Genomic DNA, 136636 nt, shown 5'->3' on the forward strand with positions numbered 1-136636 from the left:
TACGTTTGTTTTTTCACGTTTCTATTTCTAAACAAGTCCAAAGTTTGGTGTAAATGGCGTAATTTCAACCAAGGGACGTAACTGCTGCTTTATTGCAAGCATATGATAAATCCGTTATATCACGTGCTTAAACCGTATAATATGTGTCGTTCCTTTCCGTTCGCACTAGATATTACATACGGCTCACTGTCTTTAGTCGTTGGCGTAATTTTAGCAATTTCATCACTATATTGTGAATAAAAATACATTTTTTAAGATTTTTTTAGTATATAAATAAAGATATTATTATTATATGTGTTCATTATTAATAAACATAACTATTGTATGTTAATTATATTATTTTCACTAGCATCGTTTTTTAATAGAATCGATACAAAATTATGCTGACCGTAAAAAATTCATAACTAGAGGCCGAGTAGACTTACAAGCTCGATATCCTGCCTTAGGTGTGAGAGGCCTGGTGTTCAAATACCTTTTTCTTTTATCATAAACAATAGTTCAAACATCTGATACCAAGAATTGAATGAGATCTGGTGTCGGTATTCTAGGAAGACGCCCCAGATATATTACAGAATATACATTTATATTATATACCAATTATCTTTTGAAACAAAAAAAAGGCAAAAACTTGCATTTTAAGCGTCGATACACAAAATTGATGCATGATAATGTGAACAGGCCCACTCAAACAGTAAAATTTTGTTGTTTTTATTATTTTCTAAGGATCCCCCCTTTTCCAGACTTAAAAGTTAATTGCCTAAAGTCGCGGATTTATGTAATTAAAATCCATGCTAAAGTCGTATATTTTTAGTATACAAGCATATTTTACACTGTATGTATTGAAATTAATGCTTTTTATTTGATTCTTAATTAATGGTGTTTGCATTTTGATTGTTTAAGACTGTCCAAAGTTTTTCACCAATTTTAGCAGTGAAAGATTGCTGCACCCATCACAAACGTATACGTATACTACTGCTTAATATTCAGCTTACTGGCGAGAACCGATTTATACCCACCCGACCAGTTCAGTCCAAGACCACCTAGCATAGCCGTGCCGTCTGATCAAGGTACGCACTGATCGCTATATTCAGTAAGTACATATATGTATTTTGAAAATTTCCATAGAAATGATTTTCCATATAAAATGATGAACGTTTATTTCCGGTTTGAAAGATGACAGGTTTGTACAAGATATTTATCATCGGGGTTACTGCTACTCATGCTTTGATGTGATTTTTTTTTTTTTTTTGGGGGGGGGGATGGGTCTGGGGGTTGCATTTAAAATATCACCTTCTATAAGGTAATTCCACTATCCAAATCTACGGTCATTGCTTTTTAATACTATAACATATGCCTGAATGCATAAGAAAACAATCTATAACGTCGTTTTGATTACATGAATTATACATTGCTTGACTTTGTAAGTGGTCATTAAAGTAGGTTAAGTTCTAAAAACGTTTGTCTCCATGTCCTGAAAATTCATGAACCGAGTTATTTCGACATCATTGAATTCTTTTAATATTTGTGGTATTTTATTTTGCTGACGCCAATCTAACGGAATTTTAAGAATCTAAGTTAAGGACAAGGAGATTTCAAAATACACTGAACTTTTGACGATTCTACAGATAAGACAAATATTTGTAGCATTTCTATATTGGAACAATAGAGAAGTTCACCACCGAATTTAAAGTAAAGTGTAAAAACAATTTTGGTTTAAAGGAACTTCACTGAGGTCTCAAAGCATAAACATAAAATTAGAATTGGTTAATACAGAATATATTTAAGTTCGATTGTGTTGGAAGCTATTAGCTTATAGACACATTGTCGAGTCTGTTCCTGAAGCAAACCAGTACTGAGCAATAAGTGTAAAGTTTCTTGCCCAAGGAAACAACGAATTGCCACTGATGAGGTTTGTACCCATACGAATAGCGATCATTAAATTAGTAGTCCGACGCATACCGCCAAAATATGCATTTGTTATATGTCTTGATTAAGCCGTGGCACTTAAAACAGAGATAAATGCAAAAGACATCTAAGAAATATACCCAGTAATAAATTGAAATTTCTATTTTTTGTGCAATTCTTAGCCCGATTTGAGTCAAAGCGTTGCAACGTTTCACCATTAGAATAATTTTTCTGGGGAAACGGAGAGAGCTAATTGATCTGAACTTTTGCACACAAGTTATTGGTCTAGACCCATATCAAATGGGACATTAATCTCGGGAAATAATTTCCAATCCAGTCATGTCAAAAATCCACGGTGGAGTCCCTTTAATCATTCGGACCGAAATTCCTTCAAAAGTGACATAATCTAGAACTTAAGATTTCGAAATAAGAAAATAAATGTTCCAATTGCTATTGAAAATGCTGCAAGATAATAGAATGAAAGAAAGATTTGTAACATTCTTTCAAAATGAATGTTTATAACAAACTCGTAGCTCAGTATTTTATGATAAATAAAATTGTTGCCATCAATATAAGAAAAACACCTTTTTAAAAAAGAAAAAAATGTAACGTAACGCTTCTGTAATTTTCGTTTTTGATTTAAAAAAAGAAGAAGTGAAAAACATTATGGAAATGTCCATACAGTATTTGAATGTTTCAGTTTATTGGCAAATCGGCATATACAATATACCTTTGGCCATTTACAATATACAAAAGGATGGCCAAGATAATACAATTTACATTTAACATAAATACAATACATGAAATACAATACAGTTATAATACAAGAACCTAAGAAGCAGCAATAATTGCAAGTTTTTCATTTCTCAAATGCATAGCATAAAATACAAATTTGGCAATATTCCTAATAGTTCTATTATTACTTGAAGACAATAATCTAGTAAATTTATTAATGCATGGAAAAGAATAATTAACATTATATTTTCGACGAAGGTTTCTATAGAGTGGACAGCATAACAAAAAATGATATTCAGATTCAACATTAAGTGAACAAAGTTTACAAGTTCGTAGGTTTCGATCAATACCTGCAAATCTACCACTTTCAATTTCAAGAAGATGGAACAGAGTCTAAAACGAGACAATTCTTTTCTTTGATGCTCATTTGTAACAATATCTAGATACTTTTCATATTTAAACTCACATTTGAATTTTCTATAATAATATAACTTAGATTGATTCATTATTGTATCATTCCATGTTTGAACGTACTGATCACGTAGCCTTTGTTTTAACATTGGCAAATAATTCATATCAAGGTTTAGAGAATTCCATAAGTAGCTATATCCAAGACTATCAAGTTGTTTTTTAACAGACGATGACCAAGTAGACATGGTATTATTAGGTAACAAAGCACATTGTTCCAAAAATATTGTATGTACTAATGACCCTGGATATTTCATTATATTTAACCAGTATTTAAGAGCACGTTCTTTACAGATAACAGATAAAGGAAAGCGACCAAGCTCTCCAAGCACAGCAGCATTGGAAGTCTGAGGTCGAACACCAAGGACTATTTTACAAAAACGGAGATGCAATTTGTCGATTTCTTTGCAGTTATATATTCCCCAGACTTCAGATCCATACAATAGTATTGGAACAACGAGAGAGTCGAATAGGGACAATTTAGTTTTAATGTCTAGTTTTATTCTACTAAACACAGACAACAAATTGTTATATGCCTTCAGAGCTTGGTCGCTTAAAGTTTTTACAGCATTAACCATAGAACCAGTATAAAAGAATTGTATACCAAGATAACAAAATGAATCAACTATTTCAATAGGCTCATTATCAACAAACCAGGTATAGTTATGTCTAGATTTTCTCTTTTCAAAAATACATATTTTGGTTTTATCTACATTAATTTTCAAACCCCATTTTCGTGAATACTCATATACCTGGTTGAGTTGGAGTTGTAGACTGTCAGGATTGGTAGTAAATAGTGCAATGTCGTCAGCAAACAATAACATGTACATTGACAATAAATTTATATCATCATTAGAAAGTTGTGAGAAATTAATACAAGAAGATATATCATTTACAAATAAAATAAAAAGAAGGGGCGAGAGTGGTTCCCCTTGTTTCAGTCCGAGTGAGATATCAAAGAATTGAGCATTCGAGCTATTATCATGATTTTTTATACACGACTTAACATTTTCATAAATCGCTTTTATCATTTTAATAATTTTGCAGCTAATTCCAGACTGTACTAATTTTATCCATAAAGCCTCGTGTATTACAGTATCGAAAGCTTTCTCGTAGTCAATAAAGGCACAATAGAGTTTACACTTATTTAACAAAACCTTCTGAATTATCGCATGCAAAAGAAAAATACAATCGGCAGTACTACGCTTATCTCTGAACCCAAATTGGCTGTCATTCAATACATTTTCATTTTCACAAAATTTATTAATACGATTACGTAATACAAGCGAAAATATCTTAGCAACAACATTTACAAGAGTTATCCCTCTATAATTAGCAGGGTCAGTATAATCACCCTTTTTATGAATTGGAACAATTGCTCCTTTACTCCATGCCTCAGGATATTCACCTTTATCATAAATAACATTAAAAATTTTGACAAGATATGGTGCAATAAATTCGTTTGAATCAATAAAAAAATCTGCTACATTTCCATCAATATCACTGCTTTTAAAACGCTTTAAACTGGAAATGGTTTCCTTTACCTCATTTAAGGAGAAAGGACAATCAAGACTGTCTATGTGAAGTGCTTCATCTCTAACACTATAATCATCATCATTAAAAGTACTCTCGTGTTGTGTGTTCGAAATATTACGAAAATGGTTAATAAAATCATCTAGACTAATATCATTTCCTTTTCTATTACATCTATTATTATATTTACGTATATACTTCCAAAATTTTCTAGAGCTACTTTTGCTAAGATCCGACAAAGTTCGTTTTTCTCTATCAAAATAATTCCTTTTAGCGATTTTTTTTACATTACAAAATTGTTTACGTGCATTCAAAAATAAATGTCTATGTACATCAGTTGGACTTTCGCTAAATAGTCTTTTACATCTATAAAACTCAATTTTACTAGCTTTGCATTCGTTATTAAACCATGGTGACCGCTTAACATTTGGTCTAATTGTACGCTTCAGCGAACAAGTTTTACCTTGAAGCTGAAATGAAATATCAAACACAATATTAGAAAAGTCATAAATACAGGTATTTATATCAGATTCATTCAACATGAGTTTATTAGTTATTTCCTCGAATATAGCCCTTTTATCATTCAAAACTGTATTCAATTTATTAATATCACAATTTTCCCATATAATTTTGTTAAATGAATTAAAATTAACTACTTGTGTTTCCATATGCATATAATTGAGATTAAACGATATTGAACAATGATCCGAAAATTCGGATAAATCATGTACTTTCATACAATCGATCAAAGAAAATACATCTATATCAGTAATAACATAATCGACCACGCTAGCGGCCCTATTGTTACGTATTGTATTATAGCAAGTAAATTTTCCTGGTTCTAATCGACCATTCAATATATATAAACTATTTTCCTTACATAGGCTTAGCAATTTATTACCAAAGCTATTTAAATGGTGATCCAATGATGATCGTACCGGTAGATTTACCGAGAAGTTATCACTCAAGGGCATATCAATATAGCGGTCAAGGTTAATATCATTCACAACATCTGACCTTTGACTTACTCTAGAGTTTAGGTCACCGGTCAACATGACATTACCTAATTGTCTATAATGACGTATATCGTCAGCTATTAACTCAAAGAAGTCAAAATCAAACAATGGTGAATCCCTATTCTTATACACATTTGAGTCTTCGGGCGGAATATAACAACTACAAACATAAATGTCATTCAAAGTACCAAAATAAGATTTTTTCAGTTTAAACCATATCACACCTTTATCGTTTAAGCTCATTAACTCAATATGACCTGATAGTTTCTCTTTATAAAATATAATTATACCACCGCTGTAACGCTTTGCCCTTTTATTTATATTTAGGCCGCGGACACGAAAAACTTTCAAAGTGATCTATGCTAATATTTGATATTTTAGAATTCCAGGTTTCAGTAGTAATGATAATGTCATATTTGTTTAGAAAATTGATAAAGTCACTATCATTCAGTTTTTTACAAATTCCTTGCACATTCCAAAGAAGAAATTTTAGCTGCTTCTCATCTGCTTCCTATTCATGGGTCATAGCTTGCTCGTCCGGCTGCATATCCGCTTCACGGCGAGCATTCTGTATGACAGACGACGCTCGCGGGCTTGAGTCCCTCTTACTGTTGTCCACGGTGCGCATATTCACGTGTTTGCCTTGCTGCCACCGTGGCGCTTGTGTCGGTGCTGGACCTGGCGGTAGGCTGTCAGCCGTGTAGGCGCGATTCTCGATGTATAGAGTGTCATATGAAAGAACTGCCTCTTTATTATTTTGCCTAGCTTGAATTAGGTAGGGAATAAGTATTTTCCGTCGTTCTTGTATAGCTTTCGGGAATTGGTCACTTATGCGATATTGTTTGCCATCAAGATTATCCCGCGCTTTCTGTTTTACTTCCATTTTGTCGCCATAATAATTAAAACTTCACGACTATCGGCCGAGATTTTTAGGGTCAAATTTTCCAATTCGATGGGCTCGGTCGATTTTGAATCTAATTTCAGCATCATTAATACCGAGCTTAGATGTACAAAAATTGATAATTTTGATTTTACAGTCCTCCGTTCTGCGATCATCACGTGACTTTTCCTCGTCAAAATTAAAGAAAAGGAGGTTATCCCTCATAAGCCTAGATGTAACATCTACTATATCATCAGACATACTTTTATTCTCTAATTTTAATTTTTCAACAGTTTTAGCCAGTGCAGCATTTTCATCTTTTTCGGCTTTCAAGAGTTTTTCAAGTTGTTTGTGTTTATTGCTCAACTCATCACATACCTGCGTATCAAAATTTCTGCTTACCTCCATTTCCGTGAGACGACTATTGGTATCAGTTACTTTTGTTTCAAGTGATAATACACGTGTTTCAACTGACGAGATTTTCTGCGATATTTTACACATTTCAGATTCAAGTTTATCTAATTTTGAAAGCTTAGTTTCTATAGATTTTTGGTGGGTCTCTATAGAGGTCAATTTTGACATCATAGAATCGTACCATGGTAATCCCGTTGGACTCAAATATATTTCAATTTATAGATGAATCAGTCACCAAGGAAAGCATATCAAAATGTTCTATATTCAGGAGAAAGTTTCATATAAGCTGCAAGCTTTCTACTCAATCCTGAATACAATTTATATATTGTAATTGTGTCTGTAAATATTGATGAAGAAATGAATATTGTTTAAACCAAACTTTCTATAATCATTCTTTTATTAAAGCTTTGATTCTATATCATATAACAAAGAAGTGAGAGTGGATATTTATTGTAAGATATTGACTGGCTCCCTGCTCTGGTTGACTGGCTGTCTAGCAAGCTAAACGACGTGCAAACAGGCGGATTGACGGACGGGTAGATGGACAGGCTGACTGTCTGGTCCACCGACCGGAAGACTAGCCAAAACATTTAGAATTAAACTGCAGCAAACTGCATACGTGCAAATTAGGTTTTACTGAAACCAACTAGCATTTCATTTGGAAGTTATTATTATAACAGCCTTATAATTTTAGTTATACTCGTATTAATCGACCAATATTATTTCATTAAAGATAACTGTCTGTTTATGCAAGCTCTACATATTTTGATTGCCATGCCGTGTTTTCAATCCGTAGGCATTCCTGCAATATACAGTGAAATGCTAGCCTTAAGTATTAATCATTGAACTTTAATGTATAATGTTGTTATGGATGGTAATGATGTCCTATTCTTAAAATGTTGATATTGATAATGCTGTTGTTGTTGATGATAATGATGATGATGATAATGATGACAATGATGACAATGATGATGTATTATTCTTATTATGATGATCTTGATGATGATGTCGTTATTGTGGTCGTCGTTGTTGTTGTTGATGATGATGATGATGATGATGACGATGACGATGATGATGATTAACTACATAATTCAAAGTGTTCATCTCCAAGATGTGTCAATAGATTGTGTCCATAGATTGAGAAATAGAACAGGAACCATGAAGGAACTTTTTCAACAAGTCTTAGCTAGCAACGAGTACAAAACTGTCAAATAACTATCCGAAAACTGGGACATGTGTAAGATTAGAAAAGTAGAGTGCTCAATTGTTCTATTTATTAGCATATGATACGAAATGCCCTTGTGACGGGGTTGATGTAATTTGTTACAAAATAAAGTATCTCATTTTCTTCTTTAAAGGTGCACGCCTCCAGATGAGCCAAAATATTTCAAGAAAATCAATATTGAGAAAAATGTACTAACATTTTAAGAAAGGTAAAAACATTCAAGATCCAAGTTAAATTTTACATGTTATGTGCGGTTTAAGACTGATTTTGCGGTATTTTATCACCATATTTCTACTGCGTTACTAACGCAGTAAGGGCTGTTTTTGCATATGTTGACCACTTTTTGGTAATTTTCTTGGATTGTAAGTGCCGATTGCAATATGTAAATTACTTTATTTGTTCACCTCACAATATTTTACTTTTAAATACATTTCTAGAATTCTCATGCAATATTGACATGAATCTGTAAGCGTGCTGCTTTGAAGGTTTATATAAAAAAAACTCTTCACCGATTTTATAACGGGTCACTACCACTATATACGCTTTTTTATTCAGACTGGACCTAGGTTAAATTTTCGGCTGCAGGTCCCTTCAGCTGAAATCACCTTAACCTAAAATATTTGCTTGATCAAGTGCACGAATTAAATTGGTAGTTTGAAATCAAATTTTGTGACCGGCGTTTGCACGAAGATATAAACATTCAGTGCATGATTCAACCAGTCCAAAAGCGTGCTCCCTAAGTGAGACTCGATTGGAAGTATTCCGGTTTGACGTCGGGAATATTTTAAACATGATATGATTGAAACCATGTCACGCAAGGTTTAGTTGCATCTGCTTTAGACTTTGTCCACATAAATTATCAAGTTTGCTGGTGTGAACAAAGAAAACCACTTGTGTGCATCTCGCAATTAAGATGATAAAGAAATCGAGTGTCATTGAGGTTCAGCCCTTTAATTAGTATTTCTCGACATTAACGAATATATTCTCTTTATTTTACACCTTATACAATATAACCATTGGACTTTCAGCGTTAGAACTACTCTAAGTTCCAATATAAATCAAATTATCGGATCCAATCTTATCAATATTGCCTCGTTTCCATTTCCAGAGTACATGACATCCATATCAAATCCATATCACACACCATATTGCCTCGTTTCCAGTTCCGTAGTACAGACATCTATATCAAATTCACATCATACCCCATTTAGCCTCGTTTTCAGTTTAAAAGTCCAAAATATCTATATCAAATGCATGTAGTACTCCACTTAGACTCATTTTCATTTTCAACGTCAAAGTATTGTCAAAATGTCAAAATATGAAATAAAGAGATCATAATCATTTGTGAGAAAAATACTGATTCTATTGGACTCGTATACAGCTACAAAACCTATAGTCGACTCAGTTAGCGCCCCGTCCAATATAGGTTTAACAGCTGATTACTCGTCCAACAGAATTCAGTATTGATCTCAACAATTATTATAACTAAAAAGTACAAATGTATATGATTATTGGTTTTAAAGATTATTGACTTGTTTATAACGAGATCCAGCTGAGTAATTTAACGCAAGGAGCAGCAGAGTTACCCATGCAACTAGTGCTACTACAGTGCTACTAGTGCTGAACAAGTTAGTTCAGTCGCCACATTACTGCGTGGTTTCATTTTATATAAGATAGATGTACCTGACCGAGTTTTCTTCATTTTTAAGACCTACTTATTTCTAAATAGGGACATCACTAGAGAGATTTCTTATATATATGACCGGTGCCTAATACACGCACTAAGTATTCTTAATTACAGGACATTAAAGCTAAAACTAAAGATAACTATAAGTAGTTATAATATAGTTAAGTTGAGATATATCTACTCTACCCTGTATACAAAGATTACCAAGGTTTAAATAGAACCAATCTTTAGCCCGCATACAGGACAAACAAGACCTTGAAGTTATAAAACTTTTTTTCTGAGCGATATATCTGGAATCTCAGGAATTCTATCGATTAAACTGCATTCTGTGCCAATTATAAGGTCGTGCAATTATAAAATATTGTTTTAACAGTAAACACATTAAAAACCTTGGTTTGAAGTTCCAAAGAAATTTTCACAGCCCGTAATCAGGTCTGAAAGTCTCATGCAGGAATTTGATTGGCCAGAAACTGGCAAGGAACTGTACACTGACCAATGGAAATCCTCGGGACAGAGCTCAGCCTTGAGTGTCAAAGGAAAGCAATCGACGATTATTATTATTGGAAAGCTCTCCACAGTAGATCTTAAACCTGGGTTCAATTCTAAAATCAAGCTCGAACTGACGCCAAATACTTTATATACATTTTATGTTTGTTTTGTTTTACTTTTCTTTTGGCCCGTACATTACATTTTGGGAATTATCTTATATGATTATTGTTTTGTTTATATCCTACGGTCTTGACAAATATATATTAGAAGAAAAAAAAACACACAGTTTCTTGGCTACCATAATATCTGTCCTTCTTTAATTTTATTTTGTAGCACACAAATAGATTATTTTCAAATATAGTTGTAATCTCGGTTCGTTACAGTACAGCATGACCTTCCATATATTTATTATCTTATTTTGCGCATGACCGATTGGAAACAATGTGATGTTTTTGATCACCAGGTCACATGACCACTGAAGTCTCGCGTGATAATGAAATTATCACGGGTTCTGTTTTTTTCGGGGACAACTCAAAACATATAAATATGATGTCTTAACAACCGCTCTTCACTAGTGAAGGTGGAACTAAAGACATCAGATATAAAAAGTAAGAGTTTCATTTTGTTTTAAAGGGACTAAAATTATAAAATTTCGTTGCTTATCATTTATTTAAGGTCTGGTTTCTTTTATATAGACTCTTACAGTTTTAAAGGCCGAATATGCCTAAGAAATGCTTGAATTTATATTGAAATTTTCAAAAGCTTTTTATGTTTGATTTGTGGTTATATATTCCAAAAATATACTCATTGGCCAATTATCTGACCTGTTGCTTTTTTGGTAATAAGTACAGTTTTAGTGATTTAATTAGTATTTTGTATGGAAGTCAAAATACTACTTGTAAACTTTGTATACTTTTTGCTACTTTTGTTACCAATAATTTCACATTTAGCACTAATATCTTCTCGTGATAAGCATTAAACATATTTTTAAACATTATGAAAATATTATTTGCCCTTTTGACAGAAGGAAATATATATTCTTTTTTGAAGCATAATGTGCCTTTAAATAAACAGCGTAGAAGGAAACTCACTGTTTTATTTGATGCAAGTGTAGACAATTTAATGTGCACGGACTATAGTGTGCAGGAGTACGCCTAGTTACGCACCTGGTGTGAATACAAGCACTTTTAACGTCCGACCGATCACTGTATCATTTATTGCAAGCGCAAAAAAAAAAAAAATCAAAATCGACTTTAATCATTTCCTTCGATCACTGGAGGAAGATGTGTAATATAGTAAAATCAAGTCATAGAAATCGGTCAAAATACTTTTTTGTTAGATGTAAATTAAAGCATAAACAATTAAATCATAAACATATATTTTAAGATATACTTAATTTTCTATTTCTTACGCTTTTTTTTTATTGTTTAAACATATTTTATTGCACCAAATACATGTCAAATGTTATACAAATGATACGTATATAACAAAAAGCAATAGGGTTGGGAAACACGTTCTAGCAACATTAGATTAAGCCCTTTGCGGTAAATAATTTGAGAAGTTTTTTGGCGCTTATTTTAATCTATTTTACATGAAGGATATATTTCTTGAGTAGTTGTGCCATTACATTATCATTATTTTTATTCTGTAATTTTAATTATAGATTAAAGTGACGATCTTGAATATCACTTATATTATCTTTTAGTTCTTGTAAAGGAATTGCTTAAAATACAAACGACTTCTTTCGTCTCAGAAACATAATCTACGCAATCACTTAAGATCATTAAATGTAGAAAAATAAAGTATTTTAAATCACTTCAACAGAAACATGAAATTCAGCCACACGCTTTTGGTTCTTTTCATATATACTATGCTCATCTTTGAGTACAATATTCTTATCACAGAAATTTATTGAAATTCATGAAATCCTTACTGAATGTCTTTTATTTGAGTAAAATTTGAGTGTACATAGCTGTATTCCAAATTAAAGGTCACATGAAGTTGCTATTTTCTTTAAAAAAAACTGCCAGTATTTTTAATGACACTATATATTTATATTGTGACCACTAATAGTGTATAGAGTTTAAAACATAACATATCTACTTTGAATGGAGCCGAATCATGTTTATTTTATATTTACAAAGATGATGTGCAGTAGTTATCAATATTTTTAAACATCAAAATTGAGCATAGTATATCTTTAAATACAGTTTTTTCATAAGTTTTCTTTTTTATCTGAAAGTCTCTTAAACATTATATACTCTTGAATGGTTTCAGATGATCCGTGCAGCAGTATTCGCATGCCTTTTGGCAACATCGTTAGCGCTCAACAGTTTCCTTGACAACGAATGGGAGTCATACAAAACCACCTACGGTAAACAGTATGAGCCTCATGTTGAGGGACTCAGGTAATTAGATATTTTCTATTTTGTTATAAAGTTTTTTCAACCGGTCCTGGGGGGGGGGGGGGCTGGGACATGTTGCACTTCGTAGTCTCTTATCACCAATAGCACCACCCATTTCAACAAAAAAAAGTTGTATCACACTTTCAACAATTAGTTGTTTTTTCTTTTTACTCTCAAGGGATCTCGAGCCCCTCTTTCAAGAATCTTTGAACGTCTATAAATAACGATACAATTATTTGCCATCTATTAATTGACAAATATCATATGTCGAAATTATTCAAAAAATTTTGAAAAATTGAATTACAAGGCTTAACAGTATTTTGTTAATTCAATGTGATGTTCAATTCAATAAAAAGAAGTAGGACACTCATTTTTATAATTTAAATAGTTTTTATATATTTATCATACACTTTTTTCATTATCAATTATTGGCCAAACTCCAGCAAATTATTACTAATTCAATTCTACTTGACACCGAAAAAATTAGCATGATCTCACTTAAATTTTCATATACTATTATGTGTAGTATATCAACTAATAGTGTATCATATCTATCAACTATTAGCTTTATATTCGATATCACAAACTAAACATCGAGTTCAAATATTGCAGTTAACAATAATTGATTGTTGTGTTTAATTTAATCTATAGGATGACGCCTCTTATCAACATTTTAGTCATTTGACACTGATAGTAAATCACACACCCCATGTTCTATTTCCTCGTATCCTTTGTAGTATTTAGTATGATGGACGCGATTAAAACATACACATATTTTGACGGCATATTTATTGTAAATAACGTGTGATTATCATACAATTTTATTACAAAATGTATCTCTGATTTCGCTGCCAGTCGAGTAAAATTTGTCAGGCAAGATTAATATTTTTCCATCGACAATGTAAAATAACTACAAAGAATATGTATGAAATATAAATTTTCTTAATCGAAGTTACACCTTCACAAGTCTTTTAATACGCTGTGTAGATTAATATACAAACGTTTACCATTAAGGCTTCACCGTGCTCAACTGACCACATTAGTGTTACAATTGTGTCAACATTTATCTTTCATGCAACACCAGGACATTGTGACTGCAAATATTTGTTGTTCTCACGGATTATCTGGACGTCATTCTACAAGACTCACAATTCCGTAGTTAGTCCATTTCCCTCAGAAAGTAGCACACTTTTAAAAGTATACCCACATACCCGAAATGAAAATCATCAACAGCAAAAAATCACGTTTTCATATTTTCATATTCATTTCTTGTTAAGATATATGATCATGCATCAATGATATAACTATTAATAAGATTCACCTAGCACAATTTCTATACATTGGTTATATATTTTACTACAGACGTGCTATCTGGGAAAGCAACATTCAGTATGTAGAAAGACATAATCTCGAGGCCGACAGAGGACTTCATACTTACAGACTTGGAATGAACGAATACGGTGACATGGTAAACATTACAATCACATAAATGTGCACAATTATTGCATAGAGTGCAAACTTTGAAAGATCAAACCTCTCCGCAGAACGATTACCTCTTTAAACAAACAATATCAGTTCTTTTCCAAAGTATGATTTAACTATACATGACGTGTAAAGTCTTTTGAACGACGTCTCTCAGCAGCAACCAAGTTCTGTTGTTGGTTGTTAAGTTATATTGCAAAAGACAACAAATTTCAATGACTATCAAAACTCCTTACTGCCAAAAAATGTCTTTGATTCCTTGAAAACAAATTTTACATTCATGGGTGTGTCTATATGCTTATTTGATCGTAGCTTCCTACACAAGTGAACTCAAATAAAGCCTGTATCACATAAATCGTTCTGCGTCGAAGAATAAACTGGTACTAAGAATACATGTAGTAGCAAAATGTTAATGTTTTATTTCTGACGCATTCATATGGTGAACAAATTCTAAACATATAAATGTTTAATGCGTTTTTCACTAAAAGATATATACATGTATTATAAAAATATTTTTTTCAGACAAATAAAGAATTTGTAGGTATGATGAACGGCTACAAGCAAAACGTTAGCCGATCAGTCTGCAGTAAATTCACACCACCATTGAATGTTAATCTTGGAGATCTTCCCGACAGTGTTGATTGGAGGCCAAAGGGATACGTCACTGAAATTAAAAATCAGGTAACAATTACTTTACAAATATATGATACTACATGCTCAAATTTAAACGTTTTAAATTTTATCATATTGGTCATAGAAATACACGCGAAAGCATGGTAGTATGCTATGACTAGTTTTGTTATTTGAAGGGGTTTGCAATAAAAAAACAACCGATCTTGTGGAAGCAACGGTAGAGATGTTATTGATAAATCAATGTCATCTAAAGTTAAAAAGGTCAATATTATACTTTTTTCCAGGGACAATGTGGATCATGTTGGTCATTCTCCACCACTGGCTCCCTCGAGGGACAAAACTTCAAGAAGACTGGCAAATTGGTGTCACTCTCCGAGAAGAATCTCATGGACTGCTCCAAACCAGAAGGTAATATTGTTTCTTTTGTTCTTTATCTTTAAAATTTTCACAGCAATAAAACTTTAACATCAAAAGGAAAACAAATCTACCAACAAAGAAGCCACTTAGACATTTTATCAAAACTTTTTTTGTGATCAAGAGCTGCATTGTAACCTTTATGTAAAATCCAAATACTAGCATTCATGGATTTGATAGGAAAGAAGAACAAAGAGTCAGCCCCACTTTTGGAAATACAACATAAATGTTAACAACTCACTCGTGAATTGTGTCATATATTCATATCAAATACTGTTTAACTTAAATATTATTAAGTGTAAAGCTGTTTTTTTAAATAGATATTTCATCTAAGGTTAATGTTTGTTATGTTTTTGCAGGAAATATGGGATGTGAAGGGGGCCTTATGGATCAAGCTTTTGCATACGTTATCAAAAATAAGGGAATTGACACAGAGGAATCTTACCCATACAAGCCAAAGGTAAGTAAAACAACTGACATCAATTCTAAAATCCCAACATTTACAAAATGATATGAAAACCCTCTACAGCTTAATTTAGATTAATATAAATCTACATCTTCCTATTTGTAAAAAATACGACATATTCATAAGTTCTATTTGAATTTAAACCTTTAAACAAAGCCTTTCAAACTAGGTATAAATATTTTTTAGTGTTATTAATAGAAATTTTAAATTTATTCTATTCTAGAACGGCCGATGTGAGTTCAAAGAATCAAACATTGGTGCCACAGAGGTTAGCTGTATGGATATCGACATGGGATCAGAAAGTGATTTACAAGCCGCTGTAGCAACAGTAGGACCAATATCTGTAGCCATTGATGCTAGCCATCCATCTTTCCAAATGTACAGGTAAATAAAGTTCATACATTAAGGGTCTTCCTACTATACCAGTTCTTCTATCCGACAATTTTGCGGCAAAAACACAAAAGCACCGCATTAAACCATGCATGTATTCTGACCAGGCCTTAAACTATTTCTAGCTCAATAATGATATTTTAATATTTTGAAAACCCTTACACTTTGCAAGGGATTTTTCACATCCAAAGCTGGGAATATCAATTACAAAACTTCAACAGGACAAGGGTTGATGTATAACTAAAACCAGGATTATAATTGTTGCGTATACTAGTATGTTTAATGTTCAGCAGAGTTATTGATAGCATGTGTTGTAAATTTCAGATCTGGTGTCTATAATGAGAGAAGATGTTCATCAAAGAAACTTGACCATGGTGTTTTAGCTGTCGGTTATGGTACCGAAGACTCTAAAGATTACTGGCTTGTGAAAAACAGGTAGGCGATTCATCATTTATTTAGTTTGCATGCCTCCAGATGAGCCAAAATATTTCAAGAAAAATCAATCGTGACAAAAATGAACTTAGATTTTAAGAAAATTAAAAAAAATAATTCATAACTTAAGAAATGATTCTCATGTTATATGTTATTAATGACTGGTTTTGTAGTATGATCACCATATTCCTCATGCGCGACTAACGAATAAAATAGAGTGAAATTAGAATTCCTAAAGAAAGCCCAACACGGCAAAATTGAAAATGATGCCGGCTTGGTTTGATTGAGCCTGTTCATGCGCGGTACTGTTAAGTGCAAACTACCGTCCACGCCCCTCTAGCACCGGCTTAAGCAGACTTCAACATTTAACATGAACTGGTAAAATTTAGAATTTTGAAACATCCGCAGATGTGTTCAACTTATTCAATAAGGGCTATCTTTACATATTTACAAGAATTTGTTTTATAAACAGTGTAATTGTATAAATAAATGCAACCGTACGAAACAAAGGGAATATATATCTTTATAATGCTTCCGTTAGATTTGTACCGACATCTGTTTTTATTCTTATTGTACCTCTTTTATTCAGCAAGCCATTTATTAATGCTCATGCTTATTTTTTTAGCTGGGGAGAGAGCTGGGGACAAAAGGGATACATTATGATGACAAGAAACAAGGAAAACCAATGTGGAATTGCTACATCAGCTAGCTTCCCTACCATGTAATCCGATTTGGTGGAAAGATCTGCTTTGTATAATTCAAACAAGACGATTATTTGATTATTATTCTATTACGTCCATAGATATTGCTTAAAAATGTCCATTGTGAACACATTTTTTACCGTGTGCGTACTGAAATGATATATAAAATGTGTCTTGTGTGATGATATGTACACTTGGACTTGTTTTAATTTTTGTAATGTAAATTTGTAAGTTGTTTTGTATGAAATAAAAACATAAAACTGATTTGATAAAAATTCAAGCATTTATTATGATTGGACCAAAGAGAAAGAGTTCAATGATGAAAATCAATAAGAAAGATCAATTACAAAAAACCAATAAAACAAATAAATACAAATCTTAATTAAATTAATGTAAAATAATCTTAACAAAACAAAATAATGAGATTCTTAACAAAACAAAATAATGAAAATCTTAACAAAATAATAGAAATCATAACAAAACAAAAGAACAAAATCCTAACAAAACAAATAATAAGAATCTTAACAAAAAAAATTAATAAGAATCCTGATATTTTAGGTAACATTGATCTTAACCTTCTAAAGATTTTTAAGTTTTGTCGACCAGTGTGAACGAACAAGGCACACAAAGGAATATAAGTTTAATAGTCTTGTCCGTTTACAACAATAGATAACTAGTTCTTACTTTCGAACCAAGTCTTTAATCTCTGCTTGGAAAGCTTTCAAATGTTGGTATTTTAAGGATGTAAGGGCAACGATGTAAGGATGTAAGGATGTAAGGTATGGTATCACCTGTCTAAAACTGAAATTAATGTATGTCTTTTATCATATTTGTTCTTGAAGTACATTCGTTAAGAAAAAAATCACACAGATGCCACTCTTGTCACCCTGGGTGGATCCTGATATAGTTTGATATAACAAGTTGTCGTAATTAAATGAAGATCTAATGAAGTACTTGCCTTTTATACATAATCAAAAGACAAAGTGGTTATACACCTGATCAACAATAATTTGTGTCTAGGACTGAAAGACTAGGACTCTCCAAAAACAATTCTATTTTTCATCATATTTCATTATCATTTATGATTCTTTTGGCAAGATGGGACAATTTTCAGCCACGAATAATACACAAATATATTTAACTGTCTAGGTGACCTTGCTCTAGTTGTATTATATTGTTAACATTTAGAACATTGCTGATAAACTTGTGTAAGTCTCGACACATACTGACAAAAATCCTCCAAGTAAGGACATGTAAATGTCTAGCGCGTTACTTAGTTTAATTTAACTCTTACCCTGTTGGAACCGAGAGTTATTAGCCTTTTCCACCAGTAAAGAGCTTAAAAGGCCGCCATTCGCGGTTAAATTAAAGCTATTGCTGGCAATGTATCATAAAAACTTTGATTGGCGTCAGATTTTAATACAATATTACTAAGCAATTTTAATGAAGCATGTGGTCTTTTATCAACAAGCCATTGACATTTTAGTTCCGTGGCGAATGGTTCTGAAGCAATGCACAGGCAAAATTGGAACTACCAAAATAAAATTGAGAAAATAATAAAGAAACACAACATATAGATAGATACTTTTATTTCCTCATATATTTGAAGAGCTGAACCAGAAGAGCATCTGTACTAGTACCTTATAATCTTTGCCAAAGACTGAAAATAAAATTTAGAAAAATCTGATTGAGGAACAAGAATCTAGCCTAAAGAAGAATGAACATTTTATAACGTAGCTATGCGTACGTGAAGTGATTGACCTTGACGGATAGTTTAAAAGTGTAAATTAACCGTTATATATAGATAAGGTGGCCTTAATATCGCTATCTATGAGTTGGTTGATATGATGCCCTACATATTTGAGACACTAGTGAACACAGATATTACAGTTTCTCATCATTTAATTATAATTATATCACCATTCATGAGCCATGATTTGATATACAGTACAATGTATATACTGTTGTCTATCATTTTGTCTCATTTGAGTACCTACTAATTTAAGTTTGTATATATAACGTTCGGCAAGACAGCATACACTTTGTCAAAACTCATAAAGAAATAGAGAAAAAAGGAATCCCTAAAGAACGCTCAAAACGACAAAAATGAAAATAAAATGTTTCAGGCTCGGTTTGATTAAGCCTGTTAATGGACGGTACGGGAAATTGCAAGTAGCCGTCAAAGCCCCCACCCCCAGCGCCGGCATAAACATAATTCAACATTTAACATGAACTGATAAAATTTTGAATTTTGAAACAGATGTGTTCATATTATGGCGGTTATCAGCCAAGGCGAATTACACGAAATCGCTGCACTATATCTGGCATGCCTTTACAGTTAAAAGTTTACCATATACATCTATAATTAGATGTACCTGCTACTTCCGATCACTATACTTTTCTCAGGATCCAAATATATCTATCATCTTGAACCTTTCTTGCAAAAGCAGGACGGACACTCGTTTATATACTGTAAAAGTTAAGCCTTAATTATTTGTCCGATATTCGTTGCCGTTTAGTTTAAAATTTAAAGAAAAATCAATTTGTCAGATGACCTTGCTTATTTTGTTGTTGTTGGCTTTTTTTCTGAATATTTGCTAATAAAACCACCTTAGTCCTCATTGTTTGCTTGCCTTATGTTCCACATTGTCCCTAAAGAGACGGTACGCAGCTCCGTTACTAGTGAGTTTTTAAAACAGTATAAACATATAAGTTTTAATTAAAACCAATCACCGCCAAAATGCTTTCTGATATAGATCAAGATATCAAGATAAATGAACATGAGCTACATGCGTTACCTAAATGTCACGTTATACAATTGCGAAAAGATGATCTAATGGACGCCAGGGAAAAAGTACCGGTAGCGAAATTTGCAGACTCCATTGCTTATTATGGCTCCTACGGCGAAGGTTATTGTTTATCATATTTCTCATACAATTCTTGCAGACTTTCTTAATACATTTAAGTGAACCAATAATACTAAATACAATAATAAATCTTAGGTCAGATGTCTCATTGTTCACGAAGTTCATACATTATAAAATAATGTCAAAATAAAGTTTCTATTGTTTTCTATTGTTTTTCTTTTATTTTGTTCTGATTAACCTAACGTTACTAACCATCTAGCTGATATAAGTATATCGCCAGACGAGGTGGAATTGGTATTGAAATCTCTTCCTTTAGTAAAAGCCGCTGGTCCTGACGATATCCACAATCGCATCCTTTGTGAACTCTCCCATGATCTCTGTGGTCCTCTAAGGGCTCTTTTTACCTCAACGTTTCTATTCAGATTGCTCAAGTTCCAGACGCAAGGAAAGAAGCTAGTGTTTCTCTACTCTTAAAATGTATAGCCGTTTTTAAATTTTATATAATTGCAAAATATTTAACCCATTTATACACTTAACCAAATTAAAATACTAAGACATAGAGCATCTTTACATAACAGTAGGTTCAGGTCATTTTACTTTTATCTCTATCACAAATGATACAACAAAATATGTCCGGCTATTGCCCGGACCCCATTTGTATCATCTACAATTATATATGTATCAAACATGGTGTTATCACATTTATTTACTTTTATTTACAATAATATACTTAACGATGTCGAGTAGCTTCTCACCTGATTAAAGCAAAGTCAGAGTTCAAAAGTTTTTCGTTGTTAGGATTAAATAGAGAAAAATAGAATCCCTAAAGAAAGCTTAACACTGCAAAATTGAAAATGTTGCAGGCTCGGTTTGATTGCGCATGTTCATGGAAGGTACTGGAAATTGCAAGTTACCCTCCGCACCCCTAGCACAGGCTAAATTAAGCAGAATTCAACATTTGTCTTGAACTGGTAAAGTTTCGAAATTTTGAAATAATGAATTTTTCCTATTAATAATTGATAGTTTTACAAAAAGAAAAATTAAAACCTTCTGAACCAAAAGTACAAAGCTTTGCCATGTATACTGCTCTGTCTTTTTGCTGGTGGCAAAAGCTTGCTAGTCAATTTCGGTCCAAGGTAAGGATTAAACTGAAATGCTCATCCAAGAGTAAATGATGACAGTTTAGATAAAATTATTATCAATTTACATATCTTCATATTTGTTTTCAATTTTATAATAAACATCACATGAGTACACAATTACTCTCGTGACACGCATATATATCTTCAAATAACATTCATGTTCGTTTTATAAGAAGAGTGGGGCAGTCATTTTATATTTACAAACTATTAACTTTTTTTTGAATATTTGAAATTATCAATTATTGTCCAACTACCATAGAACTAGTCAATCTTTTGACTAAAATATAAAACTAGTTTAACTCAGTTACCAACCATGAACAGGCTTAATCAAACTGAATGTGCAGCATTTTCAACTTTGCCGTATTGGGCTTTCTTTAGAAATTCTGTTTTTCTCTGTTTTATTTTAAATAGATACATTAATAAATACATGGTATGATTGGGTACAGCCTGTTTAGAATGCAACTTAATGTTATCATTCAAACTTTCTTCAAGTACCTTTTTTTGATATGTCACTTATGAAAAGAAATAAAACGAAATTCGAAGTGCTCATTTTCAAATCTTGCAAAAATCAAATTACATAGCTATGTTCCTTTTAAAACTTTACTAGAGTAATTCAACTTTTTGAAGTTTAAATACACTTACTAACGTAATAATTTAATCTTTAAGTAGTTTAATGATTCAGCTTTTAATTTGAAATTCTAGCTTTTTTCGTTTTCATTGATTTCAATCAAACCCAAAGTTGTAGCTCGTTTACAGCTTTTTTTACAATATAATACATTAAGTAACTATTAATTTATTGCGGTCAACTAAGTCATGTGATTTGTTTAAATACCATATGACGAGCATCGTTATCAATTGAGCTGTCCCCGTTTTTAGGACAGCTGACCATATATAAATACTCGGCGTATTTGCACGTTCTTCACAAGAGAGAGTGGAGGTAAAACGAAACAAGGTAAGAACATTGTAACTGATGTAGAAGGAGTATTTTAACACTATTTTAAAAGAAATGTTTTTTCTATTTATATTAAAATTACCATTTATGCAAACGTCATTGATACCGAACGCTCAAAACTTTACAGACTTTTAATAAAGTAAAACTTTAATTTTTTTACAGGACTTTAAAGAATGTTTTAAAACGTGAATATTATCGGACGTACGAAAATCACAATTTTACCATTTTTTTAATCTTAATGATGACTTTTGCAAAAGCTGGTGCGCTAGGGGGGTGGACGGAAGCTAGCATTTAGCAGTGCCGTCCATGAACGGGGTCAATTAAACAAAGCCTACAACATTTTAGATTATGCCGCTTTGGGCGTTTTTTTTTTTTTTTTTTTTTTTTTCATTTTTCTCTATTTTACTGTTGTATATTATATCGAGAGTCCACAGCTTTCATGTAAATGGCAACAACCTTGTACAAATGATCATTATTCTTGTATAATAATAAAAAATTATACTTATCTTTCGAATTTTGATGTTAAGGTTTTAATTTTGATGAAAGTTTGTGTTATTTTTTTTTAATTTTCGTTTGAAACATGTTGAATTCGTCTTATACAAGACTAAATTTTATTTTACACGAAATTTACAATCAATTCAAATGGATGCAATTTAATGCTTATCAAATATTTTCTCAGGTAAAATAAATTTCATTTTTATGTTTACTGTCTTTATTCACAATGCCAATTCTGTTTAAATTGGTGTAATGGAGACTAATTTTGAATTAGAGATGACTCTCGAATGATATGTGATAAATGCAAGGATTGAAAACAAACTATTCGTAGTCGGATATACTCTGCATGAGAGTTTTATTGACCAATAACCATGCAGTCATTGGTAAAAGGCGCGTGGGATCGACGTCATTTAAAACACGCGACTTGTCTTACATTGTGGTCAATGACAGGGTTTTTTTTAGCTCCGCTGTAAACAGCCGATGATCCTGTTTGATATGCAAGAAAACGTTGTAATTTTAACGTCGTAAAATTAAAGAAAGAAAAAAAAAGCCGTATAATAATCATAATAATAGTAAGATTTTTTTTTTATTTCAGATGATCCGTGCTGCAGTATTCGCATGCCTTTTGGCAACATCGTTAGCATTCAACAGTTTCCTTAACAACGAATGGGAGTCATACAAGACAGCCTACGGCAAACAGTATGAACCTCATGTAGAGGGACTCAGGTAATATATTAACATATTTACCAGTGTGGTATCGCAAGCCAATATCATGGTGTCTCAAGCCAGCCAGTATCTTATTCGAAAGCAAAATTTATTATTTACTTAAGAAACGGATACACGTAATATAACAGTATGATTGAATGTGTTATGTGACATAGGTGAATTAACTAACAGTGTTATTCTCAAGTTAAATCAATATATGATGTATTGTAGTAAAGGGAAAAAAACAACATCTTAGAATAAAATATGCGTTACATTACTTCTCGTTGTCAAAATAAATAAATAATGCGTATCTTTTATCTATGGCTACATAAGGTCACAGTTAGACCATAGATATTTTAAGTGTTTTAATCTACCCATTTTTGTAATCAAATGCTCTTGAAAAAATGATAGTGTACAACTCAATACCCCAAATATATATATAACAAAATCAGTTTTTTCTTATTATTTCTCTACACATTAACAACACTTTACATTCATAGAACTTACAGAAGTACCAAGGAAGTACCAATGAAAGTAGTCCAAAACTATAGTGAATGTCGTTTATATGGAATGATATAGAATAAGGAATATATTAATCTTTTTGTTTTAGACGTGCTATATGGGAAAGCAATATTGAATATATGAACCAACACGCATGTCATTTTATTTCAGACGTGCTATATGGGAAAGCAATATTAAATATATAAACCAACACGCATGTCATTTTATTTCAGACGTGCTATATGGGAAAGCAATATTTAATGTATAAACCAACACGCATGTCATTTTGTTTCAGACGTGCTATATGGGAAAGCAATATCAAATATGTCCAACAACATAACCTCGAGGCTGACAGAGGACTTCATACATATACACTTGGGATGAACGAATATGGAGATATGGTAATCATTCATTTATATCAGGAAAAAAATATTTGGTTTGTAGTGGAGCAATTATGGAGAAATTGGTAATTGCTGGTTAGTTATCCAGGAAAGTCGATTAGGTGGGTCGTCTGCCGAGATATGTCCAAAGAGTGTGTAAAAATCGGCAAAACCCAAACAAAATAACATTTATCTGACGCGAATAGAATATTTATGTATCCTTTAATCATCGAAATTGTCTTGCTTTGGCATCTTCTATGGATTAATTTGTTTATTTCAAAATTTGATAAATACAAAATCAACAATTAAAGGTATGAATTATAGTTTATTTATAACAGTTTCGGTTACATTAACTGTATAATAAGAGATAAAACTTTCTGACATTTGTGAGGAGCCTGTATAAATATGGAATTATTTATTTATTTTATAACAAACGTCGGCTTTGAATATATTTTGTCAAATATCGCGTTTCCATAGCTATTAAGTGTGCCCATTTCAAATAAAGAAATGATTTTTAATATATCTAAGAAACAGATTTGCTTTAACGTGACATATTTTATTCCAGACAAATAAAGAATTTGTAGCCATGATGAACGGCTACAAACAGAACGTTAGCCGATCAGTCTGCAGTAAATTCACACCACCATTGAATGTTAACCTAGGAGATCTTCCCGACAGTGTTGATTGGAGGCCAAAAGGATACGTCACTGAAATCAAAAATCAGGTAATCAGTTTTTTTTCATGACAAATAACAAAATGTTGTCATGAATGTCAATGTTCAAATCTTATTCGGGTGTCATTTAAGCTTGTCAATTTTAAGGTTATGTTTTGCTCTTGTTTGTCCATAGTGGTATTGTGTCGTTACAAACTTATTGTTTTTAGAAACATAATTATGTCTTCAATAGTTGGCATCTTGCTAAGCATCTTTTGCTATAAATAATGTTTGCTTTAAAATCCAAGTGAACATCAAACTTTATTACTGTATTTTATAGGGACAATGCGGATCATGTTGGTCATTCTCTGCCACCGGCTCCCTCGAGGGACAAAACTTCAAGAAGACCGGCAAATTGGTGGCCCTTTCAGAAAAGAATTTGATGGATTGCTCGAAACCAGAAGGTGGGTTTATTCAATATGCTTTTATTTATTGAAACACTTTACTAGTATATATCTGTAATCAGCCTAGACATCTGAGAAGGGAAACATAAAATGGGATTTATATGTTATGTTATTAGATGTACAAATAATATATTATCAAGAACAACCACGCAGCTTCAGTCATGTGACTGAAAAAAAAGAACATTATAAGCACATATATGAAATAATAAGAAAATGATATGAGTGCATTGTTTTATTCTTGCCATTCTTTCGATATAACTTAATTAAATGTATTGGTATGGATGTTTGTTTAACCGTTTCCCTCGAACATAACATACTTTAAGTCTCAATTATTCTTTTTAAATTTTAGGTAACAAGGGTTGTCAAGGAGGTTTAATGGACCAGGCTTTTGAATACGTCATCAAAAATAAGGGAATTGACACAGAGGAATCTTACCCATACAGACCAATGGTATTGTTCCTAGTATTCCATTTTTCAATTAAAGACCTTTTTTAGATTTTCAAACCGCTTCATTTTGCATAGGACAAGAATTTGCTCTAGTATAAAAAGACACTGAGAGTTATTCTAAACTTGAAAATTTTATAATATAATTTTTTTTATTATTTTGAAGACGACATATGTTATTTTTCTGATAATATTTTAAATATGATACTATTTATAGAACGGAAAATGTGAGTTCAAAGAAGCAAACATTGGAGCAACTGAAACAAGTTGTATGGATATCAGCATGGGGTCAGAAGATGATTTACAAGCTGCTGTAGCAACAGTAGGACCAATCTCTGTAGCCATTGATGCTAGCCATCCATCTTTCCAACTATACAGGTAATTAGTTCGTATAATTGCTTAATTGCTTTCTTTGCTCTGCGAATGATTTATTATTATTTTGTTATTACTAATTCACCGAACGGATACTAAAAAAGACAAAATACATTTTAAGTAATCTAAATAGGAATGATATCAACAAATTTCTGTACTCCTTTATAGGACTGATAAAAAAAATATCGAGGATTATAATATTTGCTATGTTCATAAGATGCGTACGAGGTCTTTACAAATAGTCAGAAAAACTGTTTATACACACAAACACATATCTGTTTATACTGATGATTTGTTTCGGAATAAATCCGGGACTTCATAAAACTTCATTCTTAATATCTTTTTAAACAATTTATTTTATTATTTAATTGTGTTTTTATTTTCGATGATGACATTTGATTTAGTTTGCTTTTTGCCTCAGATCTGGTGTTTACAATGAGAGAAGATGTTCATCAAAGAAACTTGACCACGGTGTTTTAGCTGTTGGTTACGGTTCCGAGGGATCTAAAGATTACTGGCTTGTAAAGAACAGGTAGAGGGTCTTATAATTATATATTTTATATTCAGTTGTAAAGCAAACCCTTTTGTTTGGTAAATTAAAACAGGAATGTTTTATGAAATATCGTTCAAAGATTCGGTTATTAGAAATTTAAAGTTTTTAGTCAGGTTTCTGAGATCATAAATAATTTTTATTTACGAAATATAATTGGAAAACTATTATAATAAGGATATGGACTGTGAAATGTAAATTGGTAATTTATTTGTTTAGTCAGTCGAACACAGTCTACAAAATTTGGATTAAGTTGTCTCTGGATTTTGATTGACCCTTGATGATTCCATTTTCGGTTATTTGTTAATTACTCATTTTCACCATTTACAGCTGGGGCAAAAGCTGGGGACAGGAAGGTTACGTCATGATGTCAAGAAACAAGGAAAACCAATGCGGAATTGCTACATCTGCCAGCTTCCCTACCATGTAATCTGATTGGAATTAGATCTGCTTAAAATTGACAATTTGTTGGACAATGTTGTACTTTACGAAATGACAATTTTCTTAACTTTCTTTTTGAAATTACTGGTTTAAAATCTAATTTGTTGATAAAAACGATATGAAAATGTGCAAAATTTTTGTTAGCAATAATGGGTAAAATTTTTCATATGTTCTTACTATGTTTTGACAGACGACTTTCATTTGACAATTACAAGATCTCTAAAACCGACTTTTTGTTGTTATTATACTATGTTACATGTTGATTTGTTTTATATACGATGTTTTATATTTATAATACAATAATAAAATTCAAAAGTAACCAATTCTTGTTTTGCAAGGTAGTTTGCTAAAAATAAAGAAAGACATTATCTGTGTCAAGTAAACTAAAACTTTATGATGATAAGTCAGCCACAAATGAAGAGTTTCGGTAAATTTCACATAAAAGGAATGGTATTATGAATAAATACTAAAAAAAAATTAAAAAACAACTTTTCCTCCCAAATGATTATCTTGATAACTTTTGTGCTCAATTGAGTAAAACATAACATTTTGTCTCACAATATGTCATTGATTAAAACAAGTAAAAGCCAAATTACATTTTTCTGTAAGATAGCAAAAATACAAATTTCAAATGTGAGAATAACACTTTAATATGGTATGATTTTGATCATTCTTAATAATATCATACTAATGTAAAAACAACAACAACAATGCTTTTTATCGTAGTATAAATACAGTTAATCCTGAGATGTGTACTTGAAAACACAAACTATTAATATTCAGTTCAAAATTTATTTTCCTTAAATATTCAGTAGATATATTCCCAACGTTCGAAGTAACGTCTGTAAATATATATAAAAAAATAAACCTTTAAAAACACTCATTTATACAAATCTGTAAGCATCTTTAGTAGTTAAATAATCTCAAGTTGGCAAAATTACAGTAGCAAATCCTATTTAAGAGCAACCTGGAATTAAGTCCATCCCATAGCTTAAAGGAACAGATTGTGTTCTTTATTTTAAATGATGCATGATCCAAAATTAACATGTTCACTGTTTATAGATTTAAGTTGACTAATTGACTATATATATGCTACCCTGATGTAATACATATTCTTAATTGACCTTGTTTACACATAAAAACACAATGTTTTGTTTGTGATACTGTTCTTGAGCAGTTGACGATGCAATAATTTGAAAAGGCTGTACTTAAGTTTTGTTTTCACAGCTTAAAACTAAAATGCTCCAAAGAACACTTCGCCTGTCCACTATCAAGACCTTAATTGTTGTTTAATTGGCAATTTAACCACGTTTTTGATCACTGATAAATAAACCACAAGTCCGCTGTTATCCGAATGTTTAAAGATCTTGAAAAAGGGAGATCCCTTTGAATCTCTGAAAACAACATCATTACACGAAACAATTGTAGACTCTGTTCACGTGTGTTTGTCTGCTCGATACTTGATGTTCATATTGTTTTGATAGGAATTTTATATAAAGTATACAGTACTGCAAGGTGAGGAAATGGATTATTCTGACTTTTTTGCGTAAATAATGTTACACTCATTAGATATTTGACAGCCGTACAACATTTATTAATTAACCGAGACCAATAACAGCCTTATCTTTACAGTTAATTTATTAACTATGATCTGTTCACTTACGATCAAATATTTGTATATCTTATCATATAAGTATTTGAATGTTACACTACATATTGGTTGAAGATGTTGATAGAAAATAGGTAGATAATAATTTTCATAATCATATGATAATGTCATGGTTGTTCGCGATAGATGAAACATCTATTTCGTTATTTTGTTTGTTGATGATGTTTTTTCTGGCCTTTATGAAACGCTTTTGGAGCGTCTGGTGTCTAATATGAATACTGTTTAAAAGTCCTTCTTGTACATCTGAATACCTATATAACGGTGCCGATACTGATCTGCATGGAGCAAACAAATAAACAATGATACAAAAGCCGGTCCAGTTAAGATTATATTTCATAATATTACTATTTTATTATTTTAAATGAAATAATGTGTACAGCCTGGTCATTCTAGTCAATAACTTATGCTCAAAATATTGTTCTTTTTAAGTTATTGAGAAACATAATCCACTTAATATTGGTTTTGGTTTTGTTCCTCACGCAGATCAGGAAAAGTCACATGGTATAGACACCGTTGGCACTGTATTTGTAATTTAAAAATTAAAAGTTGCTTTTGTTTATACAAACAAAATGTTGTTGGGGTACGGAGAGGTTGCCATTACTTATCTTAAAATTTGGAACATTCTGAAAAGAATATTTTTAAAAGCATTTCATGAATCTTTAGAAAAAAATCAGCAAAACATGAACAATGTTTTTTTCATTTTAATAAAAAAAATCTTAAAACGATAAAAGACGTAAACTTGAGAGATCATGGTATAAGATACAACATTTTCTCTACACATGTGATTCTTCAACAAAATATGTCAAACATTCTACATATTCTTTTATAAAAAATAAAGTCTGATCAGAAAAAAGCAGTAACGATGTACAAATGTATCATTATTTTTTGTTTTTTTGGTGTAATACTTCTTCTCCTTGAAATTCGCTACGTGCGACATCGTGTCGTCTTTGTGGCATTTTTAGTTCCATCAATTTAATCTTTTCTTGGCCAATGTGTTCAGTATTTTTTCTAGAACACCTCTAATTTCAAACGATTATATTAATCTATTTAACACTAAACGGCAACAAAACGCGCAACTTATGACAAGGCTACATACAAAAATTAATGTATTCATCTTCTATTTTTATAAACATATCTTCTTAAAAACTCAGAGTCCTGCCATTCAAAAGCAGATCTGTCGATGCGTAAATTACAAGCGCCATTTTTTTTCGAAAACTTAACAACAACAAGGATTTCTACATGACAAAGCGTATATAGTGCAAGATTTTCTGAAGTAGAAACAAGTCGATGTACACCCCCATCTTCGTATTCACTTGATCTTGTCCCTTGTGAGTTCTTATTGGTTCCAAAGCAAACATGACTCATCTCAGGTTGAAAATGTGTTCCGCACAAACATCTTGGTTCTTTAATATTCCAGTGTCTTCCCAGTATACCTAAAAACAATGAAAATGACTTCAAAGATTTGATCCAGAGACTGAAACCTTGTATATCTGTTGGAGGTATATTTTAAGAGAACAAAATAAACAAAATTTAATGAAACCTATGAAATATCACATTTTACGTGTTTAGAATTATTCATATTTGCACACTCGTTTTGAAAATTATTTTTGTATATTTTATCATTGGGTTCATTTATACTGAAGGTCGTAGTATTTTTGAACAATCATCTCACAAGATACTAAGTAAACAATTTATTAAGTTCGGCCAATTAAGTCATGTGATTTGTCGAAAGATCACATGATCAGCATTGTTATCATATGAAGTGCTTTTGTTTTTAGAACAAATGAACAAGTATAAATACAGTGATTGACGGTGTCAGCTCTTCACTAGGTATTGTGGACATTGAACAAGCCAAAGACAAATAAAGGTAGGAATTTTATATTTGTTACTGGAGAGATGTTTATGAGTATTCCAAAGGGTTTGTTGGGAATGCTGCCTTCCTTTATTTTTTCTTATGTTTTAGATATATTGTGTCAAGAGAAAATCTATTTGATATAGTTTAAGTTTAGTTTTAATGTTGCAAGGGATTGTTTGGGACCTCTTTCACTGCATGCCACCGTTCCTTCTTTTTTTAATGTTATTAATATTATTGTATCCTTTCAAGAGTAAATTTATTTGCTAGATTTTTACATAAAAAATTAAATATTACATTTGTCAAATGTTTTTGTTCTTTAATAAAAAAAATCATTATTTAATTTATCAGCATGAATTTGCATTTTAATGGGTTATGCATAGCTTAAATATTTAATTCGTTATCTTAGCATTAATTTGTGATTTTCTTGTCAAATTAAAGCAGTTCAAGATTTTAATGATACGTGTTATATATTTTATTTATAAGTGGCACATTTTGATACATTGATTTGCAAATTTTGGAAATAGCAAAAAAACAATTTCAGATAAAGTGAGGTCTCCCGCATTAGGTTGCAACTGTGCACACGATGAATATTGTACCTGAATACCTGTGTAACGGTTGTCTTTATCAATATAATGGACTCATGCTTCTTCTGCAAGAAGAAACATTGAAAGCGAAATTTTAAAAGAGAATACCAAAAAATGTTCTCGTTCTCAGCTTTTAGCTCAGCATTTTTCTCAAATACATGTATTTTAATTTTAGATGATCCGTGCAGCAGTATTCGCATGCCTTTTGGCAACATCGTTAGCATTCAACAGTTTCCTTAACAACGAATGGGAGTCATACAAGACCGCCCACGGCAAACAGTATGATCCTCATGTAGAGGGACTAAGGTATGGACGTATTAACAAATGCATTGCTTTTTGTACAAATGTTATTTTAAACACATATAGTCCGAATGCCAATTAAAGAAACACTAAACGTTATAAGACTCATCGGGTGAAATGAACGGGTCAATCAACTCATCATCTATTACCTCCATGTCTAGATTGGGAATACGAAATGCTATATATTAAGCAAAGCATAAGAAAGAAAATGTTAATAAGTCGACATTTTGTTAGAGATGACTCGTAAAAATAATAAAAAGGGCAACTTTCAAATCTTGACGGGGCATCATGATATGATATTTAAGTTTGTCAGGTCATTTACCTTAGTATATCTATCTCTTATCTGTGTTTAGATAATACCAATAGATGTTTGTACAATTTGTACATGTAATTCATACCTTACATTTGATTAATCTATACTGGTATGCATGTCACTGGGATACATTTATCTTATCTAAATGTTAATAACTAGGTCTTATTTAAGCAAGCTGCTGAATTTCAAATTTTAAGGAGGACTCCGCTGAGGCTTTTAATTTTAAGACGACATGACTAGAAATATTGTATTTTCGAGATTTTATACCATTTGACGTAGGTCTATGTCAATAATATGAGTACACAATTTATAGTAACAAGAATAATCATCCTCTCTAAGTGGATACAAATGATATAAATAAATTTATATTTTAAACTTTTATAAGGACGGTGTTTTCACCTTCAAGGCTGCATTGATATAAGAAATACCGGTTTCTAACTAACATTAACGTATCTGATGTTTAGTATTGACTGGTATAACATATGTAGTTGTTTCCCGTCTCCTTTTACCTGGTGAAAGATTACTTATTATTTCTGTACAAGTGAACATAGTAAACTCAATGAAACACTTATAAAATGTAATAAACAAATGCATTGAATTATTCCAAAATAACGTGATGATAATTGAATTTCGGTTTTATTTATACATGTAACAATATGTTTGTATAGACTTATCTAGACATATATATACATATACAAATAGCATGCATGTCATTTTGTTTCAGACGTGCTATATGGGAAAGCAATATCTAATATATAAACCAACAGGCATGTCATTTTGTTTCAGACATGCCATTTGGGAAAGCAATATCAAATATTTAAACCAACAAGCATGTCATTTTGTTTCAAACGTGCTATATGGAAAGGCAATATCAAATATTTAAACCAACACGCATGCCATTTTGTTTCAGACATGGTTTTTGGGAAAGCAATATTAAATATATAAACCAACGCGCATGCTTTTTTTTATTTCAGACGTGCTATATGGGAAAGCAATATTAAATATATCCAGCAACATAACCTCGAGGCCGACAGAGGACTCCATACATACATACTTGGGATGAACGAATATGGAGATATGGTAATCATTCATTAATCTTTAGGGATAGAGATGACGAGATAAAAGGAGGCCTTCGCGACTGGTGTTAATTCCGAACCTCTCACAACGCAATCATCTCGCTTTTCTTTGCTTCCGATCATCATGTTGAAACTGATTTCGGAATGCAACAAGAAACAATCAATGGAATATATTTTAGTCAATAAGAATGAAAAAGTAAATTGCCCAGAATTTTTTTTTTTTACTTTTAACTATTAATTAACCTGCATTATTTGATTTGAAAAACATTTACATGGACAATAAAGTAAAACAATAATAAATATTGCTGTCAATACTGTAAAAAATACTTATATAACAATAGGGCTATTTGTTTCCCATTTGGAACAAAACGTTGACTTTTTTCTTAGTCAACTATAAAGATTTTAAATTTTTTATCACTCAGACATGATATTTTGTCTGAAATCAGTTGGCAAGCAAAGTATTGAATGATTTCTGTTAAACACAATTATCTTTTTTTCAGACAAATAAAGAATTTGTAGCTATGATGAACGGTTTCAAACAGAATGTCAGCCGATCAGTGTGTAGTAAATTCACACCACCATTGAATGTTAACCTCGGAGATCTTCCCGACAGTGTTGACTGGAGGCAAAAAGGATATGTCACTGAAATTAAAAACCAGGTTACTATAACTGTTATTTATACGAGTATGTACTTGCAATTATCATAATAAAACAATACTGAAGGCGAGTAACTTTAAAAGACCCATTTGACAATGAGAATTTATTTTTCATTACTTTAAATGAAGTTGACATGTGGTGTACTTGTGTGAATTGCAAAATGCATAGCAATTTTACTTTTAAGAAAGATATATCAATTTTGACTGCATTGTTGTTACATAATATAATCACGAAGGTCGGTAGGCATTCCGACGATAAACTATGCATTAATGTTCAGAAACTCAATAAAAAATTTATATTTGTTTCAATTCCATACATCTTAATAAAGAGAATTGACAAATGTGCTGGACAACATTGTAAATGGAAGTAATTTGGTAAATTGACGACACATTTGACGTCATATATTAAGTGTAAGCTCTCATTTTATGACGTGCATTATCGTGTACAAATAAAATGTTCTGATAAACTTTTGCAATGGAAATGTAAAATTAATAATATCTTATAGGGACAATGCGGATCGTGTTGGTCATTTTCTGCCACTGGCTCCCTCGAGGGACAAAATTTCAAGAAGACTGGCAAATTGGTTTCCCTTTCAGAAAAGAATTTGATGGACTGCTCCAAACCAGAAGGTAATTAATCCGAAATACAAATGATTCTTGAAATACTTAACTAAGGTAATCTAGTCAGAATAGCCTAGTACATAAAATGTTACGTTTGGGACCCTTGGATTCGTGAGTTTCTGGGGCGTGGTTCATAATTATATTCCTGGCTGTATAGAATCATTATCCTGAAACAAGTAATATCTGTCCCCCAAGTATATGATAGATTGCTCTTAGAATCGTTATTTATTTCAAAACAAGAAAACAAAACAAATGAATCGATACACTACTTAACCATGTGTGTTATATAAAACTTATATTAAAAAAAGGTTAATTGAAAAATATGTTTGAAACTGCCACTAAGTCTGCTTGGCTGTAGAATTGATACCTTTATATTTTATCAAAATTCGATCTTAAGAAAAACATATCATATCAATGAATCAAATGTTTATAAGCTTGTTCATTTTTAAAGGTAACAAGGGTTGTGAAGGAGGTTTAATGGATCAAGCTTTTGCTTACGTCATCAAAAATAAGGGAATTGACACAGAGGAATCTTATCCATACAAACCAAGGGTACTTAAATAAATAGGATTAATAGTTTAAAATTCAGAAATTCTAAATGAACCCAAGGCATGTGTAATCGTTAATAATTCCATTAAACTACATGCTTGCGTCTACAATGCAACGTAGAGTTTTTGTCTACAATGCAACGTTTTTTTTTTAAAGGAACTTATACACATTCGAAATTTATGTCATTAGTTCTTGTTTTTTGCAATAATTAATTATTCTCTGCTACAGATATAATACTTTATGTTACCTTAATAAAGATTGAGATAAAGATTGAGATTAATTATTTTTGTGTTTCTTTTTCTAGAACGGAAAATGTGAGTTCAAAGAAGCCGACATAGGAGCAGTTGAGGTAAGCTGTATGGATATTAAAATGGGATCAGAAGATGATTTACAAGCTGCTGTAGCAACAGTAGGACCCATCTCTGTAGGAATTGATGCTAGCCACCCATCATTCCAAATGTACAGGTAATATGTGTTCCTGCTCTACTTTCTAAATTCACAACAACAAAAACAGTATTTCTATGAAGACTTTTGAGTTACATACAAGGATATCTTAATAAAAAAGATGTTTTGAAAATATGGTAGTTTAAATAAATTGATCCGCCTGTGCTTAACAGAGAGTTCGCGTTAAATGAACAGATTCATAAATACGATTTTACAAACAAACAAAATAAAAACTGAAATAGTCTTGACGATAGTGTGTAGGCTAAACTTTCATTTGACGTGATATCTTAGAGGAATTCGTAAAAAAATATATTTGCTCAATACGGCATGTTCTCATATTATTTAGTTTTTAATTCATTCTTATAATTTTAATTTTCGTATGATATAGTTGACTTTATACATTCTATGATTCCATTCATAGCTGATCTTTGTACTAGAAAAATACAAGGGAGAAAATTCAAATGTTTTTTTTTGTCAACACAAAGATTGCTTAACTTAGTTATAAACACTCCATATCCACATGCTATGTAAGGAAATCAAGAGCTGCCTGTATTTGATTAATGTATTGCTAACATTTACGTGTTGGGTTTTAGATCTGGTGTTTACAGCGAGAGAAGGTGTTCATCAAAGAAACTTGATCATGGTGTTCTTGCAGTTGGATATGGCACAGAAGGCTCTGATGATTATTGGCTAGTTAAGAACAGGTAAAGTACATTTATGATTTTTGTTATTTTTGTTATTTTATTTTGTTTCTTTCTTATTGTTGTTTTCTGGTTTTCTTTTCGCTCGTTCAACGGGCAATGGTGCAAAATAGTATATGTATGAATTTGTTCATTTGCAAAGATTCGCTTTTAGAATAAACTTGCCATTTGTTTTGCATTCCCGTCATCAATAAGTTTAATAATGTTTGTATATTTAGGGGTTGCAATTCATCATTAGTTTTGCGATAAGTTATTCGAATATTCGAATTGCCGATGTTACGCTTCTGTTGTGACCAATATCTTGATTAAACACATGTTTGTACTTTTGCAGCTGGGGCAAAAGTTGGGGACAGGAAGGTTACATCATGATGTCAAGAAACAAGGACAACCAATGCGGAATCGCCACACAAGCAAGCTTTCCTACCATGTAATATGATTGGTCAACTTCAATTTCAATTTAAGTAACGTGATATCTGATTGGATAATTGGACTGATTGAAGTAACATTGAAACTTTATAACTGGAAATAGATCTGTTTTTGAGAAAAAAAAATAGTGCATTATTTTCTATTTGGTGTAATGAAATTAAATAGCTGCTTTTTGTTACGACTGGCTAAATGATATAATTTTGTCAGACCCTGATCCGATTGCTGATTATCATTTGCCAAAGAACTTATATAATAATGAATACCTGAAGAATATATTAGCTTTCTATTTTGGCAGTTGACAATCACAAGATTTATATAATAAGTATTTGTGTTGTTACTATTGCTAAAGTGCTGTGTTACATTTTGATTTGCTTCTCGACCACATGATATTGTTTTGAACGTGAAATCAATTAAGAAAAATAAATAATAAAAAGAAACAAACAACGACTTTTGTTTTGTTTTGAAAGGTAGTTGAATTTTATCAAAGCACGGCATTTTCAGTTTCTTACTTCAAGCCACATCGAAGATTGGCTCAGGGATCACGAATTAATTAATGACACGTTGAATGCATGATATCTCAAAATAACAAACCACTTGCCCCTCACAGCTGTGGGTTCGAATCCGACAGGGACTTTGGATTCTTTCATGTGAGGAAGATATCCAGCTAGCTTACGGAACGTTGCTTCTACTCAGGTGCCCGTTCGTGCTTGAAATAATGCACGGAAGAGCACCTGAGTTCTTCATCCACCAGTAAAGCTGTGACGTCGTGATATGACCTATACTGTGTCGATGTGACTTAAACCCCAAAAGAAAGAAAGAAAATATCACAAATGAAAGTGAAGGGAAATAATTGCTTGCTTTAAACAAACATCCTGTCTTTGTCCTCTTCTATAGAAACATTCGAATTAAAACTGTATCGTTTTTGTCAACTAACAACTCATTTAACATGACAAATAAAAACGTCCAGTTATTCGATCCTTTCAATAAGCGTATTTGTACAACAAAAGCACTGACACTTTTTTACATTTTCAATATTTGAAACCTAAAAGAATATACATATATGTATTAAAGTCAATTTATGGTATAAAAATTGATGGAAATTTATGGGTTTTTTTTGTTTCAATGCCAGACGTACATTTTCAAAATCTTCCAGTATATATGATCGTCACATTATAAAAGGTATAACATGTATAATATGTATATTTTAACAACAAAATCAAAGTGATAATATGCTCCTATATATACCATGCTCACTGTCAAGTTAATCTTAATTGGCTATTATAATTATTTCAAAAGATTGACTGTAATGAATAATATATATCAGGTTTATTCATAGAATAAAAAGAACATACTTTAAAAAGTCTGAAGATTTCTCCAAAGTAACAGAATTCTAAAAACTACAGTAAAATCAGGGGACTGCCGAGTATATATAATCGTAATATCCAGATATCATTATATCCGAGAGGCAAACAAATGAAAATCAAAAGTCTGGACCACCACGGCAACAGCATTGTTATAAGCGGTATTTCGTTATAAGCGGTATATCGTTATAAGCGGTATATCGTTATAAGCGGGTATATCGTTATATGCGGTATAACGTTATAGTCATATCGTTGCAAGTGAAATATTGTGTGGTTTAACATCACAGGTTATACTTAATAGAGACAAATCCTCAAACACCCTCCAGCGCCGGCTTAAGCGGCATTCCACTCATCTGTTTCAACTCAATCTTATTGTAAAGTCATATGATATCGACTCTTTTCGCATATATCGAGTCATTAACATCCTAGAAAAAAAGTTGAATTCACCGATTCGCTGTCATGCTTCAATCTAAATGGGGAAGGGACGCTTTGCATAAGGGCTTTGAAACATTTATACAAGTTTATTGCTGTCACGATATCGGAAAAATGCTGAATTATTATTAAATATCTGAATTTAGAATAAAAACGAAGTTAACTATATATTCATGTACGTATATAAGTGAACCCTTTACCTCATACAGACGTGTTTTGACGGATTTTCGACCCCCCACCCTTTGAGTCCACAAACAGTGAAAAAGAATGCTCTATTTAGACCCCAAACATTGTTTTCGTTTGAGAAATGTTTGATAAAAAAGTGACCACCTTTTCGGCGCCGCCCATCCCCACCCCCCATATAAAACAACAAAAAAACGAAACAACAAACAATGCAAAATAGTGATTTTTGGTAATTTAGAGACGTCCCCCGTTGCCTATATTTGGAAATTAATATTTAGCATGCTGTTAAAGGGGACATGTTCTAGTCAACATTTGTGCCAAGTATCATTTGTTTCATCATTGAAGCATTTTTCTAAGTTTCATATAGCAGTTTGAACATGTGACAGGAGGCTTAACAATGAAAATGGACATTTTTCACAATATGCTCAGTATGAAAAAAAATGAGCATATCAGTTTCATATTGCACTTATTATTACTTTGTCGAGACAAACCTCTCCCAATTAGTCAGACAAAAACTTACAAGATGCATACCTACTTCTTGACATTTGATAAAAAATCTTCCAAAAGGATAACAAAGTCACGTGACCACTATCTGAGTCAAACTGCGATCACGCTGTATTAAATAAGGATTAAACTATTGAACTAAAACTAACAGATAACCCATACCGCTTGTGATTACAGTAGTGTTGTGTTCTTACTACTCGGATAGCAATGAAGGTATTTACTTCACACAACTTAAATATTTCATAATTAATCTCCATGTTTAAGATGAAATGTTGAGTTCTGTTTTGATATTTACTATGCTCATCTTTGGGAAAAATATTTTTATCGCAAAAATTTTTATTGAAATAAACATGTATATGAAATTCTTAATGAATATGTCTAACTTGAATAATAGAATGTACAAACTAAGTATGGGAAGTTGCGTTCCAATTTCCCTAATACAGGCCAAGAAAAGTCTTTTTTCATTTTCTTAATGTCACTATATTATCATATCGCCTAACATAGTGTGTAGTGTTTAAAACATATAGCATACCTACATTGTATGAAGTCAAAACATGTTGATTTTATATTTAAAAAAGAGAGTGTAGCATTTGTCAAATATCAAATTGGAGCATAATATAATTTAAAGCCGATACGGTAGATTGCTGTCACCACGACCATCTATTAGCAATCAACTCAAATTTGCCATTTTGCGATTTCTCGTTTTTGTTTTTGTTTTTTTTCTTCTTTTTTTTTTGGTTCATATTTAAAAAAAACACACATACACACAAATTCAGCAGATAATTGGTGTATGATGCATTGTTGATAGCACTTAAGTCATTTTTATGCATATTTACAGATGTTAAGAGCTGTTCTATTGGCTTGCCTTTTGGCGATATCTCTGGCCTCCAATACATTCCTGGACGGTGAATGGGAGTCATTCAAAACTGCTTACAACAAATTATATGAGCCGCAGATTGAGGGATTCAGGTATAAAGTAAAATTTTTATTTACCACATACATTTACATTGTCTCACTAGCTTAACATATATTAAGAAAACACCGATAACGGCCACTGTTTCTTGTCTTGTCGCTATTTCCCCTATTAGAATTTGATATGTAAAAGTTCGCGTTTGGTCTGATTGGTCAAAGACGGCGATACTCTGTGGTCTGTATATTTTTATTTAAATAAACGTTTCTGATTCTTTATTTTGGACATTCCTTGGGTAGTTTTGATTTTTTTTATCACTAGATGATATTTTATTTCGTTAATATACATATGAATAAGCCTAGTTTATACACTGTTTTAATTGGTTTTAAAGTAATCTGTTATCAATTCATACGTAGTATAAAGCAAATAAAACAAATTGATACAAGTAATCGTATTATGCTTAAATTACCTCGAGATAAATGACCTCGAGATAAATGACCTCGAGATAAATGACCTCGAGATAATGTCAAGGTATAGACGGTCAGAAACAAATTTTAATTATATGGCTGCATGAAAAAAAGAATGTACCTGCCCAACTAGATATTTAACAATAAGACTTGAATACCCGTTCTTCGAATAAATACGTACTTATTTCTTTTGTTTTATTTTTTTTAGCTATTTAGGTTATGTTGTGTTTTTGTTGGATACTGTTTTACGTATGCAAATATTGCACCTGTCTTAAAGGCCAATTATGCCTGAGAATGACTTTTATTTTGAATATTCAAAAGCTTTGGGTATACTTATATAATTGTCATAAAGTGCATGTTTGCCCTGTATAAAGAAGTAAACATTTATGCGTTTCTGAGATTAATGTAAATGTGATTAAATCTTGTAATAAAAAACTATAATCTCTGCTTAACCTTTTTTTTGTATTTTTTTTTTCTTTTTGAAGAGTCTATATGTTTCTTACGTTTTTGCCCAGAAATTTAATTTACAATTAAATGTTTATATTTATACATGTTAATACTGGAAAACGTTCAAATTCTCGAAATTTTAAGTTCAAGAACTAAACGGATTTACTAGTGATAGAAGTATTGGAAAAAAGAAAAATTAAAAAAAATATAGAAAACAAATCATCGGTAATTTTAAAGAAGATATTGATATTTAATAGTTAATGAAAAATGAAAATGAAATCAAATGATACATGTAATATAACAGAAATGTAACAGGGCAGCAGCAATTTAACAAAAATAATACAACACATTTCAGACGGGCAATTTGGGAGAGCAACATAAAGTATATCGAGCGTCACAATCTAGAGGCGGATAGAGGACTTCATACATATAGACTTGGTATGAACGAGTACGGTGACATGGTGAGATCATTATCATTTAAATATTGGCATCCCTTTCTTAACAAGATAATTAACTTTATAAGTTATTTATTTGTCATAAAAGCGTTTAAGGGACTGCACTGGTTTTTTTATATGACTGGACGTGAACTAATTTTTCAAGATTATTGTTCTATTTGATATAATCATGATTAGACCAGTAACGTGTGTTAATTCGCTCTCTCCGTTTTTCGAGATTATTTATTTCAATAAATTATTGTGAAAAATGAACGAAAATTGAGAAGCGTTTCACTGAAATCGGGCTGCGAATACGAGTTTCATTTTTTCTGAGTAAATTTCTTAATTATCTTTCGTTAGTCTTATTGTTTTAAGTGCCTCAGCAATTCTAATTTTTGTAAAGACTTTGAGACATTAGTGGAGTTCTTTTAAGGCAGACATTTTTAGTTTTGTATTACTTTTGAATGCTTAAATATTTAACAACATCCAATACTCATTCTGAACATTTTCATTTCAGTTACCTTTCTATTAGCATACCTTTAATTGCAATGCTATTTTGTGAGCCATCTTCAGCTGATATACATCGCATTTTCAATATCCGGGCTGCAATTATGATACAAGAAACCTTGTCCACAAGGAGAGCATTTCTTAAGTTTCAATAGTGAATTATAGATATAAACTTTTATTGATAAGTTTGACTACTTATAATTCAAAACGGCGAATACCGTTTTCACATGGTTACATAAATTCAGGGCAAAAGTACAATGTATATACGTACATGACCTATAAAGAGAAGTTTTAGGATGAAAAATCAGGCATTTAATGTGTATTTTTCTTGTTTAGACAAATACAGAATTTGTTTCCGTAATGAACGGGTTCAAACAGAATTTAACCAAGAGTGTATGCAGTCAATATTCTCCACCAATGAACGTTGACTTGTCGTCTCTACCAGACACAGTTGATTGGCGGAACGAAGGTTACGTCACAGAAGTAAAAAATCAGGTACAAATTGACTGAATGTTAAAAGCCATAAAGGTCTCTATTTTTATTGGTTTTAGTTGGTTCAATCAGAATAAGTATCGGGATATCCCATTATTTTTAGTTCGTTCTGAAAAATTGTCCTGTTGGTAGATATGTATCAAACAATAACTAGTCTTTTTTCTTTTGTGGTGTGAAAATTTTCTTAGTCCGCTTGTGACTACCACCAATTGTTGTGTATTTCTTTTCATATCAGTTGATGAAAATAAATCCTGTATTCATAATATTGAAAATCTGTTTATTATATACATTTCTCTTTTCTGGCCTTACGATTTTAAAGACTTATCTTTACATTTGTGTACTGATTGAATTTCGGCAAAAAGAAGTCCGCCAAGACATCAGTGAAAATACGGAAAATATGTTTCACTGCAGTGAAAAAAAATTACAGTGAAAATACGGATAATGAAAATATGCATTTTATTCCATCAATATTCCTCAATATTTTAAATATCAGTTTTTAATAAAATATAACTCTAAATGTGCACATCATGTTTTGAATGGAAGCTTCCCTTAATTTTTACCAGGGACAATGCGGATCATGTTGGTCATTCTCAGCCACCGGCTCCCTCGAGGGACAAAACTTCAAGAAGACCGGCAAACTGGTGTCCCTGTCTGAGAAGAATCTGATGGACTGTTCCAAACCGGAAGGTATCTTTATATTGTTTAGTTATTAAGTATCGTAAGTTATTATATTAAAGTGACATGAAACTTCTTCGAAAGAATAAAATTAAGTAGAATTATAGAAGTGCGAAAAAAGTTCAGTTGTTTTTTGTTTTATGTGGTAAACTAATTAATAACAAGCTCAGAGGACGTATGCTATGTGTTGTTGTTGTGGTTTTTTGTTGTTGTTTTTTGTTTGTTTTTGTTGTTTTTGATGTTGTTGTTGTTTTTGTAGATTTTTGTGAGGGGTGTGGGTTCAGTTCTTTTTTTAAAATTCTTAGCTGGGAAGGGGGGTGGGGTCTGTTGTTACTATTGCTTTCCTTTTCTTGTTTTTTATTATTTTCGTGGTTTTTCTTTGTAATTGAAGTTGTTCTAATGAAAAATGTAAGTTTAATTAAAAAGGCATACAATGGAAGTGTTCTATCTGCTCCTGTTTTCGTGTTCCTGTTATCATTTTTTTTATTCTCAGGTAACAAGGGTTGTGAAGGAGGTTTAATGGATCAAGCTTTTGCATACGTCATCAAAAATGATGGGATTGACACAGAGAAATCTTACCCATACAAGCCAAAGGTAAAAGCTTGTTTATATATAAATATTAACACTATTTTGTCATTTTTTTCCAGCTCTTTATAGTGCCCGTTTTCATGGTCATACCTAAAGTAACAAAGTATCGGAAGCATACATATCGGCACGTCTTTCATATTCTAAACGACTTTAAAGAGATCATTTATAGTTGATAAAAGGCCTCACGTTTACTGCAGACATTTCTTGTTATAATTAATGAATTATCTACATTCAATTCAATTCAATTCATCTCAATGAATACTGTAAACAGTAGGGACAAGAGTGGTCATATTCCTGATAAGATAATTATTATAACTATATCAATGATAATTATAATGATAAAAATAATCACCATGATAGGGATAAATTGATTGCAATACATTAATTAAAAAAATAAGTATGATTATGGTTCAATTTTTAGAACGGAGATTGTGAGTTCAAAAAAGAGGACATTGGCGCAACAGAAACAAGCTGCATGGATATTAAAATTGGATCAGAAGACGATTTACAAGCTGCTGTAGCAACAGTAGGACCAATCGCTATAGGCATTGATGCTAGCCATCCATCTTTCCAATTATACAGGTACCCGGCTTGAATCTGTTGGTAATATGACTATGTAAACGCTTCATATGTACTTAACTGTTTGCATTTCAAACAACATTAGAACACGATAGTGGTTGGTCTTCGACCATTTCGACTTTGGTGAACTGCTTGCGTTTCTGAGTGGAACATCCGTCTAAAATTTCTTGAATAGTCAACATCTTTATAACGAACTTTACTCTCTTTAATAGACGTTCTAAATACTTTTCTAAATAATTAGATAAAAGTTGTTTTGTGGGGTGTTTTGTTGTTGTTGTTGTTGTTGCTTTTTGTATTACATTCCGGTTGATAACATGTCAATATTGCAAGTTTGAACTGAAAAAAAAAGTTTACTATTCATCAAGCGGGAATATTAATTGTCATGGCAACTGGGAATTGTCAAATAACGCCATGTCTTTTTTTAGATCAGGGGTATATAGTGAAAGAAGATGTTCATCGAAGAATCTTGATCACGGAGTTCTTGCTGTAGGTTATGGTAAAGATTTCTTGAGGGAATACTGGCTCGTAAAGAACAGGTGAGCTAATTAACTTGTGGCGACTGGCAGCTTGGCCAGGTTGTTATCACGTCGGACTTATAATCTAAGGATTGCTGGTCACGTGGGTTCAAATCCTGCCAAAGGCAATGTGTTGCATCTGTCAGCAAGAAACTTTACACTGATTGGTTCTACGAACGGAGTCAAGAGTTTTTTTAATAAGTAAATAGCTTCCAACACAAACGAACTAAAACAGATTCGTATAAACTAAATTATTTTACTGTTAACTTTAAAAAGAGACTCATCTTTTATACCAAAGTATACAGATTGTTAAGAGTACTTTAAAAATAGAGTACTTAAAAATTAAATAATTTCTGAATGTATTATTTATTTTCAACATGTCTTATATATGCCCATTTGTGGAGGTTTTGAAGAATTCTGAACCTCTATCAAGTGCAGAAAGTCATCATCGCGGCCCAAATATGGCTCGAACCAACGACCCCTTGGTCGAAAGGAAGGTTCTGTAACCACATGTCCACTTATTCCATAGAGTTAATCCATGTAATTTTTATGGAGCGAAAAAAAAGTTTCCTTTTCTTTCATTCAAACGACAACAAGGAAATTATAAGCTACAATGAGTAAAGCTTTCTTTTATTTCCCTTTTAGTTGGGGAACAAGCTGGGGCAAGGAAGGTTACATCATGATGTCAAGAAACAAGGACAACCAATGCGGAATCGCCTCACAAGCAAGCTTTCCTACCATGTAATCTGATTGGACAATCTATTTATCGCTGGATGTAACGTGACATCTGATTTGATAATTGGACTAATTGAAATAAAAAAGAATGAAACTTTTAATTTTGATTGGTCATTAAATAATCTTGCGTGAAAAATGAATGTACCAGATAAACACTGTGTTATAATTCACTGACGGGAACGTATATTTTGCACACCGTACAATTAACTGGGTAGACAACGGCTCAATGCGTCGACAGCCGTAGTTGTATACAGTATACTAGTCGGTATAAAAACAAAATTAACGGGCTGTAAGTATTTGTCTATTTTTGTCAGATTCCAACTGTAATAAGTAAATCAAAGTTATGGATTCAAAGTCAAACAGCTAGAGGAGTCTGCTTGCAAATTTCTGGCCCTGTACAAAATTTACTTTACGTGAATTTTGATTGAAAATAACCACTTTCCGATGAGATGCGGTATGAAATTTGTAAGCAGCCTCCTATAGGTGTTGACTATGAATTCATAACATTGATTTACTCGAAAACAGTTGGGATATGTACCAAAATAGAGGAATACTTACCGTCCGTCAACGTGTTTTTATACCGACATCTATATAATAGTACGGCTGTCGACGCGTTGAACAGTTGTCTACCCAGTTGATTTGGGTTGAGATCAGTTTATCTGATATTTTGAACTATTTTCTTAGGTCATATCTAAGACGTAAACATTCATGTACGAGGAGCTACTATTTTCCTGACTGTATCAGTGACTGATGCTCCATTCTTTTTCCAGTAACTTCTTCTTAACATAGACAAAACTGTACCCATCGTAAATGAATAAAACTATGTTAGCTGTGCCTTACCAAGTACAAGGATTGCATTCATTCCCATGAGAGTCGGAGTCGAAAAGTTAAAGCCTTTGACTTTGACCCTTATTCATTACATACAGTTAAATCTGATTAATAATAAACCAATTAAAAGTTCCTTCTTTCTTACAGCAGATATCATTACAAATGCTATAATGTTAGACAACGATGTTGACCGGGATAATAAGGTTCATGAAAATAATTAAATAATGAAAAAGACAAAAGAAAAGAAAAACAAAGAAAGAAAAAAATTAAGACAAATAAAAACCTTCAGCATAACTATTTCGTCAGTTCCCGTCATAGTGCGGCAGTTTCCGTTACACTTTGTTTTGATATTAAAATAACACGAATAAAAAAATATAGAACAACTAATATTAAATATTAAATTGATATAAACGGTTATTATGACAATGACGGTGAGTAAAATGATGATGATTATGATGACGACGACAAACAATTCTCTAAATGAAATATACCGTATTTTACAAAACGAAATAAAGCACCCATTGATGATGGCTGTGATGAAAAAGGAACGAAAGGAAAAAAAAGATGATGATACTCTTGCTGATGCTGATGATGATGATTTCGTTGATGATGATAATAACGGTGATGATGAAACTGATGTTCAAGCTGATTTTCATGCCAATGTTGATGATGTTGATGATGATTATTATGATAATGATGATGATGATTATAATAATAATGATAATAATGATGATGATGGTGATGATGATATTGATAATTATGGTGATGATTATAATGATGTTGATGATGATGATGATGATGATGATGATAATGTTGATGATGATTATGATTATGATGTTTATGATGATTATGAAGAAGAAGAAGATGATGATGATGATAATGATGATGATGATGATGATGATGATGATGATGATGATGATGATGATGATGATGATGATGATGATGATGATGATGATGATGAAGAAAGATGATTGATGCCATAGATTTTACAAATTGATTTAAACGCACTTCATAACGTCAATTAAACATCATTTAGAAAAAAAATCATTCAAAAGAAATGATAAAACGAAGGAACAACCATTATATGAAAGTAATAGGCGGAAGAAAACACTTTGTAATTTATTTCCGCATCACTGTACAGTTGAATAGGTACATAATAAAAGTATATAAGGGGGCAGGCGACCTAAAAATGAACAATTTTGTATTTTAGTGTGGCCAGAAACACAATTCCAAATATTTCAAAATCTGTTTCACAACATTATTCAATGATATATGACATAGATTGAAGAAAATGATAGTTTGCACGCATTGCGCCTTAAAAACATGACTGACAGCAATTCATATTCCCCCCCCCCCCTTTCAAGCCAAAATCGCACCTAAATATATCAATATATTAGGCAATATTCATGAAGGTGCAGCATACTCCAGAATCCGCCCGATTCCTTTAAAAATATCACTTTAATGAAACGAATTCAGGAGTATTTTTCTAAACTCGTTTCTTAACAAAATATCTAAAATGTCTAAAATATCTAAAATATCATTAACGCACAGTGCAAGCAATGGCATTTTCAAAAATGACCAATAAAGTGTCTGTTATACGTTGAGATTTTTCACAAAATTTATTCGAAATTTCTTACTTGTATGGCGCCAACTGTCAAAGCTTGATTTTTAACTTTTTCACCTCCATTCGGAGAGTCACAAATACATACAAGCTACCATAATGCTTAGTTTCGGGTAAAAACCCAAAAATACTTCTCATTTCTACACACAAACAAGAAAGAATTATAATTACAGAGAAATATCAGAAGTTCCCAGTACCTTCAAAACACCATGTCTGAGTTTTTAAAAAAATTGACAGGGGCCATCATTCGGATATGTCCCCTGCCCCCTTAAGTTTTTTTATATGGTCTTCATTAAATCGTTTCCTGTTATATTCTTAAAATACGGAGTCTTTCGCATTAAACGTTAACTTCCAAAAGAGTGTACTGCGGTTACTTTGTATTTAATCAAAGATTTAAAAAAGACCCTATACAGGGGAAGTAACTAGTACAATGACCATGCCTGTTACATGTTGTTTATGATTTACTTATCATCAAGTGCCAAGAACCTATGAGATGGTCATTTTTCTGTACTGCACCTTCATTTAAATACCAGATAGTATTTTCAGAGTAAGTAAACTCTTTTTGAAGGAGATTATAGCAAGAAAAACAAGATAACAGCCACATTTAATGTCCTAAAATGAATGTTACAGCAAACCAGACCTCATTTATTTGGGCATACACCTAAAAGTGCAATAAAGATACCAATGTTGACTTGTATGACATTATACACTTGTAACAATTGAAAGTGCTCAATTATGCATTATTATGTTCATTCGCACAATATAAAACTGTTTAATCTGGATAAATGTGCACATTCTTGCCAAAATTCCAAATTTTTATAACCTCCCTTGACTTGACAGTCTACCTACTTTACACAACTTGATAAATCCTACCAGTTACTTTTAATTGTGACTAACAAATACAGAAGGAATGTTTCTGGGCACATTTGGGTCAATGCCAACACATTTTATGGATTTGAAAATTTCCTTTAGAGTACAAAATGAACAATTTTGTATTTCAGTGTGGCCAGAAACAAAATTCCAAATATTTCAAAATCTATTTAACAAGCAGATAACCAATTGCACAACATTATTCAATAATATATTACATAAATTGAAGAAAATAATAGTTTTCATACATTGCTCCTTAAAAAAATGACTGACAGCAATTCATATTTACCCCAACCCAGCCAAAATCACACCTAAAATATACTAATATAAGCAATCTTCATGAAAGTGCAGATTACTCCAGAATCCGCCCGATTCCTTTAAAAATATCACTTTAAAGAAACGAATTCAGGAGTATTTTTCTAAACTCGTTTCTTAACAAAATATCTAAAATGTCTTCTAATGTCAGATTCTTTTTATCACAATATTTGATATAAGCAGAACAACTTATTATTCACAACTTTATTTTCATTTATATTTAGACTGTTTATGTAGAACCAAAAAAATGTTACTTTCATCTAGGATAATTTCTTTTGGATTGAGAAGTTGGACTTGTTAATCTTTTAGGTGGAAGGAGGGTATTTAGTGGTCGGCAACACTATTTAGTTAGTACCTTTCACGCTGTGTAACTCTTATGACACCAGCGCGTGATCAGTGCATGATTTCTTTGTTCTAAGCGTATCACAAATTGTTGATAACATTTGCCATCCTTCTGCGAGAAGGTGATGCAGAATAAGCATTGTAGCTAAATTAAAATTTACTTAGAAAAACTGTACCATCTCCTCCCCTACACCTCCATTTATTGATGATTATGACTTAGTAGATTATATAATGTGCTCCTCAGTTTTACTGATTAAGTGAAAACAATTGCACCATCCAAATATTACCAAGCGGTGGTGGTGGGAAACTAGTATGACAGGTAAGTTTAACTTATTCATAAAATTTTAACTTGATTACAAATTTTTCAATTTTATTTCACTCGTTAAACTTACCAGTCATAAATATACGTGTAGGATTGTGTAGGATTGATTTTAAAGCAATACTCACCTCTGATGGTGGTGTAGGGTAATATCTACTGACAAAAGTCTTTATGCAACAAATATGTATCTGTTCCCATTATGTACATGAAAATGTCCATTCTTTATTCTCCACTATGTACAGAATATCTGTTTCCTCTTGTATAAATGTACAGAACAACACTGTCAATACTGTTTCTTCATGTATAAATGTACAGAAAAACACTATGTCCACTTATATTCTCAGAACACTATCTTCACTAATGTACACAATATATGAATATATGTATATACCAATGCACTTATCGAGTGCCATAAAATATGAAAAATCCGTCAATAAGTTGATATAGCGACTTGCTAAAAGTTAAAATTTAATTTTAGTTCAAAAACCTTATTTCAAGTTTTCAACACTGCTGAAGTACTATTTACATTTCTTAGATAAAAACGTGTAAAAGTAGTCTCTCTACTCCAGTCTGCTGAAGCTAAAATTGATTCTATTGATGCACCCTTGAACAAAACAAAAGATGGACCATTAGCTCTGGTACTATGAGCTTTAACTTTAACCTTATCATCTTGAAGTGTTAACTTTAATGTCTGAACAATCCAGTTTGATAACGTTTGAGAACTAGCTGGTTTATGTGGCTCATTAAACCCAAGGAATAGTTTTGTTTCATCTTCACCAGTCCCAGACTTTCTATATTTTTCAGTTGCTGTCAAATTTTAAAATAAACATATTTTAGATCCGATTTCTTATTTTCTAGAAAAGATGGTATGAAAATAGTTGCTCCGAAATGTGATGGTCTGTCCTGTTTAGCTAAACCATGACGAATAAAGGTGATACCTTTCTGTTGAATGTTTACTGAACCTTCTCATAATTTAAGAGACTACATCTCCTGAAAGTAGTTATTGCAAACAAAAATACAGTTTTGTATGTTATAACCTTCAATGGAGCTTTATGTAAAGGTTCAAAAGGTGCTTTTTGTAAACTTTTAGCACTTTCAGCAAATCCTTGAGCTGATAATTAACTGATAGAGTTATCAGCAGTTCGTGTCTAATTTCTTACGATTATAGCGTTTGTCCTAGATAAACAATTGTTATACATGTTGTTAGTAGGTCTTTCAGAAAGATAATAATGCTTAAAGAGAGCGCAGGTAATTTAAATACTTTATTTTATATTCACTCATACATTTTTGGTGTTGTTACATTTTCTTCACCTCCAGGATCATTAATTCCAACACTTTTAAATGTTGAAATATGAAATTGAGTACTGGTGCAAGCGAATGTGAGGGATGATGCCAGTCTGTAATTTTCATGTAATTTTGCTTTGAATAATACTTCCAAAAGATCACCCTCTTTTCAGATTTTGATAATGATACTAATAGGTCAAACATGCAGCTTGCTCTTCTCCAAAGTGGCAAAAGAATCATTTCATATTGATAAACATGTATTTTTATTACTCTTTCGAAATCACATAGAATAATTAACATAGTGTGCTTTGTGTAATGTCTAAAATAATTTCATTTGTATAAGTATATCATGCATTGACGTATACAAATGTCTTTTTTAAGGTTTAGACGTATATCATTTTCTTTTTAAGGTTTACTTGTGTTTGTGACACTACTAGCAACTTATGCATGCGATACTTCTGGATCTAAAGGTTAAGATAGGTGTTCAATTTTATGAAAAATGTACTGGAAACATATAGAAACAAAATCGTTTAATGTATACACTGAACAAAAATTCTAACCGATCACCCTGAGTTTTCGCTTATATATGAAAAAGAATAATACCAATAGATCCGACTTTTCTTTTATTTCGAAGAGAATGAACACATTGAGAATAATAAAATTATAACATTTTTCTATTTAAATAATACTTTATCGATATTTAAAAAAAAATATTTTTATGAACAGCCACTCACCTGTCTGATAGAGGCTCCAGCATTCAACATTCCAACTGCTACGGCACGATCCTGCATCGACATTCGTGCCATGTTTTATGTTTTTTCACTCATAAGGTTAACAAGGATTTATGCAATGTAAAATTTAATACTCACCACGCTCTGCACGAACATTTCGTGCCAAAATGTGTAAACCGCACCCTGCCTCCCGCGTGAGTGCATGGAACCGTATTAAATTATTTTTCATTCCACAGATCGGTAGAAAATGACACAAAAATCCCCTCTGCAAAATTTTATAAGGATCTATTGACCCGTTATAAAATAATTATAATTTAAAAAGTGATCGGTTAGAACTTTTGTTAAGTTAGTAATCAATTTATCAAATATTGATTATACACTGTATATGTATGTATCCCTGAAATGTTAGCCTGCTGTTAAACTTGTGAATCTTTTAAACGTGTTAAACTATATTTTAAAAAAAATAATTGTAAAATTGTGCGAAAATCAGATATTTCAATTTATACTGAACTACATTTACTTAATGCTCCATTATTCCTGTTCTAGTATAAATGATAAAATCAAAGAAACCTTACATCTTGCCATAATTGTTTTCACAGAAGTTATAAAATAGTAATATTATCAGTATTTGGCCAATCAAAATTATTATCAACCTCTTGAAATAAATTTGTAATTCAATTAAATAAGACAGCAATGTAAATATAAATTAGCATATTGTCACTAAAAATGTGTAATCTATGTTGACATAATACACACATGTCTGCTAAAGATTGACATACTTAGGAATACTGATTTTCAAATAAATGCACATATTGGACACTTTAGCACAGCATGACACTAAACAATTATTATATTGCAGATGACTCCTTGTCAGCTAACAAACGATTTCTGCTGGATGGATATGCTGTACCTTGCAAGTTACTTCTTTATATATTTCTTCAAAACACACTTTTCTTCCATTTCTAAGTGATAAATAATAGCAATCAATTACATAATCATTTAGATTTTTTAAACTTTATTTTTATGAACAAAGTCATACTATTTAAACACGTATTGTTGTATCTATCAGTCTATAATGTTTTCAAATCCATCAGCAATAACTTCAGATAAAGAAAAATAAATCCATAAAGAACCTTTACGTCAAAAACGGTTAAATTGAAAATGCTAAATGCTCGGTTTGGATTGCGCCTGTTCATGGACAGCACTGCATAATGCGAAACTTCATTAAAACAATTCAACATTTAAGACAAAGCAGATTACAATTCATACAGCAAACTTTTTTAAAACAATAATAAACCTGATATTTCTTTGATATTACTACAACTTTCAACGGTTTTTACAGTATCATAATAAAAACTGCGAGAGATATTCTGTTGAAAGATATTTTCTTAATTATCTATTTCCATGTATTTCGCTGTGACTCGACTTTTTATAACGTCAAAATATAAATAATGTTAAAGTATTTTAACTCTTGTATATCTATTTCAGCAAATATTTCATTAGAGCAGTTTGCATCATGTTACCTAACTTGCACACCAACATATGGAAAACTCTTGGAAACTTGTTGTAAATCAGGTCTCAATGTGGTCTGTTCAAATCTTCCATGGGATATTTTGAAACCCAAGCTAGGGTCCTGTACAGGTACGTTTTTTTTTTTTTTTCATCTTTTCTGTTTATGTTAATGATTATATATATCGCTTAAGTCGTGTTTTATGTTGTAATGTGATTTTTCTTGTCAAATTATGATAATATTGATATACCATTAAATTTCATTAATTTTGATTACCTAAAATTAGTAGAAACTGAATTAATAAATGATATAATATAGTATAATATGCCTGTTGAAAGTTTGCAACATTTTCTTTATTACAGTCTGCAAATTGTTATAGTCTTTTTTGTTTTACATGTTATACACATGCAACAGTTATGGTTTAAAAATTCCACCGAATATAGTTCCTTATTGTATTGTTTTCTTTCTTCAGGATTATCAAACAGTCCGACCACTTCAGGTATATGTTTAGATTTTTCAAGGCAGACAAGGAAATGAATATTATCTTAAAAGTCGGGCCCATTAATTAACACATTTTTCTCGAATTGATTTTGTTAACATATAATGCTAAAGTATTGAGCCTTATAGTTCAGTGCTAGTGACGTACCTTCTTAAGCACCGGATAAGGTTGTTTTCATTCTGAAGAGAATGACGTCCCTTTACAAAATTCCATTTTGTTTAGTTCCGCCATTTGTTAACCCGATTAGGGGACATGCATTCTTCTACTCGAGGACCATACGCCGTTTTATATGGAATTGCACTTACAAGTCAAATTGGATGTTCCATGATAACCACTGTATAACCACATCTGAATGTTTCTAGATTTAAAATCATACCATTTCATGTTTAAATTTTGAATACTGCTTCCGCGGGTGCTAGGGGCGTAGACGGTAGCTTGCACGTGGCAGTACCGTCCATGAACAGGCTCAATCAAACCGAGCCTACCCAGTCATATGACTTATTGTTAATGTTTCGAAACTAAGTTGACCGATCGATCGAGAAGACATTTATGCGGTAGTTGATAGATTCCTGACAAAACTAAAAGGAGACATAGAATAAGATAAAAATATGGACGGTTTTCAAGTCGTATTGACAGCTAATGTTAATATTACAGCATGGTTGTCCCTGGAACAGTTTGCTGCATGCTTCCTTACGTGTCTTGTTGGATTTGAAAAACTTACAGAGGCATGCTGCCAAACAGGCTTAGATGCGATTTGTACAAATTTGCCATGGGAAATATTAAAATCTCAATTAGGATCATGCCGAGGTATTTATTAGTTTATTTTTGTTTAATGAATTGTTTTAAGATTTACAACACACCTTCTTTTTTATTAAGATGTTGTCCAATATATATTAAGGATTGTTTATATTTATAAATAATGAAGATTGTTCGACAGAAATTTTGCAAAAATCGTTTTATAAGTGTTTTTAAGAAAAGAATATTAATTTATTTGAAAAAAATATTAAAAGCAAATATTCCAAAGGAAAGTGAATGTATCGTTACTATTTTTAAAACTTTTTACAACAAATTTAAATCCTACAGCTGAACTGTCAACAATTACAACAACAAAATCAAGCACCCTTTTTCATTACTGGTCTTTAAAATTTCTTGCGCATAATTTAGCGTTTTATGCACTTCTTCATTTTTTTTTAGATTTCTTCTCAACAACGACAACACGCACTACAGCTACGACAACTCGAGGTAAAACAAATCAATTTTTATAAACTTTTTATCTGTTATTTAATTCATATAGATATGAAAAAGAAAGAATACAACACTTAAACAAACTTTGTTAATCGGCCTTGGTTTCACAAAAAGAAACGATTTTCATAACAAGAGAAAGATCTAAAAGTGGTTCATAACGCCGCATCACATTAATTGTGTGAATGTTTGTGGGTCTTAACCCAAATTTAAACACCTCATACAAATAGAATAATTTATTTTGTACACAATAAGTTCGTTACAGTTGATTTAAACATTCTATGTTCATTGCATTTTTATCTTTTACATCCAGTGCATTCAGCACTTTGATTTATCTTTTTCATGCTTTGCAGTTGATCATAAACTTCATTGAACGCCGCCTTTCCTTGTTGATCGTGTTTATCATGTTCTATTTTCACAGGGAAAATTTAAAATATAATATTCAATCTAGCCAGACTTTATTTGAATGTGGATAAAAATAACATTATCGTATTATTAAATTAATGGTTATATTGTCAGAAATACACTCCGTCATAAGTCAGTTCTCCTTCAATACAAAAAGTAAATAGTAATCGGCATACATCATTCTAAGAATATATTATATCATTCCTTGCGATTCTGCCACTATACACAACGGTGTTATAACTGCAAAAGAAAAACTGGTTATGGACTACATGTATATGCGGCTATTCCTATTTGATATACGTTCTCCCACCGAAATCAGGGATAACAAGAAATATTTTTAAAAAATGATTAAATAATTATTCAAGAGGAATAGCGTAAAACCATTTTTTCTTATGATTAATTTTGTTAAATAATTTTATACCTTAGGGACAAAAGAGTGCAAAAAGAACAGATAAATACAAAATTTAATATCGACAGCGAAAATAATCAGAGCTGCATAACTGGTACTGCAGTATGTACTGCAGCGATTTTGCAAGTACTGGTACTTATACTGAATTACTCTTACACAATTTTGCTACTACTGGTACTGGTACTGTATTACTGTCTTAAAAAGTGGTACTGCTACTGCATTACCCAGTACTTTTGGTTTTGATAAAAAATTTAAAATAACATCATTTTTTCTCATAAATTAAAGCTGTAAATTACATTAACAATATTTTATATTTATGAAAAAGTAAGTTATCAAATCTAAAGATAATTTGCTGCAATATTCCTTCAAATGTTAACATAGTATTCATCATAAAAAGCACCAAAGACTTAAAGTAAAAATTAAATTAAGATAAACAGACTCAATAACTCTTTACCCTAAAATATCCTTATTAAAATCTTTTATTATTTTGTATTTACTAGTAAAAGAGAAAAATAAAAACTAATTATTTTCTTTTTTATTCTAAAAAATCCCATTTCAAGTGAAAAAAGTGATATTGTTAGCACCATAAAAAGTTGTTATTTACTTTGGTATAAATTGAACAGAGGTGTGAAGGTGTGAAAGGCAACAAAAGATTGTTGTGTTTTAAATGAAAGATTTTGCATTGTATTTATACAGTTGACTGGTTACTAAACAATTAGATATGACATAAATATATGTTGTAAATATTGTTTGTAAAAAGTATGTTAAAACTATAAAGTTGTAAATATGTTATGTTAACTTTAAAGCAGCACGCCTCCAGATTCATTCTAATTTTGAAAATGTATTTAAAGGTAAAATATTGTTAAATGAACAAAGAAAGTACTTCACACATTACAATCGGCAAACATGCATAAATAGGCCCTACTGCGTTAGTAACGCAGTAGATATATGGTGATAAATACTACAAAATACAGCCATTAATTGCACATAAGATATATTTTAATTATCACTTGAATCTTTAATCTGTCTACTTTTCTCAAAGTTTTAGTAATTTTTTTCCAAGTTTAATTTTCTTGAAATATTTTTGGTCATCTGGAGGCATGCAGCTTTAAAGTAAATTATGATTTTATTTCTTTGCTGAATAATATTTGCAATTATTTGTTTGACACTGTATTTATTCAAACTTTGATGAATATATATAAAAGTAATGGTACTGATACTTAATTACTTCACCAAAAAAAGTACTGGTACTGCAGTACCGAGCTAAAATCTAGTACTGGTACTGGTAATGGTACTGCATAATTTGCCAAGTACTGGTACTGGTACTTAAGAACAGAACAGAACAGAACAGAAATTTTATTAAGACTTGTACAAAGTACATCATCTACAATACATTATATTCACATATATTTTAGCTGCATGAAAATTTACAAACAAAATCTGGATATCACATTTTACGTATTCAATAGTTTAATAATAAAATATAAGTAGGTAAACTAATAAAAAAACAAAGAACATGCATATAGCTATGAAAAAAGATGTGCATTTTCTGTATTTTTTATAAATAAATAAGATTAATTATGAATATTTTTGGCATGGAAAAAAACAAATCATTTGGAGAATGAACATTGATTCATTCAGACATTATTAGTTAAAAGTGTATACCTAATGGAAAGAGCTTCATTAAACAAATTTTGATAAACGTACAAGCTCATTTTATTTTTGAGTTTAACAATTGAGTAAATTTGTATACTGATGGATTTCTGTAATAGTAAGTTTTTTAAGTGTGTTTTTTCTTATAACGTCATAGCATTTACATATACAAATAAAATGGTATTCATCTCAATATCTAGATTATTGCAACACAAACAATTTCTTTCTTCGCGAGGAATCCTATTTCTACTAAATCTACCTGTTTGAATTCTAAGCGGAAGACCATTCATTCTTAATCTACAAAAAATAAAATCTAAAACACCTAGGTAGTATATTAAGATAACATTCATATTCAAAACAAGATTTAACATTTCTATATATACATAAAACAGGACTTTTTCAAGATTACTGGACCATTCTTGCTTGAAGGAATTAATAAGGCGACATTTAAATTCTGATAAAAACATAACCTTGTCTATGTTGTTACAATTATCAAAAATGTATGAAAATCCATAGTTATTTAAAATATTTTTAACATTAGAAACCCAATTTGTCTGCCCTTTATTGCTATCTTCAAGTGCTTAAGTATAAACTGTTTTTAACATTATATTGTCTGTATTTACAAGTTTTAACCAGAATTTAATAATTCTTACATATCTATGAATATATAATGGATATCTTCCAAGTTCCCCATATACACTAGTATTACATGTATTTAATCTAACTTTTAACAACCTTTTACAAAATTTTAAATGTATTCTTTCAATTTCCTTAGATTTAGAATAACCCGAAATTTCACATGAATAATTTAATATTGGTGAAACGAAGGCATCAAACAACTGACATAATGTTTTTGGACTAAGATCAAACTCTTTACATTTACATAACAGTATGTTCATTGATTTTAAAGCTTTTCCAATTAAATGTTCTTGATTATAGAATAAATTTACCAGTTATAGTTAAAAATAGTACCTAGATAATTGAAATCATTAACAGCTTCGATTTCTTGGCCATCATAGGTCCAATGCTCAGATGCTAAAAGTGCACCCCTTTTTCGAAATACCATAATTTTTGTATTTGAGGTATTAACTTTAAGGCCCCAAGTATTACAATAAGACAATAAGAGATTCAAAAGAGTTTGTATTTCATCTGGGTTTTTACCTATGATAGCCATATCGTCAGCAAATAATAAAAGAATTAAAACTATGTCATCTAAAGTAAGACCTGCTTCAGTTTCAGACTGAAGATATAATTCAAGGTCTTCAACAAAAAGAGAAAATAAAAGAGGGGACATAACTCCCCCTTGACGAAGACCTACAGCATACAGAAAATAATCAGAATAGCTAGAACACGACACAAGATTTTACTTTTTGATACATATCACGTATTATACTGAGTAACTTCCCTTGAATTCCGCAATTGTACAATTTAAACCAAAGGCCATTTCTATAAACAGAGTCAAAGCATTTCATCATATCGACAAATATAACATACAATCTTTTATTATAGGGTTAACGCACGTTTTTCCGTGTTATAACGTCTGCAGAGTCCCGAGGAATGGTTGGTGCCCGAGCCCGGTAGGGCGAGGGCTCCAATAGTTCCGAGGGACTCTGCAGACGTTATAACACGAAATAAACGTGCGTTGACGCTATTATAGCATAAAATTTTCAAACAGATTCGTGATGTATAGTTTATACAAAACACAATTACATTAAAGTCTTGTGCTTGGACGGTATTTATCCAATTCTATGTTTTACGTATGCGTTTCATTTTTCCGGGGCCAACAACTTTGAAAATTCTCGGAACCGAACGAAATTTTGAATTTTAATTAATTTAACAAAGCTTGGCCTTTGGAGATTTATTATCTCAAGAAAAAAAACGTTACATTACTCTACCCTCTACCCAAGACAAAACATGACCCTCAGAAATTCTTAGAATGATTTCAGATTGACGGTAGAAAAAAGATCAGTGACATCAGAATCGGTTTTTTTTTTCATGCAAACAAGTTTATAAAAAAATCAGGCACTAAGCATTATTCTATCAAAGAAATATAAAGAGCATTTATCCAACATTAACATAAATAAAAAACATTTTCTCATTATTAATTTTGTGTTATCTAGTTTTGTAAGTTAATCGGAGTGTTAAACTGAATGACAGGTAGATTATACTGTATTTGTTTACATTGACAACTGTCCGTTTCTTAGAAAGGGCGACAACCAAGATTAGCACCGATGTCTATACGCCGTTTTTCCGGCATAGTTACTTGAATATGCGACTGAGGCCATCGAATCAATAAATTTCAATATAACAAGAGCGCATGACTCAAACATATGGAACGCCTGGACTGTCTTATGTTAAGATTGAATGATATACCTAGTTAAATGTCTTTCTGTTGAGTCCGAGATACAAAATGCTGGGTGGAAATCCTAATGTGCTCAGTTATTGAAGTGCTATGTTGTGTGCTGACTGTATTTTATTCAGTCAAGTCAATGTATTGTCGGGTGCATAAGTCGTTATGTTCAGTTCAAAAAACAAACAGGCATGTGGAAACACAATTATGTGGAGTTAAAAAGATATGTTGTAGGGTGTTACAGTATTATTTCGGTTTTAAATAATATGCTGTTTTGGTGCTCTACTCATCATGTTCAACCATGAAAATAAACAGTTGAGTTGGTACTATCATTTTGTTTGGTTGAGCAGTGTATTATTGGGTGATACTTTTATTATTTTCAGTCTTTTGCAATGACATGCTGTTGGGTGCTTTATCCTTCTGTTCAGTCGTGAAATAGAACTGTTAAATGGTACAATCATTATCTTAAATGGTACAATCATTATCTTGTGTGCTGATTATATCTTCTGCAGTCAAGTCAATGTTGTTGTTCGGTGCAAAGGTCGTTATGTTCAGTGGTTTTTTGTTACTATCATTATGTTCAGTTCAGATGATATACTGTTCGGTGCAGAGGGTCCATTATGTTCAATAGTGAACACACAAACTGTTGTGTGATACAACCATTATGTTGGGTTCATTCGGATATTTTCGGGCAACAAGATGGGAGAGGTCACGTCGAGGCTAATGACCACTAAATTGCCAAAAACAATTTTCTTCCCTATAAATATTATCGGGGGCTTAAGAACGTTATTTTCATAAATTGGACTTTTAAATACCCTATGGTATTTATTAGTTAATTCATGACTATACTATACTGTTACAGTCATAATGGGTACAGTATATATAAAACTAAAATATGGGTAAGGGTAGCCTGTTAAAGTCACACGTGACCACCGTAAAATAAAACTTAAAATTTATTGTTTGGTAACCTATAAGAGTCACAAAATGGACACAGCAAACGAAATTTTAAAAATATAAAACATCAAATATTCAAGTAAGGAAACCCTATTTGAGTCACACATGCCCACAGTATATGGAGCATATAAGGTCAAGGGTAGCCTATTAAAGTCACATATGGCCACAGCATATACGACTTAAAATGTATTTGTTGGTAACCCATTGAGCTCACACATAACCGCAATAAATGGAACATAATATTTAAGTAAGGCAAACCTATTTGAGTCACACATGGCCACAGTAATGGAACATAGATATTAATGTAAAGGTAGCGCAATAAAGTCACACATACCCACATTATCGAAGAACAATTCTTATATAAGTAAGGGAAACCTAATTGAGTCACACTAGGCCAAAATAATATGAACATTATGTTTAAGTAAGGGGAAACCTTTTTGAGTCACGCATAACTAAAGTATATGGAACATTTATATACAAGTTAGGCGGTAGCCTAATAAAATTACATTGTAGACTCAAATACATTTCCCTGACTTAAACATTATGTCTAATTATTGTGGCATATGTGACTCAATTAGGTTTCACTTACTTAAAAGAATTTTCTTTATACTTTGGCCATGTTTGACTTTATTAGCCACACTTACTTATATATAATGTTCCATTTACTGTGGTCATGTGTGTTTCAAATGGGGGGTTCCATACTTATATTTAACGTTAAACGTTCTTATTACTGTGGCCATGTGTCGACTCAAATAGGTAATTGTTTGGCAATTTAGTGGTCATTAGCCCTCGACGTGACTATGGAAATTAGTTGCTCCCCGCCGCCATCTTGTTTGACGCGAAGAAATCCGAATGAACCCAACATAATTGTATGACCGCTCAGCGCATTGTCAAAATGACTTGTGCACCGAACAGTATATCATCTGAACTGAACATAATGACGGTATCAACACCACAGTTTGTGTTCACTACTGAACATAATGACTTCAGCACCGAACAGATATCATCTGAACTGAACATAATGACGGTATCACACCACAGTTTGTGTTCACTACTGAACATAATGACCTCTGCACCAAAAAGATATCATCTGAACAGAACATAATGACGATATCACACCACAGTTTTGTGTTCACTACTGACCATAATGACTTCTGCACCGAACAGAATATCATCTGAACTGAACATAATGACGGTATCACACCACAGTTTGTGTTCACTACTGACCATGAAAATGACTTCTGCACCAAACAGAATATCATCTGAACTGAACATAATGACGTATCACACCACAGTTGGTGTCACTACTGAACATAATGACCTCTGCACCAAACAGGATACATCTGAACTGAACATAATGACGGTAATCACACAACAGTTTGTGTTCACTTACTGAACATAATGACTCTGCACCGAACAGTTATATTATCTGAACTGAACATAATGACTTGCACCGAACAGTAATATCATCTGAACTAAACATAATGACCTCTGCACCGAACTGTACATCATCTTGAACTGAACATAATGACTTCTGCAAACCGAACAGTAATATCATCTGAACTGAACATAATAACGGTATCACAAACATTTTGTGTCACTTACTGAACATAATGACTCTGCACGAACAGTTATATTATCTGAACTGAACATAATGACTTCTGCACCGAACAGTATATCATCTGAACTAAACATAATGACCTCTGCACCGAACTGTACATCATCTTGAACTTGAACATAATGACTTCTGCACGAACAGTATATCATTGAACTGAACATAATAACGGTATCACACAACATTTTTGTGTTCACTACTGAACATAATGACTCTGCACCGACCCACGTATATTATCTGAACTGAAACATAAGGACTTCTGCACCCGAACAGTATATCATATCTGAACTGAACATAATGACCTCTGCACCGAACAGTACATCATGCTGAACTGAACATAATGACTTCTGCACCGAACAGTAGATCATCTGAACTGAACATAAAATAACGGTATCACACAACATTTTGTGTTCACTACTTAACAGAATGACCTCTGCACCGAACAGTACATCATTCTGAACTGAACATAATGATAGTACTATTCAACAGTTCTATTTTACGACTGAACAGTCTGAATAAAAGCACCCAACAGCATGTCATTTCAACTGAAAATGATATAAAAGGATCACCCAATAATACACTGCCTCAGCCAAACGAAAAATAGTACCACTTAACAGTTATTTTCATGGTTGAACATGATGAGAAGAGCTATTTAACGAACATAACAACTGTCATACCCTACAACATATTCTTTTTAACTCAAACATAATTGTGTTACCACATGCCTGTTTGTTTTTAAGAACTGAACATAACGACTTATGCACCCGACAATACATTGACTTGACTGAAATAAAATACATCAGCACACAACATTTACACTTCAATAACTGAGCGCAAATTTGGGAATTTCCCCCAACCCAGTATTTGGGATTTGACCCAGCACTATTGTATACTCAGGACTCAACCAGCAATCACATTTAACCATGTATATTCGTCATTCTGACACATAAAGACAGTCCACGGCCGTTCCATACAAAACAGGCCAAATCGTCATTTTTTGTTTTGCGTTTAAATTACTGGGCCCTTGTATGTATTGCGCCATAGCGTGAAACCGGGCTATTACAAAGCGCGTGACTATGTTAACACATGGTTTTGGTCCGTTTATAAACATGGGCAAATATGCGGAAAATAGCCGATTGTAGCGATAATATCATTTAAAAATTTCTTGAACCAACGAATTAAGAATTAAAAATAGCGTCTACAGGTGGAATCTTCCCTTACGAAATTTGAAACTTGCATTCAGAAATAGTGTTGTGTTCATTACAAAATTTTTGAATTTCGTCTATTTATAACTGTAGTAAATAATTTGGACAAGCAACTTACAAGTGTAATGCCTCTGTAATTATTAACGTCATTTTGATTCCCTTTTTATGCAGAGGGATAATTATACCTTCGGTCCATTTATCAGGAAAACAGCCCGAGTTTAAAATACAATTATTTAAGTCCACAAATATGAGACGATAAAATATCAATCTTTATAAAATTATTCGTTCAATTAAACAATCATTACCATTAGGCTTTATACGCTTCGGTGATTTAACAAGCCGATAAAATTTCAGAACAAGTAATAGGCTCGTCTAATTTCAAGGAAAAATGTTCATTAGTATTTGTAAAATCATTATTTTCACAAAATTCCTCAGCTTGAGCGTTGTAACACTCAAAAAAAATCATTACTTAAACTTGAAAAATATTCTCTAAATTGTTCTTAAAGTTATTTTATTATCAACCTTTTCCTTGTTTGCTTTTTAAATAAATTCCAAAAACTTTCGGCTTACTCTTTTTCAAATTTTCTATTTCTTGCATTTTCTTTTCTATAGAACATATTTTCTTCTTTGTAATAACAGATTTATAAGCAGATTTATGGTTTACACAAAAATTACTCTATTTTCATTCCGTTTAACAACAATTAAATGATTTTAACGATTGTAAATATACGTTTCGTGCATCTATACAATCCTTATCAAACCATTCTGTGTGCTTCATATTATTTTTCTGCATCATTAATAATGAACATTTCTATATTGCAAATTATAAGAAAAAAGAGGATCCTGCAATACTCCCGCATTGTATCTGTAAATTTATTCAATGCATCATTAACAGACTGTCTACTATTACAATCTAATGTATTAACAATAGTATTAAAAACAGGTAAATTTACAATTATGCCAGAAACGAAATTGTTGCTTGAAATCATTGTCCCACTTAAATTTAATCCCAGAATGACCTGCATTATTATCGTGCGTATCATTGCATACAAGTGACAAGGTCACGGGGAATGATCACTCCATTCATTAAATGGATGTATAGTAAAATCACTGATCAATGAAAAATTGCGTTCGTTGCATAATACATAGTCTATCACAGATAAACCGTTATGAGATAAAAAAGAAGTATAAGTGTTAGTGTTCCCGATACGGCCGTTAATAATACGTAAACATGATGATTTGCAAAAGATCTAACAGTTTAATACCATGATTGTTATGTTTACTATCTATTTGTGGCCCTGCATGAGGTACTATCGGGTTCATAATCTATGTCATCAATGTTTTTGTTTACTTTATCATGTACAATGAAATCATTTTTTATTGCCTACCCTACTGTTAAAGTACACCAAAAAGATATATAGAACCAAGACTTTCATAAGTAAATACATCATTTTCTAATGTTTCAAATAAGTCGGTATTAAAAGTATTATATACAGGTGAATTTTCGCCCCAAATATATACACCACATAAATATATATCTTCATCAACATTAAAAAAGTACGATCTAATTTCAACCAAATAATTGTATCAAAATGATTTCTGAACAACTTGAATTCCTTCTTTTAAGTGTTCTTTATAATAAAGCACTATTCCGCCACTACATCTGCGCGCATTCTTATTTTGAAACTTTCGAAAAAAGTTATGAGTGACGTAACCATTAATAGAAATATTACTATGAGAATGTGTCCATGATTCATATAAGAAACAATAATCATGTTTACTTATAATATTAACAAAATCTCTTTATTTTACTTTCTTATCATTAGTAAGTCCGTGGACATTCCATGAAAGTATCGAAAGTTCATCTCTGTCGCACCCCTAATCTTTGATCGGTCGTCCGTCTATAAATAGCGTTATCGTACGCTATCCATGCTCTTTTTCCCTTCATCTCGAGCTGCCTTTAATTTGGGGACTAGTTTTTCTCCTTTTTAGAAATCACTTCCTGTGGGAATTGTTCGTACATTTGAAAATCCGTTTCCTGTAAATTTTTCCATTGTCTGCGCACCTGTTCCCGGACTTTGAAATACGTGAATTTGGCCACAACTGTCCTCTTTTTTCCTGGTAATATATGACCTGGTGATCGGTGTACACGTTCAAATCGGATTTCGTTAACGGCTTCCTTCGAGATCTTCAGGGCCTCGTGAAGATGATTCCTTAACTTTTGCTCGGTAACTTCCTGTGATTCATTTCCACTTGAATTGTCCTCCGGTATATTCGTAAATATGAGGTTATTGCGCATAGATTGCGACTTTAGGTATGTAACTTCATCACGGGCAACGTCACGAGCTTTTTCTAATTCATCGACTTTGTTAGCAAGTAAAGCTGAACTTATGTCTATATTTTCCATTTTATCCTCTAAACTTAACACACATTCTTCTACTTTCTTTGCTCTTTCATCAATAGCTAACCAAATACTTTTTAGTTCTTTTTCAAATCCTGATACCTGTTTTTCGAGATGGTCTAATGCACAAAGTTTTTTCTCCACTGAATCTAACCTTTTACAAATACCGTTTAAACACAACATGATGTCACTGTTAGTAGGCTGTTTATCTTTTTTTCCGCCATTTTGTCCGCCATCTTATCGCTTATTCCCGGGAAATTTGTATTCAATTCAAAAACAGAATTATCAATAGTAGAAATGTCATCCTGAAGATCATCAATAGTAGCATTTTCATCATAAAGTACAGCATTTGTCTGATTAAGAACATCACTAACTGAAACATTTAAATCTCCAGAAGGGCCTCTCTGCTTAAATATTTTTCTATTGCTTACATTATTACTGTCATTACCACTGCTATTTCTGTCTTTTCTTTTCTTATTTTTCTTATCACCCATAGTATAATTGTAACTCACATGTTTGTTATCAAGTTTATCCAATTATATCCAAAATATTCCACTTTTAAACACTTTTATTCCCGATAAATCAAAAAATATTTTCCCTCAGAAAATTTAAACCACCATTTTTCAGGCATGCGCACCAACATCTTAGTACTGATGCAGCTCTGAAAATAATCACCGCTTGAAAAATAAAAGCGTTAGAAGGCTCCTTTACTTTGCCATAATGCAATCAAAATAACTGTACAGTCTTCGTGCTCAATTCCTACGCATTAAAACAGTAAACCGCTGTTAAATACAATTTACACCTTTGAGACCAATATAATATCTGAGAGACAAGACTCTTTCAACATTGACATTGTGACGTCATAATGTCTTAGCAAAATGACTTGCAAGTTAAAAAGCTATCATGTACATTTTACTTTAGGACTGTGCATAGTATTTTAGAATGGCATTTTACTTTTTAAATGTATACTGAGTTACCAAAGATTTCAGTTTGTAATTTTGAAATGGCTAATGAAAATTAATCCTTATTCAGTTATTTCCTGTTAATTTTTTTAAAGGAAAAGAAACCAAGTTGTTTTTATGTCCTATTGAAACACTTTCTTTTTAAAGTAGGGGTGTACATGACTGATTGGTTAGGGTATTTGACTTAAAACCACCTTCCCCTTACCAATGTGGGTTCAAAGGCCGTTATGTTATGTTATGCGGTAACATACTCTATGACCCAGTGGCATCTGACCAATTAAACAGCTACTGATTGACATCAATTAAAGCAATAGTTCCTTCAAAATTAACATGATTAACTGTCCGTCTGGTATCTGTGGCTGATGTCACTTGACTATCGGTAAAATTTGAGGCACTCGGTTGAGGAAATGGAACGCATTTAAAATGCGTACCGCTAGCGGGATAATTTAGTTCTTTCACTTTTAAAGTTTATAATTATAATCATTATCATCATTTTTATTATATTACATCAGTGTCACTCTGCCTATGTAGTCGTGTATGTTATTCCGTTAGAATTTTAAGTAAAAAAAAAGACACGGACAACTGAGCTCATGATAGACTTTTTAAGTTCATGGTACGATGTACATATAAGAAAGAGATATTATATATTTTTGTCCGACCAATTCAAATAAATGCTTGAAATATTTTAATAAAAACAAAAGGTAATACTCGATCAATATGAACTGACCTTCCAGACTTCTATTATCATGACTTTTCATCTATGCACGTCATAGAGATTCAGTTTCTTCTGATACATACAATTAATTCCATACTTTGTCCCAGGTGTATTAGTATTTTTGCACAAGTCATAAAGTAGTTGGATCATAACAAATGTATTAAACCATATATTTGTAGCAAAAGTTATTGTTTGAATTTTGAAAAAGCATACTTCCCAAATGTTTGCTAAAAAGAAATATGCTAGTAAATTTCCTTAAAGCATAAGGCGTATGCACAAAATCAAAACGATTTAGGATTCTGATCCGAAACATCTAATCGTACCTACAAAAGTCATGAGTGTTGAATAAGAAAGACATTATTTCTATCTAAGAACTCTATGACGAATCGTTAAAAATATTATAATCAAAGGGCTGCAAGCTCTGTGGTATTTTCTGATCTTTGCAATCTAAATCGTACTGTATATCTGTATGTATTTTCCTGTATAAGTTTATTTTTATGTACTATAATTCATCTTGCAGGGCACAAGAGCTTGATACATACGGAATTTTGCATGACTAGAGTTGCATCAAAAAATCATTTATGTTCATTTTTTATGACATCCACACTTTATCCTTGCATATCGTTGCTACTTCCTTAACAAAGAAACTTAAAAAATAGATGCCTCGAATGGGATTCGACCCCCAGACCTTTGACACAGTAAACGAGCTCGTTACCCCTGCAGCTCGGGGAAGTTATTCGAAAAACCTGAATAAAATCAAATAATACTAAATTTAGAATTTCCATTGCATTTCGGGTTTATTAATTTCGAGGTTGTCCAACAACATTGACCTGGCACTCTTGCACTTGACCATGTAGTTGGTATATTCCATAAACTTTACGATATACTTTTAAATCAATATGAATATAGATATCAAATTGTTAAAAATAATGTAAATCTCTGTTAGCGCAGTTGGTAAAGTGTTTTCACTTGTAGATTGTACACGTAAACTGGTAGTTCAAAGATTTTGTTTTATTTTGATTTTTTTATTTCAATGTTAAAAATGCATTCTCTTAAAACTGTTACAAGCCTTATTGTTGTGTGTACTGTATATGTAGTATTTTTAATAACTACCTTTATAGCATATACGATTGCATATAATGTCACAGAGAGAATCGTTGAAAGAAAGTGTAATGAAATAAAAATATAATTGTGTAATGAAAACAACACTTACAAAAATTTATTCTAAATCTAGGTTTAGTAAAACGATTTCAAATTAGTTCTTGCAAAGAATCACAACGTGGTGTTGGTAAGGAATCGAACCAGAGACCTTCAGATCGGTAGTCCGGCATCTATACCAATACACCACATCTCAATGATCAGTGATGTTAGCAAATATATCGATATATTCGATAGATATTGGTCAGTGTTTATTCAAGTGACATTTACGTAAGTTAATGAAGTGCCAGGTCAATATTGTTGGACAATATTTCGTTCACGATAAACTTGTTGTTTAACATTGATGTAAATAATTTAGCGAAAATCTCCTGCCAAAACAGTCCGACATGTATATATCCCACTACTCGACAATCATATTTATTTGTGTAATACGCTCTGATCGACATCGCTAAAATAGCATTTTCATTGATTAAAATCATATTCATCCGTGTAATTTGTGATTGTGCATTTATTGACAATTCTATAACCCAAAGCTACTTTTAAACTTTAAATGCGTTGTAATTTGTGGGAAACTTATAACACAATAAAAAATATTTCTTTCTTTTAAATCGCTAGTTTAAGTTGTTTTAAGAACTACTTGTTGTTAGGTGTGTCGTGAACAGCTGTGTCAGAGATTGAATGTCAGCTTTGTATTTCCTGATCTTCGATGAGAAAATGAATGTCAGCTTTGTATTTCCTGATCTTCGATCAGAAAATACAAAAACAAAATGATTGTACTGGCAATATAATTCAAAATAAAGTCAACAGCAACAACAACAAAAATAATCCTTTCTTTAAATATAGTTGTTCTTTTAATGAGAGTTAAGTGTAAAACTGTAATTTTTAGAAACGGTAATTTCCGCGAGTTATCTAACATGAATATTTAGAAATACAATGCTTATATAGAAAGATGTATTTCTTTTTTTTTCAGAATTCTTTAATAGAACTACCACGCTGGCACCTATAACAACGCAGACTACAACAGCACAAAAAGGTAGCTTTTAGATTGCATGTTTTATTCTGTTTTACATTTTGATTTGTTTCACTGACTAACATTAAAACGATATAGTTGGACCATATTTATTAATTATCGTAATTTAAAATCCTTATTAATCTTTAAAAATTTATTAATAATTAATTATATGATTATTTAAAGTAGTTCTTTTGCACTAGATAGGCGTTGTATTGAATGGTGATGACTATTCAAATGTTTGTAATTTTATAGAATGCCCTATGTACTAATTTCATGTATATGCTTCTTGTTTATATTTTATGCAATAAATATTTTTAAAAGAATTCAAATCAAACGTATTTAATTATAAACTATTTAAAAATGAATTTGGCACAAATAAGTATCTTAATTTTCTTCCTAGTTATTTTTGTAAAATCATCACAAGTTTTAGTACAAGAAATCATAGACTCCCAGTGGAAGTAGGAAGATGGTCAGGGGTACCATATTAAAAATCACAGTTATACACTTAACTCTCATTAAAAGAACAACTATATTTAAAGAAATGTTTATTTTTGTTGTTGTTGTTGTTGATTTTATTTTTTATTCTATTGCCAGTACAATTATTTTGTTTTTATAATCTTTTTACCGATTCGTCATAGAGTTCTTTATGAAAATAAACTCAATATTAGAACATAATGACAAAATACCCTCCGAAAGCCACATATTTCAAACTGTATACAATATATATTAATACTGCTGGTTGATTTGGTAACTAAATTTTCAAATAGTCATTTTTCTTAAATGTCGCCTTATGTTTTACTATATCGTTGATCCATTATAGAACAAATATTTTCAAATAGCCATTTTTATTTGTTTGGGTCGTCAGACCAAACAAATAATGGTAGCGAAATTTCAGACTCTAATGCTGTTAATTGCAAATGCTGAAAGTAGTCCGCTTTTTTGAAGCGGTTACTTCCCTTTATATATGTAACACAAAGGCCGAAAAATTCAGGGGAGATCACTGCGTAAATATGGTCACATGACAGGCGCATTAATTTTCAAGCAAAATAATTCCCGAATGGCCGAAGATTTCTAATATTGTTTTATTCTTTATAGATATACATGCTTATAGTAAGCGCCATGATTATTTACACAAGTGTAAAACAACAGTTAGCGTCGTTACAAACCCTAATTTAGAATAATATGGTTTTCTTCAGGCCGTTAAAATATAAATTCACCGTGGCCGAGGGGTTTGCGCGCTCGCTTAGGGAGCGAGAGGTCTGGAGTTTGAAATCCCAGTTAAGGCAACTCATTTTTTTTTCAAATTGTTTAAGTCAAATAAACATTGGATTAGATATCAGTGTTGCAATTAGTCTTATAGCCAATCTACTACAATTAAAACGCTGGAAAGCATTGGTGACACTATACAAAACAAATTGTTTTATAACCTCACAACCTTCACCTTTCTGACATTCTGAGACCCAAACAAATTCAGCGCCTTCTGTGCTTTGATTTTTAATGTCGCCTTATGTTCTACTATATCATTGACCCATTATCGAACAAATCTTTTCAAATAGTCGTTTCCTTAAATGTCGCCTTATGTTGTACTGTATCATTGATCCATTATAGAACAAATCTTTTCAAATAGCTGTTTTCTTAAATGTCGCCTTATTCTGTACTATATCATTTATCAATTTTTCAGTTATGCCTGTGCTAGATGGAAAAACTTTCAAGATTTATTGCGCAGAAAATAATGAGTTTTGGCATTATAATGGTGCAGGTCGTGCTAGGATTGTTTCATCACTAGCCCAACCGGATGATTCCTTTGTAAGATTCATCTTCCACAAACAACTTGATGGCTCATATAAAATAGAGGTAAGTTTATAGCCTTTATTGTTATTATTATTATTATTATTTTTAATTATTATTATTATTGTTATTATTATAATTATTTTTATTATTGTTGTTGTTGTTATTATTATTATTGTTATTTTTATTATTATTATTATTATTGGTGTTGTTGTTGTTGTTATTATTATTATTATTATCATTATTATTGTTATTATTTATTTATTTATTTATTACTATTATTATTATTATTATTATCATCATTGTAATCATTGTTATTATTATTATTATTATATTTATTATTATTATTATTATTATTATTATTATTATTATTATTATTATTATTGTTATTATTATCATTATCATTATTTTTACTATTATTATTATCATAATCATCATCATCATCATTATTATTATTATTATTATTATCATCATCATCACCATCATTATCATCATCATCACCATCATTATCATCATCATCATCATCATCATCATCATCATCATCATCATCATCATCATCATCATTATCATCATTATTATTATTATTATTATTATTATTATTATTATTATTATTATTATTATTATTATTATTATTATTATCATCACCATCATTATCATCATCAGCTTCATCATCATCATCATCATCATTATCATCATCATCATTATTATTTCTATTATTACTATTATTATTATTTTTAATTCATATAATTGATATTATTTTTATCATTAATCTTATACAGTTGTCTATTGAAGAAATATCTTTCCATTTAAGTACGTACTGCGTGCTATTATAACTTTATTTTTAACATACATAAAGGGATAATTTAACTTGTTCAGCATTATTTATAGTTATTCATTTGTATGCTTTTAGTCTCTTGCAAAACCGGGCGTTTATATGTACGACGGCTACAACGTTCAGGGTGCACCGTACACGTCATTATATGGTCGAGGTAACATTGATGACGACAACATGCGTTACATAGTTACCATGGCAACAGAGGATACCTTCAGGATACAGACCAAAGCATCAGGCCGTTATGTTCGTCTAGATGAAGACAAACATGTCACATCAAAGTTGAATATCATTGATAACAGATCGCTGTTTATCTTCGTAGAATCATAACTCTGATTTATGTTATCTTTGGGAATTATTTTTGTGTGTAATTTGTGTGTGGCTTTTTAAACATTTTTTCTGAGCGTATTGTGATCAGTTATGACATAAATACGCTCGTTTATGCATATCATTTGTGAATATTAACCGAGTTTATGTTTCAATTGTTGTAGAACTAATGTTAAAACAATATTTATTAAGTAATTTGTTTTGTGAACCCAGATATACTAAATGGCTTCATTTATACGTTTTTCCTTTAATTGTTATACTGAATCATAGGACATTAAATTGTTAATTGGCAATATTGACCTGATTTTAAACATTAAAGTGTTGATTGGCAATATTGACCTGATTTTAAACATTAAAGTGTTGATTGGCAATAATGACCTGATTTTAAACGTTAAAGTGTTAATTGGCAATACTGACCTGATTTTAAACATTAAAGTGTTAATTGGCAATACTGACCTGATTTTAAACATTAAAGTGTTAATTGGCAATACTGACCTGATTTTAAACATTAAAGTGTTAATTGGCAATACTGACCTGATTTCAAACATTAAAGTGTTAATTGGCAATACTATTAAAGTGTTAATCGGCAATACTGACCTGATTTTAAACATTAAAGTGTTTATTGGCAATACTGACCTGATTTTAAACATTAAAGTGTTGATTGGCAATATTGACCTGTAATTAATTTTCGGAAGTATTTTCGTTAGTTTGCGTATACAATGGGTGAATGTCATTCGCAAGAACATTGTCAAGTTTCGCAAAATATAAAAAATGAAATAAAAATAGAAAATATTAAAGATAATGGTTCTTTATAATTTGAAACTGAAAAACTGAACACTTTGTCACGGAGAATAGTTACGCATGTGTTGAGGTAAGTGTATATCGTTATTCAATACTTTAAAATACTTAAGATTTACTTCGAAAATCTGATAATTACCGACAAAAGGCCATTGACTTTTTAAATGTCTCAGGTCAATATTGCCATACAATATTTGCATTTTTGTCGTTTGTTTACTTTACCATTGGAATATCATCGTGTCAGCAAACGCAGTCGTAAAATGTTTTACTAAAACTTTCAATAAACATCTGGATAACAACAACAAACACCAACAATTTATTACGAATGTTAAAGTTTGTTACTTTTATTTAAGCTCTATTGCGAAATAACTGCTTGCAACTTATATTATTCAGCTTCCTGAAACCATCCAGAACTGGTATCATATAGAAACAAGAAAAAACATGGTCGTGATCCGAGTAGGGCTCAAACACATGATCTCTCGGTTGGGAGGCAGACACCTTAACCATTATTCATTTGAATATTTCTTAGCGTTTTGTTATATGATATTTTAGTAAAGATACACACCTTTAAAATAGAGGTGTAACGATTCATCGATGCATCGATGCATCGCGATCTGCCCTGTCCTCGATGTATGCATCGTAAAGAAATTACAAATTCCAATATATTGCGATGCAATACATATTTCACTTCCCGATGTATCGATACAGCGGGGAAGTATCGCAATACACTAACAATATATTCCAGGTAAATAAGGACAACTGTATTTTTGAAAGACTGAAGAAAGAAAAATAGCTCGGATGGAAACAATGAACAAGCGCGACTATTATCATATCATCGTTGTCATCTCATTTCCCCATATCCGCAATCATTTAACGGTAACTAACCAAGTTTTATCAATGTCATATAAATGGGCTGGTGTTCTTTGAACTTGTTCATAATAAAACAAATAATAAGAGATCTATGCGTTTTCAAGAAAAAAAACAACAACCTACAAACATGAATTTGTAATTGTATTTAATCGCACTTGATGTCGGATTAAAATAGTGATGCTGACAACATTCCCATGTGATATTCGTCACGTATTTATACTTTTATTTCCGTTGACATCATTTTCCCGTAAAATAACAACAAAAGAAACAAACATGCAGACTGCAAAATATTTAGAAGGGGAAACTATTGTTAATCCTCCCTGGTCATATAATTCACGAGTTTTGGGAACATTGTAGTTTTTGGGGAACCAACAGACAGCGTTGTATAATGTGGAAGACCGGACGCGGAGTGTTTGCAAAATTTGCAAACTCAAAATAAAATACGAAAAATTTAGAGTGAAACTGATTAACAGTTATTTACACAGTTGTTGACCTAATTGTAAATCACTTGTTACTATTTTTTCACAAGAAAAATCTTTAGTAGTGTATTGTAAGACTGAAATTGTTAAACTGCCATATTTACAGAAGTGGACTTAAGTGTTAGAATAGTAGATAACAATTTGCTGTTATGGTATAATTAACAATACATTTTATCCTTAAGTAATTATTTAAGTAAATTGTTGAAAGATCAAAATCGGAAACCAAGTGATAACAACAAGTTAAAGAGTTTATTTTTTTGCTACTGTAATAGTTTTATATTATATTCGTAATTATGCTGTAAACAAATGGCCAATTTTTTATATACGAAGTCTGAAAGTCAGTATCGTGATACGTATCGCATCGCAACATAAGAATCGCAATATGCACCGCAATTCTTCAAAGTATGCAATACATATCGTGAATCGCATCGTTTTGAAAAACAAATATCGTGATATGTATCGTGACAGAAAAAAATGGCAATGCACAGCCCTACTTTAAAATAGCAATAACACAACGCAATGATTATGATTAACTTTTAATTCAAGTACATTTTTACAGGCAAAGTTGAGCAGTCAATATATAAGACGACACAAGACCGACGAAAAAGAATATGCTTTACAATGACACATAACTAAAACACGTGGCCCTTTTCTAAAAGATCTAAGTGTCACTCGCTTACAAGTATATTCAAATACTGTACACATGTGACATTAATATAATATTGTATGCTCTTCTCTTTGACATTGGTAAGTTAGATTAGGACATAGTAATGCGAAAGAAAACACAACATGACATGTTTATAATTAATCAAGTAGTAAACCCTCGTCACAATACATCTAAGTTTGAATTAAGAATTTACATTATATCACACTCATATCCAAGGTTCTTTGGTTTATATACCGAAAGGCAGTATCATAAGTAACATTAAGTCAACTGGACTAGACGTTTGAAATGTATAGTATCTTTATTTGCCGGAGTAAGATGTATTTTTGCTAATCGTCAATGGTTCTAAGACGTCGACACACTACAATATAACGTGACAAGTGATATTAGTATGACAATTATACATTGCGAAACTACTAATCAGCAATAAAAAAATTGTCAGTGTCACAATGCAATATGACAATGCGACAACGCAGAACGACATGCGCCAATGCAAAGTGACTGCGCAAAATATCATAGAGACAACGCGAAATGAGAAAGCGACAACGCAAAGTACATTATGACAATGCAAAATAACATTGTAACAAAGCGAAATCACACGTTATTTATAAGCATGTGACAACAAAACAGCGATGCAATGTTGCAATGTTGTGTTGATTTATTTTGAGATTAGTGGTTATGTAGCTCCGCATTAATGAGTTGACTTTACGCAGTCTTCAGGTTAAACTCATGAACACAGCGAACGACACAGTGAAAAAGATACGATAACATTACAAGATATTTTTATGTACACTCTCCCTCTAATTTACTTTCTTCCACACATATTTATGTGGTAAAATAGTGCTTCAATATTTCTGTAAGCATGAAAGCAAATGCTTAAACGACTCTTTATCAGTTGCAAAGGCTAACCAATTACTGTTTCATCAATGCAGCAGGAAAGGGATACTGTACGTATATAGGCAAAAGTGATATGACCTTACTTATACCAAGTTGATTTAATCTTTTTATAAAACAATAGAAAAAGAATATTCTTGCTACAGTTTACGCATTACAAATGTTGTAAAGATGTATCAAACTGACTTAAATCTGTAGTCTGAGAGCTTAGATTTAAGGCACCGATTAAACAATAAGTAATAAGACTAGCAACGAGAAATATTGTTACAAACCTATACTGACTTTGTACAGCATTTAAATATTAGCCGTACGCCCGTACAATAAAGCAATACAAAACTAAAAACAACAACACAAAAATAAACAAAAATAAATATGAAAGACATAATATTGGTTGCAGTAAGTATAAGTTGAAATCAACATTACAAAATCTCTCGTGATCAGCGTCTTCATCAGTCATTAAATTATGATATCCGGTGTTCACTAAGTTACATGCATTTTGATCTTACACTGTAAAATACGATTGCAACTTTCTTGTATTTTGTTATGTAATTGGTATACTTGTGTCTTCATACTTGACGTGACAAACTTGACAGTAATACACCGTTGCAAAATGGTTTAGCGTTACATCATTAAATATCCAATTAGTTATTCAATATTGATTGAACTGAAAGGAAGCGTCATTCGATGAAACAAAAATTCCAACGATTGCTATATATGAAAGCCAGTGACTGGTAAATTAACTGTTTGTCTTTCAGGTATGAATGAAGGCTATTTAATTATTGACTAACGTGACATTTATATTTTAAAGTTAAATCAATATAGCTTACATTTAAAATATTTCTATTATAGCAAATGATTAAACTGTCAAACATATGCTGGTAACTTTATCTGGACGGTTGAACTACTGAAAAAAAGAAAGAGAAAGAAATTGTTAATAAAGACATCAAGGTGCTTCAGGGTTCTAGGAATTTTGTATACCTTGATGGGTCTGTAGATATCGGCGAATGTCTAGTAATGCCATTTATAAATGGAAATAGAGAAGCTCTAAGCGTTCTTATGACAAATTTCGAGGTTCCCTCTTTTAGTACATGTTTTGTCACGCGAGAGTTGTCTTTCTGGTAATATATTTTACATAGTAACCTGAATTCAGGGCAAAAGTATATACGTACATGTCCTATAGGGAGAAGGTTTAAGATGAAAAATCAGATATTTTGTTTTAGACGAATACAGAATTTGTTTCCGTAATGAACGGGTTCAAACAGAATTTAACCAAGAGTGTATGCAGTCAATATTCTCCACCAATGAACGTTGCCTTATCATCTCTACCAGACAAAGTTGATTGGCGGAACGAGGGTTACGTCACAGATTTCAAAAAACAGGTATATATTGACTTAATGAAGACGAAAAGCCAAAAAAGTTCTCCATTTCGTAAGTCGAAAATAAGTAATTTGATCAATTACTGTGCTCCAGGCACAGTAGTATATATAGTGTTATAGTAGTGGTTGTATATGTCCCAACCAACATACAACTAACATACAATCAGAGTAAATATCGGGTTATCCCATTATTTTTAGTTCGTTCTGAATATTGTCCTCTTGGTAGATACGAGTATATATAAAACAATTACTTTTTAAAAAAAAAAAAAAAAAAAAAAAAAAAAAAAAAAAAAAAAAAAAACTTAAAGTTTCGACAGTATCAGAAGTATACATATCGGCACGTTTTTCTATCTACACGGCTTTAAAGAGATCATGTAATTGATAAAGGCAGACATTTTTCTTTTTATAATTAATGAACTGCATACATTCAATTCAATTCAATTCAATACACTGAATACTGTAAACGGTAGGGACAAGAGTGGTCATATTCCTGATAAGATAATAATTATAACTATATCAATGATAATGATAATGATAAAAATGATAACCATGATGGTGATAAAATGATGGCAATACATTAATTATAACAAGAGCCATGTCAACATGGCCATCCCCCGCCGAATGTGTTTGCTCATTGGAAGAATGTATATGTAGTACAGCAGAATAATTTCATTTTAGAGGTCTTTTGGTAATGAAAACTGATGGCTATAGTGATTACAGATTTGAAACTTATGTGAAAACTGATGGCTGAAAATAACAAAGGGCAATAACTGAAAAATAATGCAGGGTAGGTTATCATTCTTGTGTGCTGCATCCCTCCTCAGTAAAATCTATCCACCTATGAAGTTTCAAGTTGATACCTCAAATACTTTTTGAGAAAAAATTGAATTGAAAAATTAAGTATGAAAAATAACAAAGGGCAATAACTCAAAAAATATAAAAGGTAGAGTTATGATTCTTGTGCACTGCACACCTCCTGGGTGAGATCTATGCGCCTATAAAGTTTCATAATGATATCTCAAAGACCTTTTGAGTTATGCTCTGAACAAATTAATTTTGAAAAATAAAAAAGGGCAATATCTAAATAATTATGCAGGGTAGAGTTATCATTCTTGTACACTGCACTCTTCCTCAATGATATCCATCTACCTATGAAGTTTCAAGTTGATACCTAAAATACTTTTTGAGATAAGCTCCGGACAAAATAGTATGAAAAAGAACAAAGGGCAATAACTCAAAAATTGTATAGGGACGAGTTATCATTCTTGTGCACTGCATTCCTCCTCAATAAAATCTATCCACCTATGACATTTCATGTTGACATCTCAAACACTTTTGAGTTATGCTCCACTCGGGTGAAAAATTAGGTATGAAAAATAACAAAGGGCAATAACTCTAAAATTATGAAAGGTAGAGTTATCATTCTTGTGCACTGCACACCTCCTGAGTGAGATCTATGTACCTATGAAGTTTCATGTTGATATCTCAAAGGCTTTTTGAGTTATGCTTTGGACAAAAATCAATTTTGAAAAATAACAAAGGGCAATAACTCAAAAATCATGCAGGGTAGAGTTATCATTCTTGTGCACTGCACTCCTCCTCAATGAGGTCTATCCACCTATGAAGTTTCAAGTTGATTACTCAAATACTTTTAGAGATATGCTCCGGACAAAAATGTCGGACGGAAGGACGGAAGGTCGGACGGACGGAGACTATTACTATATCCCTCGCCGCCTTTTCGGCGGGGGATAAAAAATCAGTATGATAATGGTTCTATTTTTAGAACGGAGATTGTGAGTTTAAAAGAGAGGACATTGGCGCAACAGAAACAAGCTGTAAGGACATTAAATTGGGATCAGAAGACGATTTACAAGCTGCTGTAGCAACAGTAGGGCCAATCTCTAAAGGCATTGATGCTAGCCATCCATCTTTCCAATTATACAGGTACCCGGTTTGAATTTGTTGGTTACATGACTGTGAAAACGCTTCATATGTACTTAACTGTTTGCATTTTCAAAAGAACATTGAAGGCGATAGTAGTTTGTCTTCGGCTTGGTTGAAAATGTGCGTTTCTTAGTGGAACATCCGTCTGAAAATTCTTGAATAGTCAGGACCTACATTAAGATTTTTACTCTCATTAAAAGAAGTTCGAAATACAATTCTACATTTAATAATTAAATAAAAGTTGTTGTGTTTTTGTTTTTTTTTTGGATTTTTAAAAAAAAAATATTGGGGGAGGGGGTTGTGTTGTGGTGGAGTGTATGCTTTATGTATTACATTCCGGTTGATAACATGTCAATATTGCAAGTTTGAACTGAAAAAAAAAAACTTGTTTACTAATCATCAAGCGGAAATATTGTCATGGGAACTGAAAATTGTAAAATGACAGCATGTCTTTTTTTTAGATCAGGGGTATATAGTGAAAGAAGATGTTCATCGAAGAATCTTGATCACGGAGTTCTTCCTGTAGGATATAGTAAAGATTTCTTGAGGGAATACTGGCTCGTAAAGAACAGGTGAGCTAATTAACTGGTAACTTTTAAAAGAGACTGATGTTTTGTATACCATACTATATGTATACCGATTAATTAAAGTATTGAAATAACATCAATGACTTCTGAATATTATGTATTATATAGTTTCAACATATCTTATCTATGCCCAAATGTGAAGATTTTGAAGAATTTTGAACCTCTATCAAGTGCGCAAAGTTTAAAATCGATCATCGTGACCTCAATATGGCTCGAAGCAGCAATTCCCTAGTTGAGAGGAATGTTCTTTAACAAGAAGTCCACATATTTCATATAGTTAATCCATGTTATTTTATGGAGCGAAAAGAGAGTTTTCTTTTTTTTTGCCTTCAAACGGCAACAAGGAAATTATAAGTTACAATGAGTAAAGTAAGTCTTTAATTTCCTTTTTAGTTGGGGAACAAGCTTGGGACAGGAAGGTTACATCATGATGGCAAGAAACAAGGACAACCAATGCGGAATCGCCACACAAGCAAGCTTTCCTACCATGTAATCTGATTGGACAATCTATTTATCACTGGATGTAACGTAACACCTGATTGGATAATTGGACTGATTGAAATGAAAATGAATGAGACTTTTAATTTTGATTGGTTATTAAGTAATCTTGCATGAAAAATAAATGTCCCAGATAAACACTGTCTTACATTTAACTGACGGGAACGTTTATTTTGCACACCGTACAATTAACTAGGTAGACAACGGTTCAACGCGTCGACAGCCGTACTGGTATATACATGTCGGTATAAAAACAAAATTGACTAACGGTAGATAATTATCCTTTTTTGACATATCCCAACTTTAAGCGATAAATCAATGTTATGGATTCATAGTCAAACGACTAGAGGAGCCTTCTATTAAATTTTTGGCCCTGTGCAAGTTTTACTTTATGTGAACTTTGATTGAAAATATATAACCACACTTTCCGATGAGATGCGGTATGAAATTTGTTAGCAGCCTCCTATAGGTGTTAACATTGATTTACTTGAAAATAGTTGGGATATGTAAAAAAATAAATGAAAACTTACCGTCAATTTGTTTTATACCGACATGTATAATTATAAAAGTACAGCTGTCGACGCGTTGAACGGTTTAATTAATACCCAGTTGATTGTACGGCGTGTTTTTGGTTGAGATCATTTTATCCGATTTTTTTTCTTGGGTGATAATTAAGACGTAAATTTTAAAGGAGCTACTATTTTCCTGATCGGTGCTCCATTCTGTTTCCAGTAACTTCTTCCGAGCACAAAAAATGCACCGTCGGAGATTTAGGAACATTATCCCATTGTATAAAACTGTGTTAGACGTGTCATATTAAGTATAAAATTTTTGTTTATTTCCATGAGAGCCGAGGGCGAAGACTTTGACCCTTAATCATTTTATACAGCAAAACCTGATTAATAATAAACCAATTATATTATAAAAGTTCCTTCTTCCTTATATTAGATATCATTACAAATGCTATCATGTTAGACAGCGATGTTGACCGGAATAATGAGAATTTTCAAAATTATAAAAAAGTTAAATAGACAACAAAAGAGAGAGAAAAAAGGAAAAAATATTGAGACAAATAAAAACCTTCAGCATAATTATTTTGTAAGTTTCCGTCATAGTTCGGCAGTTTTCGTTACACTTTGTTTTGAAATTAAAATAACACGAATACAAATATTTATAGAAAAACTAAACCTTTTAATTGATATAAACTGTTATGATGATAATTATGATGAGTAATATGATGATGATAATGATGATGATGATGATGATGATGATTCTGATCATGATGATGATGAAGAACAATTCTCTAAATAAAATATAACGGTATTTTACAAAAAGAAATAAGCACCCATTGATGATGACCGTGATGAAAAAGGAACAAAAATAAAGATAAGATGATGCTGATGTTGCTATTACTGATGCTTATAATGATAATGATGATGATTTCGTTGATAATTATTATAACGGTAGTGATGATGATGATGATATTGAAGCTGATGTTCAAGTTGATTTTCATGCCAATGTTGATGATGATGATGTTGATAATGATATTGGTGATGGTAATGATGATTGTGATGATGATGATGACGATGATGATGATGCCGATGATGATGATGCCGATGATGATAATGACATTGACGATGATGTTGATGATGACGATGATGAAAGAATGATGCCATAGATTTTACAAATTGATTTAAACGCACTTCATAACGTCAATTAACATCAATTAGGAAAAAAAAAACATTTAAAAAAATGATAAAACGAAGGAACAATCATTATATGAAAGTTATAGGCGGAAGAAAACACTTTGTAATTTATTTCCGCATCACGCGGTTATTGTACTGTGCAGTTGAATAGGTACATAATTAAAGTATATAAATGGCACCCAGGTATACCCTTTTACCACATGATTTAAGTACTGTAACACACTTAGGATACTTCAAGTTGAAGAGCTCAAATAAACGGTATTGATTATAAAATTGTTTGGTTTTTAACTTAGTCTTATTGAATACAGGATATGGCATGGCTGTGTATTGTTGTTGTTGTTGCTGGTTTAATCTTCTATGAAGCGAATTCAGGAGTATTTTTCTAAACTCGTTCCTTAAAAAAATATCTAAAATGTCTTCTAATGTCAGATTTTTTGATCACAATATTAAATATAAGCTAAACACCTTATTCACAATTTTATTTTCATTTATGACGTAGACGATTAATGTAAAACAAAAAAAGTGTCGTAATACATATATAACACTTAAAATTAATTAAATCTACTTATCTCATGTGTTAAGGCGTTTTAAAGAAAGTCTATCTCTAAACATAGGATGTAATTAATTGTTGTATTACTAATATAAAGATAACTTATATTTCCATGTTGTTAAAGTTTGTTGTATCAGCGACAATTCGAGCTTTTAAATTGTCCTTACTGGCAACCTAGCGCAAGGTCATGCTGGGGTCGCACGTGAAGCCAAATTCAAAACAATAATAATAAGACATAAACAAATAAATTATTAGACGTGATAAAGATTTTATTCTGATTTTGTTGTTGTTGTTTTCAAATTTAGATGATGCGTTCTGTAATATTCGGATGTCTTTTGGCAACATCATTAGCTCTCCAGACTGACCGAGATTATGAGTGGAAGGTATATAAATCTGGATATGGAAAACAGTACGAGCCTGTAGAAGAGAAAATTCGGTAAGGTTTGGTTTTTATCATTAAACTTCTAAAATTTAGTATTCCCCTCTGATTTTATCATCTGATTTTATTCCCTATGTTTTTCCCTCTGATTTTTCCCTCTGATTATTTTCCCTCTGATTATTTCCCTCTTACTTTTCCCTACAATTTTTTCCTCTGATTTTATTCCGTCTGATTGTTTTTCCTCTGATTTTTTCCTTCTGATTATTTCCCTCAATTTTTCCCCTCTGATATGGCAGGTTATACACCCTGATTGAGACACGTTTGTACGATACTGCTTCATCTTCTTCAATGACACGCGGGTTATATACCCGGATTTCGGCACGCTTAAAGGACACAGCAAAAACACACAGTCAGGTCATATTTCCTGATTTGGAAACGCTTTAACGACACTGCAATAACCCATGGTTATATACCTTGACATTTTTTTATAAAACTCAAACTCAAATAACACTCGGGTTATATAGCCTGACTGAGACATATTTTACAATACTGTTATAACACGCGGGTTATATACCCGGATTTGCACACAGTGTAACCATGCAATAACACGCGTGCTGTATAACGTAATTGAAACGTTTTAATGACACCGAAATAACACGCATGTTATATACACAAGATTTTGACACGTTTTGACGACACTGCAATAAGACGCTTTATAAACTCGGATTTGAACACATTTTAACAATACAACAATAACACGCGGGTCATATACCTTGATTTCGACACGTTTTCCTTATATTACTACAATAACACGCGGGTCATATACCTTGATTTGGACATGTTTCACAATATTACTACAATAACACGCGGGATATATACCTTCATTTGTTCACGTTTTAAATACCGATATTACTACAATAACCTGCGAGTCATATCCCTTGATTTGGACATGTTTCACCATATTACTACAATAAAACGTTGGTCATATACCCTGATTTGGACACGTTTTACCGGTATTACTACAATAACACGCGGGCCATATCCCTTGATTTGGACATGTTTCACCGATATTACTACAATAGCACGCAGGTAATATACCCTGATTTGGTCACATTCTACCGATATTACTACAATAGCACGCAGGTTTTTTTTCACTGTGATAATTATTATTATAGTGAAAAAAAAAACCAAAAAAAAAAACAGTGAAATTTTTTTTTTAATATATTGATGTTTTAGTGCATAAATAAAAAGGTTAAACACATTTTAGGTCAAATCAATGCCACCAGCACCTTTGCATGAGCATGTACGCTACAAAAAATTTGTTATTTTATCTTTTTTATTGAATAAATGTAGGTTACCATTTTATTTCCTTATCCACATAATTTTTCATAACGTTGCGAAACGGGGATTTATAACGAAAGATTCCCCTACCTGGTGACAATGACGAGATAAACTTTCGTTTTGAAAACAGGACATCCTTTTAAAATTTACTTCCCTATACAACGCAAGGTGAATGTTCGATTTTATCACGTGACCGTAAACGTACCTGTGTAATGTTAAATGAGCCGCGTCACGACAAAACCAACATAGTGCGTTTGCGACCAGAATGGATCCAGACCAGCCTGCGCATCCGCGCAGTCTGATCAGGATCAATACTGTAGCTATCAGTTTCTCTACATGTAAAAGAGTTGGTAAGCGAACAACATGGATCCTGATCAGACTGTGCGGATGAGCAGGCTGGTCTGGATCCATTCTGGTCGCAAACCCATTATGTTAGTTTTGTCATGACGCGGTTCAAATGTATTTTAGCCTTTAAACAGCAGAAAGATCATGCTATTCCGCCGGTTCATATTTTGAAAACTCAATGTGTACGGTATACTCCACAGATATCAAATTTAAATGTAAAATATTTTTATCCTTACTCCATCAACAGCCTGTTGTAATAGATTTTCTTATAAGGGCTAAATAAGAGCATCATTTCTAATGCATTTCTTTAATCATCCCACGCATTCTACTTTGACGTCACACCATAAATTGACGTCACGTCAAAACGTTTTTTTTACGGTTAAAGTTTTTTATTGTTATATGGATCTTCTTGATAACCTCGAATCATATCAGACTGATTTTTCTTTTTTTCTTGATTGACTGTGTTGCTTTTAATGTATGAATTTATATAAAGAGACAACTAGAAGTTACCATTTTCAAATTGCAGACGATATATATGGGAAAGTAACATGGACTACATAGAACGACATAACGTGGAGGCCGAACAGGGACTTCATACATTCACTCTAGGCATGAATGAATATGGTGACATGGTAATAATTAATGTTCTTAGTCTGCAAAGAGTTTCCTCATTGCTCTGTGAACTAAGCCTCTATGGCGCCCCGTTTCAGCCACTTAAATATAGCCTTTAACGTTCGCTATTTTGGTGGCACAAATAGAATTCCGTACTTTTATTTGTTCCTTATTTAAGAGGATATGTTGCTCACGTTTTAAAGCCACGATGTAGTCCGTTTTTATTCTTAACATAATTCGAATATGGCTGAGTGTGTGAGAGAGTTGAAGAGAGCGCGTGCGTACGTGTGAATGTGTGTGATTTGTTTTTTGTATTTTTTTGTTTTGTTTTTCGTGAAGTAGGGAGGGGTATTTTTCAATTATTTTTTTTGTTTTTTTAATTTCATTTTTTTGAGATTTTTAATGAGGTCATTATGAGCAAATAACAACAATCTTTCAGACGAGCAGCGAATTTGTTGACGTAATGAACGGCTACAAACAAAACGCTACATTTAACGTATGCAAACGCTATTCGCCACCAACGGAAGGCATGACGTCAGGTCCGGAATATGTCGACTGGAGAAAAAAGGGCTACGTCACAAACGTAAAGAATCAGGTAACAAAACATTTCATGTCATGACAGCCGCATACTGGCAAATTACTCCTATCAAATATGGTCATTCCTTTAAAGAAATTATTACAAATCTCACATCTCATTTTCCAATACCCACATACGATAATTCGATATAAGCGAGTTCGTTATAAGCGGAGTCGACTGTAATATTATCCTCTCCAACAATATGTCATTTTACATGCAAAATATTATTAATATTCAGCATCAGTTGGATGCACTATTTCTCGAGTAACCACTTCCATAATGTCTTCCTAAGGACAGATAACTTTGGTTCTTTGCATTGATAGTCTCAATATTTCGACTACAAGTTCGACCGATTTTCCAAACTGATATTACATAGATGCCTGTCTTGACAGGAGATCATCGTCTATATAATAAATAGCCCTGACGCACAATAAATTATTGTTGGGATAGGAAGTGTATATTTTATACATTTGTATAGGCTTGTAAAATTTCTTTTAGTCTTCAAAACAAAGTGAAAATCGGTATTGGAACGTCAATATATAAAACATTGAAAGTGATTATGGTAAACGTTCTCCCTTATGTGTTATTTCATATTCAATCGTACAGAATTCAAAGTTTGTGCATCTTTCAAGAGTAAAGATTTGAATCTAATACCCATGTATTATCAACCGTTTCTCCCCAATAGCGGCAACATGAATCCGATCTTAATTGTAAGGAAACACACCGTACAATCAAATGGGCAGACAGCACTTACCGTCCGTTTTTGTGTTGTGTACGCCGACATGACATATATATACTGGTACAGCTGTCGACGTTAGAACTGCTGTCTGCCAATTTGATTGTAAGGTGTGGGAAAGGGTCTATAGACTGATTTGTTTTCTTCCAGGCACCTTTACGTTATAATCTTAACAGCTTGAAACGAGGTTGAATTTTTTTTTCATTCATTCATTCATTCTTTTGTTTATTCATTCGTTCATTCGTTTATTTGTTCGTTCGGTCATTCATGCATTCGTTTATGCGTTCGTTCATTCATTCGATTGTTCATTAATTAATTAATTCATTCATTCATTCATTCATTCATTCAATAATTCCAATCGTTCGTTCGTCCGTCCGTCCGTCCCTCCATCCCTCCCCTCATCCATCCATTCATTCATTCATTCATTCATTCTTAAATTCATTCATTCATTCATTTTTGTTCATTCATTTTTTTGTTCTTTCATTCATTCAACATTCATTCATTCATTCATTTGTTTATTCATTCATTAATTCATTTGTTCCTTCGTTCGTTCGCTCATTCGTTCCTTCGTTCATTTATACATTCATTCATTCATTCATTCATTCATTTATAAATGCATTCATTCATTCATTCATTTATTTATTTATTTATTCATTCTTAAAATCATTCATTCATTTCTGTTCATTCATTCTTTTGTTCATTCATTCACTCAACATTCATTTGTTCATTCATTCATTTGTTCCTTCGTTCATTCATTCGTTCATTCGTTCCTTCGTTCACTCATTCCTTCGTTCACTCATTCATTCATTTATACATTAATTCATTTATAAATGCATTCATTCATATATATTCATTCTTTTCTGTTTATTCATTCTTTTGTTCATTCATTTATTCCAGGGACAATGCGGTTCATGTTGGGCATTCTCAGCAACCGGGTCCCTCGAGGGACAAAACTTCAAGAAAACTGGTAAACTGGTGTCCCTTTCTGAGAAGAATCTCATGGACTGTTCCAAACCAGAAGGTTGTAACAATACACGTTTTACAATAAATTCTTAAATGTTCTAATGGGGCGGCGTGGCCTAGTGGTTAACACGTCGGACATGTAATCTAAGGATCACCCTCCTTGTGGAACCAAGTCAGGGACAAGTCGTTGTTCCCTTGAGCAAGATGCTACACTCGTTTTTCAGTACTGGTTATTTCCAGGAATGGTTTCAAAAGTGTGTCTTTAAGGTACATAATCAGACCATAATGAATTCTGTATAAAGCATAATATAATGTACATTTAAGTTCGAATTCTTCAGTTGAAATTTATATTTTACTCAGCTCGATATGATGCCCAAGTATGTAACAAAAGTTTTAACCTACGTGTAGCCAAAGTGCGTTATATACCAATTGTATCATAGTTTGGAGACCTTTCTGTTGAAAATTTGTCAGAGTTAAATTGTATACATATACATGCACAGTGCGGTAACTGGTGTGCAGGTATCAGTTACCCGCACTCCAGAGCATGCCCATTGACTGGGGTTTACTTATTGTGACGGCAGAGAAAGGGAATGCGACAGAAATATCATATTCAGATGCTCGTTTATTGGTTACTTTTTTTTGGGGGGGGGGGGGGGTTCAAACTGTGACAACAGGGAACGTGTTTTTATGTTTGACTATGATACAAAATAGAAAGCACATCAAAACACTTGGCAATCTGATTAATACTCGGGGGCTACGCCCCCCCCCCCCTCGTCGTACAAATCAGATAGCCTCGTGTTTCGATGCTCTTTCTATTACTTAAGGATTTATTAAACAAAGTATTCTTGTTGAATGTTTTTTAATAGGAAACATGGGCTGCCATGGCGGAATGATGGATAGAGCATTTGCTTACGTCATCAAAAATAATGGGATTGATACGGAGGACTCATATCCATATGTCCCGAAGGTCAGTGTCTTTATGCTATTATTTGTATTGAGCACAATACAGGATTATATTGGACGAGTACACATATGTAAAAACCTATATTGGACGAGTAGCTAGCCGCTGTATTCAGTAGTGTGCTCAACAATGTATAATGACCTATTTGTTTCAAGCTACATTTTTAAGGAGAAAACTCATTTATTGATTGAAAACACACACAATTACCAGTTTTCTTCTGTATAATATCAAAAGTATAACTTGGAATACAGTATATGGATTTGAAATGAACTATTTGGCCTATGTGCTATTTATTTTGAACTATGTATGTGCGATTTTTGTTTACACGCACACGCACACGCACGCACGCACGCACGCGTGTGCGCTCACCCACACGCACGAAGCTGCATAGTGTGTTTTACTACTGTTTAACGATACATGTGCTTATTCTAACAACTTCTGTGTCAATTTTATTATCTCATGATTACTTAAAAAAATTATGTTCGCTATTTTCGTGATTTTTAGGAAGGACCATGCATGTTCAAGCGACAGAACGTTGGTGCAACGGCAAAAGGTTGTAAAAATATAAGGTCAAGGTCTGAGCAAGATCTGCAGGCTGCAGTGACATCTGAAGGTCCTATCTCGGTCGCCATCGATGCCAGCCAGAGATCGTTTCAATTATACAGGTAATCTCTACACCAAATGTTATTTTCATTCGTAACCGATTTATTGGCGCCCGCGCCGAAGCGCGACGCCCCTTATGGAATGAAATCAGATTTTGTTAAAGGGCAATTACAACTTCTCGGGCCTTTTCGTCTGTCATAATAGCCGGTCATTCCGATTGGTATGGGGGTGTTTTATTATCAAAGATATGCACAGTGAATAGCGGACTGGAGAATTTCGCAATGCAAACATATTCAAATGAAATTATCTTATCCGTCAATTTATCGCGCTCTTCGTTTTTTTTATTAATCATGTTGGCTATTATGTATGTTACTGCTGTACCTATAAATAGAATGATGACCTTAACATTATGAAAGTCCGAAAATCTATTTATAGAAGTTGTTTTAGTTTAACGAAACGGTCATTCTTGTCGCACTATGGTAATAAATAACGAACTGGATAATTTTGCAGGATTTGAAATGCAAAAATTTTGTATTATCATTTTGAAATTGTCTTTTTCGTAGGTCTCTCCGGTTTTCTTTTTTACGGCTCTGATTGCACTTATGACATTACTTCCGTGAATATTGAAATAGACCTAGTACATAACTTTAAATGTCGCTTTTATTTTGGCGTTGTGCGACAGTTATACTATAGTTCACTTGTAACTGTTCTGTATTTTTGTTTAAAGGCAATTAATTTTATGGTATTTTGAGTGGAATGTTCACGTGCCGAATATTGTGAAGATATGTGACAATAGTGTGTCACTTTAACAACAGAAACTTTTGTCTGCAATTTGAACATGAGTTGTTATGGGTTTATTGATAGGAATGTAAACACACTGGTGGGTCAGATGAGGTTTTTGAAGTAATTCATTAAAATAGTTGATTGACCTCCCAATAAATCAATTAACAGACTTTGTTCATTTTGACTACTATTTTGTATGTTCCAAAGAAAATACCACATGAATCAAATAACCAATACTATCAATGATGATATCCAAACATACCCCCTATATAATATAAATAAACTTATACCATATAGGGGGGTATATTTTTGATATCAAAGACCTGTATATTTTGGATATTATCGTTGATATTGATAGAATTTCCAGTTCTTGTGGAAAAAATAATATTCTGATCTCTAGCATGCCTACCAGAGAAAAATAATATTCTGATCTCTAGCATGCCTACCAGAGGGTGTTATTTTTGATAATGTATAATGAATGTATATATTTGACATCCAATGTCTATTTCCGTATAATTAGGATTTAACGTATGTCTGACAATCATAATTAATTTAACAATGCTAACTGAAGTACCATTATAACCGAATCCGAATAAATGTCAACAGGCAACCAATTTGTGCTTTCGGTTTCTATACACCCACAGTTATAAATATATAAATAACATACTGTTTACTGTTATATCGATACATTTGGCCAAATACATAAACTGTCGTCAATTCTATTTTATAGCATCGGTAAAACTCAAACCATTTTTCTTATTTACTATTTAGACAAAAGTTCCGTTTGAGCTCGCTTTTCTGAGCACAAATTCTATATTTAGGAGTGGGTTAAGTTTTAGACATCTTACCTTCAAGCATTAATTTACCTTGTACCTTCTCTTGTTAAAAACTCCGGAAAACAAATTCTTTATACGAAATAGGGTAACTTGATAAGCAATTTTATCACATAATTACTCGTGCTTCGTAAAAATGGTATTCCACGGCCGTGCATATACGTCATTTGCGTTATATAAATATAGCGTTAAGACGCGCTAAATATTAGCGTGTACACTTCAGGCGCGTCAATGAAAAATGGTTCTTTTTCACTTCAAACGGTATATATTTTTGGAATGTAATAAATAAAATTTTGAAATTCGTTTAAAATTATTACTGAATTTATTGCACTCGTTTAATGAAATAGTATTATGCTCGCCAGAGGCTCGCATAATATAACTTTATTCAACGTGTTCAATAAATTCAGTAATATACTTACAATCATTCAATATCCTCTTTTTATCACATACCCGTGCCATTTTTGCAACTTAGTAAATATGGTATAGCAGGGCCGTGCATTTATTTTTGTCGTGTCGTCATTAGCGTTATATAAACATAGCGTTAAGACACTTCAGGCGCGTCAATGAAAAATCGTTCTTTTTCACTTCAAACGGTCTATATTTTTGGTATATGATAAAAAGAATATTAAATTCGTTCTTTACTCAGTTTATTGAACTCGTTTAATAAATCGCAAGAGGTTCGCATAATATAATTATATTCAACTTGTTCAATACATTAAACTTACACTCATTCAATATCCTCTATTTTCAGACATGGGGTGTACAATGAATGGAGGTGCTCTAGCTCTAGCTTCAAACTTAATCATGGTGTTCTTGTTGTCGGCTTTGGACGAGACATGGCTACAGATTACTGGATAGTCAAGAATAGGTAAAATAACACTGTCTTTGTGGCGGCATGGTCGAGTGGTTAAACGTCAGACTAGTGGGTTCAAACCCCGTCACGGGCATTCCGTTTTTGTCCGTGAGTAAGAAACTTTACATTCATTGCTAAGTACTGGTTGTTTCCAGGAACAGATTCGAGAGTGTTTCAATATGCTTATAGTTTCCAACACAATCGAACTTAAATAAATTCGTATTAACTACATCTCTGTCTTTATTTAAATAAAGAGTTTAGGTTGTCTCCCTTCATTTTGTCAAGATAATTTGCATGTTGACATTAATTTCGACAGCCCTATTTAAATGTACATGAAAATATTGATATAAATGCTGATGGTAATTTAAATGCAATTTCGTCTGTTTTTCACTTGAAAATACATTTATGATTAGTATTCATGTTTATCAAATGTGGCTGAAGTTTTGTATGTTGGATGTGTAAGTCACCTAGATACTGTGAAGGCCTTACATTGACTAACCGATTTACCGAGTCTTGAATACCTCATATATCCCTTCGTGTAATATTTATTGTAAGAATTGGGGCCTGAGTACAATTATTGACGTTTCAAAGTCCCTGACAGGATTCGAACCCACAGCGTGGAGGAACAATTAATTTGAAGTGAATGACCTTAACCACCCAGCCACAGAAGAACTATTATCTCGGTTTAAGATCATATAAGTTATTTGAAGAACTATTAACCTGAGTCTTTTTGTAAGTTGTCAAAATAATAATAATAGTGTGTTATTTAGCGAAATATGTTTCTCCTGCATTTAAGAGTGTTATTGTGTTACATAAATATTTTACAGCAATAAATTTAGGTGTATCTAACACTTTAAATACTTTATATAGTGATATTATTCATATTTATTGGCACGGTTTACTTTTATAACAGCTGGGGAAAAAGTTGGGGACAAGGTGGCTACATCTGGATGTCGAGGAACAAGAACAACCAATGCGGAATCGCCACAGAAGCAACCTTTCCTATCATGTAATCTGATTGGACAATCTATTTTCGTGGAAGTAACGTAACATCTGATTGGATAAAACTTTCTTAATTTTGATTGTTCATATTTAAGAAGGTACCAAAACCATGTTCAGACCAGAATATGTAAACTTTTTAGAAACTGACTTTTTATTACTTTGAAGTATGATAATTTTGTATCTAAACTCGACTCTTTTCCATGGGAATATCTATTGCAACATTGTATAAAGGGGCTCCACTGAGGTCTTGAAGGGGCTCTTAAAACAGAACGATATGCAAAAGATTATTAAGAAATTTTCGCAGAAATAAATTGAATATCGTATTTTAGCTCTCTACTTAGTCCGTTTTAGGTAAATGCGCTGCGACGCTTTTTCAAACTTGGGTCATTTTTAACAATTTGAATAATTATTCCGGGAAAATAAACGACGTGAGTTAACGATATGAAATTTTGCACAAGGGTTATTGGTCTAGACATACATCAAATGGAAAATCTTTCACGGAAAATTATTTCCAGGCCCACCATGTCAAACAACCACAGTGGAGTCCCTTAAATTCTTTCACTTCTCAGATATGGTTTTGGAATTATTCTTTTTTTGGTAATATTATTAATAAAAGATAAATAAAAGTAAAAATGTTTTTGTTTTTCGCATCTTGTACCCAATATGCTGGCAGAAATTTGTGAAAAAAAAATTTGCAGCATAGAAAATATTTAACGGGAAAAGTAAGAGCTACAATGGAAAGTTACATAACATTGAAAAAAGCAAATATTAACCTGGAACATCGTATATGTTTATTATTATATATAATATGTTGGAAAAAAACAGTAGCGGTGCCCAATGCTACGGTATTAACAAAAACACGTGAAGGGCATAGATAAAGCGTTGCATGATATAACTAAAATTTTCATTTAACCACGGATACATGGATGTTTACTACATAATTGCTCATATCAATATCACACGATTTATTCGGAAAGCTTTTAAATTATTTAATAAAATGAAAGTTAATCAGCCGATTTACAGTTCCAAAGCCGACTTAATATGAAAACCAATAAACTTTTGAAAATTGACGTAAGTATTTATCACAATATTTTCAGTCACTACGTATCATGTTGTTATGTAGTATAACGTGTGCATACAGACAATTAACATTACATGGTAAGTCACCGTCTAATATGATAATAGCTAAAATGATGTCGTTCAGCTCTGCGTAGGTTATTAAATATTAAAATAATACTTGGCAATACTCTTTTGTCGGAAAACAATTTATTGAAATTTGATTATAAATCGTGCAGAAATTTTCCAAAAGGTATATTGTTCATAGGACGAGCATGGAAAAAATGTTATTGAAAATATTTTGCATTTTTATGGGTTGATAAATGACGCTGCCATAATTTTGATTCAAAATGCATTGAGAGAAGTGAAACAAAATTCTTCTGTTAAACTAGTGTTGTCCTAAAACATTTAAAGGCCTATCATGTTACAGAAATGCTTTTATTTTCATTTCTCAAAAGCTTTCTATTATTGGCTTAAAGTTACGAAACACATACATGTACTCATTGGCCAATTACGTCAACCATTTATTTACTTCTGTTGCATTTGGCAATTAGTAAAAATGTATTGATTTAGTATGATTTTAAATGGGAGGCAATATATTACTTTGTTTACATTTTGCTACATTTAGGACAAAGAATTTCACATCCAGCGTTTATTACTTCAGGTTATAAGCATCTATAATGTTCTAAACATCATGTAAGCGTCTTTTAAATAATTAAAAAGAAAAAAAATCATTTCTTAGGCATAATGCACCTTTAAACATTTAAGCGATGTATTACGCATACGTACAATGGCTACGAAGGAATGGCGTACGTGTAGCTCCACAGCTATGCGCTGCAGTTTAAAATGCTACCCTGACAAATTATCTGGAGAAGCAGAAAATTACATAACGCGTATGTATAGTTAGTTTTTTTTTCATGCTCGGCGCCGGAATTAACCATCTTTTTGAGATTCATTAGCGTCCATGCCAGCTCACTATAGAAGTAACATCGGGGACGCCTTTCTTGCTGAATCTTCAAAGAACTGTTCACCGTTCGATGGATACAATACTGTTAAGGCTTCAGGTCGTTTCTGACAGCATATCTAACAAAACTGCTCTTGTTAGCGCCACCCTCTAAAGTAAGGCACGACAGGTCAACCAATCGTCTCTGATTCTTCAGATGACTTGACCTTGACCTGGAGTGTGCCTTCTCTGCAACGTGTACGCCTCGGGAGGGATTTGGAGAAGATTTTCCATCACGTCCGTACTAAAACTCGTTTTATGCTGAATCAGGACGGGTATGTTTTATTCAGTAACGTTGGTAAAGCAAGCCAATAATTATTGTGCTAAGAGTCTAGTGCTGGCACGCTTGTTTTGGTTTATCATTATGCCTTGGACATAAAAGAATATCCCTATTAATCGCACGATATCAGTTTTTATCAACTTTTTTTCTCTCTTTTGTTTTGTTTTCATTTTTTTAATATTTTGTTGTTGTTGTTTTTTATGGTTTTACTTTTTATTATATACATTTTGAATAAAAGATATTTCATTGATAAGAATTGGGCGTGGTCATGAACGTGTTAACTATCATACTATCCAAACCACGCACCGACTGTCTGTGTATAAGTTAGACAACAGGCTTACTGCTAAATTGTAGCGTGAAATATCAACAGCCCTGAAACGCTTGTAATTACAATGTACAGGTCGGTATGGCATTTTTATAAAATTGAAAATGAAAATAGAAAGTGGAACGACCTTGATTCGTCCAGTTCAAGGACGATGCCATATTTCCTCGGAGGACTGGAACATATAGCAGTAAAGATCAAGTGTTTTGAAGTCGGCAAACTTCGTAAACAAGAAGAATTATTTGTGAACAACAAATATCCCTTTAAAATTTTATATTTTATTAATAACATGAACTTTAAAGAAAACAATTAAGGAAATCGAAGATAAAATTTACAGACTAAAACATCATAATTATTCTCTAAATCCAGTGTTAAGTTTGGGTAACACAATTATTTTCTTTATTATTTATCTTTTGTCCATTCAGATTAAGTTCTTTTCAGCAGATGAGTTGTTGAAATAGTACGGATTTCGTTTGGATAGCCGCATTTCCCGTTCAGATAGCTATTTGTCTAAACGGTTGGATAGCTGGCCTGTGTCGCAATGCCGCAGTTATTATCACGGTTCCTGGACATTTTGATGTATCCTTGTTCTCCCCAACTTTCACCCCAACTGAAAAGAAAATCACAAAATAAGTTAACCATGTTATCTTCATGGAATCAAGAAATTAATCAATGCATCAGCACTAAAACAAAAAGTTGTATAACAAATTATATCATGTAGCAACAATTTTTGTAATTCTGATTTCTCACTCCAGTACTCGACGAAATAGAAGATTAAAAACGGGTATGATTAAAGCAAACATTTATTTAGTCTTCATGTCCCAAATTTTACGATGCAACAATCATTTATGGCGCAATATCTCATGTGTAGCCTAGCGACTGTTTAATTAGCTCATTTCACAACAAATATTGCAATGTCATTACAATGGGCTTTATAGGTTTTAAACATATGACCTCAATGGCAAACATTAAGCGCCAAAAGTTTTATCATAAATAACGATCAGAGAGAAGGCCATGTCAAAATATTTGTCCGGAGCAGGTACATTTTTTTCCCATAAGGTTTCGTATACCATCAACAAAGTTCGTATATTTCGTTTATTTTCTTGATTATTGTGGCTGATTATCGTGCTGTCGCATGGCTAATTGCCGCGAGCATCAAAGCGCCAATAAGCCGTTTGGCGTGTTTTGCTAGCGACAGGACGACAAGACGCCAAGGCGATAACACGCCGTTTGGCTCTTTGTCGTGTGGTCGCAAGCAACAACGCGACGCGCAATTCACAACCAATCAGCTACCAAAAATGATAATTTTGAAAACTTCGACAATCATTACCTGTTTTTGACGAGCCAATAATCTCTATTGCTCTCTGAACCGTAGCCGACTGCAAGGACACCGTGATCGAGCCTAGTCTGACTGCAGAAAAAGGTGTGGTAAACCCCAGATCTAAAAATAGAATCAATTGCATTTAGAGTTCTAGATAGCTAGAATAGATTTGTCAGCCTTGGTAAATATAAAATCAAAATAATTATTAATTGAAGTTTGCAAGATTATGTAATATCATTTTTAATACATTTTTATTTTCTCTATCGAGAAAAAAACATTAATAAGGACCAAGAGATCTAAGGGAGTTAGTGCAAAAAACTTTTCGACATTAGCAACAGTTTCCACAAAACCGACTGTTGAACCCTTTAACGTTTTGTGGGTGACATACGGCTCACCGATAACGCATACATGTTTTTACATAGCCGCTTCAAATGTTTACTTTGAGCGTTTGTTTTTCTTTCTGGTTTCAACACATGCTTGGTTGTATCCCAGCGGTCGAGCCAACTGACACAGATATTTCCTGACTAACTTATCCAGTATTCATACTCTTCTCCGCAAACAATACAAGCAAATAATACAAATTTAACAAAGCACTGTATAGGCAGAGATATAATTTTTATTGTCCATGTCTCTTGTATAGCTAGGAAGAGTGTGCCAACCTGTAAAGTTGGAAGCTCGCATGTGATGCATCAATAGCCACACTGATTGGTCCCACAGTTGCCACGGCTGATTGAAGGTCGGACTCACTTTTGCTCTTAACATCAACAAAACCGGTGTCCGTGGCTCCTACGTTAGCAGCATCGAACTTGCATTTTCCGTTCTGAAATTGTATCATGGATGTATTAATTTACGTATATAACGTACATATAATTATTGTGGTTTATAATGCTTCTAAGACGTGACAGAACTGCTGTTACCAAAAACATATGTCTTACTGAGATAAAAATCTGAGATGTATTTAGTCATTATTAATGGAGTGCTTTGGTGTAGAGCATCGTAACCAACCGGCATTTCATCGTTTATACTCCATCACCTTTCTAGTTTTCTTTCAATCAAAGCACTATCTTTTTGTATTGAATATAAAGCCATTTCTAAATTTGAGGTCTTAATTATGCTACAATTCATTGTTCGTTTTTACAAGATAGATCTATCACCGGATGTGTGGCATTGTTCGTTTACAACTACACATGTACACAGACAAATGGTGTCTATATAGTTAATATAAGAAACATTTCTTAAATATTTGAATATTTAGGAAGACACGCGCAACATATGCTCGACCTAAAATTTCTGAAAATATATACCACTCATGGTGAGATGTATGAGACCCTAACAACTAAATCACGAGACTTACAACTGCTTTGTAGGGGTAACTTGATTCTGTGTCAATACCATTGTTTTCCTTGATGTACTTAAATGCTTGGTCCATTAAACCTCCTTGACAACCCTGGTTACCTAGCAACATAAAATATAAATATAATTCAAAACTAGGACCTGCAAAGCTCCCTGGCATCTTCATTTATTAGAAATACGAAAATTAGATAGTTGTGTATAATAACGAAGTTTGAAGAATTTAAGTCACTAAATGTTTCATGTCTGTTGACAAATTGACAATAGTTAATTATTTTATTACCTGACCCATTTTTGACGAAAAAAAAAAGGAAAACGTAACCACTATAATTATCTCCCCTGAATATGAAGTTGAAATATAATATGAAAGAAGGCAAAGCCTATATACGAAAGTCCGTTAAAAATCGTTTATTTTTTTCTTCTTTTACATTTTTCGTTTTAAAGGTGTCATTCGGTATTTCATGCACCGCCTCCGTTTTTAATCGGAAGACCTCAACGATAATTCTTAAGCCGAAAAGTTGCGATTGTTACGTAAATGCAGTCCCTGCCTTTGACTTCCCCTTAATTATGAATGGGCATACCTTGTTTTCCGGAGCAGTCTACCAAATTTTGCTCTGAGAGAGATGGCAATTTTCCTGTCTTTTTAAATGTTTGGCCTTCAAGAGACCCTGTGGTGGAGAAAGCCCAGCATGATCCACATTGCCCCTGGAATACAAAGATAAAAACAAGTTACTTTCAGATAAAACGATATGTTTTTGTCACGAGCGCTTAATGGCGCTGAAAAATTGCTCCTCATTGCTGTGTATTCGAATCCCATCAGGGATTTTCGAAGTTTGTTTTTTTTAAATCATGTAAAAAAGCTATCCAGCTAGCTTGCAGAATGTCGGTAGATCTACCCAGGTTTCGCTCATGACTGAAATTAGTCCCGAATGGGCAAAAAAGATCTTCCTTCATCAGTATAGCAGGAAAGTACCCTTTTTAACAGTGTCGCGGTGACTTAAAATGCGTCAAAACTAACAAACAAACGTGTGAAGTGAACAAAATCTGCCTTGTCGGAACAGGCCGGAATAAGACGTTCAAGGGGCTTTATAACCACCAAACCGGACGCATTCCTAAAGTTATCATATATGTTTTCATTTAATATATAAGCTAACTGAAACTTAAATATCATATCATTATAAATTGTTTGGAAAACTCGCTGAGTATATATTAAGATTGGCTTGAAAGTTTTGAAGTACGCTTTTTTATAAGTAGCCAATTATAGCTGCAAATAATAATCGATCAGACATCACTACAATTCACATTCGTAAGTGGCATATTATGCAGTTTTGAATTCAAATTATAATATAAGTATAATATAAGGCAAGAACAGTTTGCTGGTCTTAATAATTTCATTATACAGTAATGCTATGATTGATCAGCTATAAAACTGGTAATTAAATAACAATTTGAAACAAGAAAGCACCTGGTTTTTCACTGGTGTGACGTAACCTTCATTCCTCCAATCAACGCTGTCTGGCAGAGTCACGTGACTTGGTGGCAAAAAAGTTGAACCGTTTGTTTTGGCGGCCATTTTGTATCCGTTCATCTGACTAACGAATTCCTCATTGGTCTGAAATAGTTGGAGAAAAAGCCAAAAATGTTTTATGACATTTTCAATGATATTCGTCGTCAGTTCCCGACAAAATTTTCAAAACTTGTTGCGTTCAATATCCTGTTTTAATTAGAAAATCTATAAATTGAATGGTGGCATTATGTGCCTAACCCAATAGGCTTTGAAACCATAAACCGTGGGTTCGGGTCATACTTGGGCTCTTGATAATAATGTTATCTCGGAGGACAACAATAGACCTATTACATGATTTCAAGATTACGTGGCTTTACATTTTTGTTCAAGTAATCAGCCGAAAATATATTTGCTTAATAATTTGCCGGTACCTGACATGCAAATCGTAAATAGGATGCAATCGTATCGTGTATTTATTATATTTCAGACTAGGCCAAATAATCTCGATGTTTTATTACATTTCAGTCAATGCTTAGAAACGAAAAAAAAAAATACCACTTTACCAAAGTTCAAAGTTTTGAATTCAATGTAATGACACAGCGATTTTTAGAGTTAGAATAAAAATCTTTAAATTTTAGCTTCTTCTAATTAATTTGTAAAATATCGTAACATTTTTGTCGGATTCATAACTAATTAGTTAAATAGCTTAAGATTTCTGTTGGATTCCTAATTAATTAGTAAAATATCTTGAGATTTCTATTGGATTCCTAAATGATAAGTAAAATTTTATAACATTTCTGTTGGATTCCTAATTAATTAGAAAAAAAAATATGTGTTGGATTTCCAATTAGTTAGAAAAATATCTTAAGGTTTCTGTTGGATTCCTAATTTATTAGAAAAAACTCTTAAAATTTCTGTTGCATTCCTAATTAATTAGGAAAAAAATCTTAAGATTTCTGTGGGATTCCTAATTACAAAGGAAAAAATCTTAAGATTTCTGTTGGATTCCTAATTAATAAAAAAGAATATAATTTTAGCAACTAACCATATCACCGTAAGCGTTCATTCCAAGCCAGAAAGTGTGCACGCCCCTGTCGGCTTCCAGGTTGTGTTTCTTGATGTATGCCAAATTCTGTTCCCAGATCAAGCGTCTAAAATAAAATAGTAAATATGTTTACGTTATTACTAGTACATCTCGTACATATGTGTATAGTAACAATTATATTCTTATCATTTATAGACATTTCATTGTCGGATACCAACGGCCGAACTATGAACATTATGTTAGTTGTTAATCAACCGTGGGTATCAGATGCTAGGTCATTTAATTGTTCTGATATTCTAATATAAATTTTGTAAGTATATCTACGTTTATTTACGATAATGGTCGAGTATTTTTGGTATATTTACAATAATATTCGAATATATTCGTATTCAAATGTTTTCGTATATTTCATGTATTTACATGATTTACGATAATATTCGAATATTTACGTACATTCACGATAATTTAGGTATATACATGTATATATATAAAGTGTATGATTATGGCGGAATTCCATGACTGATCAAACTTTATATTCCATAGAAGAAGAAAAAACAACAATATAACAAAACGTTCAAATATATAAAGTAAATCAGTCCACGCTAAAGGTATACAATAAAATGAATAATTATGTTAAAAGTATTAAGTATCAATCGCGACAACAGATCACACAAGAATAATATATATGAGCCGAGTCATGACAAAACCATGCGACCAGCATGGATACAGACCAGTCTGCACATCCGCGCAGTATGATCAGGATCCATGCTGTTTGCTTACAAACCCTATAACAAGTAGAGAAACTGATAGCGAACAGCATGGATCCTGATCAGACTGCACGGATACGCAGACTGGTCTGGATCCATGCGGATCGCAAACCCATTATGTTGGTTTTGTCATGACGCGGCTCATATGGATTTTGTTTGATTCGTTATTATTTACAGCAGATAATCAATTGTTCTAGAACAAAATGTTTTGTTGGCAGTTTTTTATCAATATTTTGAATTCTTATTGAAAATATGCCCAGTGTAGACCAATCCACTTTAAAATTAAAAAAAAATGACTAACAAAAGCAAAAACTATGAACATCTTATACACTTGATTGAATCCAAAGAGTTTGATCAAAAATGAGAGACATGTGTCCAAGATGTAAACCTTATCCTTTCAGTCACGGAGGTCTAATGTAAACCTGGCATGAATTTTTCCGTAACTTTTCGGTAATTTCCGTAAAACTCCGAAATATAACTCAGTGAAATACAGTTTTATATCTCATCTCAGTCCGGTTTTGTATTGACGATCTATTTTGTTTGAATAATTGGGAAAATATATTGGGGTAAAAACGTACCTGGTGAGCTCCTCTCCGTACTGGTATTGTTTGTTGTGGTATTTCATATACTCCTGCCACTCACCGTCCAGTTCTGGGTTGAACTTTTCAAGTCTAGCAGCATAAGCAAATGCCACCAGGGCAACAATTACAGCCAAACGGAACATCTAAAAAAAAAGATACAATATTTGAGCCGCGTCACGACAAAACCAACATAGTGCGTTTGCGACCAGCATGGATCCAGACCAACCTGCGCATTCGCACAATCTGATCGGGATCCATGCTGTTCGCTATCAGTTTCTCTACTTGTTAAAGGGTTTGTAAGCGAACAACATGGATCCTGATCAGACTGCGCGGATGCATCCATGATGGTCGCAAACCCATTATGTTGGTTTTGTCATGGCGCAGCTCATTTATTATCTTACTGCTGCTATTTTTATTTATATGTTTTGCACGAGCAAAATTAAGCGCCACTTGTTAATCGTAACTTGAAAATATTTTTAACGATTTAAAAAGAATTGTTGGTATATTAAATTACCTTTGCTAGTAATGGTTGGTGTGCACGTCTAAAGGTCCGCTGTCAAACTGATTTTTATAACTTCAGATCCCGTGCCTGTCATATGACCCGACATCGAGTGTACCAACTGATAACGGAGTTATCTTGTGAGAAGAGCATGATAACTGTGTTGTCAGTTATAGTGCAGTGAACCTGGTATGAATATTTCCGTAACTTTTTGGTCATTTCCGGTAAACTCCGTAATATAACACAGTGAAAGACAGTTTAATGCATCATCTCGATTCGAGTTTGTATTGACCAGCTATTTTGTTTGAATAATTGGTAACATTTACGATTGTCGTAAATTGAGGCAAGCAAGCTAACTTAACAGTTTACAAACGACACTTATTCATTTATACGGAAATAACCGATCTTGTTGACCGTTGGGGTATCTTTTTCTATCAGATAAATGCTCATAACATTTCAACAATTTAATTTTATCAAATGCGTCCCAGATTAACTAAAATTTGACCTGATTTTTCAGGTTACATTATCTTTGCAGCTTATGTAAGGACGACAAATTTTAAAGATCCTGTAACACAATTTTTTTATGGTTTTAAATCATAAATATGATGTTCAAATTAAGATTTATTAGTATTGTAGGTTCCAAAAAGCATTATTTATAAAAATATATCCGAATTAACATTTCATGTAAATAAAGGGAAGTAATAAAAAAAATATTTTCTATAAAGTTTAAGTCAAATTTTACAATAAGAAATGAATACATTTTAATGTTTACTTATAATATGCACAAATATTTGCAGTACATATTTTAAATATTCTTCGATGTTTGAAAATTGTTTTATTTGCATAATTATGTACATAATTATATATAATTTCACTTAGTGTAGTTTACCAATAACCAGCCCGCATAGCTCAACATCGGTTAGAGCGCGAGACTTGTTATCTCGACATTTTGGGTTCGATTCCCGGTCTTGCCAACTAAAAGTACTAATCAGTCTTTCGGATGAGGTTTTAAATCGAGGTCCCGTGTATGGGTGCTTAAACACTCGGCACGCTAAAGAACCAGGAGAAGCTTCTGGAATTGGGGCATCTTTCTGTATCTGTAATTGCACTATCCTCCAAAAAAATAAAATGACTAATCTCTTCTGGAGGACTCGCCCATATGGGCGACCGGTGGCGAGTATAAATAAACGCAAATACACACACACAAATTAGTGTGTTTGTGGGGTCTTTGTGGCCGAGTGGTTAAAATCGTTGACTTGAGATCACAGGTCCCTCACCACTGTAGGTTCGATCCTCACTCGGGTCGAAATCTTTCATGTGAGGAAGCCATCCAGCTGGCTTACGGAAGGTCGGTGGTTCTACCCAGGTGCCCGCTCGTGGCTGAAATAATGCCCAGAGGGGCACCTGGGGTCTTCCTCCACCAATAAAGCTGGAAAAAAAATCGACGAAAAATCTCGGCTGGACGCTCTAGGATGACCCGACTTGAGTGTACGGTCGCCCATATGGGCTTTCCGGCGGCGACCTTAAATAAACGCATAAAAAAAAAAATTAGTGTGTTTTTTCTGCTCGCTCATATAGTCTCTTTCCGGTGGCGAGGGTAAACAAACGCAAACACACACAATTAGTGTGGTTTACCAATAGACATCCTGCATAGCTCAATCGGTTAGAGCGCGAGACTTGTTATCTCGACATTGTGGCTTCGATTCCTGGGCTGGCCAGGATTATTTTTTGTAAATTACTAATCATTCTTTCGAATGAGACTTTAAATCGAGGTCCCGTGTATGGGTGCTAAAACATTTGGCACGCTAAAGAACCAGGAGAAGCTTCTGGAATTGGGGTGTCTTTCTGTATCTGTAATTGCACTATCCTCCAAAATCAAAAATGACTAATACTCTTTTGGAGGACACGCCCATATGGGCAACCGGTGGCGAGAATAAATAAACGCAAATACACACAAGGTTTACCAATACTAGTAGCAAGCCCGCATGGCTCAATCGGTTTGTGTGCGAGACTTGTAATCTCGACATTGTGGGTTCGATTCCCGAGCTGGCCAACTAAAATTAATCAGTCTTTCGGATGATACTTTAATTCGAAGTCCCGTGTATTGGTGCTAAACATTTGGCTCGCTTAAGAACCAGGAGAAGCTTCTGGACTTGGGGCATCTTTCTGTATCTGTTATTGCATTATCCTCCAAAAATCTAAAATGACTAATACTCTTCTGGAGGACTCGCCCATATGGGCAACCGGTGGCGAGTATAAATAAACGCAAATGCACACAAAAAGGTTAAACACTTTGGTCACAACATACAGGATCTTTAAATGTCGAAATTAGGATTTAGTATTAAAGATTCATATAATAGCTTTGTGTCATATATATTTCAATCCTAAATGATATAGATAATCGTATTTTCTGTAATATACAGAATACCCTGCTAGTATCTGATATTACAACATTTATCAGGCCAGACAAAGAAAAAAAATAGGACGAGACTCTGCCGACAGATTAGACAGACAGAGCAATAGGGACAACCTTTAAAAAGTCATGTTTGAAGTTATACGACCGACCCATTAAATTTGCCGTGACTCATTTTTTTTTCAGGTATCGGGTGGCCTTTTTAATTAAAACGCGCGGTCATTTCCTTTCCGCTTCTTATCGCTCTTTTTTTATTTCGTTCCTTGTTTTTGATCAAATCGAGTTCTACCTGTTGTACACGGCAGATGATCCCCTTAACGGAAATAAAAACGTATCGAGCGCACTTTAAAGCACGTGCTTGGTAATCACAACCAAAATCCAAGTCCCAACATAATATTTCAGGCACAAATAATAAAATAGACAAACAATACAAATTTTACTTAGTCAAATAACCTATTTCGGTCTCAGCTATCAGTTTTTTTATATCTAGACTGAGCAACAGTTTTTTAATCTAGACGGAGCAGTATCAATAAAGGTTTGTAATTTCAAACATTGATCCTAGTACCCAGTCTATGCATATTTAACAAAGTACCCCTATTGTGTTGCTGTTGATTGTATTCTGTTTTGTGCATGACTGTATGCGCTTGAAGAATAAAAGAAACATTTAATGAAATAAAATCGATGCAATTTTATTAAGTTATTTAAGCAAAATAAGTTTATTGTAAAACTTGTCTAAAATTGTCCATTAATTGTTCAGAAGTAAAAGGTGATTGTTCCGTATTTCAAATGCCATCCTAACTAAATACGTGTAAGTACCAGTCATGATTTATTATAAAGATCAACCATACGCCGCTTTTCTATCGATTTGCACGAACGTTTCACATTGAACGCTGCATGGTCACTGACTTATTTACACATTATCGGTTTGATTCAAAATCAAAAATCAAAATTTAACCATTTCTATATTAAAATGGTGAACACTGCTTAAGCCACTGCTTGGGCAAAGACAGTAGCTTGCACCTGCCACTTTAGTCCACGAACATGCATTATCAAACCAAGCCTGTAATATTTTCGATTTTGACGTTTTGGATGTTCTTTAGGGATTCCGTTTTTCTATAATTTTGAAAAGTATAGGAACAATGTGACAGCTAAAAGGTTGTGGTCAGACTTGACGGTTGTGAACTATCGAAATTTTGTCATTTCTGTACGGATATCAAATAATTAAACGTAAATGTGATGGACACGAGCTATATTGTTTTTGTTTTGTTTTGTTGCTGTATATGTTGTTCTTTTTCAGTTTCAATTTTTATCGGACACAAAATAAACCCTATAACAGACTATGTTAATCTTGGACCTCTAAGTGTGACCTTTGAGGTAGGGACCCATGTTTTGCGCCTGACATATCGTCTTATTATTGTGATAATTTGTGCGAAATATTGTTAAAATCCCTTGATATATGAAAAGGTTATGGACTGGACACAAAATATACGCAATTACAGACTATGTAAATCTTTGACCTCTTTGTGTGACATTGACCTTGGAGGTAGACTATTTGTGCCAAATGTTATTAAAATCCCGTGATCAATGAAGAAGTTATACACGGGACAAAAATTATACCATATAACAGACTCTGTTAACCTTTGACATCTCAGTGCGACCTTGACCTTAGTAAGGGTGCAGGTGTTGTACTTGACATATTGCCTAAATATTGTGACTATTTGTGCCTAGTTAATTCAAAATCCAAAAGAAGTTCTAGATCGGACACAAAATATACCTTAAAACAAACTATGTTAACATTTGACCTCTAAGTGTGACCTTGAACTTGGAGTTAGGGATGAAGGTGTTGCGCATGACACATTCTCCTATTTTAGTGACTTTTTGTGGCAAGTATTTACAAAATCCTTTGATCTATGAAAAAGACCGGAGCCAAAATATACCCTGTGACAGACTATGTTAATCTTTGACCTATAAGTGTGACTCTGACCTTGGAGGTAGGTGGCCAGTTTTTTGCGCATGACACATTGTCTTATTATTTGAACAATTGTTGCAAGCATTTACAAAATCCGCTCGCAGATAAGAAAGTAATGGACCGGACACGACATTATTCTCAAATAGACTTTGTTGACCTTGAATGAGCAAGTGCGACCTTGACCCTGGAGGTAGGGGTCTGGTTGTTGCGCATGACACATCGTCTTTTTATATCAAATACTTTTACCAATTTGAAAGTATTTCAGATTCCTTTGATAAATGACAAAGTTATGGACCGGACACGAAAGTGTGACGGACGGACAGACGGACGGAGCCTATTTCTATATCCCCCTTTTTTCTTCGAAAAGGCGGGGGACAAAAATGCACTGATGATAGTGTGCACTCAGCAATAAGCATTATTGTTAATTTGTTGTAACAGACGTTGACAGCTGATGTAAAATACAACATAATAATTTGTTTAAATAAATTTAGGAGTTTTGGTTAGTACATGTACTTTTAAAATGTACTGTTCTGAAAAACTTTATCTATGGTTTTCTGTGTAATATATTGTGCTAGCTTTTCAAAATACTCATGTTTTCAAACAAAAACCAAAATAGGTTTATCATTTTCTATACTAGTATTCCATGTTTAAGATACGGCAATTATTCCTGTATTTTGATTGGACGTTTAAACAATAAATGTCTATAACTTGCGCATGCGCTACAATTGAGATATTGAACATGCGCATGCGCTGTATCGATAATAAACGGGAGACTGGCATTACATAACATAGTGACGCGAGTGTCCCGTGTGTTTAGATACGGTAACAATATAGATTTCATATAACATCAGTTTAAAACTATGGCTTTGATTGCTGGATATGTAATTATTAACTTTGTTTTACTCGGAACTGTTTATTCAAGCACGTGTAAACCATTTCAAATAAACAAAGACAATCTTAATATAGCATTAATCGGTCATTCCGTGCGTGAATTTAATGGTATATTAAATCATCAAGAGTGCGCACGGACATGTATGTCAATGTCTGTATGTAAATCTATTGACTTTGACAGGCAGGAGGACATATGTAAATTGAATGATGCTGACCGATCATCTGTCGATCCATCGGAGTTTGAAACCAAAGTTGGCTCTATTTTCTCTGATATCAGCGAATGGCCTACTGTAAGTTTCTTAATACATTCACAAAAATCTTTGTACACACATTGGAAAAAAATTGATTTAATGTTCCCAGCCGTCAGATCAGCCAAAAAAAAATAACGTTGAGAAAAATTTACTAACATTTTTCGAAAAGGGAAAATATTAACAATTCTAGGAATAATTTAGTTTAAACAATATTTTATTCACAAAATTATACATGGTGGTACATTACAAATTGCATTGAGTTTATTATACATATATAATTAACATATTATGAAAAGAAAAAAACACGACAGAATACGAATATTTCTTATACATTTTGGAATTGGATATGAAATCAAATATCAAATACTTATGTTTATTCATCTCCTAAGAAACTGACATGTTAATAAAATCAAGAAGTAATAATTTATATATCATATGCAAAGAATGACTTATTCTGTAGTATTATTTACAATATTTCTACAGCAATAATAGCTATGTTTTCATATTTTAACCTTTATTTGGTAATTTACATGTTTTGTAAGTGCCGTTTTAAATGTGTTTATAACTTACTTTGTTTGTTTGACTATGTACTTGTATATACATATATTTACAATTTACATTAAAATTAGCATTAACCAGGTGCCACGCTGCCTTACCATCTGCAGTTGACTTTACCTCTGATGTTTATTCCAACGTCTCATATTTACTGTAAAAAATCGTTTTTCGAAAACAACAAAAAGAGAACCTTTGCTAAATTGTTTACTAATTATTAGGTCAATACACACAATATATCAATCTTCGATAGATTTCTGGTAAGTTTCGTGAGATATTTGCAGTAAGATGTGATTTTATTTAATTTCTGTCGATAAAATAATTGTACTGAGCGTTATTGCGCAATAGGGTAAAGATGTTCTACGTCTTGTAAGATCGAAACAGCAAGGGTACATTTTTTTTTCTTATTAATATTGTTAACATTATAGAATTGTTTGATTATTTCTTATGTTGTCCGTTTTGTTTTTATTTTTTATTTACTTTATTTTTGAGCTTTTTTCTATGCTAATTATACATTTTTTGTAAAGATATAGAACCTCAGGGTGGTATGGAGTTCATCGGAAGGCATGAGTCGGTATATGTCAAACTTGCAATGAAAGGGCATTTTCCTTTTATATTGTTCTTTGGAAACAAACAGATGTTTAAATATTTATTAACTATTGATATACAGGTTTAAATGAATAGATTTTTCCTCATAGGTATTCTTGTTAATTTTTTCACTTTTATGACGCAATTGTCCCGTATGCATAGATACTGTCACCATACATATTTCAGTTCAGCATTGGTTAACTAAAAGCTAACGTAACATTAGTTTAAAACTATGGCTTTGCTTGCTGGATTTGTGATTACTAACTTTGTTTTACTCGGAACTGTTTATTCAAGCACGTGTAAACCATTTCAAATAAACAAGGACAATCTTAATAAAGCATTGATCGGTCATTCCGTGCGTGAATTTAATGGTATATTAAATCATCAAGAGTGCGCACGGACATGTATGTCAATGTCTGTTTGTAAATCTATTGACTTTGACAGGCAGGAGGACATATGTGTTACGAAACATTTCACTTTTGTGAAAAGCTTTGTTTATTCACTTTTTTCGCTTAAAAGTAAACCATTTCTCTATGCTGGTAAAATGAACAAGTCAAGTCCAAGTGAAAGCAGGATTATATTTATTGCAGTAAATCAAAATAATGCATCATTTTATTCTCTATCAACAGTCAAAACCAAAGTAAAATTCTTAACAACTTCAACAAATACATTTCTGCAATTACTAACTAACTCAACTCAACCAACTCCAACTCACTCCAAAACTCCTCAAAAACTCCAAAACTAACCCAGCTAGAAAAGTTCCCAGCTTATATACCTTCTGTTTGCGCAGCTAGGGTGGTGTGCAAAAGTAGACTGTTGCGCGACCTCTTATTGCGCGACCTCTCCAGTTTGCACACAACTCATTGCGCGACCTGAATGTTGCGCGACCTTTTAAAAATGCTGACAATGCCTTAACAATGTTCAAATGGCCTGCAACTGGTTCAGGTATACAGGCTGTTGTACAATACAAACATTAGTACAAAAATACATAATAGTTATATAAATTTACATGTTTGAACACTCAATAGGATAATAATTATCTGTCCAATAATGCATTTTAATAGTGCAAAATATACTTGCAGTAATAAAGATATATGTACTATATATGGCTTATAAGACCAATACATTTACTACTGATTGACATTTCTATAAACTTATAATACTGACTGATAATTCATTAAACAACAGAAATATAATCTCTCCAGCTTTACAACATACAGCTCAACATTTGAACCAAGTAACCTGTACATAGATAAAGCAGGGAAGGAATCCCATTCATAAAATCTGATATGACCAAATTATGCTTTGTTAACAACAATTGAGATGCTGAAGGGCTAAAAATAACTTAAACCTTGTACTTTTAGTCTGCGCGACCTCTTATTGCGCGACCTTCTCCATATTTGGAACTAGCATGCCTGGGAAAGCTGATTCTGCGTGACCTTTCCTATTGCGCGACCTTAAGTGTCGCGCGACCTTTGTCTGCGCGACCTTTCCAAATTTGGAATGAGGTATGCTCATAATCTAAAAAATAACTGAGCTGTGCCAATATTCTGGACTGTTAATGACTCAATTGTTTTACAGCACAAGAAACATGAGAAAAGTTTAACATAACATTTTAACAATCACCGCAGCTTAGAATATGTGTGTCCAGATATACCATCCGTAAAAGAAATAGCTTCTTCTAGTGAAAGTACAAGTTTCACCATTTCATAACACTCTTCCACTTTGGACTATTGCTTACTCCTGGAACAAGACCATTAATTCCTACCACATGTAACTTTAAACAACCTTTGAAAACTCTTGTTAAGGTGAAATTTGAAATAAAATAAATAGGAATAGATGTTGGTACTAAACAATACATTGTGCAAAAACTACCTAAAGTGTTATAATGATGATTGATGTCAGATAAATACATAAGCAAAACTAAGACAAATTACAAATATTGCATTATTGGGTTTTTAATGAAGATATAACTAAGCTAATTACTCACTGTTCATCTAGATTAAAATCGATAACAGGTCTGTCTCTGGCAATTTCATTCAAATCATCCAGACACACTCTTGTTATCACAAATGACATTTTAGAAGAGTCACCATTGTCCTGTTTTTTCCTGTTTGCAATACTTTTAATTTCTTTTTGAATGTGCGAGAGTTAATAGTTCTTTTCAGACTAGTCTGAATCTCAGAACCTGCCACTATTGTCTTTAATCCATAGTGTTCACAGAAGATGCGATCAGTTTTAGTACATAAAGTTCATTTTTTTTGCCATGTTTTCTATGACCCTAAATTGTCCAGATTAAATAATCATTAGTGGTGAAAGCTTATAATAACGTTGATTATTCAAAAGTAATGGGTAAGCACAAGTTGATTCATAACTGGTAACAATTCATCTGTTTGAGATACGAACTCTCCTAAACAAAATTCAATCTTTAAGATACAACTGCAGCTCGCTTCAACCATAAACATTCTTGTCGCTGGGCTTCTCATGCGCAACTCTTGCTCAACGTGGCGGTCAATAATCAGCAATCACGACAGCCAAAATAAGATTTATTGCCTATATCCTGTCTTCTTTCTCGCATTTTTATAGAGTTGCATTGGGTATAGCCTACCTACCCAATTGAGAAAACTTATACCCCCTTTTTCAGAAGAAATGTCACCACCCCTATTGGGTACAGACCTCCTGCTGCATGATGCTCTGTGCCATATCCCTTCTCTTTGGTGGCAATCCAACTTAATCAATCGTATCCCCGAAGCACAGAATTCAGGCTGCACGCCTCTTCTCCTCCGTTGCCGCCTAAACCCACTATCCTTCATCACAGAAACAATGATTTCTCAGCACACCCAACGCAAATTGCCTTGTTTCAAGTTGCCTGAGAAAGCTCCCAGATCAACCAAAAAACAAAGACAGAAAATAGACAACGACGAAGAACAGTCCCTAATTTAAGTCGGCAGAACACCTTTTCCTCTGACTCGCTTGACTTTCTTAGACACCAGTGGAACCACATCATCAAAATCTGCAAGTTCGACCACTGTTCATGCTTTTTTCACACATTCTTTACAACCTCCACACGCGAAGCTCACTTAGAATAGAGTGACCACTATAACAAGTACACGAACAAGGGTCACACCCGGAATCCTCGACAAAAGTCAGCATTTGCATGCTTAGCTTCCCTTGCGATGCTCTAGCTTAAAGTCATATTGTGATACAAGCCATCTAGCCATCTGATTTTCTGGTTCTTGAAGGACATAATCCATCTTAAATGAAGAATGATCACTTCTCACTAAGAACGAACGTCCTAACAAATACTGTTTTTTAAACATAGTAACAAATGTAACAACTGCCAACAGTTCCGACGTGTTACACAATAGCGTCTTTGAGCCTTATTCAAGCTTTTGCTCGCATATGCTATTGGCTTCTCGATACACTGTCCAAGTTTTTCACTAAACTGCATTTGTGACAAAACTCCTCCTATACCGAAATTCGACGCATCGCTATCAAGTATGAATAATCCATCATCTTGAGGTATGCCATGACTTCATCACCAGTCAATGCACTGCGTAAATCGTCGAAACTTTTCTGACATTCATCAGACCATTCGAATGGTTGTCCGGCCTCCAACAACCTATTTAATGGCCTAGCTCTTGTGGAAAAATCACGAATATATATCCTGTAGTATGAACAAAAACCAAGAAAGGATCGCAGAGTTGTTAAATCGTACGGCCTTTCCCAATTTGCAATACAACTAACTTTAGACTTTTGAGGGCTTATTCCCTCCTTACTAACTACATGTCCTAAGAATGACACTTCAGTTTTTAACAGAAAACATTTGGCTTGGCTTCAGTTTCATTCCACACTCACACAAACGCGTTAAAACTGTATCAAGCCTAATCTAAATGTTCTTCAAATGTGCGGCCAAAAATAATCAAATCATCAAGGTATATCAGCAAAATTTCCCCACTGAAGACCTCTCATTACTAATTCCATACATCGTTGGAAGTTGACGGTGCATTACATAATCCGAACCGCATTACCAAATATTCAAATAAACCGAATTTCGTAGTGAAGGCTGTCTTTGGGTGATCAGCCTCATCAACTTCAATCTGATAATAGGCTGACAAAATATCCAAGCACGAAAAATATGATGATCCCCCTAAACTTTCCAAACAATCACTTATATTAGGTAAGGGTATGCATCTTTTTCTGTTACGTTGTTAAGCTGACGATAATCCACACAAGGTCGTGTTGTTCCATCACGTTTCCTGACATATACTAATGGTGACGCCCAAGGAGAATTACTTTCCTGAATAACATTGGCCGCTTTAACTGATCTTTAATTATTTTCTCTTCTTCATTTGCGAAAGCTTTTGGTGGGCGCCTAGGGCGTTGCTTAATAGGCTTTGCTGCCCCAGTATTGATGTTGTGCTTTATTACAGATGTACGACCGAAAATCATTTGGTGACTTTGCAAACACATTTGAATGCTTAATCAAAAGATTCTTAAGTTTCACTCTTTGATCATAATTAAGATTTTTCACTGAATTTTCATAAAGCTCATTTAAATGAGATGGAAGCTTTGAGTCACACTTTTCATTAACAAAACACTCATTTTTCTCACAAAAACTAACTTTTTCAGCATTCTCAATATATCCAAGAGTAGTATTAGCTTCAATTTTTTACATTTTCATTGCTAATATTCATTAAACGAATTGGAACACAACCATTTTTAGAATGAGGGTTGACCAGCGTATGGCCAACAATTAAGCTATTTTCACTATCATCACCTTTTTTTAATGGCGTAACAATTCCAAACTCGGTATCAATTTTTGCCCGCCAGAACAACTTCCTTCTATTCTCACTTCACTATTTGCTGGTACAATGACTGACTTTGAACTTTTGACACGCATCACTTTGAAAACTGAAGATTCCATCAACGTAGGATACTTCTTTCCATTTAGACGCAAACCATTTTCTGCACTTAACACAAATTATTTTCTTGTAGAAAATCAAGACCTAAAAGACCATCTTCTTGAATTGGTGCAATAAACACATTGAACTTAAATATATCCTTATGAATTTTAAAACTCATCACAGTTTTACCTAAAATAGGGAGATACCCTTCATTTGCAACTTCAAGCTTAAAATTTGGATCAATTTTCTCCAATGATGGACGAATATCAGAAGGCACACTATGATAGATATTAGAAGAAACAATAGTAACAACTGCTCCAGTATCTACTACTAAATTTGCACTGATATCACCAATTTTCACAGGTAATAACAAAGATAATCCATTGCAGGTATCATTAAAATGAATTTTTATCACTTTTTTCACTATGATTTTGGACTAACGCAAGGCCGTCTGCCTTAGTCCCACCTAGTTTTTCCCGCTTTATTTTTATCACTCTGCTGACTCGTGCAATCACGTGCATAATGACCTAAATTATGACACTTATAAACACTCAACAGTAGATAAATCCCTTCTTTTGAATTTTTTCTGGCTGCATATCTTGCTTTTTTAATGACAGACAGAATCTCATCAAATTTTTTATCTATTTCTTTCTTGAAAGACAAAAACTGCTCTTGAGAAACATTGTTGTTCCCTTGACGAACCATTCGAACTTTGGTGTTTGCCTTAGTTTCATCCTTCAAACTATAGTACGTCTCCAGAATCTCGCGTGCATTTTCGATACTGGTCGGATCCTTCATCCCTATAGCCAGAGCCATCTGGGAGTCACCCAGACCTCTAATAAAATGCCGTAAACAAATTGTACCAATAGTATGATCATCTGCAGTTGGGTAGCCCTTTCGAACCAGACGCTTTATATCTGCAACATACTCCACGAGTTTTTTCGCCTTGAGTGAAGCTTGACATTTTCGAGCTCCATCAGATAAGAGGCAGTAGAACGTCTTTCTACAAATCTTGCTGCTAGAACATTGCTCAAGCTGTGTGTAAGATTGTTGAGTTTCAGGACTGACCTGGTTGAATACAAACTCTGCTGCATCATCCCTCAGACTATTCAGCAAGCGAAATGCCCCTCTCTTTATCACTCCATTGGCATGTTTCAGCCAACACAGCAAATTGACGTATGAATGCGGTGTATGACGTTTTACCATCAAAAAGAACCTGGTTTGGTAGTGGAACATTATAATCCCGAGAATTTCTTTGGTTTACTTTCTCGTAATGCAATGTTCTGCAGGCGACTAAGTTCAACATCTCTTGATTGTAAAAATATTTTGTAATTCATCAATTTCATTTGTCAATACTTGGATTTGTCTGTCTCTATTCATCTGAGTTGTATGATATAGACTGTTCAAATTTTCCTTATCTCTTCGAAATTGTTCATTTTCACTTTCTATAATTTCTTGTAATCCAACTTTTTCACTTTGTAAAATTTTGACAGTTTCATTTAATTTCTCAATATTTGCCAATGCATCAGTTAAATTAGCTTGTAAATCATCATTTTCATCAATTTTCTGGAAAGTTGTTGACGTAAATCCATTGTAAGTTCTGAATTTTCAAGACGTGATGCTGATGCAGATCTAGCAGATTTCTTAGGTCCCATATTACTGACTTTCTTCTAAAACCTGAGTGTCATCGTCTAACATAGAAGCACGTAATTTTGCATTATATGATTTTTAATTCACTGATTTCATTATTTTTCATTTCTGAAATTTCATTCACTTTGTTACAAAAATCACTAAAAGCACTTGTTAGATTTTCACTATGACTAACTAGTTCTTTGGAGATGTTTCCTATTTCTAAACAGCACAAAGAAACAGTCTGACGCAATGATTCTAATTCCTTTTCCATTTTGTTAAGTCCATTACACTCAAAAAGTAGAAAATTTCAAAGTCTTTATCCCTGCGCTGAAGCATGTTAAAGTTCTTATCCGACGCTGCCACCAGTGTTACGAAAATCATTTCACTTTTGTGAAAAGCTTTGTTTATTCACTTTTTTCGCTTAAAAGTAAACCATTTCTCTATGCTGGTAAAATGAACAAGTCAAGTCCAAGTGAAAGCAGGATTATATTTATTGCAGTAAATCAAAATAATGCATCATTTTATTCTCTATCAACAGTCAAAACCAAAGTAAAATTCTTAACAACTTCAACAAATACATTTCTGCAATTACTAACTAACTCAACTCAACCAACTCCAACTCACTCCAAAACTCCTCAAAAACTCCAAAACTAACCCAGCTAGAAAAGTTCCCAGCTTATATACCCTTCTGTTTGCGCAGCTAGGGTGGTGTGCAAAAGTAGACTGTTGCGCGACCTCTTATTGCGCGACCTCTCCAGTTTTGCACACAACTCATTGCGCGACCTGAATGTTGCGCGACCTTTTAAAATGCTGACAATGCCTTAACAATGTTCAAAATGGCCTGCAACTGGTTCAGGTATACAGACTGTTGTACAATACAAACATTAGTACAAAAATACATAATAGTTATATAAATTTACATGTTTGAACACTCAATAGGATAATAATTATCTGTCCAATAATGCATCTTAATAGTGCAAAATATACTTGCAGTAATAAAGATATATGTACTATATATGGCTTATAAGACCAATACATTTACTACTGATTGACATTTCTATAAACTTATGATACTGACTGATAATTCATTAAACAACAGAAATATAATCTCTCCAGCTTTACAACATACAGCTCAACATTTGAACCAAGTAACCTGTACATAGATAAAGCAGGAAGGAATCCCATTCATAAAATCTGATATGACCAAATTATGCTTTGTTAACAACAATTGAGATGCTGAAGGGATAAAAATAACTTAAACCTTGTACTTTTAGTCTGCGCGACCTCTTATTGCGCGACCTCTCCATATTTGGAACTAGCATGCCTGGGAAAGCTGATTCTGCGCGACCTTTCCTATTGCGCGACCTTAAGTGTCGCGCGACCTTTGTCTGCGCGACCTTTCCAAATTTGGAATGAGGTATGCTCATAATTTAAAAATAACTGAGCTGTGCCAATATTCTGGACTGTTAATGACTCAATTGTTTTACAACAAAAATGAGAAAAGTTAACATAAACATTTTAACCAGCTTAGAAATGTTGTCCAGATATACCATCCTAAAAGAATACTCTTCTAGTAAAAGACTAGTTTCAAATTTCATAACAATATGTAAATTGAATGATGCTGACCGATCGTCTGTCGGTCCATTGGAGATTGAGACCAAAAAAGGCTCTATTTTCTCTGATATCAGCGAATGGCCTAGCGTAAGTATCTAATTCATTCACAAAATCTTTGTACACACATGGGAAATAATTTGATTTAATGTTCCGTGCCGCCAGATCAGCCAAACAATAACTTTGAGAAAAATTTACTAACATTTTTAGAAAATATTAACAATTCAATGAATAATTTAGTTTAAACAATATTTTATTCACAAAATTATACATGGTGGTACAATACAAATTGTATTGAGTTTGTTATACATATAATTAACATATTATGAGAAAAAAAAAGAAATAAAAGAAAGAACACAATATATTTCTTATACATTTTGGAATCGGATATGAAATCAAATATCAAATACTTATGTTGAATTCATCTCATAAAAAATTGGCAGGTTAATAAAATCAAGAAGTAATAATTTATATATATTATGCAAAGAATGACTAATTTTGTAGTATTATTTACAATATTTCTACAGCAATAAGGGCTATGTTTTCATATTTTAACCTTTATTTGGTAATTTACGTGTTTTGCAAGTGCCGTTTTAAATGTGTAAATAACTTACTTTGTTTGTTTGACAATGTACTTGTATATACATGTATTTACAATTTACATTAAAATAAGCATTAACCAGGTGCCACGCTGCCTTACCATCTGCAGTTGATTTTACATCTGATGTTTATTCCAAAGTCTCATATTTACTGTAAAAAATCTTTTTTCGAAAACAACAAAAAAGAGAACCTTTGCTAAATTGTTTTCTAATTATATGGTCAATACACACAATATATCAATCTTCGATAGATTTCTGGAAAGGTTCGTGAGATATTTGCAGTAAGATGTGATTTTATTTAATTTCTGTCGATAAAGTAATTGTACTGAGCGTTATTGCGCAATAGGGTAAAAATCTCCTACGTCTTGTAAGATCGAAACAGCGAGGGTACATGTTTTTTTTTCTAATTAATATTTTTAACATTATAGAATTGTTTGATTATTTCTTTTGTTGTCCGTTTTGTTTTGCACTTATTTAGAACGCTCGCCTTTACCGCTATGTATTAAATTCCGGTTATTGACAGTTAAATGTTATTGAATACTGAAGATTGAGAAAAAATTACGTTCGGGAAATGACTGATTTATAACGGTATTGGCCGATGTTAGAATCTTTTTTATCGGAAAAGCATTGCAGTATAAGTACCGAGCAAATAATATAGTTGACAAGCCTGACTTACTTTTGTCACATCTATCAGTTTCCGATCCCTAGGCTGAACAATATCAAAAGATGTTCAAACATTAATCAAACTCACTCAATGCATAATTTTCTAAGAACCCGTCATGGTGTTGCTGTTTATTGTAACCACGTCAGTTTTGTATGCTCTTGAAGAAATCAATGAATTATTCAATGAAAAAGAATCAATAAAAATAAATTCAATTGCGTAACCAAAAAACATGTAAGTGATGTGGTTTTAGAAATTGTTTAAAATAGTACAAGTACATGTAATATTCAAAATTTCAAGTTTCAAAGGCCATCTTATATAAATACAAGTCATGATTTATTGGAGACCATACGGAGTTTTTCAACGAATTGCACGAACGTTTCACATTGAATGTTCTATGGTCACTTACGTTTTGTTGATTATTTGAAAAACAAAATCCCCATGTCCACGTTAAGCTGTTGAATACTTCTTAAGCCGGTGATAGTGGGCGTATACTGTATGCTCTTGCCACTACCGTCCATGAACATGCTCAATATAACCGAGCCTGTAACATTTCTTCCGTTTATACATAACGATGCCCCCCCTCCTCGATATGGTGAAGGCATATATTTCTAAAGCATCCGTCATTCCGTCGGGACCGGCCAACAGTCAATAGATTATGACCTTCATGTCGTCGATAATTTCATTTGAAACAAAGGAAGAAACTACATACATCATCTGTTTACGTAGAAATTCTCTGTCAATACATATGCCGGAAAGTGTAACATAAATATCAAAGAAATACCAATAAATCCAAATGCTGGGTTGTCTGTTCGTCCGAAACACTTAATGGATTTTTAAGCTTTTTCCTATGCTAATAATACATGTTTTGTAAAGATATAGGACCTCAGGGTGGTACGGAGTTCATCGGAAGGCATGAGCCGGTATATGTCAAACTTGCAATGCAAGGGCATTTTCCTTTTATATTGTTCTTTGCAAACAAGCAGATATTTAAATATTTATTAACTATTGATATACAGGTATGAATGAATAGATTTTTCCCCATAGGTATTCTTGTTAATTTTTCACTGGTATGACGCAATTGTCCCGTATGCTTAGATACGGTCACCATACATATTTCATTTCAGCATTGGTTAACTAAAAGCTAACGTAACATTAGTTTAAAACTATGGCTTTGCTTGCTGGATTTGTAATTATTAACTTTGTTTTACTCGGAACTGTTTATTCAAGCACGTGTAAACCATTTCAAATAAACAAGGACAATCTTAATAAAGCATTGATCGGTCATTCCGTGCGTGAAATTAATGATATAAATCATCAAGAGTGCGCACGGACATGTATGTCAATGTCTGTATGTAAATCTATTGACTTTGATAGGCAGGAGGACATATGTAAATTGAATGACGCCGACCGATCGTCTGTCGATCCATCGGAGTTTGAGACCAAAGTTGGCTCTATTTTCTCTGATATCAGCGAATGGCCTAGCGTAAGTATCTTAATTCATTCACAAAAACCTTTGTACACACATGGGAAATAATAATGTTCCCAGCCGCCAGATCAGCCAAAAAAATAACGTTGAGAAACATCTACTAACATTTTAAGAAAAGGGAAAATATTAACAATTCAAGGAATAATTTAGTTTAAACAATATTTTATTCACAAAATTATACATGGTGGTACAATACAAATTGTATTGAGTTTGTTATACATATAATTAACATATTATGAAAAAAAAAAGAAAGAACACAATATATTTCTTATACATTTTGAAATCGGATATGAAATCAAATATCAAAAACTTATGTTGAATTCTTCTCCTAAAAAATTGGCATGTTAATAAAATCAAGAAGTAATAATTTATATATCATATGAAAAGAATGACTAATTTTTAAGTATTTCTTTACAATATTTCTACAGCAGTAAGGGCTATTTTATCATATTTTAACCTTTATTTGGTATTTTACGTGTTTTTGTAAAGTGCCGTTTTAAATGGTGTAATAACTTATTTTCTTTGTTTGACTATGTACATGTATACACATGTATTTACAATTTACATTAAAAATTAGCATTAACCAGGAGCCCGTCTTTATCAAACGGTCGTACGATTTTTGGTGGTGTCTTATCAATCGTCGCAGATTTTTCATAATCGTACGATTATCGTAAGATCGTGCATTTTTTCTAACGATCGCTGAGAAGCAGTCGTAGATCAAAAAATGGCTGCCTTGCTTCCTGTAAATGCTTAAGGCCTTCCAGGCATCAAGTGCAACTATTGGATTGCCCGAGTGGTCATTTAGTTGTGGCCGACTATCAGCTTGGTTAATTTTCATTAAAGAAACCTATGATCTTAAGATCTTGATTAAGTTTCAACAACTTAATTGCATATTATACTTTAATTAACAAATTTTGAAACTGCTTCTTTAATAATATTATTCAAAAAATAAAAATGTTGCTTTCTATAATTTTCACCATGAGAGAAAATAATATAAATTAAACTAAACTTCCTGTGTAGAAAAACAATGAAAAAGAATATATGATATTTTTGAGGGGGGGGGGGTGGCTGTCAGGGGAGGAAAATGATGGAAACGGTTTGAGTGAGAACTGTCAGACGGAGGAACTGGTTAGGGTGAGAATAGTCTGTCATTCATCCAAGACATATAGTTTCTTTTTCTTTCTGAAAGATGAGCAGTTTGTTCTGAAATGTGAAACAGTAAATTCATGTAAAAATAGAAATTAGAAAGTGGTAAATGATGATTTATCTTTTTATGGCTTATTCTAGCCCAAATAAACACATTTAGATATAATATAAGACTGTTATTAATTTTTATTGCATTAAACAACAAATAATGTAAAAAAACAAATATAACTACATGTAAATCTAAAAGTTGGCCTGTAATACATGTCTGCAAAATTTATTTTCACTATATATCTATATTGTCTGCGTTTCTCGCAGGTACTATATACGCTTTATCGTGTGCATTTTACTCTAGGTTTATAAGCAGTATAGAACATATAGTAAAATGCAGACAATATAGAGTATATAGTTATTGCAAAAAACGCAGAATATATAGATATATATAGTTAGTTGATATTGTATATATGTTGTTTTTGTAATGATAATTATATTTATATTTTTACATCACATTGTTTTTGTTGTTTTTTTTAATAATTATAAATGCTTTATAACATTGTTTTATTAACTATTTAATGATTACTTTGTAGATGGACTATGTATAAAAAACAAATGAAAATATGTTCTGCTTTTTAAATTTGTTTTGAAATTTACTTTATTGTCCCTATTAAAAGTCTGCTTATTAAAGTTAACAAAACTTATATTAGACATTTTATCTTAAATTCATAAAAGTTGGTACAAATCAAATCAAGCATAGTATGTCAAAAAATCTTTTTAATATCATTATTTATTATTTTTTTAATTTATATCATCTTAGTCAAAATCATAAAAAAATATTTCTATTCTTTAAAATTCTAATCTATTATCAAATATTTATACCTACAAATCTCTAATATCAATAAATTTTGATCTTAAAAATACAAATCTAAACAGCTTTTAAGTATCTTATTTACACCTTCTTCTTCTATATTGTCTGCGTTTGTGAAAACACTATATCTATATTGTTTGCGTTTTACTATATATCCTATATTGTCTGCATGGGCGTCTTTTGACCGACCCGTGATACTGTTCTGGCGTAAGAACCGTACGTCTATGAAAATCGTAAGATTTTAGGTTAAACGTACGACCGCGTTGATAAGACAGGATCAAAATCGTACGATAAGATTTTCAAAATAACCTTGACCGTGAACGTAAAATATTTACGAAATTTCGCAATAATTGGATATATTTTGCGTAATATAAAAAGTGGATTGTCTTTATACATAGACACAGAAACCTTTGGGACAAGGCCATCAATATAATTTTTAGAAAAGATTACCTTAACATTTAAAGTCAAATTATTGATTTATGTTCCTTCTAAAATGTGTTGTTATTTGTTATTTATTTACAGATTCCAATCAAACATGAACAAGCACGCTCCTGCCTTAACCAACATAATGAAAAACATACTCTAAAAGGCCCTGGACAATTAAATGACATTGGTTGTAAAATTGTTACTTAAATTGGCCATACCTATATATATATTTTAATTTGTGTCATTCTTAGACAAAATGTACTTCTGACCTAATTGATGCGTTAAATGATTTTGAAATTACCTTGAAATGACAATGGCCGTCAAGGCCACATAAATGCATTTACCCATAACATGTTACAACTGTCTTATGTTTTTACAATTTTGTCTTAAATTTGGACAAATCAACATTTGTGTCAAAGCCGAAATGTTTAAGTGGTCAAGTTTGATCTTTACCTTGACAATCAAGGTCAAACTATTTTTTTTCAATTGAGATTACTTTTAACATCATAACAGAATGACACCAAAGTTAATTATGTTTCTCGTGCGCACGAGATACTATGTAGTGGCCACGAGTTACTAAAACGTGGGCACGAGATAAATAAGTCGTGGGAACGGGTTACTATGTCGTGGCCAAAGGTTAATAAGTCGTGGCCACGAGATAAATAGCCAATCAGATTACACTATTTATATGACTTTTCCTAATTTACTAGACATGTGATATAGTTCAAGCATGCCCCTACTTCACCTGCCTGTAAAAGTGCCATTTATACAAGTTATTGATTTTTAATGACCAAATGACCCTTTTTTACCCATTGGCCTCAAAATAGTCCGGTGTCATCTACTGAATTTTCTTAAGGATAAATATTTTTTTTAGATAAATCGGTTGATTTAATTTTCAATCAAAACAATTAAGGCTGAAAATGAAATTTGCAGATAGATACCTCTTTTCTATCGGTCTGCTCTCTGTATATAAATAAGTAACGCGGGCGATTTATTTCCCGATCTTCTATTTTTAAAAACGACCGACACTGACGCGCTTGGGACGCTGAACTTTGAGGTGGCTTTGCAGTGATATGATGTACTTTTACAAAGCTAAATTTTTGTATTATTAAAACTTAGTTTGAAACTACACAGAATTGTTTTACAACAGAAAATCAAGGTTGGTGGTCGTTTTAATGTAACATATTTTGTTTTTGATTTTTCCTCTTTTTTATAGGCAATGGTTGGAAGTTGTAGTTCAAGGCCGTGTAAAGCAAACCAAAGATGTTATCAGAAAGGTGCCTCACATGTCTGCAAATGTATAAGTATGGAAATCCTTTTAATTGTCCATGTAGTAATAACTAGTTTATTTTTTTGTTGTTGTTTTTGTAATTCTTAGATATTTCAGATAAAAAAAAAACAATAGCAAATTTAACCTACCTTTATTATATCAATTGTCACATATATAAGTTCTGAATAGCCCAAGTCCTTTACATGTACAAAAATAGAAATTAATTAATAAACAGAATCCTTAAAAACACACAAAACGGCAAAAATTGAAAGTATTAAAGACTCGGTTTGATGCAGCATGTACATGACGAAAGTTGTAGTTGCTAGCTACCGTTCACACCCCTTATAACCGATGTCGTTTGTTTGTTTGATTGGGTTTAACACAGTATAGGTCATTTTGCGATATTTCAGCTTTACTGGTGGAAGAAGACCTCAATTGCCCTACCGTTCATTATTTCAGACACGAACGGGCACTTGAGTAGACCACCGATGTTCCGTAAGCTAGCTGGATAGCTTTCTCACATGAAAGAATCCAAAGTCCTTGTCGGGATTCGAAACCACGGCGGTGAGGGGCAAATGATTTGAAGTCAACGACCTTAACCACTCGGCCCCGGACACTCCATCGATGTCAAGTGTATAAATATCTATATCATTAACATGTATATAGAACTGGCCCATTAAAACAGAGTCCGTAACATTTTAAATTTTGCCGTTTTTTTTTACTTCTTTCTATTTTGAGTAAACTACAGCAATATGATGTTTTATTAAATCAGTTTGGGTAATTTTTTCTTGAGTCATCTGTAAACATGACTTTGTATTTATAGAGAAAACCCTTCAATTGTTCTAATTGTCCTTAGCATGAAAAATTATATAAGCATGTATTATATAAGCATGAATTATATAAGTATGAATTAAAGACGTATTAATTTTATTAGCTTAAGTTATATTAGCATGAATTATGTTTATATGAATTGTATAATCATGAATTATATCAGCATGAATCATAGAAGTACGAATCATATATGTATGCATTCTATTTGTTTGAATTACATGTATATAAACATTACTTATATTAATATGAACTATATTAGAACGATTTATATAAGTATAAATTGTATTAGCAAGAATTATTTTTTAAATAATATTCGCTTTAATAATATAAGCATGAATTATATTTATATTGATTATATTATATAAGTATTAACTTTATTATCATGAATCATATTAGTATGAATTATATTAGTATGATGTTTTGTATTCAGTCCCATGGACATGTAAAGATGTCAAACTGTGTAGCTCCTTCTACACTGATGGTGAATACTGGCTATATTCGGAAGTTCTCGGAGGTCATATGGTCAAAATATACTGTGCTGGAATGTCCACAGAAGAACCACTGGAGTACATTTCAGGTTTCGGATAAAACTTTTCATCTTTGACGCTAACAGCTTTTTTTCAATACAATGTTTAGCGGTTGATTCGAAAAAAAAGTCAGGTTAAAGATAACTAATTATCGTGAATATTTGAATATAGTACATCTAATTTTGTCTGCAATCGTTTATGAGTACATGTATGGTTTGCAATGTATTGTGGTAAAGCGAACGTCATGTTGGTATTTTCTAAAGCCATTGACTCGCAAAACTTTAATTAATATAAATCGATTCCTTAACTGCACTGTGTTATAAAAAAATTGTCCGATGGTTGTTTATATAATGGCACATTGTGCATGTTAATAACCATTTTAAAACGTAATTTAAAGAAATAACAAATAGAGGAAATGATGATTTTTCAATTAAATTTAAAATCGTATAAATTTTAAATCAAAGTTAATTGGGTCGTATTGTAAACATTATTACTATCTATTTCAGTAAATGAAAAAGACAATTATGGATTCAATGCTGGGAAATCACATATCGAAGCAGGTTTCACGAGATACAGGAAAATACGTGTCAATATCATGGTATCAATCCAACCATTTAGAAAATCAAACTCATGTCATGTTTTAATTTATCTTAATCAAATATTGCTAAAGGCCCATTATGCCTCAGAAATGTTTTCATTTTTATTTCTCACAAAGTTTAAACTGCTGGTAATTTTCAACAAAAATACTATATTAACCACATAGATGAACAAAATGTTGCTTCTTTTGCTCTGATTGCAAATAAATAAAGTGAACTTGTATTTTGCAAGGATGTCAAAATACTACTTGTTAACATTTTGCTACCTTAAAGACACATTACTGCACGTTCAGCCTAATTTATCCAGCTGTTAAACTTCTAAAATGCTTTTTATCTATAATTGATATGCTATTTTTTCGCAATTCTCATTTCCAGGATGGGAAAATTGTACGTAATGACACCATATTCAGTACAAGTACTCCAGAAGATAACTCTGAACTTCTCCAGCTACCGTATGGAACTGGCCATGGTTGTCGTTGTTGGAATTGTGCGAATGGAAATTTCAGTATCTCCTTGCAAGGTACAGGGCTGAAATTTAGGAAAGAGGTATACATATTTCATCTTTTAAGCTAAAAGATTTCTGATGAAGACGTTATAATTGATTGACAGTTTGTGATGAAAGAACGAAAATAATAAGTTTCGTCTTTTTCCGAGAGAATGTCAGCGACCTGTCGTTATGTTGGCCCGTTAATGACTACAAGCACTAATGGGAAAATGCCTTCAATTACATTTATTAGCCGGTGCTAGAGAGCTTGAGAGGTGTTGCATTGTTTCATTATCTCTCATAAACAGACAAAATCAAATCTAGGAAAAATAATCCCTAAAGAATTCCAAAAACGACTTAATTGAAAATATTGCCAACTCGGTTTGACTGAGTCTGTTCATGGGCGGCACTTGGAGTTGCAAGTAAACGTCCTTGCCCCATAGCACCGGCTTAAACAGAAGTCAACATCTACACATGAATATGGTGAAGTTATGAATTTAACAACATCACCAAGTAAAAGAAAACGTATATCCGAAACGAGACAACAATGGGCAGACCTCTAAATAAAATGGAATATTGAAAGGGGATCAGAGGATATGAAGCCTGCATATCTAAGACAAAATGCCAAAGAAAGATTTAAAAAGTAGGCAATGGGTAATTATTTTGTATTCATGTAGGAATACTGGAACCACGCGACTAGATACAACAAACATGTACACACAATAATAATAATAATAATAATTAATAATATTATATTATAATAATTATGGCGTGCTGAACGATCTTCAAGGATCGAAATTATGAAATATTTGATTAAATGTGATAATATGACAATAAACTTACTGACGACATCTTTCCTCTTCTTCTTCTTTTTCTTCTTCATTTTCAGGTTAAATGGATTATAAAGGGATATAAACAAAGAATGAAAAGTTTTCAAAGAAACATCGACAGCAATGTGATATCTGCAAAATGTGGAGGCCACTGTGGTCGGTGCGATCCTGACGGAAATTTGTATATCGCTTACAACCAGAATGATGGCAAGTTATGCATATTTTCACTTTTGAAGGAAAGAATAAAATCATACTACTCATTCACACTTTGCATAATGAATGTACGCACAAAGATTAATTCTGATAAAAAATTTTACCATGCCGCTTTCAATAATGGCGTCATAAGGACGATTACTAAAATTCTATTTCATCTCATTATTTCGAATCTACTTATCATACATATAATTCTCACGCGTATGATATTGTGCAGAAAAAAGGGGAACATGTATATTAAGTTTTTTTTCCAAAGTTGCTCTGGACAAAGTCTGAGATTTATTACGCATTCCGTCCTCAAAAACCCAGGCTATTTACCGTAAACAAAAAATCATCTCAATCAAAAACATTTCGTGTCCTTATCCGAAGACTAACGGAAAGGACCGGAATCATCCTCGATAGCCCAGGCTATTTACCGTAAATGTAGTACGGAATGTGTATCATTGCTTCCGATGATGTACGCATTCGTAAGAGTATGGATTCCTTTCCGTAGTTAGAAATAGGCAAAATAGTTTAACCTTATAATGTAGTTTACTTTGCCAAAAATAAACTGAAATCTTACATTTTGTGTCATTTCAAAGTGACGGATTTGTGATTAATCATGTGAATTGGTATATTGACTTGAAAATATCTATAATTGAGGTTCAAGTACTTGGTGATTTTGAAAAAAAGTAAAAAAAAGAGTCAAGATTCAAGATATAATCCACATGTTATAAATGAATGGTTTTGCAGTATTTATCACCATATATTTACTGCATATCCACCACATTAGGGACCATTGTTGCATATTTTAACCTCTTTTTGGTAATTGAAGTAGATTGCAAGAGATGTTTGCAATATGTAATTTACTTTCTTTGTTCACATCAAATTTTCAAAAACAAGAAAAAAACGTTATCAAAATTTCATGAAAATAAGTGTGAATTTGGAGGCATCATGCTTTAATTAACTAGTTTCTCCTATACTGTTTACAGTGGTAGCAGACGAGAGTACCACGAGTCCAAAGTGTGATTGACAGTGACTCTGTGTAATCCTATAAGCTAATGAGCGACAAGTTGAAGAGTTGTGGTTTTATGCAGACAAACGTTTTTATTTTGCTTTCATTCTGGGTTATATGTTATCTTTTAATAGTGTATTATCCGTAATTTTGAATGTGAAAATGTTGTAAACGAAGAGGTTTTGTACCTGTATCAATGGTCCCCCTCAGTAGTATCTTACATTAAAGGATCTCGACTGAGGTCGAAAAGTCTTAACACATAAACTTAAAATTCTTACAAAATTCGAACGGGGACATTTAAATCAGAAAGATATGCAAAAGAAATATGCACAGTAATAAGTTGTAAATTGTAATTGTCTTCTATTTATTGTCCAATGTCTGTGAAAATCATTGCAATTCTTTGCAATTTCAGGTCATTTCTCACAATTACATTACTTATTCTGGAAAAAAGTGAGCTAAAATTCTGAAAATTTGCACAAAAGTCACTGATCTAGATCTACATCAAATGGAACATAAATCTCGAAAAAATATTTCCAGCCCTGTCAGATTTTTCTTTATTTTAACTTCGGCAATTCCAAAAGTTGGAACAATTGCAGATTAAATTGCATTTTCTGCTTACATCAAATATTCTTTAATAATTTGTCGTCAGTATCAACCATGCATTTAACATGCATTTACATTTCAATATTCTGCTATGCATCAATTAAAATTTCAGAATTAATATTTAAGAATTGTAGTTAATCAATTCCTCAGCAAAATAATTTAAATAAGTTTTCGGCTGTCCGCATTTTTAAGCTGTTTCGTTAATTATGTAACTTTATTGAGTAATTACATGGTGTTATATGTTATATTTAATTCAATTTTCAATTCAAAATGTTATTGCATAAAGCCTAAGAGATTATAATTGAACATTTTATGATATGGAACACAGAGAGTAAATGAATTTTTTTCTGAACAAACAATGATATGTGTAACAAGAATGTGAATTCAAACACAATATATTGCATTGTTTGCCTTGGTAATAAGTCATATATACATATTACATTAATAGTTGTTGTTGTTATTGTTTAAGGGTTGAGTGTCCTGTTGTTAATTTACGGGGGTTGGTGTGTTGTTGTTGTTGCTTTTGTCATCAAATTTAGTAATATATTTCGAACACTGAACTATATTTTTACAAGATACCTACAACTTACTTGGCCGAGTGGTTAAGGTCGTTGACTTCAAACCTCTTGCCCCTCACCGCTGTGGGTTCGAATCCTGACAGGGACTTTGGATTCATTCATGTGAGGAAGCTATCCAGCTAGCTTACGGAACGTCGGTGGTTCAACGCAGGTACCCTTTCGTGTCTGAAATAATGCACGGAACGGCACCTGAGGTCTTCCTCCACCACTAAAGCTGGAACGTCGCCATATGACCTATACTGTGTCGGTGTGACGTAAATTTCCCCAATCAAACAAACACTCCTAAAAACATGTTTAGTTTCATCATGACAAAAGCATACATCAATATAAGATGCTCAATATTGTTATTACATGTTTCTGAACTAATACCTTATCTATCTTATAACGAAGCTTTTCTGTTAATATGTTTATAGATTTTAAAAGAGTTTTAAATTCTTCAGTAAAAGAATAAAACTCACACAAAACGCTTAATTGTTAAATCATGATGATTCATATATTAAAAATATAAAAACTAAATAAAATTAAAAAAACCCATATTTACTAATTCAAACTAATTGAGTAACTACGACAAAATATCCTAAAAGCAATCAAAATGTGTAAATGTTTTCCTCTATCCGCTGTGTATTTGTTTGTTGTATGCTTTTTTAGATATGGTGCCACTCTCGTTTACACTCACGGGATCATTTTCTCACTGCATTTTCACCGTCCAGTTAGCTCAATAGGTAGAAATGTGAATCGGGTGAATATTGGTACGATTCCCAAACTGTGATGTGATTGATCATTAAATCCTTTCTACGGCCATTCGCACCGTACTTCTGTTCTGGCATGTACAGAAATAAGCAGTTTCTTGTGAAAGTGAAAGCATCGAGTACTGGTAAAGTTTTTGACAACTTGCCGAGTAACGATGTGGTGGCTGTGCTAAACTCTTGTAAATTCATTGTGGCTTTCTGCTGAAAGCTGCCAACGCCACCACTAATATAACATTCGTAATCCAAGCACGTTACGTCAGCATTCTACCATGTTAACAACGTTGATTTGATACACGCTCATGTGTCTCCATTGAATGTTTTCATGAAATCATTTAAAATATAAATTTAGGAAAGACCATTTTAGCATCATTTTTATGTCGTCGTTGCTTTTGCTGTTGTACTTATTGTCAATCAGTGCATAAGTATAAAGTTTTAATAAATTTTAACAAATTTCACCGCAGAAATAAGTTGTGTGAATTAAGTCTTTGATATTGCAGTAACATATTTTAACTCGTATTTCTTTTGATTTAATGCATAGCATCAAAGGAATAAGAACCGATTCTTGTTGTTTTTCTTTGAGTACCTTTAAATGGAGTACATGTTAACTTAAAGATCCTGTCACACATTTTTCTTTATGGTTTTTTATCATAAATGTGATGTTGAAATGAAGATTTATCAATTTTGTTAGTTCCAAAAAAAAATTATTTGTAAAAATATTGCCGGTTTGCTTAACATTTCATGTAAATAAAGGGGGGTAATTAGAAATTTATTTTCTATAAAGTCTGAGCAAAAGTTGTCAATAAAAAGTGCATATATATTTTTATGATTACATATAATGCGCTAAAACATGTGCAGTACATATTAAACACATTATTGAATGTTTGAATTTGTTTCAGTAAAATTATTATATACATTAAAAATTCACTTCATTGTAACATACAAGATCATTTATGACATTTTTTAATCTTATTGTCGAGCATTATATGCTTAACACTAAATAAAGAGTCAAGATTTATTTACTGTTGTACATTTTTTTAAATCATATAACCTGTATCTTCGCAATCAATCATTAAATCTTTGTTTTACTTCTTAAATTACATTTGTATTTTGTTTTTTATCCCCGTCCTTTTTAAAGTTAGGATCAAGAGTCCCAAATTACTACAAGTCATGCGCTTTATTTCACCTTTTACTGTTGTAGCACATTAGTAAGTGTTAAAACGGCCCTAGCTTAAACATAAATTATAAATGTGAAATTGCCCAAACATATAAATTAGTGTTGAAACGGCCCAAACATATAAAGAAGTGTTGAAAAGGCCCAGACATATAGGTGTTGAAACACCACCAGCAAAATTTTTTTGATCAATGAACCTATTTTAAGATATAAGGAGAACATTATTATTTAAGAATATTCAATGCATATAAATGCAACAGCCATGTCGAAAAATATTAAAATCAAGTCCCAAATCATTTTTTTAAATGCCTCGAGCACTTTTAACAAACTAATCTTAAGGGAACTTAGTAAGTAAATTATTTGAATTAAGTCATGTTAACAGTAAGACGATACTTGGAAAATAAAAAAAAACAGTCAAGTGGGGGCTGTGTTCATTGAACGCCGCCTTTCCTTGATGATCTTATTTATCATATTTTGTAGTTAAACCAGTTATTCAAACGAAATTCCTATCAATCAACTTTAATAAGGGCTTTGGCAAAGAAGCCAAAGACAGGAAAAAAGAAAGACAGGAAATTTTAGTGTACTGTGTAAAGCACCTATTTGCTACAACAAGTATTTTTATTGTTATATTATAAATTAATTAAGCTAATTAGGTATGTCTCTTCGATCATCAAGGCATCCAAGTATATTAACTGATAAAAATCTCTAACAAGTCCCCAGGTAGGAGATTAACAACAGGATGATATAACTTAAATATTTTGATGAATGAGTACAGCACTGCCAATGAAAAATAGAACTGTCATAGAAATATTCCAGTCAAGCTATTAAACGTATCTTTAGAGTGAGCTGGGGGTGGTGCAGGAACTAATAGTGCGAAACAGCTTAAACATATTAAGTTAGTGTTTAAACGGCCCAGGGCAACGCATTACAAAAAACATGCAACAACAGTGAGTGGAAACAAAAATTTATCTGTAAATGCATGCCCTCCATTACGTACACCTATTTTATAAATTTTTCCCTCTAATTCATCAGTTTCTTTACTAATACTCATCACATCAATTCATGTTATTGAAAACTAACCTCTCTCTCATTTAGCGCGTAAACACTTACTTACTCCAAACTTAATAATTCTCTGTTAAATACTTTCTTCCCTCTATACAAAACTTAATCACCTTTTATAAAACACTTCTTTCTCTTTTTCCAAAATGTATTTAACCCTACCGTCTTTCCAAAAAGTATTAGCCTGTTATCAAAGAGATAATTTCCTCCCATACGCCACAAATGTCCATTTAATTAAATTGTTTCTTCTTCCTTAACATTATCTTATCTGCCGTTTCAAATCACGAATCTTTTTTAAAGCTTAAATTCAATTTCAAAATCATAAACTTCATTCTTATTCGATGCAATCGTTTTTACATCTTACCTAACACTTACGTATAATCTCTTACTAACATCTAATACCAACCTATCTTCACTTCTTCTTCAATACAATTGCCAGCTTTACTCTTGCACATGACTTATTACTCTTTTATTTGTTACTACCGTCCGTCTAAAGAACTCTTAATTCCCTTTAATAAAAGCCATATATCCAGATTTACACCTATTATAATAAAAATTTTGATTGATGATAATGATGATTGGGATAAACGGTTTAATGACTGAGATGATAGTGATTAAAATATGGAATGCAATGATGATTATAATGATTATTGTGGTATTGATGATGATTATGGTCCAAGTGGTGGTGATATTTATTATTGATATGGATGATGAATATGGTAGGATAATGATGAAATGACAGTGATGATGATGTTAAAGGAGGTGATGGCGGGGATGAATTCATGTTTTAGATGATTATAATAATGATGATGGTACGTCACCTCAGAAACTTCTTTTCAAGACATACAATGCTATACATAACTATATTTCTAATCTGCTTTAGCCTTCTCTATACTGCTCTACTATGTTCTACTTTAAACTACACCCTTCTCTACTCTTCACTCTAGTCCAGTCTGGTTTATGCTACACAACTGTATCCTTTTTTCCTCTTTTCTTTTCTACTCTCCGTTCCCCTACTCCCCCCTACTCTACTATATTTACCTCATTTCTACTCTCTTCAACTCTAATAAACTCTACTCTACTCTACTACTTATAAACTCTATTCTACTCTACCCTACTCTACTCTACTGAGTCTACTCTACTTTACTCTCCTCTACTCTAACAAGGGCCGGTTGAACAGGGGGATGCTTTTCAGAGTTATGTCCCGGACAAAGTTCAAAGTGTAAAAATTAACATAGGGCAATAACTGAGGCAAGGCAGAGTTATTGTTCTTTTGCGCTGCATATCTAATTATTAATATCTATATACCTACAAAGTCTCATATTGATATCTCTTATGGTTTCAGAGTTATGTCCCGGATAATGTTCAAAGTGTAAAAATCAACCAAGGGCAATCACTTCAAAATTAGAGAAGGCAGTGATACGGTTCTTGTGCATTGCATATTTACCCATTGAGATATATCAATCTACAAATTGTCATACTGATACCTGTGTTGTCCCCAGCCTTTTCGAAGAAAAATGGGGATATAGAAATAGGCTCAGTTCGTTACTTGGCACAAATAGTCACACTTATAGATGATATGTCATGCGTAACACATGTGTTCATACATCCAAGGTCAAGGTCACACTTAGAGGTCAAATATTTACATAGTCTGTTATAGGGTATATTTTGTGTCCAGTCCATACTTTCTTCATAGATCAAGGGATTTTAAAAATACTTTGCACAAATAATCACAATGATAAGACGGTATGTCAAACATGGGTCTCTACCTCCAAGGTCACACTTAGAGGTCACAGATAAACATAGTCTGTTATAGGGTATATTTTGTGTCCGATCTATCTATAACTTCTTCAAAGTTCAAAGGATTTTGAAAATACTTGGCACAAATAGTTACAATAATAAGACGATGTATCATGCACAACACCTGTACCCCTACCTCCAAGGTCAAGGTCACACTTAGAGGTCAAAGCTTTACATGATAGATTTTTAAATTCCGTGTTTCTTTTTATTTCTTTAAAAAATCTATTATTGCATTTGCAGATCTAGCATTGATCATAATTTTGGACTGAAGGTCCTGAGATCCATACCTCAATCTTTTGAAATAACACAATTTTATGCTTCATATAAAACTTCCCCGAGGCGGGGGACGTTAGTAAATCTGTTTCAAATTCTTTTTGTTTCAGAGTTATGTCCCGGACAAGAAAAAGTGGATGGACAACAAACGTACACACAGACAGACGGACGGACAGAGCGGCGACTATATACTTACCTCGATAAGCATAATGAACACTACTTTACCCTACTCTTCGCTACTCTCTACTCTATTTATATAACACTACAACACATGTTTATCGATTTACGCCCAACAGGTATTTTACACTAATCTATTTCACTTACAAAATGATCTACAAATAATTTTGCCAGAAAACATTTCACCCTAATGAGAATATCTCGGACGAGCCACCAGATTGTCAGTAAAATGACTGCCTTGATATAATTTAATCTAAGGAAAGATTTCGTAAAACAAACAACTAGAACCAACTTCCAAGTTGGAAAGCTAGCGTGCAATTGTTTAGTTTACAGTATTTTCTTAGGTCTTTTTATTTTTTCCTATTTTCAATCCATATATACATTTACACAACAAACTAGTATTTTTTTTTGTTTACATCCGAAACAAACACACACCATTTATTAACATTTACAAAGTATTTTTCCACGTATAAGTCTTTATTACGAAACAATACTATACCCCTGGCTAAAAAATTTACGACCAAACAAAACAATAAAATCATCTCAAAAAATGAAGAATACAAAATGAATATTTTTACATCTTTATGGTACAGCATACACCACAAACATTCAACAGGCAATATAAATTTCACAAATCTAATCAGCATCAGAAAACAACTTAAACTAAAACACTCATATTTACAGACACCTTCAGAAACAAAGCATCAACTATGATAATCTTGACAAGACAAAATCACTCAATATAAACTCTGAAATGTAAAATATTAAGGTACGGCATAAGCGGGAATAATAAACTACCGCAAAAAGTGATCTGTTTTTCAAAGAACCAAATCAATAGGGATGATTTAAATGTTAGCGAATAACTTGCATCAAATAACGAATTTGTATCAATTAATAAGCTCAAAATATATTTTTCTTACATTTTCCATTTATTTAAAAGAATGTACACATTTCATTGACTTAATTGTTTTTAGCTAATTGCGTCATTTTACCCACTTATATATTCACACATTTTATAGAAACATGATGTTTTTTTCCTGTAGACAAAAGTTTAACTTCCGTGCATTATAAAAATATGAAATGTGCTGATATGGTGAAAGGGCCATTTATTTAGCTAATCTAAATGTGAGATGTAAGGAACTTGACTAAGTGTAGACATCATGCGTTTGTTTTATATAACTATTTTGTGGAAACCACAAAAGGGCGGGCTATCGGCGACAATGTTCACGCAGTTAAGAGAAATGCCTTTGCTTTTGATTGAAAAAACAATGTTGATCATAAAATAGGTCAATGTTTAATAATACGCATTAGCAAAAATAATAAGTCCCGGGCCTGCGGCATTGTTGACCAATTATTTTTGTTAATACGTATTATTAAACACTAAAATTACATATTTGCTAGCTTAAAACGATTTTACATTTTCATGTAAATAAAGTTTATACGCACAGCAACATATCTAAAAAACTTTTCAGTGAAACATGATATTAACAGTGTATTGCTGGCGGTTATAAAATATATATATCTACAGTTAAACTATATAATTATTCTTAAATGCGTGCATGCACTACTTTAAATTACCAGCCTACTCGTGCGAATTTTAATGGCCTTGAATATTCTTAGAAATAAATTAAAGTTTATTTTTGTCAGCAATTAAATGTATACTACTCAACTTTTGCTAAGCACCATATGTTTGAGTGTGAATATTTCTTTGGATAATTTTATTAACGCCGTGCGAAAGGTTTAAAATGTTTTTAACTGTTTTATCAATTCAACTGAAGGACGAATTTAA

At 32.5% G+C, this 136636-nt stretch overlaps 9 protein-coding genes across 10 annotated transcripts in view; 7 read left to right on the top strand and 2 right to left on the bottom strand.

Moving 5' to 3' along the window:
• The window catches only part of LOC132739046 (bifunctional coenzyme A synthase-like), a 16421-nt gene extending 16347 nt beyond the window's left edge, over positions 1–74 (bottom strand). The window contains exon 1 of the mRNA XM_060726695.1: positions 1–74. This exon is cut by the window's left edge and continues 17 nt beyond it. The gene's annotated coding sequence lies outside the window, so the exon portion shown is untranslated.
• A 10738-nt stretch (positions 75–10812) lies between these two features.
• On the top strand, positions 10813–17535 carry LOC132739050 (procathepsin L-like). Its single transcript, XM_060726699.1, has 9 exons — positions 10813–10960; positions 12630–12760; positions 14120–14225; positions 14762–14920; positions 15157–15280; positions 15646–15746; positions 15976–16136; positions 16467–16577; positions 17200–17535. Exons 2-9 carry the CDS (start codon positions 12630–12632, stop codon positions 17297–17299), a joined length of 993 nt encoding a protein of 330 aa, XP_060582682.1. The 5' UTR covers positions 10813–10960; the 3' UTR covers positions 17300–17535.
• A 4617-nt stretch (positions 17536–22152) lies between these two features.
• On the top strand, positions 22153–27559 carry LOC132739051 (procathepsin L-like). Its single transcript, XM_060726701.1, has 9 exons — positions 22153–22236; positions 23327–23457; positions 24233–24338; positions 24883–25041; positions 25310–25433; positions 25783–25883; positions 26095–26255; positions 26671–26781; positions 27130–27559. Exons 2-9 carry the CDS (start codon positions 23327–23329, stop codon positions 27227–27229), a joined length of 993 nt encoding a protein of 330 aa, XP_060582684.1. The 5' UTR covers positions 22153–22236; the 3' UTR covers positions 27230–27559.
• A 3063-nt stretch (positions 27560–30622) lies between these two features.
• Positions 30623–36873, top strand: LOC132739052 (procathepsin L-like). The gene is made up of 9 exons (XM_060726702.1): positions 30623–30776; positions 31524–31654; positions 32936–33041; positions 33538–33696; positions 34200–34323; positions 34766–34866; positions 35168–35328; positions 35901–36011; positions 36340–36873. The coding sequence occupies exons 2-9, from the start codon at positions 31524–31526 to the stop codon at positions 36437–36439; spliced, it is 993 nt and encodes a 330-aa protein (XP_060582685.1). The 5' UTR covers positions 30623–30776; the 3' UTR covers positions 36440–36873.
• Positions 36874–38976: 2103 nt separating this feature from the next.
• On the top strand, positions 38977–80884 carry LOC132739047 (procathepsin L-like). Of its 2 annotated transcripts, none has more exons than XM_060726697.1 (9): positions 38977–39127; positions 39753–39883; positions 41094–41199; positions 42016–42174; positions 42735–42858; positions 43340–43440; positions 79475–79635; positions 80097–80207; positions 80616–80884. In XM_060726697.1, the coding sequence occupies exons 1-9, from the start codon at positions 39122–39124 to the stop codon at positions 80713–80715; spliced, it is 999 nt and encodes a 332-aa protein (XP_060582680.1). In that variant the 5' UTR covers positions 38977–39121; the 3' UTR covers positions 80716–80884. The 2 variants fall into 2 exon arrangements, with proteins under 2 accessions (XP_060582680.1, XP_060582679.1); XM_060726696.1 differs by lacking the exons at positions 79475–79635; positions 80097–80207; positions 80616–80884 and adding exons at positions 43856–44016; positions 44439–44549; positions 45174–45364 and having other exon boundaries at positions 38980–39127.
• Positions 50725–72747, top strand: LOC132739044 (uncharacterized). The gene is made up of 10 exons (XM_060726693.1): positions 50725–50806; positions 51253–51312; positions 52433–52486; positions 53062–53214; positions 53556–53582; positions 54237–54389; positions 54777–54824; positions 69622–69684; positions 71345–71517; positions 72362–72747. Exons 1-10 carry the CDS (start codon positions 50788–50790, stop codon positions 72611–72613), a joined length of 1002 nt encoding a protein of 333 aa, XP_060582676.1. The 5' UTR covers positions 50725–50787; the 3' UTR covers positions 72614–72747.
• A 1642-nt stretch (positions 80885–82526) lies between the features above and the next one.
• Positions 82527–93597, top strand: LOC132739049 (procathepsin L-like). The gene is made up of 9 exons (XM_060726698.1): positions 82527–82684; positions 83282–83412; positions 85568–85673; positions 86093–86248; positions 87864–87987; positions 88796–88896; positions 89395–89555; positions 91861–91977; positions 92876–93597. Exons 2-9 carry the CDS (start codon positions 83282–83284, stop codon positions 92973–92975), a joined length of 996 nt encoding a protein of 331 aa, XP_060582681.1. The 5' UTR covers positions 82527–82684; the 3' UTR covers positions 92976–93597.
• Positions 93598–95887: 2290 nt separating this feature from the next.
• Positions 95888–102864, bottom strand: LOC132739053 (procathepsin L-like). Its single transcript, XM_060726703.1, has 9 exons — positions 102711–102864; positions 102194–102339; positions 100849–100954; positions 99762–99908; positions 98878–99001; positions 98301–98401; positions 97606–97766; positions 96956–97066; positions 95888–96235 (listed from the first exon to the last, which is right to left on the bottom strand). The coding sequence occupies exons 2-9, from the start codon at positions 102337–102339 to the stop codon at positions 96136–96138; spliced, it is 996 nt and encodes a 331-aa protein (XP_060582686.1). The 5' UTR covers positions 102711–102864; the 3' UTR covers positions 95888–96135.
• A 16812-nt stretch (positions 102865–119676) lies between these two features.
• Positions 119677–128455, top strand: LOC132739055 (A disintegrin and metalloproteinase with thrombospondin motifs 20-like). Its single transcript, XM_060726706.1, has 7 exons — positions 119677–120255; positions 123909–123990; positions 125224–125370; positions 125827–125918; positions 126292–126462; positions 127290–127437; positions 128415–128455. The coding sequence occupies exons 1-7, from the start codon at positions 119938–119940 to the stop codon at positions 128453–128455; spliced, it is 999 nt and encodes a 332-aa protein (XP_060582689.1). The 5' UTR covers positions 119677–119937.
• The last annotated feature ends 8181 nt before the right edge of the window (positions 128456–136636 follow it).

This window comes from Ruditapes philippinarum, unplaced genomic scaffold (assembly GCF_026571515.1).
Source record: "Ruditapes philippinarum isolate M1 unplaced genomic scaffold, ASM2657151v2 ctg1453_1_1_1_1, whole genome shotgun sequence".
NCBI lineage: Eukaryota > Metazoa > Mollusca > Bivalvia > Venerida > Veneridae > Ruditapes > Ruditapes philippinarum.

Bases quoted from the DNA above. Each gene is read 5' to 3' on its own strand.
- LOC132739052 (XM_060726702.1), top strand. From the start codon at position 31,524: ATGATCCGTGCAGCAGTATTCGCATGCCTTTTGGCAACATCGTTAGCA. The intron at 35,329-35,900 runs GTAATATGTGTT...GTTGGGTTTTAG, and splicing joins CCATCATTCCAAATGTACAG to ATCTGGTGTTTACAGCGAGA. The intron at 36,012-36,339 runs GTAAAGTACATT...GTACTTTTGCAG, and splicing joins TATTGGCTAGTTAAGAACAG to CTGGGGCAAAAGTTGGGGAC.
- LOC132739044 (XM_060726693.1), top strand. The intron at 52,487-53,061 runs GCAAGTTACTTC...TATCTATTTCAG, and splicing joins GGATGGATATGCTGTACCTT to CAAATATTTCATTAGAGCAG. The intron at 71,518-72,361 runs GTAAGTTTATAG...GTATGCTTTTAG, and splicing joins ATGGCTCATATAAAATAGAG to TCTCTTGCAAAACCGGGCGT.
- LOC132739051 (XM_060726701.1), top strand. From the start codon at position 23,327: ATGATCCGTGCTGCAGTATTCGCATGCCTTTTGGCAACATCGTTAGCA. The intron at 25,042-25,309 runs GTAATCAGTTTT...TGTATTTTATAG, and splicing joins TCACTGAAATCAAAAATCAG to GGACAATGCGGATCATGTTG. The intron at 25,884-26,094 runs GTATTGTTCCTA...TACTATTTATAG, and splicing joins CTTACCCATACAGACCAATG to AACGGAAAATGTGAGTTCAA.
- LOC132739055 (XM_060726706.1), top strand. From the start codon at position 119,938: ATGGCTTTGCTTGCTGGATTTGTAATTATTAACTTTGTTTTACTCGGA. The intron at 125,371-125,826 runs GTTTCGGATAAA...TATCTATTTCAG, and splicing joins ACCACTGGAGTACATTTCAG to TAAATGAAAAAGACAATTAT. The intron at 127,438-128,414 runs GCAAGTTATGCA...TACTGTTTACAG, and splicing joins CGCTTACAACCAGAATGATG to TGGTAGCAGACGAGAGTACC.
- LOC132739049 (XM_060726698.1), top strand. From the start codon at position 83,282: ATGATGCGTTCTGTAATATTCGGATGTCTTTTGGCAACATCATTAGCT. The intron at 87,988-88,795 runs GTTGTAACAATA...GTTTTTTAATAG, and splicing joins GGACTGTTCCAAACCAGAAG to GAAACATGGGCTGCCATGGC. The intron at 91,978-92,875 runs GTAAAATAACAC...CTTTTATAACAG, and splicing joins TACTGGATAGTCAAGAATAG to CTGGGGAAAAAGTTGGGGAC.
- LOC132739050 (XM_060726699.1), top strand. From the start codon at position 12,630: ATGATCCGTGCAGCAGTATTCGCATGCCTTTTGGCAACATCGTTAGCG. The intron at 12,761-14,119 runs GTAATTAGATAT...ATTTTACTACAG, and splicing joins CCTCATGTTGAGGGACTCAG to ACGTGCTATCTGGGAAAGCA. The intron at 14,921-15,156 runs GTAACAATTACT...ACTTTTTTCCAG, and splicing joins TCACTGAAATTAAAAATCAG to GGACAATGTGGATCATGTTG.
- LOC132739053 (XM_060726703.1), bottom strand. From the start codon at position 102,339: ATGTTCCGTTTGGCTGTAATTGTTGCCCTGGTGGCATTTGCTTATGCT. The intron at 99,909-100,848 runs GTTAGTTGCTAA...CAACTATTTCAG, and splicing joins TGAACGCTTACGGTGATATG to ACCAATGAGGAATTCGTTAG. The intron at 99,002-99,761 runs GTGCTTTCTTGT...TTTGTATTCCAG, and splicing joins TCACACCAGTGAAAAACCAG to GGGCAATGTGGATCATGCTG.
- LOC132739047 (XM_060726697.1), top strand. The intron at 39,884-41,093 runs GTATAAAGTAAA...AACACATTTCAG, and splicing joins CCGCAGATTGAGGGATTCAG to ACGGGCAATTTGGGAGAGCA. The intron at 43,441-79,474 runs GTAAAAGCTTGT...TTCTATTTTTAG, and splicing joins CTTACCCATACAAGCCAAAG to AACGGAGATTGTGAGTTTAA.